Source organism: Schistocerca americana, chromosome 9, assembly GCF_021461395.2.
Source record: "Schistocerca americana isolate TAMUIC-IGC-003095 chromosome 9, iqSchAmer2.1, whole genome shotgun sequence".
NCBI lineage: Eukaryota > Metazoa > Arthropoda > Insecta > Orthoptera > Acrididae > Schistocerca > Schistocerca americana.
This window is the reverse complement of record NC_060127.1, coordinates 101,450,337-101,588,230: the sequence shown is the minus strand read 5'-3', so window position 1 is coordinate 101,588,230 and position 137,894 is coordinate 101,450,337. Positions and strand designations below refer to the sequence as shown.

At 41.9% G+C, this 137,894-nt stretch overlaps 1 protein-coding gene across 1 annotated transcript; it reads right to left on the bottom strand.

The window, feature by feature from the left end:
- Positions 1–51,273: 51,273 nt before the first annotated feature.
- On the bottom strand, positions 51,274–134,677 carry LOC124550698 (pacifastin-like protease inhibitor cvp4). The gene is made up of 5 exons (XM_047125421.1): positions 134,548–134,677; positions 129,352–129,456; positions 82,569–82,730; positions 52,595–52,767; positions 51,274–51,285 (listed from the first exon to the last, which is right to left on the bottom strand). Exons 1-5 carry the CDS (start codon positions 134,675–134,677, stop codon positions 51,274–51,276), a joined length of 582 nt encoding a protein of 193 aa, XP_046981377.1.
- Between the last annotated feature and the right edge of the window lie 3,217 nt (positions 134,678–137,894).

Below are 137,894 nucleotides of genomic sequence, written 5' to 3'. Positions count from 1 at the left end.
ACTACAAAGAACGAAACTCGTTCAGTTTGAAGGGCGAAACCAAATGGCGCTATGGTTGACCCGCCAGATGGCGCTGCCGTACGTCAAACGGATATCAACTGTGTTTTAAAATACGAACCCCCATTTTTATTACATATTCGTGTAGTACGTAAAGAAACATGAATGTTTTAGTTGGACCACTTTTTTCCCTTTGTGATAGATGGCACTGTAATAGTCACAAACGTATAAGTACATGGTACCACGTGACATTTGAGATATTCGCTATTTTTGACTTCATTAAAACAGCAAATACGAGTAGTTAATACTTTCAGCCAGAAGGCAAATACTTGTTTGTAAATAATGATTAATGTATAATGAGGCGTCGCATAGCGACGGTGGAATTTTCTAGATAATGTAATTTGTCGTCTTTGGGCGGCAATAAAAACAGAAAAATACGGATAGATATACGATCCTTCACTATTTTGTTCGCGGGAGAACAAATGAAGCCTGGAGCGCTAAGAAGACTTGTACTGTTTTTCTGAAGTAAGACGGACGCAGATTTGTGGCAGTCTGATCTAATTTTTACTAAATGTATAAAAACGTGTATGTCTGAGTTGAGTGAAGTGTAAAGAACTGTTATAACTTACCGTGACGACGCACGAGCGACTCAAAGAAGACAATGGCTATATAAAAGAGCGCTAAATGGACATGATACGGACATAAAAATCTACCGTCATTGTTGTATTAAGCTTAAGGTACGATATATGTTTTAGTTATAATAAATATTTGTTCTGGGAATACTGAATCATTTAGCAGTGCTCATTTTTATTATCTCCTCAGTATTATTTTCATTTTAATTATGCATTTTGCTAATATTACAGACACCAAGATCAGCAGTCTAATGTGCGTGTTACATTGATAAAAAGAAAACTGTTTTATCGTCTTCTTGCATCAGCTTTAATATCGAATTTCCCTTTTGTGTGATGTTACAGTTGTTTTTGCGCCCTTAAGAACTTTCTGGTCCCTTAGGAAATTGTTTTGTCATAACAATAACTTCACAACCGGGTATGATCGTATCTACGATCATGAAGTAATTAGAAAGACGATAACGCAATTTCTTAATCAATAGCACGCTAGTTGAGACTGCCTCAAGCCACGCGAAACTGCAAGTAAAAACTAATCACATCTCAATATGCAATATTTTATGACAATGGTCAATCCATGATTCTTACGCCAATTGTGATTGATAAAACAGTAAGCTAAATCTTAATTTCCAACTTTCCATTGAATAACAACATCACTTCTATTTTGTAACATCACACTTGGCGCCCGAACAGGGACTTGACCAAAAAATTAGTTCAGATTCTTGGAAAATTTTCTATGTGCTTGTGTTGATAAATGTTCTCTCGTTTCATGTACACATCATCTCTCTGTGAGAATGACAGAAAATACGCTGGTCGATAACGCAGTTTAATTATCGAGAGAAAGGAAAAGAAAAGAGACGCGAATTTGCTGAGACAACCTAGTGCAAACCAAGCCATCAAAAAGTAAGTCAGAATTTTGCATACGCAGTGTAGTGCTTCAGTAGCAACGTTGCTTTTCCAAGTCGATCCACATCCTTTCTATCTCCTTCCCGCTATAGAAAATCTGCTTTATTTTATCTTTCAAAGTAAAATTATTCGTAGTCTGATAATAGAAATTATTTCTCCCCATTGGTAGTATAGCTGTATTGCATTTTCAACATGGTGGATAGTGTGTGCAATTTGCAGTGAAGAGAATCTTCATTCATTTGTCTGAAACGTTTAGGTTCCATCTTGTCTTCTCGCCAGATAGAATTTCATTTGTTGCTCACGCGAGAGTGGTGCTCTTAGCGGACTCACCACGTCACTGACAAACGACGAAAGCCTTACGTAGCACGTGATTTACTAACGAAAATGGCAGATAGTAAACAGAGACAGGTGACAACAGGAGACGGGAGTGAAGACGTTAATAGTATTCCATACCCTTTACGATCGCGAACGGTAGGTTCCCGTGTGGAAACTGAACTAACCATGTCTGTAACAGGGGAAAGTGACCCTAAAGTCCAAATTCTTCCCGCTGCAGCTACAAATGACCTCGGTGCGTTAATGGAAATGCTGAAACAACAGTTTGACGCAGTAAATGAGACTATAAAAACACAAAATGAGACTGTTAACGCCCGATTAGATGCTGTAAGCGAATCAGTAAAAACACAAAATGAGACTATAAAAACACAAAATGAGACTGTTAACGCCCGATTAGATGCTGTAAGCGAATCATTAAAAACACAGCTAGGCACAATCAAAACAGATCTGCATAAAGAAATTACGGCTGAATTAAATACCCATTTGGGTGAGGTGCAAACTAAGATCAGTGATCAAATTCAGAAAATGCAGAAACAGGTGAAAAGTGAAATAGCTGAAGTATCTGGAACATTAAACACAAAAATTCAGGCAGCTACCAAAGAAATAAACTCAGTTAGAAATGCAGTATCTGACATTGAAGGTGTAGTGGAGGATCTGTCGAGGCAGATAGACTCAATCAATATTGAAGAACAGGTTAAGAGCACCGTGAAAGCACACCCGGAGGCATTGTCGGAACACTACGGTGAATGGATAAAGGGTAAAGATATTTTTATCGAAAAGAAGGTCAGGGAGGAGCTTAGGGAGACTGTCAAGGATGTAACTTATGAAATCTTAGCTGCTCCTGGTAAGTCTGGAGACACAGTGGTTTCTGAATTGGGACAGATTCGGAGGACACTTACACGGGATCTTCCCGAGTGGAAGCAGCAAGTAGTGGACGAAGTCAGAATGCTGAGAAACTGTGTAGAAAATCCGCACACACATACGCAAACTATAGGGAACAACTCTTTAGACGGTGACGAATGTCAGTCAACTCCTTATTGTTCACCGCCTGATTACATGCAAAACAACAGTCCTGTTGAGTCCCGAGTAGGGAAAATAAATGATCCGCCCACAATTGTGAGTTTAATGCAAGAGGAAAGTGTGATTAAGCATCGCACTTTTCCTGTTTTTCATCCGCAGAAGCGAGAAATACACCCCATCGTGTTCCTAAAGAATTTTTCCGGCATATTTCCCAGGAGCTGGACAGACAGACAGCGTATTCAGTTCGTCACTGGCTTTATTTCTGGTGATGCAGCATTATGGGGAACGGAAATGGTAGACACGTGTAGGAATTATGAAGAGTTTGAGAAAATGTTCTTGGCAAAATTTTGGAGTAATGGGGTACAGCAAAGATTAAGGAAGGAGGTGTATGGTGCGGAAATTTTCAATGAGAAGCATGGAAGTCTCCGGCGATACTTTGAGAAGTATCTAGCAAAAATTAAATTCTGGGATTCTCCGATTTCTTCCAAGGACGTAATTATGATTCTCAAAAGCAAACTCCCTGTGTCTATTAGAGAGAAATTAGTAAATGTGTCCGAAGAAGACACGGATGTATTCCTTTCTGTGCTGGATTCCTTAGATTTAATTAGCGAGGATGTGCGCTCCAAGGTTGGCAGCGGCAAATTCTTCCCTGGCAGCCAGCAGAATGCATCGCACGCGGACAACAATGCGCCCAAGGAGAGAGCGAGCTACTGCGACCGCTGTTGCCAACCTGCCAGCCGTTATGAAAACGCAAATGGCAATAACTTTAAATGGAAGCAGAAAACCAATTACAGTAATCAGCAGAGATACCACCCAATTTACAACCACCAGGAACAACATCAGTACGGAAACCCACCCTTTAATTCTGCGCCTGAGCAGTATGGAAATGCTCCACAAACGATTGGTAATTTTTCAAATGGACCAGTGTACAATCAAAGTTATAGGTCGAAAAATAGCAAGTGGCATGGGCAAGGCGGAGGCCACCCAGCACATCAGAACAACTTTTCACAGAATAGAGGACCGCGGAACAATTTTCAAACGGTACCAAATGCGAACTTTCCTTCACAAGGAAATGATTCTGCCGGCAACCAAAAGATCGGGCGACAGCAGACGTCTCAAGTATTTTATTCACAAGTGAATGCACCCAGTGGATTTTACCCCTCTACACCGGCATTTGTACCACATAACCAGCACCAATATGAAACGGAACAAACACTTAAGGCCATGAATGACAAACAGGTTAAACATCCTGCGGAAAATTAGAGGCAGCACCTTTCAGCCTCCTAGAGGTCGCTGCCGGTTCCAGTGGGGGTACTAACGAATACTCTGATTCTGAGTATGTTAACGTGATACGGTACGACCATGAGACCGACTTACGAGATGACCTTGCACCTGACCTAGAAGCTCAAGACATTAATGACATTTATGATGAACAGGTCCAGGCTTCGATTAAGATTTCTATTGCCAACATTCCTTTCACAGCCGTTGTTGATACAGGAGCAAACATCAATGTGATGTCATCATGTCTCTTCAGACAGGTGTCTTCTGTTTCAAAAGTTTTATCATTGCCGATTCAGGGCTGCTCCATATCAGGAGCGATTGGTCCATTGAAACAGAGAGATAGTTTACAGACACAGCCTCAACTGCAGATAGAATCTGTTTTGGTTTCTTACCTCTTGCGTACTGGAAATTTCCTTGTGTGAACTGTTAATGGTAAGTATTGTGTTGAACAGCGCACTGACTACATGGTAACGGCTACTACATGTAAACTTTAAGTATTAAATGCTATGTATGGAAAAATTGTTTATAGTGATGGACATTGAACTGATATTTCTTCAACAAGCTGAAGCAGGAAATTAAGGTTGCAGAAAGAATTTCAATTTAGCTTTAAGTTAGTATAAAAAAATGTGCTTGCGAGGTGATTGCCAGGATCTATATAAATATGGAAAGGTGAGAAATGGAGAAGGATGCGTAAATAAGCACTTCTCTCAAGGTACAAGAAGATAGATTTATTTTTAGTAATGTAAGTACTTGAAGTTCTGTTGTAAAAGCCCAAATTACCTGCTTAAAAAAAAAAAAAAAAAAAAGGTACATGTTCAAACACTCCAGACAGTGGACAGGAGTAGAAGAAATAGCTTAAAGTTCAGTTAAAGCGTGCTGTTGAATGGAAAAACAAGTGGTAACCCGCATGTGTTCACGCAAGGAGACAATAAGCTGTAGTAAACTAAGTTAGGTGAAATACAGTACAAATAGAGGCAAACCATGAAGCATCAATAATGTAGCGTAAGTACTCCACGAGGCCATTAATTGCTATGAAAGTAAACTATTTCCCTGTGATCTGAGCCCAATGTAAAGAGTATATGAGGAATGTTAGCTGACGAATTGATTTCAGTAGAATCAAGTTACTAAATAACCACACAGCAAGCCCCCTGTATCATAAATAAGTCCAAGTAAAGATCTTCAGAAAATTTGTAGTGTAATCTAGCGACCATTCAATACCCTAATTGAAGGCTAATCTAAAGAACAAGCAATTCAATGATATTTAAACTTAATACTGACTATAACCAGAGTAAGACGTAGAAGTAGCAAAGCATGCTGTAATGAAAGAGGTTGAAGTTTATATATGTGCCTATGTTTATTATGATAATTTTATTTACATGCAGATTTTATTGCAAAAATGTCTCCTAAGACACTCCTCTTATGAAATCCATTTTCCTTGTGCCCGTTCCTTTTGATCCTGGTTCATTAACCCAGACCAAGGGTCGACTTGTAAAAGGCACGTGTGCTTCGAAGCAAAGCAGTGCTTATGAGAAATGAGACACGTAGCGTGATGAACTTCGCTAGCTTTGGTAATGTTTGTTATGGACCGGTTGCGAAAACCCAGTGAACTGTCGGTAATTCCATTCATGCGAAAAATAGTAGACACGCGTTACCCTATTTTTTTTTTAACAGAGAACGATTGCTGAGTACATGAAGCGAAGAGGGAGAACTATTGTTATCCAGTCTGCCCTCAAATATAAAAAAAAATTTGGCAAGCACAAAGGAAAGCACAAAAAGAAAAAAAAAAGATTCAGCGTTAAATGCGTACTCGTTATGTAGTAGATATGCTGCGTGGCAGTAGAAAATGATCTTGGGTGCACTAAAGAATAAATGCAACGAGTGTTGCGAAACCTGTAGTTTTCATAATGAGGAGATGAGCCCTTAAAAGAAAGTTTGAAAGAATATTTTTAGGTTCACTAGTGAAAGTAAACCTTGAGATATAAAGAGTCCATTCATAAAGCAGTTGTTCACTGGACTTAACAAAAGGAGTGACCATTAATTGTAAATATTAGCTCGTAAGTGATCTTTTGTAAATAGTAGAATATAAGTCTTTCTGTACCAATGGAGGAAACCTGCAAAATTAATTGTTTTGTAAATGAACTCCATCGGCGAAGGAACTAAGCACGAATGCTGTGTGAAGATGCACACTAAAGTGCGACGTGCATAATAAAAGTAACTGTTCACTGTATATTAGTGGTAGTGTTGTACTGCAAGTGTAAAAAGAAGTCAAGGCTACGACAACAGGTGCAACGCAAAGTTCAGTGTTGTTCTAAGTGCAGCGACAGCTAAAACATTCGTCGTCACTTACCTGTGAGCCTCATGGGAGGCAGTTGACAGAAGTATGGAGGCAACTTCAGTGTCCGGCTCCTCCGATGGGAAACGCGCGCGAGGTGTTTGTATCGACGCACTCGTGTGATACGAAGTTCACAAAAAGAAGGAGCAATCTACGACCAGCAGCTCTGTTACAGCCTTAGCGCGAACGGATACTGAGTATTGGAGCTCACGCAACACTGTGCAGCCGCTGTGAGTGGCTGACGTGTGGGTGACGAAACAATCCAAACTTTAAACTGCTAACCGCCATGACTTCCATCGTACATGCTGGAGGAAAGACATTTGTACACTTGTGTGACTACATTTTCATACGTAAATTAAGCAATTTTCTTGAGTTGAAGTTAAGATGAGTGAGAAGTAGATTGATAGATTACTCAGGCCTTAAAGCCATTAATACCGGCACTCCTGAACACTGCTAAAATGAATTATAACCCTGTCTCTTGATGGACAAAGAAAATGAATGTGCACTATAGGAAGACCCTAAACTCCAGACCAGTCCCGATCCTTAACAAATGTATCCAATAGGTTATAAGTTATACTAATAATTTTCCACTTCTTCTGTTTCATATTGTAAATAAAAACCCGGGAAGCCGCATGAATTCCTGGCACCACAGCGGAAAGGACAGATGTACTGCATGATGAACGCCGTAGACAGCAAACACAGAAAGTGAAAGCATCACGAAGTGTAGTGCTACGTTATTAAACTGTAATTGAACCACAATGAGTCAACAGATGCTCGAACATTGTCCACTCTAGTTTAGTGAAAATAAGCACTCACTGTACTCATGTATTAGTTGTTAAGCTCAAGAGAAAGTAATTTCTGAATTCTATCCCCTGAAGAGCGAAATGAACGTTCACTTATTGTTATAAGCAAATATGGGCCAAACTTAAAAATGCACATAAATGTTAGTCTTGGTATTATGGAATGAAGTGACTGATGAACAAAGAATGAAAAACTTTATTTTGAAAAATGATAAATATCTGATATATGTTTATAAATGTGATTTCAATTTATGTACTTTGTACGCCAGTAACGTTATGTAAATGTCACACCAAAAATCACGAATATCTCATGAGGACATGAGGATCGAGGTAATCCTTCGGCATTCCCTCTCTCCTCATGGGAGGCAATGAGATATTCGCTATTTTTGACTTCATTAAAACAGCAAATACGAGTAGTTAATACTTTCAGCCAGAAGGCAAATACTTGTTTGTAAATAATGATTAATGTATAATGAGGCGTCGCATAGCGACGGTGGAATTTTCTAGATAATGTAATTTGTCGTCTTTGGGCGGCAATAAAAACAGAAAAATACGGATAGATATACGATCCTTCACTATTTTGTTCGCGGGAGAACAAATGAAGCCTGGAGCGCTAAGAAGACTTGTACTGTTTTTCTGAAGTAAGACGGACGCAGATTTGTGGCAGTCTGATCTAATTTTTACTAAATGTATAAAAACGTGTATGTCTGAGTTGAGTGAAGTGTAAAGAACTGTTATAACTTACCGTGACGACGCACGAGCGACTCAAAGAAGACAATGGCTATATAAAAGAGCGCTAAATGGACATGATATGGACATAAAAATCTACCGTCATTGTTGTATTAAGCTTAAGGTACGATATATGTTTTAGTTATAATAAATATTTGTTCTGGGAATACTGAATCATTTAGCAGTGCTCATTTTTATTATCTCCTCAGTATTATTTTCATTTTAATTATGCATTTTGCTAATATTACAGACACCAAGATCAGCAGTCTAATGTGCGTGTTACATTGATAAAAAGAAAACTGTTTTATCGTCTTCTTGCATCAGCTTTAATATCGAATTTCCCTTTTGTGTGATGTTACAGTTGTTTTTGCGCCCTTAAGAACTTTCTGGTCCCTTAGGAAATTGTTTTGTCATAACAATAACTTCACAACCGGGTATGATCGTATCTACGATCATGAAGTAATTAGAAAGACGATAACGCAATTTCTTAATCAATAGCACGCTAGTTGAGACTGCCTCAAGCCACGCGAAACTGCAAGTAAAAACTAATCACATCTCAATATGCAATATTTTATGACAATGGTCAATCCATGATTCTTACGCCAATTGTGATTGATAAAACAGTAAGCTAAATCTTAATTTCCAACTTTCCATTGAATAACAACATCACTTTTATTTTGTAACATCACACATTCCACCAGTGCGGACGGTATTTGCTTCATGATACATTACCCGTGTTAAAATGGACCGTTTACCAATTGCAGAAAAGGTCGATATCGTGTTGATGTATGACTGTTGTGATCAAAATGCCTAGTGGGCGTGTGCTACTGCTCGGTATCCCGGATGACATCATCCAAGTGTCCGGACCGTTCGCCGGATAATTACGTTATTTAAGGAAACAGGAAGTGTTCAGCAACAAATTATGATACCCAAGTAGGTGATTTAGCTGCTGTCGCGGCTAATCCGCACATCAGTAGTAGACAAATTGCACGAGAATCGAGAATCTCAGAAACGTCGGTGTTGAGAATGCTACATCAACATCAATTTGCACCCGTACCATATTTCTATGCACCAGGAATTGCATAGCGACGACTTTGAACATCGTGCACCGTTCTTCCACTGGGCACAAGAGAAATTACGGGACAATGACAGATTTTTTGCACGTGTTCTATTTAGCGATGAAGTGTCATTCACCAACAGCGGCAACATAAACCAGCATAATATGCACTATTGGGCAACGGAAAATCCACGATGGCTGCGACAAGTGGAACATCAGCGACCTTCGCGGGTTAATGTATGGTGTGGCGTTATGGGAGGAAGAATAATTGGCCCCCATTTTATCGATGGCTTTCTAAATGGTGCAATGTATGCTGATTTTCTACGAAATGTTCTATCGATGTTACTACAAGATGTTTCACTGCATGACAGAATGGCGATGTACTTCCAACATGGTGGATGTCCGGCACATAGCTCGCGTGCAGTTGAAGCCGTTTTGAATAGCGTGTTTCATGACAGGTGGATTGGTCGTCGAAACACCGTACCATGGCCCGCACGTTCACCGGATCTGGCGTCCCCGGATTTCTTTCTGTGGGGAAAGCTGAAGGTATTTGCTATCGTGATCCACCGACAACATGCGTCAGCGAATTTTCAATGCATGTACGAACATTATGGATGGCGAACTGCTCGCTGTTGAGAGGAATGTCGTTACACGTATTGCCAAATGCATTGAGGTTGATGGACATCATTTTGAGCATTTATTGCGTTAATGTGGTATTTACAGGTAATCACGCTGTAACAGCATGCGTTCTCAGAAATGATAAGTTCAAAAAGGTACATGTATCACATTGGAACAACCGAAATAAAATGTTCAAACGTATCTACACTCCTGGAAATGGAAAAAAGAACACATTGACACCGGTGTGTCAGACCCACCATACTTGCTCCGGACACTGCGAGAGGGCTGTACAAGCAATGATCACACGCACGGCACAGCGGACACACCAGGAACCGCGGTGTTGGCCGTCGAATGGCGCTAGCTGCGCAGCATTTGTGCACCGCCGCCGTCAGTGTCAGCCAGTTTGCCGTGGCATACGGAGCTCCATCGCAGTCTTTAACACTGGTAGCATGCCGCGACAGCGTGGACGTGAACCGTATGTGCAGTTGACGGACTTTGAGCGAGGGCGTATAGTGGGCATGCGGGAGGCCGGGTGGACGTACCGCCGAATTGCTCAACACGTGGGGCGTGAGGTCTCCACAGTACATCGATGTTGTCGCCAGTGGTCGGCGGAAGGTGCACGTGCCCGTCGACCTGGGACCGGACCGCAGCGACGCACGGATGCACGCCAAGACCGTAGGATCCTACGCAGTGCCGTAGGGGACCGCACCGCCACTTCCCAGCAAATTAGGGACACTGTTGCTCCTGGGGTATCGGCGAGGACCATTCGCAACCGTCTCCATGAAGCTGGGCTACAGTCCCGCACACTATTAGGCCGTCTTCCGCTCACGCCCCAACATCGTGCAGCCCGCCTCCAGTGGTGTCGCGACAGGCGTGAATGGAGGGACGAATGAAGACGTGTCGTCTTCAGCGATGAGAGTCGCTTCTGCCTTGGTGCCAATGATGGTCGTATGCGTGTTTGGCGCCGTGCAGGTGAGCGCCACAATCAGGACTGCATACGACCGAGGCACACAGGGCCAACACCCGGCATCACGGTGTGGGGAGCAATCTCCTACACTGGCCGTACACCACTGGTGATCGTCGAGGGGACACTGAATAGTGCACGGTACATCCAAACCGTCATCGAACCCATCGTTCTACCATTCCTAGACCGGCAAGGGAACTTGCTGTTCCAACAGGACAATGCACGTCCGCATGTATCCCGTGCCACCCAACGTGCTCTAGAAGGTGTAAGTCAACTACCCTGGCCAGCAAGATCTCCGGATCTGTCCTCCATTGAGCATGTTTGGGACTGGATGAAGCGTCGTCTCACGCGGTCTGCACGTCCAGCATGAACGCTGGTCCAACTGAGGCGCCAGGTGGAAATGGCATGGCAAGCCGTTCCACAGGACTACATCCAGCATCTCTACGATCATCTCCATGGGAGAATAGCAGCCTGCATTGCTGCGAAAGGTGGATATACACTGTACTAGTGCCGACATTGTGCATGCTCTGTTGCCTGTGTCTATGTGCCTGTGGTTCTGTCAGTGCGATCATGTGATGTAGCTGACCCCAGGAATGTGTCAATAAAGTTTCCCCTTCCTGGGACAATGAATTCAGGGTGTTCTTATTTCAGTTTCCAGGAGTGTACGTTCTGTATTTTAAATTAAAAAACCCACCTGTTACCAACTGTTCGCATAAACTTGTGAGCCATATGTTTGTGAGTATTACAGCTCCATCTATCACAAAGCGAAAAAAGTGGTCCAACTAAAACATTCATATTTCTGTACGTACTACACGAATATATAATAAAAAATGGGTTTTCCTATTTAAAAAAACGCAGGTGATATCTGTTTGACCTATGACAGCGCTATCTAGCGGGCCAACCATAGCGATATCTGGTTTCCCCCTTCAAGCTAGGCAAGTTTTGTTCTTTGTAGTTTTTTCGTTTGACGCTTATTTCGTGAGATATTTGGCCCGGTCACGATCAGTGGACCATCCTGTATATGTACAAACATACACACAAATAATTAATAATCCAGCTTCATTTTTTCAATGTAATCATTAAAATTTTATCACAACTCTTTGCAACTTGGGCTGGTATTGTGGATAAAGGAGACTTTTTGTGGCACACTTTCGGCAGTTCAACATCCCCCATTATCAAAGTAACCTGAGCCTTATACAGGCTGAAGGCAAACTCGCGCACTCAAACTTCACAGCACAATTCCTCACTTACTAGCAATACATAAAGGTCTTTCACATGCCTGCACACGTTTCTGACAGTAAATAGACCTTAAAGATTGGCAATCTGGCAACAGTGTAATCACATGTACGGCAACTCAGCATATAGTAGTGCTGTGCGGTTAGTACAGTGGATAGCGTTTTTGGTTAGTGTGCAGGAGGTCGAGGATTTTTGTTCAGGATCGAGGTGTGTTTGTTTCTATTTGCTAAATGTAATCTGTGTAGCACACATTATCTGGCGGCTTAATCGTCATATAATGATCATGTGGGTCGTCTTCAAAACATTGGCACTTATGTACTATGAACACAGAAGTGGAAGTACAATAGTTTTCATTGGTCTGCTTGTAAAGAAGCCTTTTGCACATTGTGGATGCAAATTTTTTCAAAGCATTGTGTCTACTGGATTCAAAACCTCTTTTCTGTGTACTCTCCCCAAATGGTCCCATCAATTAGTAACAACTAATATTCTTGCCACATTCAGATCCATTACAGTCCTTTAGGACCTTATGTCACCAGCAGAGCTAGCAATGTGCTTTGCAAATAATTTACAAAGTCTGTTATCATTTGTGTGTAATATCACCGTGGAACCAATAATTATGCCTTTCAGCACTGAGTCTGATAAGTGCATGATGTTTAGCATCTTCATGCATTATTACTATTGTTGTTGTTGTTGTTGTTGTCTTCAGTCCTGAGACTGGTTTGATGCAGCTCTCCATGTTACTCTATCCTGTGCAAGCTGCTTCATCTCCCAGTACTTACTGCAACCTACATCCTTCTGAATCTGTTTAGTGTATTCATCTCTTGGTCTCCCTCTACGATTTTTACCCTCCACGCTGCCCTCCAATGCTAAATTTGTGATCCCTTGATGCCTCAGAACATGTCCTACCAACCGGTCCCTTCTTCTTGAAAGTTGTGCCACAAACTCCTCTATCCCCAGTTCTATTCAATACCTCCTCATTAGTTATGTGATCTACCCATCTAATCTTCAGCATTCTTCTGTAGCACCACATTTCGAAAGCTTCTATTCTCTTCTTGTCTAAACTATTTATCGTCCATGTTTCACTTCCATACATGGCTACACTCCATACAAATACTTTCAGAAATGACTTCCTGACACTTAAATCTATACTCGATGTTAACAAATTTCTCTTCTTCAGAAACGCTTTCCTTGCCATTTCCAGTCTACATTTAATATCCTCTCTACATCGACCATCATCAGTTATTTTGCTCCCCAAATAGCAAAACTCCTTTACCACTTTAAGTGTCTCATTTCCTAATCTAATTCCCTCAGCATCACCCGACTTAATTCGTCTACATTCCATTATCCTCGTTTTGCTTTTACTGATGTTCAACTTATACCCTCCTTTCAAGACACTGTCCATACCGTTCAACTGCTCTTCCAAGTCCTTTGCTGTCTCTGACAGAATTACAATGTCATCGGCGAACCTTAAAGTTTTTATTTCTTCTCAATGGATTTTAATACCTACTCCGAATTTTTTTTTTTTTGTTTCCTTTACTGCTTGCTCAATATACAGATTGAATAACATCGGAGAGAGGCTACAACCCTGTCGCACTCCCTTCCCAACCACTGCTTCCCTTTCATGTCCCTCGACTCTTACAACTGCCATCTGGTTTCTGTACAAATTGTAAATAGCCTTTCACTCCCTGTATTTAACCCTGCCACCTTTAGAATTTGAAAGAGAGTATTCGAGTCAACATTGTCAAAAGCTTTCTCTAAGTCTACAAACGCTAGAAATGTAGGTTTGCCTTTCCTTAATCTATTTTCTAAGATACGTCGTAGGGTCAGTATTGCCTCACGTGTTCCAACATTTCTGCGGAATCCAAACTGATCTTCCCCAAGGTCGGCTTCTACCAGTTTTTCCATTCGTCTATAAAGAATTCGCGTTAGTATTTTGCAGCTGTGACTTATTAAACTGATAGTTCGGTAATTTTCACATCTGTCAACACCTATTTTCTTTGGGATTGGAATTATTATATTCTTCTTGAAGTCTCAGGGTATTTCACCTGTCTCATACATCTTGCTCACCAGATGGTAGAGTTTTGTCAGGACTGGCTCTCCCAAGGCCGTCAGTAGTTCCAATGGAATGTGGTCTACTCCCGGGACCTTGTTTCGACTCAGGTCTTTCAGTGCTCTGTCAAACTCTTCACGCAGTATCATATCTCCCATTTCATCTTCATCCTCTTCCTTTTTCATAATATTGTCCTCAAGTACATCGCTCTTGTATAGACCTTCTATATACTCTTTCCACCTTTCTGCTTTCCCTTCTTTGCTTAGAACTCGGTTCCCATCTGAGCTCTTGATATTCATACAAGGGGCTCTCTTTTCTCCTAAGGTCTCTTTAATTTTCCTGTAGGCAGTATCTATCTTACACTAGTGAGATAAGCCTCTACAGCTTTACATTTGTCCTCTAGCCATCCCTGCTTAGCCATTTTGCTCTTCCTGTCGATTTCATTTTTGAGACGTTTGTGTTCCCTTTTGCCTGCTGCATTTACTGCGTTTTTATATTTTCTCCTTTCATCAATTAAATTCAATATTTCTTCCGTTTCCTAAGGATTTCTACTAGCCCTCGTCTTTTTACCAACTTGATCCTCTGCTGCCTTCACTACTTCATCCCTCAGAGCTACCCATTCTTCTTCTACTATATTTCTTGCCCCCATTCCTGTCAATTGTTCCCTTATGCTCTCCCTGAAACTCTGTACAACCTCTGGTTTAGTCAGTTTATCCAGGTCCCATCTCCTTAAATTCCCTCCTTTTTGCAATTTCTTCAGTTTTAATCTACAGTCCATAACCAACAGATTGTGGTCAGAGTCCACATCTGCGCCTGGAAATGTCTTACAAACCTGGTTCCTAAATCTCTGTCTTGCTATTATATAATCTATCTGATACCTTCTAGTATCTCCAGAGTTCTTCCATGTATACAACCTTCTTTCATGATTCTTGAACCAAGTGTTAGCTATGATTAAGTTATGCTAGTCTTTGAAAAATGACGTCATAAGTTACCACGGATGATGTGTTGCACATATATATGAAGGCTGAGTACAGAGAAAACCGGTCCTAGACACATTCCAGGTATATTCATATTTCGAATGTAAAGTTACATACATCGCTGTTTCCTCAGTAGGAAGTCCTAGTATCCTGTTCTTCAGTTGATCAATATATACCTCGACTGAAGGATAGTATACTAGTGCTGTGAAGGCAAAAGAAAAAGCGGCGTACATAACACTGGCATGGAATACCTCAGTTGAAATATATATATGTTGTATCCTGTATTTCAGTTGATACTAATTGGCCTATATACGTCAACTGAAGTACAGGAATCTATATACATCAACTGAGGTATTCCATGGCTATGTTACATACGTCACTTTTTCTTTTGATTTTGCTAGCACTGCATCCTATCCTTCAATTGGGCTATATAGATCAACTGAAGAAGATGATATTTGGGCTTTCTACTTCAGAAAAAGCGATGTATGTACCATTACATTTGAAATACAGATATACATGTGTGATCTGAAGAATAAGTTTTTTTCCCATATTTCAGTTGACCTATATAGGATGCTAGTACTAGCAAAGGTGAAAAATGTGACAAACGTGAAATTTGTGTCCCATACTTTGGTTGACCTATTTAAGTGAACAGAATGATATGTCACTAGTACTAGTGAAGGCGAGAAAAGTGACAGATATACAATTTTTATCTCATACTTCAGTTGATATACTCGTATATAGGCTGCTAGTACTAGTGAAGGTGAAAAATGCTACAAACATAAAATTTGTATCCCATATTTCAGTTGACCTGCATAGATGAACTGAAGAATAGGATACTAGTACTCACGAAGGCAAGAAAAGCAACAAATGTAAAATTTGTACCCTGTACCCTACTTCAGTTGACCTACATAGGATACTAGTATTAGCGAAGGTGAAAAATGTGACAAACATAAAATTTGTGTCCTGTATTTCAGTTGACCTCCACAGGTGAAGTGAAAAATAGGAGGGCAATAGTATACTAGCGACGACGAAAAAAGCAACAAACGTAAAAGTTTTATCCTGTAGGATACTAGCGCTAGCGAAGGCGAAAAATACAACCAACATAAAATTTGTATACCGAACTTCTGTTGATCTGTATACGTCAACTGAAGAATAGGATTCAAACTTCATAGTTCATCTCAGGTACAGGATGCCAGCGTTATATATTTCACTTTTTTTGCTTTTGCTAGTACTAGTACCCTGTTCAGTTGTGCTACTTAGTGCAGGATATGAATCAACTCCAGAGGAAACAGTTAGTGGGAAAACTCCCTATCAGACAAGGGTATCAGTCAAAATGTGTACACAAATTATTTAAAATTACAAACGACAAACAGAATACAAATTCTATTAATTAATAACACAATCATTTATTTTCATTCACGATTTTAACGTTTTGATACAGAAGATAACCGATTTGTTATCTATGGCTCGAAAGTAAACAAGTAATATGAATGATTAAAATATGACGGAATTGGTCAAAGCCGATGAGTTGTATCCCATTCTTCAGTTGACACGCAAATATTTTAGCACGAAATCAGGAACTAATAAAACAAAATAATGAAACAGGGGTTTAAAACCTTACATCACTATACTGTACAAACTGAAATTCGACTTGTGATGGGAAATGATGTATCAGGCAAAAATTTCATGTTAGTAAGGGAAATTTATTCAAAATCAACATAAACTGCAATCACTGTTTTCACTAGTTACTGAGAAAACCAACGATAGAGTTTAATGTCTGCACGATTAGGAGTTTCAACACATGAAGGTAACACGACCAACTAGTCGCCCGTAGCACTTCAACGAATGACGTCATCTGCACGTCACGGCTCAAAGCTTACAGGTGGAATCGGACCCTTCGCTTGACTCGAATTAAGATCATCCTATATTAATTCGGTTCAGATGTAAACAGGTCCTGTTTTCGCCATAGAGCATTCCTTACTCATCTACTGCACGAACTGTTGTTTTAATTCTGCTTCTTGAGTCGGCATTTCTAGATGCATTACAATTCTGAGGTAATGAGCTTCAATTTTATTTGGCACTTCGTAACGCACTTTCGTACGAATGTGTTCTTTAATCACAGCCTTAAACATGTTTCCCCTTCACTACCCACGAAAGCTTTTCTTCCATTAACGAAGTGTACATTTCTTCTTCCTTTTCAGTGCACAACTTGAAAAGGTGCTTCAGCATTTTTTGTTGAGTTTTAGTTTGTGGGATTCGCATTATTGTCAGGACTGTTTAGATCACAACAGACATTAGTTTAACTAGGTGGTTTCCTATTTACATCTAGTTTGTGGGCGAGAGTACAAGCGTGTTTTGTGTATTTGGGAAGTTATTTACGTATTTAAAAACACAGCATATGTTTGTCTTAATTTTTTTGTATTGTTTCCTACTCACATTGAACTGCATCCTTCTGCAATGTTTCGTTGCTGACTACCAGTTAATTGTTTGCCGAAACCACTTGTAGTACGCAGCGAGCTGTCTGCATGTTTGTTGATGCCTTGAGAGCTCCAATGCACAACACTTCGTTTGTTAATTATTTACGCTTTTTTGTGGAAGTCGATGTCATTACCTTGTTCATAAATTTCGGTTGTTTCTTTCGAGTAAATTTTCCTCGGTGAAAGTAAAATGTAAACTAAAGATTAAACTGTAGGTACGCGCTATTAATTTCAATTAATCGATTAATCGTAATTATTCTGGTAATCGACTTTGTGTATATTCGATATTTCTTTCACCTCAATTTAATATTACATAAGTGATCATCGTTCCGAGTAATTCTTCCAAATTTTCCTTTTTTTTAAAAAAAAAAACCTGTTTAGTTTTGATTTGCTATGTATAGCTTGGTTATGGAAAGAAATCGGACTGAAGCATAGTGTAGCGAAGTCTTGAGTTATGCATCAAGTCAGAAATAAATAATGGAATGACTGCATTTGAAAATGAATGTCTCCATGATATGCTTTCACCAAAGTCTGTTACATCTGTCGTAATGTACACTACTGGCCATTAAAATTGCTACACCACGAAGATGTGCTACAGACGCGAAATTTAACCGACAGGAAGAAGATGCTGTGATATGCAAATGACTGGCTTTTCAGAGCATTCACACAAGGTTGGCGCCGGTGGCGACACATACAACGTGCTGACATGAAAAAACTTTCCAACCGATTTCTCATACACAAACAGCAGTTGATCGGCGTTGCGTGGTGAAACACTGTTGTGATGCCTCGTGTAAGGAGGAGAAATGCGTACCATCACGTCTCCGACTAAAGGTCGGATTGTAGCCTATCGCGATTGCGGTTTATCGTATAGCGACATTGCTGCTCGCGTTGGTCGAGATCAAATGACTGTTAGCAGAATATGGAATCGGTGGGTTCAGGAGGGTAATACGGAACGCCGTGCTGGAGCCAAACGACCTCGTATCACTAGCAGTCGAGATGACAGGCATCTTTTCCGCATGGCTGTAACGGATCTTGCAGTCACGTCTCGCTCCCTGAGTCAACAGATGGGGACCTTTGCAAGACAACAACGATCTGCACGAACAGTTCGATGACTTTTGCAGCAGCATGGACTATCAGCTCGGAACCATGGCTGCGATTAGCCTTGACGCTGCATCACAGACAGGAGCGCCTGCGATGTTGCGCTGAACGACGAACTTGGGTGCACGAATGGCAAAACGTCATTTTTTCGGATGAATCCAGGTTCTGTTTACAGCATCATGATGGTCGCATCCGTGTCTGGCGACATCGCGGTCAACGCACATTGGAAGCGTGTATTCGTCATCGCCATACTGGCGTATCATCTGGTGTGATGGTATGGGGTGTTATTGGTCACACGTCTCGGTCACCTCTTGTTCGCATTGACAGCACTTCGAACAGTGGACGTTACATTTCATATGTGTTACGACCCGTGGCTCTACCCTTCGTTCTGTCCCTGCTAAACCGTACATTTCAGCAGGATAATGCACGACCGCATGTTGCAGGTCCTGTACGGGCCTTTCTGGATACAGAAAATGTTGGACTGCTGCGCTGGCCACCACATTCTCCAGATCTCTCACCAACTGAAAACGTCTGGTCAATGGTGGCCGAGCAACTGGCTCGTCACAATACGCCAGTCACTAGTCTTGATGAACTGTGGTATCGTGTTGAAGCTGCATGCTCAGCTGTACCTGTACACGCCATCCAAGCTCTGTTTGACTCAATGCCCAAGCGTATCAATGCCGTTTTAAGGGCAGAGGTGGTTGTTCTGGGTACTGATTTCTCAGTATCTATGCTCCCAAATTGCGTGAAAATGTAATCACGTCAGTTCGAGTATAATATATTTGTCCAATAAATACCCTTTTATCATCTGCATTTCTTCTTGGTGTAGCAATTTTAATGGCCAGTAGCGTATAAATGAAAGTGTGTACCGTATATTACAACACTTTATATATACGTCTGTGTGTACTATTTTCTAATAGTCTCGTGATTGGCGATTGCTGAAGTGACAAATACATTATCGGAATAGAATCACTTGTATACTCTACGGATAAGTCCAGGGACAGCTAACCGAGGAATAGCCTAATCACTGGTTAACTTGGAGTGCATTTTGTACGACGACAATTTATTCCCTGATTAGTTATCCCAGAAAAGCGCTCCCGTCCAGTGAAGACACAGTCTAATAATATAATAAATACAGTTAGAACACTCTTTGGTGCGAAATTTGTTACCGTTTGACAGCCGGAGCGACCGTAGCGTTCTAAGCCGTGGTAAAGCAGTCACATCCTTCGTAAAAATGTTTGGTTTTAATTATCGCCTACTTAATTAACGGAAAAGTTGTTGTGTTTTCGTGTTTCGTGCGTTAGTAAGTTACCACGATACATGCATTATGGTGAAATACATCTAAAACCAGCAGAAATCGCTTTGATTCAGTGATGTAAGCTACAACTCATTCATAAAGAAATACATTCGAATATGCCTAAATATGCAGCTTATGCCGCTGAAAGCAAGAAAAATTAACACATTTCATCATGAGAAGCATATATTTCTTTTGTCATCTGTTTGTTATTGTCATAGGCACTTTCCTTGACACTTAATAATTTTTTATTGAGTCCAAATGATTTGCTTTTTCTGACGTTTAACTGGACTTGCTAACTGGCGAATATTTCCTTAAATGTAATTACTTCTGCTTCAAAAGCGAATGTGTTGTCGATTCTTTCAGTTTGTGGCTGATTCAGCAACAATTGTGGAATTGGTTTCCCTGCGTTGAGAAACATTTTCATTGTTTTTGACTATTTGTTATCACGTCTCTGTGGTTTTCCCTTTAGCTACAGTTTTGGGGGCTTATTTTATACGGTAAATAATGTAGATATTACATTCCATATAGGTTTCCTATATTCCAATCCAGTGATTTGGCTGAAAGTATACTGAACAGAATGCTGCTTTGTTGGATAGGTGTAAGACGTCTTTCTGTAAAAGTTCAGGTTTTCTGGTGTTAACTAACAATCTTTTTATTAGAGAAAACGACATTATTCAGTAAATGTCAGTACATTACAAGAGAATTGCAAGGAAATTGTTCTTCAGTGTCCCGTCTGGAACTTCAAGGATCCTTAGGAAACCAAATAATCATAAATGTGGTGTAATTTTTTTAGTTAAGCCTAGTTTACACGATGACATTGTGTTGCGCCACTACTTGTGTGGAATGAGTTGCACACAGGTGCTTTCATATATGACTGTAGACAGGGCGACACCAGTATACACTTCAGTTTCATCGTTTTGTGGGTCCCTGAGTCGTGTCTGAAATGAATTTTTTGGCAGCTGAACGTCACATGAGTTGTGCTGGAGTTAAAGATTGTTGTATGGAATCGCTGCATAAGAAAACAATAAGAAACGTGTTTCGATTCGTGACTGGATGAAGAAAAGACGTCAGCTCTGTTGCTCAGCATCCTTGCTGAAATAATTTATAATGGAAGATCCAAGAAGTTCTTTTAATTATTTTAGAATGTCACCAGAACTGCTCACGTTTCTTCTGAATAGAATTAATTGTGCGATAAGGAATAAAGGTACTTTAATACATGAGGCACTGTCGCCAGAATTGAAATTACATATCATATTATGTGCATTACAATCGAGAACAATCGGCATGCTATAAGATAACGGTTTTTGTTGGTGATGATGTTATTTCATTAACACCAATAATTATTAACATTAACAGTAATAATTACTAACATTAGCAACAATAATTATTCGAAGCAGGCCACATTAAGAAGAGAATGGTTTGCAAACTACTTTCTTGAAGATAGATCTGTACAGTGGCAATATTTCAAAATTCTAACATGTGAATGGGGAGCAATGCAGCGACGTTTTAAATAGATGAATACTGAATAAAGAATGCAGCTTCTTGAATTTGTGTGGCCTTCCCTCCTGTCAACAATATTCCTTAACAAAGAGTTGGCAAACTTGAACGATGGGATTTTAGTCTTGTAGACGAGAGCATTGCCACAGCTAGAATTACACTTGCTTGTATTTTTCTTAATTCAGTTGTATATGTGCTCCTTAAGTCAATAAATTTTGCCCTGCAGCTCAGATATGTTATGATCGCACATGACGGTCTCAGCGGCAGCAATATGTTGCTTATTTTTGTAATCAGCGTCACTGAAATCCCACAAACACCTTTGCAAAGCATAGATATCCTAAAAGCGAACATTATTCTCCGTTCCCCACTTCATATTTCAGTTGTCTACACTCTACGAACACACATAACCTCAAAACTCACGCAACTAGTGTCGCCAAAGTTGAAACACGCCGAAAGTGTTCAGTTTCACCAACGAGTTGCGCAAACGTGCGACGCACATATGCAGTAGCCGGTAGCGCAGTTGCCTGCAAACTAGTGTCGTCGTGTAAACTAGGCTTTAGTGTTGATTTTTATAACACTACATACACTTCTTATTGTAAAAAATCTATCTTCCAAATCAATATAAACGTTAGTATTCACACTCACCTGATATCATACTCATTAGTGATCCTTGCTGGCCACTTGGGGCGCTGCTACTGCTGAGGGTAGCAAAATGTTATGTTAGACTGTGTTTACACTGGCAACAACTAACGAGGACTTTCTTAATATCGAACAGTGTTATGATGCCAAAATCTTTACTGGAGAAAGCAACGTTTAGGCCACAGCACAGAGGCCTTCTTCTGGGTCTAGCCAAAACATTGGTTTCTCCAGTAAAGTTTTTTGCATCATGACATGGTTTGATGCTCAGAAAACTTTTGTGGCATTAAAAGGAGAACGTAATAATACCTTATCAGAATAATTTTCCAGCAGGTGGATAGTATATAATAAAATAAAGTACATATCTTCCGAAATTTAAACTGCACACATATCAGTCACCTACTGGGAACACAATCCACTCATAATACACTGTAGGGACTTTTGTTTCTGAGTAGTAAGAAAATGAAAACATAAAATACACGTAACACCAAAGTATTTGCTGAACTGATATAAGTGTAAAATTACGGCATAAACCGACAACATCAAGGTAGGAACTGCACAGACGTGCAGCTCAGTGCAGAGTGTCCACTTATGTAAACTGTCACCAGGTAGCGCTAGTGTACCAATACATCATTTAAGTTACACAAAAATCTTTTTCCTTTAACATACTCTGTGAATCCAGAGTTCACAGAAGGAATTTTGTATAACAAAGGAAAATTTTATTGGCATCACCACAAAATATTAATGACTGGAAATTCTACGTCCGCTCTAACTTACCCAAAACAATGTTATAATGAGTTACTGACAGAATAATACTTGCATTACACTTTATAAGAGGAGCGAGATAACAACCCCTCCACAGGTGTGCCCCAGGGCTCTGTCCTCTCCACTCTCCTCTCTATCTACTGTACATGGCAGATATGCCCTAACCCTCCCCCCCCCCTCCAGTACACCTCCTGCAGTATGCCAATGACATGACACCGCCTTCCTTGCCCTCGCTACTAACCTGCAATGCTCCCAACGCCTTATCCAGCATCACCTTGAGCTTTTTGCCGCATGGTGCAACCAGTGGCTCCTGAAAATCAATCCTTCCAAGACCCAGGCAATCATCATAGGTCGTCACACTCGCTCCTTCTGGCTCCTTGATTTCCCCCTTACTTTATTAACAGACCAAAAGTAGGGTAAATTCGAATGCCCATGGTGTTTGTTTCAGGGTAACATTACTAATCGTTAACGAGATATCATATTTTGAAAAGTTCCAACACACACTTGCATAATGGCTGTGGTAGCACAAGGTAAAGAACAACACAAGTGCATACACTAGTTATATAGATTCTCACCAGTAACGAGACGACTGACCATCATAGGCTGTATTCCACATGACAACCAGCTGCGGCAATACACATTTCCAGTCTGGTATGGAATGACTGCTACACATGTGTTAGCATTTCAGCAGAGATGTCTGAATAGGCTGCAGTAATATGTAATTACATATCATCAGATGTATTTGGTGTGTCCTTGTAGATAGCATCTTTCAGCATTCCCCAGAGAAGAAAGTCTACAGGCATCAAACCCAGGGAATGGGCTAGCGAAGGTACAGGTCTTCTCCATCGTATCCAACGACCTGGAAACAATTCTTGAAGACATTCTGTAGTACTTCCTTCACTACAGGCTGGATAGCCATCATGTTGGCCCACAGGTTCCTCGTATTCTGCAGAGGAATGTCTTATAGCATCTGTGGAGGATGATCTATTAGGAAGCTGCAATACTTGTGGACGTCCATTGTTCTGTCTATGAAAAATGGGCCTATGAGCAGATGATTCATTACCCCACACCACACATTTACACTACATAGATGCTGATGTTCTACCTGACGATGCCAATTGGGATTGTCATCAGACTAATAGTGCACGTTTCGATAGTGTACATGGCCATGATTGGTAAATGTGGCTTCATCACTAAAGAAGATACATAATACTGGAGTATCCTATTATAATGCCCATGTACAGAAGTTAACATGATTCTCATAATCTTTCCGTAAAGCTCTTGATGGAGCGACATGTGAGTAGAACACTCGCCTGACTCATACCACTTGCTTGTGCGACTGAGCAGGTGCTAATGTGCGGATCAGCTGCAACAGCAGCAAGAACAATAACATTCCCCTCTTCTGTCATCACTTGTTTCCTCTCATTACATTCTGTAAGTGTCACACGACCACTTTCATGTAACTGGGTGAAGAGTTTGATAAATAATTGCCGAGATGTTTGATATCCGTTTGGATATATTGCTGCATACCACCACATAATAACAAACTGTATTCTATCTACACACACCACACATCAAGTGTGTGAAAATTTTTTCTGCATTGGTAAAGCCCATCATCCACTCATGACCTATTGCTTGGACTGTCACACACCAACAGATTAGCAGGTCATAATGCTCTCATGGAACACAAAAGCACACTGTAAGCGAATGTAACAACTTCATATCTAGCAACTATGGAGGCTGAATGGCCCAAACAAGCGTCAGTGTGGAATCTTTTGAAAATACAATATTTCTCACTAACGATTCAACTAGAATCCTGTAATAATCACCACTGACACTCTAATTTACCCTCCTTTTAATTTGTTAATGCCAATAGCCATTGCATGTTTGCATAAAAAATACACTTTGTGAGTATTATTACAATATGTTTACTGGCTAATAATACGAGTCCCCGATACCAATCCATTCTGTGAAAACGCACATCAGTTACATTTTCCATGTCCGCAATATTTGTGGTGCAAGTTTTAGGTGATTCACCCTGTTTAAGCCTTTGCAGAGGCACCCCTATGGTACTAGAGTGTGTTAAAGCAATAGAAAATGGGGACATCTTAGCAAAATTCTGATGCTTTCAACCAAGGATACTGTAGGTATAAGATTTATCACAACACTACAGAGTATACACCAATAGAAAGAGAGAGAGAGAGAGAGAGACACAGAAAGAGAGAGAGGACTGAGCAGTATCTGCAACTGCAACAGCATAAATGTATTTCCAGCAGGGTAGCCAAACCCTCTAACGCTTATGTGATAAGTAGGTGTTGGACGTTACGATTTAACCACAAATCCACATCCTTTCTGGTTCTCACATATCTTTGGAGGTCTGACAGTGCCCCATCTATGACATTATCATTGATGACGAAGCACAAATCAGCTAATATCGTAGTCAAATTCAGATTCTGATGCCTCCAAGAGGAGAAGGCTGTCGACAGGATATTACTAAATCTTCTCTTTTTCTTGTTCTCTTGCAAGGCAATGATTGGGACAATTCATTTGGAAAATGCCCATAGTCCTTATTTATGGTATTTTCGTCTTATAACCGTCTGCTGGGTAATTTGTTAAGGGACCACACATTTAAGATAGGATACGTGATAGTTATATCTCACACCTATTAATCCAACTCGGTACAGGTCTCACACTGACGCGAGAATCCTGTAATATGGTTCTATATGGTTGGTGGCCATACTTCGCAGCAGTGAATCTTTTGTTGCTTATGGAAATGCTATAACACACCTCTTACTAAACAGAATAATTTTTCCAAAAACGAATATGTAATGCCGAACTTGTTACCGGCAGAATGATCAACATACTACTATTACATGAATTCAAACTGGATAATGCTCTTTTCATGAAAACGCTATTGAGAATAGACATTCACAGCCAATGTAAGACAGGAGAGATTAACACTCGTACAGACGGATTTTTTCCTCTTTCTCTAACTTTTCGTACACTGTTCTTGGTTGCTTCTTTCCGAAACTTGAATTGCTGTTTTAATTCTTCAGTTTTCTTTCTATTTCACTTAGGTTTCTTAACAACATCTTCATCATACTTCGCAAACGTTTATTAAGGAATAAAAACGTTAATTAAACATGTTTAACGTTTGTGTTAAGTATTTATGTTTATGTTCGATGTTTACATTTATGTTTAAATTTATGTTGTTATGAAATGTTGTGTTTTATTTATGAAATTGCCATAATTCGGTTTTCTAGTCATGTCTGTCATAAAGAATCCCAACACATCATTCCAACATTTACTACACATTTCTTTAAAATTGTTGTTGTTGTGATCTTCAGTCCTGAGACTGGTTTGATGCAGCTCTCATACAGTAAAGCTGCATGCCCTCGGGAAAAATTGCGGCTGTAGTTTCCCCTTGCTTTCAGCCTTCACAGTACCACAACAGCAAGGCCGTTTTGGTTAATGTTACAAGGCCAGATCAGTCAATCATCCAGACTGTTGCCCCTGCAACTACTGAAAAGGCTGCTGCCCCTCTTCAGGAACCACACGTTTGTCTGGCCTCTCAACAGATACCCCTCCGTTGTGGTTGCACCTACGGTACGGCTATCTGTATCGTTGAGGCACGCAAGCCTCCCCACAAACGGCAAGGTCCATGGTTCATGGGGGGAGGTCTTTAAAATTATCAAACATCAAATCTCCTCAAAAAAACTCATGGTAAATATGATTTAAATTTGTACCATTTTGTCTAAAGATATTTTACAAATTTAGATTGTCTCTGACTAACTGTAAGTCTGAGCTAAGCAAAAGCAATCTATTCCTTTGTACCTAACTCTAGTAAAATAATCTCTAAAGATATCTTGATTTTCGAGAATGAAGTCATCAAATACAAAAACCGAATTTTCTTTGCATTCATTTAATGGTATGATTTATTCATTAAATAAAAATAACAATTTTTTAATTAATTTTATCTGCAATGTTTTCACATCTTTTTATAAATTCTTGATATTTTGGTTGATTTAAGCTTTTAAAGTAAACATACAGATGATTAATTTTATTCCAGTTCAACCAACCAGGAGCTAGATTATAACTGTTGTTCATTAATGTAGTCTTTCCACGTCCACTCAGTCCAATTATTGCACATCAAACATAATTTGGTAAAAGCATACCATGTCTGTTTTTCAACTTCTTCTCTGGAAGTCTTATTTTTGGCTCCCAATCAGTTTTGCTCAGTTATAAAAAACTTTTTTAGTAGTAAATGAGTAGATTATTTCAACTGAGTGGTAAGCCATCTGTTCTGAAAAAACGATTGACTGTGCCAATATGAGATACTTATACTAAAGTTTCACTAGTCAGTTTTTATTCAACTTTTTTAACTCCAAATATTACATCGAAAAATAATAAACTTTACTGTGATAGAGAGACAATAGAAATTCCTGTAGATCAGTATAGTTTGAAAAATTTTTAAAAAAATTATTTATTCGACAAAGCCTAATATTCACATTAAAGCAGATGAAATTCTAAACAGAATTGTTATCAAAAGTGATGTAAAATTGTATATAGATATAGTAGATAGCATTGGAAGTTTGCTTGATTTTAGTAATCAAGTTGTTGAGTCTAAAGAAAAAACTGTATTGATCAATATAAATTTCAATCTCGCTGATGGAATGTTTGTAAAGCATACTGATCATTTTCAGAAAGAAACTGATATTATCACTTCATTCAAGCCTAATGCAGAATTTGGTGGATCAATAATTCACAAACCACATTATCCTATAAATATTCCTATTTTTGATCCTAAAACAAGACTTAGGAATAACTGTAACTGATGAAAACGATAATTTAATTGACTTTAATAGTGCTACTGTAATAGTTGAATTAGAAATGTCTTAATTAATTTTTTCCTTTATAAATCATGAATAAAACTGAGAGTTATCAATTTTGGTCCTTCCCTGTGAATGAGAAAACTAAAAATAATTTGAATGCTCCAAATAAGGATACAGAGATGGCGACGTGTGGCTTCATCTAAATCATGCATAATTGTACATGAATTTCAGTATTATTGGAACTGATGGAACAGATTATCCAACATACGATGGGAAATCAAACAAGTGGTTAATCGATAATTACGTAGCAAAACTGTTTGACTTCATAACAGTAAAAAAGGGAATAATATTTTATCTAGAATTGAACATCCTTTTATTTCCTCATCAGTTTTACTACATCTGACTTCATCTGTTACTGGCAAAATAAACTTAGAGGGACATATTCTTAACACTGGAAAAATAAAGAGTAAGAGAAATGAAGTCCTTCACCTGTTGTCAATGCTTGGTGGATTTTTTTAAGGATTACAAAATAATTATATGGGAAGGAGGTTTAACTGTAATTTTTACGTGCAGTTCGACTTCTGGAGACGCAATTCTTCGCTGGGCTGATAGAAATGATGATGGAATTGAAATAAAAGACACTCTTCCAAAAGAAGGTAAAATTGCTGTAGACTCTATGGAGATTCGTGTTCCTATTGTTAAATATGAACCAAATAACGAGCTTGAACAACGAAAAAATATTCTGAAAAATCCGAAAATTCCGATCTCTTTTTATGAACTTCAAACTGAAGAAGTTGCTGGACTGAGTAGAAAGAACAAGTTAGATATCATGAATTACTATAATACCGTGGAGATTGATATGTCATATTTCGTATTTGTTATGTTTCAGACAAATCCTAGAAATAATCAATTAGTTGACTATTCATTATTCGATCACGTTAAACTACAGCATATATATTTGAAAAACGGTAGAAACGAAATTTTCCCACAGGAGATGTGGAATATTAATCCACCAAATGATTTTCTAAAAGCATATGACGCATTTCTCGATTTTAAACGAATTACTCTATGTTGCGACTGACAATTCTCAATTTTTCACAAAATCAACTTTTATTAATGTAAGTTCAGAAGGTTGATGACTGAACATACAAATGAAAGGTAACAATAAAGAAAAAAGTCTCCTAATTGAGGCAACAAAAGTTCACTTCTAATTTTCCACAAAGGCTCATGGTAACACTCTCACACACTAGTAACAGTCCAATTCTGAGACGAAGACGCAATCTGCAATGGTCGCAGTACACGATGTCGGCATCCGGCGTGAACTGAACTTCGGGCCTGGTTGTAGCCCCTAAATACCTGTCTCCAGCCAATCAGGTTTTGGCGTAGTGATACTTCCTGCAGGCCTTGGCTCCAGTTCCCCCTGCAGGAAGTAGTGCTCGGCATGTCTGTTTCCATTATCTTGTATGTAAATAGCTGGTGTTTACCATGGTGCTTTTGGGTACACCTTGGGCATAGACAACCTCGTCCTCTATGGTGTTATATGGGTCGCCGGCCCTCAGGAGCTACCTTGTCTCCAGTATAACACTCTACTAAAATCAGATATCGATATTAGACCATTTAGTTTCATAACGAATTATCTGATTTATGTAATCAATATGACTCGTAGAAGGAATGTTGTAACTACCCAGAAAACGACTATGAAACTTTGTGCAACTTTTAACGATAAACTTCCGAATGATACACTTGCTTATGTAGTTATATATGGTAAGAAGAATCTTACATACAATGCACAACATGGAATACTTACTGAAAATTTTTAATTATGTAAATGAATAAAAAACTAGAAAAAGTTATAGAGACACTGGCGCCGTGGTTTTCGGAAAGTAAAAAGTGAAAGTGAATAATTTACCTTTGTTAACCAATTTAATTTCTTACGTTCACCTAGGGAAATGAGTCACGAAATAAAGAACTCAGAAATCGTTTGGTGAACGAAAAAATGAGGTAAATAGCTAAAATCGGTGGAGTTAAAAAATTGAGGTATTGAGCTAAAGCTCAAAATTCGGAGGGAATGATTTAAATAGACTGAATTTAAAAAATCGGTTGAGTTAATTAGAAAATGCAGTATTGAGCTAGTGAGTGAGTTAGTGAGCTGCAACCTACAAAACATATCTACTCTAATTAATATGGGTCAGAGCTTTGTCTATGATAGAGTGTAGCTTTTTAAATTCAGGGCATTTTGATATGCATTTGTGCTAAAGTTCTCGTCATTTAGAAAGGCGGCCCCATTTTCAGCCATTCTGCGTATCCCTGACCATTAACTGCTAGGAGCCAATAAGATTCTTTCTCTCACGGAGCGGCTAGCCGCGAGCTACAGAGTAGACTGCGAGAATCTTTCTCCCGCACGCTGCGCTTTTGCCGAATTTCGCGAAAATGGAGTTTGATTCACAGTGCTACTTTCTTGTAGCAGTGTAGCTGTGAACATGTATCTGTAAACGTTTTGGTGTGATTTCCAAATGAATTTGTCAGGTGATGGTAATAATCTTGAAGTTTCTCATAGGCAATGTTACTGGAGTACCGTCTTCATTGTGCGACCAGGATTCGTGATTTCCTGTCAGGAAGGTCAGAATATGTGGTAATCGATAGAAAATCATCGAGTAAAACAGAAGTGATATGTGGTGTTTGCAAGGCAGTGTTGTTGGCCTTCTGCTGTTTCTGATCTAATAAATGATTTAAGGGACAATCTGAGCAGCCCTCTTAGACTGTTTGCAGATGATGCTGTGATTAACCGTCTTATCGAGTCATAAGATGATGAAAACAAATTACAAACCGATATAGACAAGATATCTGTGTGGTGAGAAAAGTGGCAGTTGACTCTAAATAATGAAAGGTCTGAAGTCATCCACATGAATAGTAAAACAAATCTGCTAAATTTCGGTTTACAGGATAAAACACACAAATCTAAAGGTTGTAAATTCTACTAAACGCTTAGGGATTACAGTTACGAATAACTTAAATTGCAACGATCACATGGATAATGTTGTGTCAGAAGCAAACCAAAGACTGCGATTTATTGGTACAACACTTAGAAAATGCAACAGGTCTATTAAACAGACTGCTTACACCACGCTTGCACCCTCTTCTGGAGTATTGCTGTGCGTTGTCGGATCCACAGCATGTGGGATTGATCGAAGAAGTTCAAAGAAGGGCAGCTCGTTTTGTATTATTGTGAAAATAGGAGAGAGACTGCACAGATATGATACGCCAACTGGGATGACAATCATTAAAACCAAGGCTTTTTTCGTTGTTGCAGAATCTTCTCATGAAATTTCAGTCGCCAACTTTCTCCTCAGATTGTGAAAATATTTTGTTGGCGCCCACCTACATAGGGTGGAATGATCATCATAATAAAATGAGAGAAATTAGAGCTCGCAAGGGAAAAGATTAATGTGTTTGTGTTTCCCGCTTGCTGTTCGAGAGTGGAACGGTAGAGAAATAGCTTGAAAGTGGTCCGATGAACCATCTGCCAAACACCTAATTATGAATTGCAGCGTAATCATGTAGATGATTCGCAAGCAGGTCTAGGAGGTTTATGTCCGGCATTTGCAACTTTTTCAAATGTGAATCTGAAAGCGATACTCCTATTTTTGACATTCTGAAGACTGTAGAACGCACTGCAGAAGCACGTGACAGCAAGAGAATTACACAGAGAATAGTAAATAAAAGTGTCGGAGCTGTAGAAATCTCAGGAAAATTTGTTTTCGTGTCGCAAGAAACCTGTAACACAAATAGATGGTTTTGACAACGATATTTTTGAAATGCAGATAAGAGGGGAATATCTGACATCACAAAACATCGTTACAGTTATGCCTGAGCAATTTGGCATCGAAGGTAGCGCTTCGTCAATGCAAAGAATTTAGAAAGACATTGGTTTCAAATCTGTTAAGAAAAGAGTTTTTAATTGAAAGAAGTGACATAGTAGCAGCACGAACCACGTTCATTATAAAGATGCACAATACAAGAGGAGGAGGCAGTTTTTCAGTGTATTACTCCGATAAAACACGGGTGAACGAGAATCATTCCACGAATATTTGCTGGAAAATGAGTGATGGTACTGGTGGTTATAAAGTTCGCATAGGATAATGTTCCTGGGTACTTATTCTGCATGCTGGCCCTTCTTCTAACTTGATCGCTAACAGTAAACTTGTATTTAGGTGTAAGAAAAACAGTACTGTGTACCATTCGAAGATAAACGCTGTCACGTTCAAGAAGTGGTTCACTGAACAATTCTTGCCCCACCTGGCTTCGAAGTCGGTCGTCGATTACAATGACCGACTTCGAAGCAAGGTATGGCAAGAATTGTTCAGTGAGCTGTGCCACTTACCATTCAGTTGTTACAGAGAAAAGACCTAGTACAAACACTGGGAAAGGGGATCTTGTGCTCTGGTTGATAAATAAAAATATCAGTATAATCCCATAGAATTAATTTGTGCACAGGTTACAAGCTGCGTGGGGAAAGCAACAAAACATTCAAGATAACAGACACTGAAACGCTTGTGCGCGAAGCAATAGACGGCAGCCCCCTTCGGCGTGAGAACACTACATGGGGCACGCTGAAAAGTTACAGAAATAAGACTTTGACAGGTAGGTGAAGATGGATAAATACCTTGAACCTATCATCCTAAATTTACAATCAGATAGTGTGGACGTGATATTACGATGTAGACGTCTTGGTTTTAAAGACTAATGGTTTAAAATGTTTCCGTCAACGTATCAGTTGCATACATAGTAACGAGAACTTCTTAGATTTTACTGATTAGGAATGTGTAGCCTACGAAGCAGTCAGACGATAATTTCAACGTATTGCCCAAGGAGAAGTTTAGCTTTTCCCGCCCTGTTGCGTGCTCTAATTACTCGCGAGAATGCGGCCGGATAAATTTGTAAAGAACTCCAATACTTCGACAAGTAAACCTGTGTCATTTTCAATTCATGAGTTGGAAAGTGCCTTAAAATGAAAGCGAGGATTACCTGTCAAGATGTCGGTGGTAAGCCCCGCGGGATTAGTCGAGCGGTCTCAGACGCTGCAGTCATGGACTGTGCGGCTGGTCCCGGCGGAGTTTTGAGTCCTCCCTTGGGTGTGGGTGTGTCAGGGTGCGACTTGTGCTTTTACCAGTGGGGGGGGGGGGGGGGGGGGAAGCCTTAGGGGGTTAGTCGAATTATATATGTTACTAGCTCGTACCGTGGCGTTACGCATGGTTAAACAGCTATTTATAAAAAGATGTTAATGCCGAAACTCACTATTCACGCGTACGCACTACCAGAAAAGCCATCCCTTGTTATATCTTTAAAAGTACATTATAGGTAAAGCTTATTTACAAAATCATTTACATACAGGTACACGAGAGGAATTCAAAAAGTAGAGGCACACTTGCGAAAAGCTGTACTTATTCTGATGATAGAAAACTGAAACATATTAATAATATTAATAGTAAGACTTATTAAAAACTTTAGGTGTTCGGCTCCACAAATTTAAATTATATGTAAAGTTTTACTCCAGTGCGTGGGAAATAAACATCCCAGGTTGGGATGCATAAGCTAAAACCAGAGGGGGGGATGGTCATGGTCTGATGCTGAGGGGGGGGGGGTAAATCCCCCCATCCCCCCCTGCAAATCGCACACTGGGGTGTGTGTTTGTTCTTAGGATAATTTAGGTCAAGTAGTGGGTAAGCTTAGGGACTGATGACCTTAGCAGTTAAGTCCCATAAGATTTCACACACATTTGAACATCTTTTTTTTTTTTTTTTCTTTTTGTCGGTGTTATTCCACGTTATCCGTCAGCATTCCATCGAGTTATTCACAGAACATGGTTAATTATTTGCTTGTTCAGTGGATCATAAATCCGTGCTTACACTATAATGTCGATTGAATTAGCTTAAACTCATTATACCTGTTGCCACCGAAAAATACGTTAACATTCTAACAGTTTTTACGATAGTCTTTTGCACTAGTCTATGTTTATGCATATTGATTTACGTTGAAGTGTAGTGAGCCACACCCACATACGCATATTACACACATTTAAAACCATTATATGGAGTAGAAGCAGTTGTCAAAAAAATAAACGTGGTGATCAAAAAGTCAGTATAAATTTGAAAGCTGAATAAATCACGGAATAATGTAGATAGAGAGGTACAAATTGACACACATGCTTGGAGTGACATGCGGTTTTATTAGAACAAAAAAATGGTAGTGTTTATATGAGATCATGCAAGTGACATAAGAAATATTTAAAATGTAAGACGTTGGAACTAGTATTCAAGGTGTTTAGTCGAATAATACATAGACATCATGGAATCAATACTTCAGAAAAATATGCATTATATTTAGGACTAGAAATATTTCTCAAACTGGTAGCATTATTTAGTTGTATACTGGTAATAGTAGGGACTGGTAATAATTTTTTTTGTGCCAACAATTCATTGTGCTGGGATCGATGGTCAATTGCTGGGGCGTGAAAATATTTGCTTTTGACTTATTGCTGGAAATAAGGATTAATAATGTCATTCGTCATGAGTCAGCTGTAGCAATGTTATGAAACAAGTAGAGTATATGTAGTCACATTCATGAACGATACACACAACTGGGTAAAAAATGCAAGTATTAGAACAGGTTCCATAACTAAGTGCATATAGTATATTAATATCATGAAAAGCTTCTCTTGGAAAAAATATAAAGTGGATTACTGAGCTGAAAGAACAAATGTATATTATGCTGAAAAGTAGTAAACTTCGAATAAACAGGTAATGATATGTGTACTTAATATGTATGTACTCTAGCTGTCTTCCCCAAAACATTCAGTCATTATACTATGTGACATAAGACATACTGTCAAAATGACTGCAACAAATACTTAAATAACTACATGTTGTTGTTGTTGTGGTCTTCAGTCCTGAGACTGGTTTGATGCAGCTCTCCATGCTACTCTATCCTGTGCAAACTGCTTCATCTCCCCATACGTACTGCAGCCTACATCCTTCTGAATCTGTGTATTAATCTCTTGGTCTCCCTCTACGATTTTTACCCTCCACGCTGCCGTCCAATACTAAATTGGTAATCCCTCAATGCCTCAGAATGTGTCCCACCAACCGATCCCTTCTTCTAGTCAAGCTGTGCCACAAACTCCTCCCGAATCCTATTCAATACCTCCTCATTAGTTATGTGATCTACCCATCTAATCTTCAGCATTCTTCTGTAGCACCACATTTCGAAAGCTTCTATTCTCTTCTTGTCCAAACTGTTAATCGACCATGTTTCACTTCCATACATGGTTACACTCCATACAAATACTTTCAGAAACGACTTCCTGACACTTAAATTTATAATCGATGTTAACAAATTTCTCGTCTTCATAAAGGCTTTCCTTGCCATTTCTAGTCTACATTTTATATCCTCTCTACTTCGACGATCATCAGTTATTTTGCTCCCCACATAGCAAAACTCCTTTACTACTTTAAGTGTCTCATTTCCTAATCTAATTCCCTCAGCATCACCCGACTTAATTCGACTACATTCCATTATCCTCGTTTTGCTTTTGTTGATGTTCATCTTATATCCTTCCTTCAAGACACTGTCCATACCGTTCAACTGCTCTTCCAAGTCCTTTTCTGTCTCTGACAGAATTACAATGTCATCGGCGAACCTTAAAGTTATTATTTCCTCTCCATGGATTTTAGTACCTACTCCGAACTTTTCTTTTGTTTCCTTTACTGCTTGCTCAATATACAGATTGAATAACATTGGGGAGAGGCTACAACCCTGTCTCACTCCCTTCCCAACCACTGCTTCCCTTTCATGCCCCACGACTCTTATAACTGCCATCTGGTTTCTGTACAAATTGTAAATAGCCTTTCGCTCCCTGTATTTTACCCCTGCCACCCTCAGAATTTGAAAGGGAGTATTCCAGTCAACATTGTCAAAAGCTTTCTCTAAGTCTACAAATGCTAGAAATGTAGGTTTGCCTTTCCTTAATCTACCTTCTAAGATAAGTCGTAGGGTCAGTATTGCCTCACGTGTTCCCATATTTCTATGGAATCCAAACTGATCTTCCCCGAGGTCAGCTTCTATCAGTTATTCCATTCGTCTGTAAAGAATTCGCGTTAGTATTTTGCAGTCGTGACTTATTAAACTGATTGTTCGGTAATTTTCACATCTGTCAACGCCTGCTTTCTTTGCAATTGGAATTATTATATTCTTCTTGAAGTCCGAGGGTATTTCACCTGTCTCGTACATTTTGCTCACCAGATGGTAGAGTTTTGTCATGGCTGGCTCTCCCAAGGCTGTCAGTGGTTCTAATGGAATGTTGTCTACTCCCGGGTCCTTGTTTCGACTCAGGTCTTTCAGTGCCCTGTCAAACTCTTCACGCAGTATCGTATCTCCCATTACATCTTCATCTACATCCTCGTCAATTTCCATAATATTGCCCTCAAGTACCTCGCCCTTTGTATAGACTCTCTATATACTCCTTCCACCTTTCTGCTTTCCCTTCTTCGCTTAGAACTGGGTTTCCATCTGAGCTCTTGATATTCATGCAAGTGGTTCTCTTTTCTCCAAAGGTCTCTTTAATCTTCCTGTAGGCAGTATCTATCTTACCCCTAGTGAGACAAGCCTCTACATCCTTACATTTGTCCTCTAACCATCCCTGCTTAGCCATTTTGCACTTCCTGTCGATCTCATTTTTGAGACTTTTGTGTTCCCTTTTGCCTGCTTTATTTGCTGCATTTTTATATTTTCTCCTTTCATCAATTAAATTCAGTATTTCTTCTGTCACCCAAGGATTTCTACTAGCCCTCGTCTTTTTACCTACTTGATCCTCTGCTGCCTTGACTAATTCGGCCCTCAGAGGTACCCATTCTTCTTCTACTGTATTTCTTTCCCTCATTCTTGTCAATTGTTCCCTTATGCTCTCCCTGAAACTCTGTACAACCTCTGGTTTAGTCAGTTTATCGAGGTCCCATCTCCTTAAATTCCCACCTCTTTGGAGTTTCTTCAGTTTTAATTTACAGTTCATAACCAGTAGATTGTGGTCAGAGTTCACATCTGCCCCTGGAAATGTCCTACAATTTAAAACCTGGTTCCTAAATCTCTGTCTTACCATTATATAATCTATCTGAAACCTGTCAGTATCTCCAGGCTTCTTCCATGTATACAATCTTCTTTTATGATTCTTGAACCAAGTGTTAACTATGATTACGTTGTGCTCAGTGCAAAATTCTACCAGGCAGCTTCCTCTTTCATTTCTTACCCCCAATCCATATTCACCTGCTACGTTTCTTTCTCTTCCTTTACCTACTACCGAATTCCAGTCACCCATGACTATTAAATTTTCGTCTCCCTTCACTATCTGAATAATTTCTTTTATATCATCATACATTTCTTCAATTTCTTCGTCATCTGCAGAGCTAGTTGGAATATAGACTTGTACTACTGTTGTAGGCGTGGGCTTCATGTCTATCTTGTCCACAATAATGCGTTCACTATGTTGTTTGTAGTAGTTTACCCAAACTCCTATTTTTTCATTCATTATTAAACCTACTCCTGCATTTCCCCTATTTCATTTTGTATTTATAACCCTGTATTCACCCAACCAAATGTCTTGTCCCTCCTGCCACCGAACTTATCAGGAGAAAGAAATCTGGCGTTCTACGGATCGGAGTGTGGAAAGTCAGATCCCTTAAATAACTACATAGAATTTCTTAACTAATAGAAAATATATAAACTTCATCATTATCATTATCTGCAAAGAAAAACTTCATTTTTCATATTACTATAACTACATCATTATCATCATCTACAAAGAAAAACTTCATTATTCATATTACCATATTCTTCATATAACTATTCATAAACATTTATTATCATCTGCATAAAATAGATACTTCATTATTCATTATTCATATTCATATTACCATTTTCCTCATACAAATATTCATTATCATTCAAAACTTCATATATTATAGAGTTTCTTACTTCTAGCATATTTCATCACTAAAATTAACATCTGTAGTTGTGTCTGACAGCCTGCAATAATCGACTCGTATTCTGAAAGAAAAATAATTTGTCAAGACTGCTATTATACAGTGTGTATAGTATATTCTTGTTAATTCTGATCCATTTACTCTTCATGACAAAGTATTGCATCTTCTTTCTTTCTTTCTAGTGGTAAACTTTCCGTTTCATATAAAAATAATGTGGTTGTATAATTTATTTCCTTTACATGGTATTGCTTTCTGAAAATGATGAATATGGATTAATATCTTGCATTTAAATCACATACCCATTAAATGAAAACTTGTTTCTAGTGATATAACTAATCGTACAGCATAGCATGACAGAAAACTTATAAGGTCAGAAACATAGACAGTTTTCAAGTGCAAAAATGTACACACAATATCATAATGTAGTAGCAAAAAAATCTAGAATAGTCAAGATATTGAGATATCATAAGGCAAAATGTCAAAGTCAACTGGTGTTTGTTATATCTTCAAGATTTCATAGTGCATACAGACAAAAATTCTACTTTCGGTAGGAAAACAATCATATATACATAAAAATGAGAAATGTGCACTGTCTGATATATAATGACAAGAAAAGTGCCCTGCTAGCCTTACCTTGCCGGGCACTTGCCAAGAAAAAATATAATCATCATCAGTAAGTGGTCATATAAATATCTGGAAATGGCATTACATTGTGATAAATCATGAAGTATGTTCATTCAGTAAAGGGTTTAATATTGAAAAAATGGTGATTGCCCTTGGTTTTTCTGGTTCTCAGAGTTTTGACATGTACTACATTGGGGTGAGAAATGCTGCGAATTCTATATAGACCTGCGTATAGAAGCTCACATTTACTACATCTACTTTTTCCTCTGTTGGATAAATAATGTGAGCATACTAATATCTTCTGTCCAATGTGAAAGTCACGGCGTGTACAAACCTGTTTTTGCTATCTTCTCCGTCGCTCTGCGGCACGTTGGATGTTGTTGAGCGCAATGTCAATTATTTCATGGTGGCGTAGTCGATGAGATGTAGGAAAAGATACTAATTCTTTAATTTTGTTGGGTGGTTCAACGTTTTTCAGTATAACTGTCGGAGATAACATAGTAGATTCATTTGGTAGGGAGTCAATTACATCCTGGAACGAGAGTATGTGTGTGTCCCAATCAATATGTTTTTTATGGCAGTATATTCTACATACACTCCTGGAAATTGAAATAAGAACACCGTGAATTCATTGTCCCAGGAAGGGGAAACTTAATTGACACATTCCTGGGGTCAGATACGTCACATGATCACACTGACAGAACCACAGGCACATGGACACAGGCAACAGAGCATGCACAATGTCGGCACTAGTACAGTGTATATCCACCTTTCGCAGCAATGCAGGCTGCTATTCTCCCATGGAGACGAACGTAGAGATGCTGGATGTAGTCCTGTGGAACGGCTTGCCATGCCATTTCCACCTGGCGCCTCAGTTGGACCAGCGTTCGTGCTGGACGTGCAGACCGCGTGAGACGACGCTTCATCCAGTCCCAAACATGCTCAATGGGGGACAGATCCGGAGATCTTGCTGGCCAGGGTAGTTGACTTACACCTTCTAGAGCACGTTGGGTGGCACGGGATACATGCGGACGTGCATTGTCCTGTTGGAACAGCAAGTTCCCTTGCCGGTCTAGGAATGGTAGAACGATGGATTCGATGACAGTTTGGATGTACCGTGCACTATTCAGTGTCCCCTCGACGATCACCAGTGGTGTACGGCCAGTGTAGGAGATCGCTCCCCACACCATGATGCTGGGTGTTGGCCCTGTGTGCCTCGGTCGTATGCAGTCCTGATTGTGGCGCTCACCTGCACGGCGCCAAACACGCATACGACCATCATTGACACCAAGGCAGAAGCGACTCTCATCGCTGAAGACGACACGTCTCCATTCGTCCCTCCATTCACGCCTGTCGCGACACCACTGGAGGCGGGCTGCACGATGTTGGGGCGTGAGCGGAAGACGGCCTAACGGTGTGCGGGACCGTAGCCCAGCTTCATGGAGACGGTTGCGAATGGTCCTCGCCGATACCCCAGGAGCAACAGCGTCCCTAATTTGCTGGGAAGTGGCGGTGCGGTCCCCTACGGCACTGCATAGGATCCTACGGTCTTGGCGTGCATCCGTGCGTCGCTGCGGTCCGGTCCCAGGTCGACGGCCACGTGCACCTTCCGCCGACCACTGGCGACAACATCGATGTACTGTGGAGACCTAACGCCCCACGTGTTGGGCAATTCGGCGGTACGTCCACCCGGCCTCCTGCATGCCCACTATACGCCCTCGCTCAAAGTCCGTCAACTGCACACACGGTTCACGTCCACGCTGTCGCGGCATGCTACCAGTGTTAAAGACTGCGATGGAGCTCCGTATGCCACGGCAAACTGGCTGACACTGACGGCGGCGGTGCACAAATGCTGCGCAGCTAGCGCCATTCGACGGCCAACACCGCGGTTCCTGGTGTGTCCGTTGTGCCGTGCGTGTGATCATTGCTTGTACAGCCCTCTCGCAGTGTCCGGAGCAAGTATGGTGGGTCTGACACACCGGTGTCAATGTGTTCTTTTTTCCATTTCCGGGAGTGTAGTTTACCTATTTCTTGCATCAGTCGTTTAGAAGGGTTCGAAGAAGCGTGATACCTGGATATATAGATCGAAGAAATGTTTCTAGCTCGTAACATACGTGTCAATATTGCAGATCAATATTGTGGTCCATTGTCGGAAATTACTTTCAATACATGTCCTACATGAAATTAAAAATGTTTTACAAATGCATTCGAAATAGATTTAGCAGCAGCTTCGCGTAACGGAGTGAAGGTAACAAATTTCGAAGTGAGTTCAACAGCGACAAAGATGTAACAAAAACCTCTATTAGATCTGGGAATCAGACCAAAAATGTCTACAGCTGCCATATGTCCCAACTTAATGGGTACAATGGGATGCAACGGAGGAATATGTGAAGTTGTGTCTGATTTAGCTTTCTGGCAGATTTTACATGACGCTAAAACTCGTCGGATACGTTTCTCCATGTTGGCAAAATAACAGTTCTGTCTCAGTACAAGAAAACATTTTCTGGACCCATAATGTGCGTAACTTAAATGAGTATACCAAATTAATTTGTTAACAAGTTCGTGAGAAATGCATAATAACCAATTGTTTCTGTCTGGGTGAGAGTGGCGAAACAGAATGTTCTTACGACAGTATAATGGTTTCTAATGGTAACATTATTCCTATCTTGCCAAAGGTGTTTAATGTCTTTCCATACGTTGTCTTTGCTCTGCTCTTGTGCTATGTCTCGTAATGACGACGAAATGAAATTTTCAAATGGAACTTGTTGAATACACAGGGTGTTACAAAATGGTATGGTCAAACTTTCAGGAAACATTCCTCACACACAAATAAAGAAAAGATGTTATGTAGACATGTGTCCGGAAACGCTTAATTTCCATGTTAGAGCTCATTTTAGTTTCGTCAGTATGTACTGTACTTCCTCCATTCACCGCCAGTTGGCCCAATTGAAGGAAGGTAATGTTGACTTCGGTGCTTGTGTTGACATGCGACTCATTACTCTACAGTACTAGTATCAAGCACATCAGTACGTAGCATCAACAGGTTAGTGTTCATCACGAACGTGGTTTTGCAGTCAGGGCAATGTTTACAAATGCGGAGTTGGCAGATGCCCATTTGATGTATGGATTAGCACAGGGCAATAGCCGTGGCGCGGTAGTTTGTATCGAGACGGATTTCCAGAACGAAGGTGTCCCGACAGGAAGACGTTTAAAGCAATTGATCGGCGTCTTAGGGAGCGCGGAACATTTCAGCCTATGACTCGCGACTGGGGAAGACCTAGAACAACGAGGACACCTGCAACGGACAAGGCAATTCTTCGTGCAGTTTACGATAACCCTAATGTAAGCGTCAGAGAAGTTGCTGTTGAATAAGGTAACGTTGACCACGTCACTGTATGGAGAGTGCTACGGGAGAACCAGTTGTTTCCGTACCATGTACAGCGTGTGCAGGCACTATCAGTAGCTGATTGGCCTCCACAGGTACACTTCTGCGAATGGTTCATCCAACAATGTGTCAATCCTCATTTCAGTGCAAATGCTCTCTTTACGGATGAGGCTTCATTCCAAAGTGATCAAATTATAAATTTTCACAATCGACATGTGTGGGCTGACGAGAATCCACACGCAGTTGTGCAATCACGTCATCAACACAGATTTTCTGTGAACGTTTGGGCAGGCATTGTTGGTGATGTCTCCATTGGGCCCCATGTTCTTCCACCTACGCTCAATGGAGCACGTTATCATGATTTCATGCGGGATACTCTACCTGTACTGCTAGAACATGTGCCTTTACAAGTACGACACAACATGTGGTTCATGCACGATGGAGCTCCTGCACATTTCAGTCGAAGTGTTCGTACACTTCTCAACAACAGATTCGGTGACCGATGGATTGGTAGAGGCGGACCAATTCCATGGCCTCCACGCTCTCCTGACCTCAACCCTCTTGACTTTCATTTATGGGGGCATTTGAAAGCTCTTGTCTACGCAACCCCGGTACCAAATGTAGAGACTCTTCGTGCTCGTATTGTGGACGGCTGTGATACAATACGCCATTCTCCAGGGCTGCATCAGGGCACCAGGGATTCCATGCGACGGAGGGTGGATGCATGTATCCTCGCTGACGGAGGACATTTTGAATATTTCGTGTAACAAAGTGTTTGAAGTCACGCTGGTACGTTCTGTTGCTGTGTGTTTCCATTCCATAATTAATGTGATTTGAAGAGAAGTAATAAAATGAGCTCTAACATGGAAAGTAAGCGTTTCCGGACACATGTCCACATAACATATTTTCTTTCTTTGTGTGTGAGGAATGTTTCCTGAAAGTTTGACCGTACCTTTTTGTAACACCCTGTATATGACGCAAAATTTTCTTTGCAGAAGTTGGTTACGATGTCTTGCTGATTGTTGCTGAGAGAACGGAATAGTGCGTCTGCTACAACATTTTGTGTACCGGGAATGTGAACAACTGTAAAATTAAATTCCTGTAAATAAAGTTTCCATCTGCTTAATCTGTCATGTGTAAATCTATCGGAAAGTAAAAACTGAATAGCTCTATGATCTGTGTAAGCGGTAGTATGTCTTCCATAAATAAAATGCCTAAATCTGGTAAATGCCCATGCAACACATAATGTTTCAAGTTCTGTAACAGAATAATTGCGTTCAGCAGGTGACAGAATGCGACTTGCAAAGGTGATGTTTTTAATTACTGTAGTACCGTCTTCGTCAGTTTCCTGAAAAATGTGTATGCTTAAAGCGGTGTTAAAACTGTCGGTGGCAATGGAAAAATTTCTGGTAGGATCTGGGTGTGATAAAAGTGGTGCATCAACAAGGCATGTTTTAGATTAATCATTTCAGACTACTGGTTTTTCATGTAAAAGTGTGTCTCGGATGTCGTAAAAAGTAATAACATTTTCGTGAACAAGATTCTGTGTGTCAAAAGTATTGCTTACGTTGCTGGAAGATGCAACCTGTACTATATCTAGTCAAATTCTTTCTGACGTGCTGTTATTTACGGGAGGATGTTGTGGCATTTCGACTATTTGTACTGTTCTGTTATTTCTTCCTGACGTATTAGGTTCGGAATGATACCGACTGTCTGTTTCATTCATGATAATCTGTTGCTGCGGATGATTCTGCTGCTGGTAAGACCGACTGTTACGCTGAAAACTGTGCTCGTTACTTTTACGTCTGTCATAATAATCATAGCTATATGGCGCATTGCGATAGGAATTGAAATAATGTGTTTTCTGTACGTAGTGATTTCCTTGTTGCTGTGCGTTACTATTTGGTGAGGCCGATGCTATACGTGTAGGCGGCGAAACATTAAAGCTTGGTTGGTTTTGCACATTACATTATTGGTTAGGTATGCTAACCGACTGGTTTTGTTGTTGTTGTGAGAAAAACCTCTATTGTTACCAAAATGTGTTTGCGATTGCTGATAATTTTCGTCAAAATTTTGTCTCTTATCAAAATTAGGCTGGTATTTCTTATCATTTCGGGAGTGTCTAATGAAAACTGTCACTTTCGGTAAAACTTGTCGTATCAGGTTTTCTTTACTCATTCCTAATCCTAGATAGATCGATAGTTGGAGAGCTGTTTTGATAGATGTATAGGATAGTAAAAGAGAAGGCAGCAGTGCAGAAAACTAAAAAGGAAATAGCACTACTACGGCTCGGGGCCCTGTGCACGCTACGGCACATATTCATCGAAGTGTAATGAATCCTCTGAGGTCACTTACGCGCTGCAGATAAATTTTAGTTTCTGCATTACAAGCAATGCCGGTGAAAATGCAAAAGTATATCGTTGTATCCAATCCAAAGGGTGAATCTGTGTTCTGTCATTCTTAAATACCTTAAATTTTCTCACGGATAGAAATTATCGTCTCTATATGTCTGAGCAGGTTCAGGATTACATGAGAATCTGTTTGTCTGTGATTGTTCGGAATCTAAATCACGTACTCTCTGTAAATTACCTAAGTTATACTGGCTGTGTGAGTGTGACAAATGTTCGAGATGTGGCATATGCTGTGACGTGTTACAGGCTGAAACATTTTTCATTTCTGTCACTTCTTGCTGTAAAGATGACAATTTTCTACGTAATGTATTATTGGACGAACCTATCTCGCTGATTGTCTGCTGTATGTTTTGGAATTCAGGTGTTTGATTAAACGAAACTGGTGGCGTATTGTCTGATTTGGTGTCATTGTTATTTTCGATAACATCAATAAGACTGGGCAATTCATCGATTTTCTTTTCAGTCAGTGCTTTTACCTGATCGTCATTTTTAGTGTCACAAAGATTAATTTGTTTTTGGATTTTACATGTGGTTTTGTTCAATTTCTTAACGTCTGCTTTAATGGCATCAGGATCCTGTACTAATTCTAATTGTTGAAGACTGTTGGCCACTGTCTGAAAGTCTACTGTGTGTGTGTGTGTGTGTGTGTGTGTGTGTGTGTGTGTGAGTCTGTTTTTGTTTTAAGATCGGAGATTTCATCATGCAATTCGGTGTTCAACTGTTTGATAGTATTGATTTCGTCTGATACTGTAGCAATGTTGTTGTCTACGTATGTTTTTGCTTTCGTAAGCAACTTACGCTTATCTTCCTGTCTCTGTGCAGTAATTGTTTCCATGACTTGTTTCTCTACTTTGTTCTGTTCCTGTATGAATTTACCGTAACGCGTCTCACTGTTTTGTAAGTGGTGATTAAAACGTTCGTCAATTTGGCTGTTCTCTTGTTCCAATTTCTCGCGACTTTCGCACCCGGTGTGCATGAAATTTCTGCTGACATTAATTTAAACTCGTCGCGTAATTGTGTTGTGTTTTCAGAACATTGTTTAGCGACTGCAGTAATTTCATCTCTTAAGTAATTTCGTTGTGGCTGCATGTATATTACTTAATTCTTGTGCAACAGATCTAATTTCTTCACTACTGTTCCTAGCACAAGCCTTAATTTCCTGACATAATTCTTCTTTAGTGTCATGACATTGCGCGGCAATGGCTGTAATCTGTTCATTAACCTGTTTAATATCCTCATTAATGTGTTTGATCGACCTGTCGTGTTTTCCATTAGACTGTTTGAAACTTTCATTAAGTTGTTTGTTCGAGTCATTAAGGTTGTCATGTTTTTCATTCAACTGTTTGAGATTTTTATTAAGTTGTTTGTAATTGTTGTCTTGTTCATCATTCGACTGTTTCAGATTTTCATTAAGTTGTTTATTCGATTCATTAAGTTGTTCGTTAAGTTTTAGCAATAATGCCACAACTTGATCCATGCCAAAATTAGCAACTCTATTTTCCGTGCTGTGTGCTGGTGTATCTGCATGTGTCACGTTTTGTGTAACCATCTGGTCATTGTCTGACTCATGAAAAGATTTGCTAATTGGATGTGCACTGTGGCTCACTACATCAGAATCAAATAAATCTGATGTATTTTGACTTCATTGTTCATTTTCGTTAGAAACATTTATCTGTTCACTGTGTAAATTTTGCAAATCAGGTGTGTCAAACTGGGCTGCGTTCATTGAATCGGAACGTGCCGTGTCATCAATTGTTAAATTTACTATGGACATAATTGAATTTGTTTGCTCATCATTAGGATTAAAATCATTACTAGTGGTCGGTACGCACTGATTATCTGTAATTAGAGGATTATCACTATGACACTGAGTGTCGCTAGTATTATCAGTCAAATTATTCAAGTCGGCTTTTTCACTCATTGCGCATCGCGATGTACTGTTTGCAGTTTTTCGCGGCCTTTTCACAAGTCAAAGGTAAGCACAAAATCAAACAAAGACAAAGCAAAAATGGAACAAATACAATAACAACAAAGAGCAATGAATTGCCGATGATCTGTGAAAGAAAGAGTGACAAATTAGTAAATGCGTTGCGCCAGACGCAAACTACACTTATATAACTGACTACTTCTCAGAAATTCACAAAAAAATTCGATCCTGGCCAGTTGTCGACAAGTGTAACCTCCCAACAGTAAAAAATATAATTATATAATTCACATTCAGTGTAACTACCTAACAGTTTATTATTCCGTAACCTCGCAATAATAACGTGAATAACCTCCCAATAAAAAATGTGACTCACTTATAACCTTTCAATAATTAACTGACTGTGAATTTAAACTGGTAAATTTGGACGTCAGCAATGCTGAGTCATGGCCCTGAGAGATCATACTGAATAAATTGAAAATTCTTACCTCAATAAGGTTGCTGAATAACACGTATATATCTGCTCCTATAAGAAATTTTTCTGGCACAGCCCAGTGCAATGCTGGCCGATAGATTTGTCATGTATAAAAAGAAACAAGTGATTTTTCATTACAATAATCGGGATGACCATGGACTGGAGAAATTAGTAAATTCTTTAAATTGAGATGAATGATTGTCAAAAGTTAATTTTTATAAGAAAGATTATTATTAAGAGATTTTTTTTAAAAACATCTACATGGAGCTTGTTATAACAATAGTACATATGCGCGAGGCTGCTTTCACCTTATACTACATCGCTCAGGCACCGCCATCACTCCCCACGACCGACCCAGCCAACTCCATACACACGACTGCTAGCAACTACTTACTCCAACTGCTACACAGTTCGTACTGCATACAACACTGCTCTCTGGTCTGAGATTCTCTTATAGCTTACATATCGCAGGCAGCGTGTGAGCATTCCATCGAAATTACATCTGCTCGAGTGCGCTAGCAACTAATTCCTCTTACAATGTGAATGGGTAAGCGCACAAGCCGACCTCGTCTGTTGTCTGACAGAGACCACCGACAGTGTAAGAGGGTCGTAATGTGCAATAGGCAGCCATCTATCCAGACCATCACACAGGAATTCCAAACTGCATCAAGATACCCAGCAAGTACTATGACAGTTAGGTGGGATGTGACAAAACTTGGATTTCATGGCCGGCCGAAGTGGCTGTGCGGTTAAAGGCGCTGCAGTCTGGAACCACAAGACCGCTACGGTCGCAGGTTCGAATCCTGCCTCGGGCATGGATGTTTGTGATGTCCTTAGGTTAGTTAGGTTTAACTAGTTCTAAGTTCTAGGGGACTAATGACCTCAGCAATTGAGTCCCATAGTGCTCAGAGCCATTTTTTTGGATTTCATGGTCGAGCCATGCATCACGCCAGTAAATACCAAACCGCACCTCGCTTGGTGTAAGGAGCGTAAACATTGGACGACTGAGCAGTGGAAAAACGTTGTATGGAGTGACGAATCACGGTACACAATGTGGCGATCCGATGGCAGGGTGTGGGTATGGCGAATGCCCAGTGAACATCATCTGCCAGCGTGTGTAGTGCCAACAGTTAAATTCGGAGGCGGCGCTGTTATAGAGTGGTCATGTTTTTAACGGAGGGGACTTGCACCCATTGTTTTGCGTGGCACTATCACAGCACAGGCCTACATTGATGTTTTAAGCACCTTCTTGCTTTCCACTGTTGAAGAGCAATTCGTGGATGGCGATTGCATCTTTCAGCACGATCGGGCACCTGTTCATAATGCACAGCCTGTGGCGGAGTTGTTACTCGACAATAACGTCCCTGTAATGGAGTGGCCTGCACAGAGTCCTGACCTGAATCCTATAGAACACTTTTGGGATGTTTTGGATCTCCGACTTCGTGCCAGGCCTCACCGACCGACATCGATACCTCTCCCCAGTGCAGCACTCCGCGAAGAATGGGCTGCCATTCCCCAAGAAACCTTCCAGCACCTGACTGAATATATGCCTGTGAGAGTGGAAGCTGTCGTCAAGGCTAAGGGTGAGCCAACACCATACTGAATTCCAGCATTACGGATGGAGGGCGCCACGAGCTTGTAAGTCATTTGTAAGTAGCCTGTTTATGTGTTTGTATGTTGGCAGTGGTGTGTAGCGCTCTGCATTAATAACTCTGACTGCGCCGTGCGCACTCTGTATGAGACTCTGTGGCTGGTCGGACTAGCTCTTGAAGGTGAACAGCCAGCAGTGATGGAAGTTGGAAGTAAGCTGGCAGCAGTGATGGAGGTTAGAGGTCAATAATTAGCAGTTCTGGAGTTTTGCAGTATTAGCACGAGTCAAGAGTCTGAATGTGTATCCTCCATGGAGGTTTATTACTGATGATTAAATAAATTTTTGAACAGTTTGGCACATGATTAAGTTAAAATCTGCTACATACATTGTTTGCTTTGTAACAAAATCTTAATTTATTTGTGTAATCAATCTCTTATCAGTGGAACAATTCCAGACTGGCTAACATATGCTGCAGTTAAGCCTCTTTGCAAGAAGGGGATAAAGAGATCGATCAATTTCACTTTTGCCAGCTTTCTCAAAAATGTTGGGAAAGGTTGTGTTCAAGTGGCTCCTAAAGCATCTGACTGCAAATAATATATTGTCCAATTCACAGTTTGGATTTCTTAAGGGCTCTGATATAGAGAATGCTATTTACACTTACAGTGAGAAGGTACTTAATTCATTAGATAGTAAATTAAAGGCTACTGGCCTTTGACTGTGTGAACCATAACATTCACTTAAGTAAATTAGAATATTATGGTGTCACCGGAAAAGCTGCGAAATGGTTTGAGTCTTATCTATGTAACAGGAAAGAAAGGGTGTCGCTGCAAAATACCTGTGCAGTAAGAAGTCAGTCTTTATCTGACTGGGAATTAATTACATGTTGTGTTCCGCGAGGTCCCACCTTGGGTCCATTGCTTTTTCTTGTGTACATTAATGATCTCGCATCTGTTACATTGCCAGATTATAAGTTTGTTTTGTTTGCAGATGCTACAAACATTGCAATAAGTAGCAAGTCAAGTACAGATTTAGAAATAGCTGCTACTCAAATTTTCACTGACTTTAATAAGTGGTTTAAAGCAAATGCACTGTCATTAAACTTTGAGATGATCCGCTAGATGCCTTTCAGAACCTGTAGGGATTTCCTTCCAGCATGCGTATAACATATGAAGACATGCAGATCAAAGAGGATGACAGTGTTAGACTCGATAATAAATTCAGTTGGGAAGGGCATACCACAGAACTGCTTAAGCATCTAAACAAGTCTGTATTTGCAGTGAGAATGATGTCACATGTAGGAGATATAAATACAAAAAAACTTGCATACTTCGCTTACTTTCATTCTATTATGTCATATGGGATTATTTTCTGTGGCAACTCATCAAACTGAGCAAAAGTTTTTAGGGTGCAAAAGTCTGTGATAAGAATCATTTCAGGTTTAAATTAAATAATATTTATGTAGAAACCTGTTCAAGGAACTTTGTATTCTAACCACAGCTTCTTAGTATATTTATTCCATAATGAAATTTGTTGTAAGTAATACATCTCTATTTCCACCCAATAGCTCAATTAATAGTATCAATACTAGGAATAAGAACAATCTACAAAAAGACCTAAAATCACTTACCTTGGTCCAAAAAGAGGTCCAATATTCAGGAATACACATTTTAAATAATATGCCAGCAACCAATAAAAACTTGGTTTCAAATAGAGCACAGTTTCAGCAGAGCTACACTTTTTGATAGACAACGCCTTCTACTCCATAGATGAATATCTTAACAGAGACTGTTAAGCCAGCTTAAGTAAAATATCTGTTAGATTTCAGTTTTGGCTGCACTTGGTCACAACAGTTAAGATTAGGTATTTAGTGAATGATAAATTTATTAATAGTGCATAACAGTGTTTCATTCTGATAGTGTATTAATTGTGTAAATATTAGCTGTTCCAGTTTAGCTCATTGTATTCACTTATTTCGATAATCTCCTTACAAATTATCAGGGTAGTACGTATTATATTGAAATTTTTATGTTTTTATGTTATACTCTCTGACATGTTCCACATCCATGAGAAGCATCACATGGGTCTATGGAACGAAAACTGAATCTAATCTAATCTAAAAGGATGCAGATCGAATATTACTTAATTATTGGATAGATATACAATATTTGTTAGACATTTATTCCCAGAATATCGCATTCTGTGTCTAGTAAAGGCTGTAATTTCATTTCATATGAAGCTTACATTACATTGCATAGAAACAAATTAGTTTTAACTTTCATAAAGAAATGCAAACGTAACACATTAATAAATCTGAGCTGTTCCTTAATCAATAATAAAGTGGTTTAAAATTAAAAGCGTTTTGTTTATAAACATCATATCAAGGTAAGATAAAGTGTTAAATTTTAGTCCATGTGTTTACCAAACATCTTGCAGCATTTTCTGGAATTTATTACCAATTTCTAATTGCAAACTCCTAAAAGCTTTGCCAGAACATATTATTTGTAAACTATCAGTAACAGCAGAGTTAATTTTGATGTCACATAAACACTGAATCATTATTAAGATCTAACAGCTACTTTTTTCTGTTATACCATCAATTACTGGTTGACTAGCACATTAGGTGACCTTCCTGTCACCTAGATAAGTTTGATATAATCATGCAGTTAAGAAATGAGAATATCCTCTCACCAGCTAAAGATTGATACCTTGCTTAGGAAGTAGATACTCTTGTCGTTTGGGAGCAATGGAAACCAAAACTTTATTTGTGTGCTCCAAGTCTGACTTTCATAGGGAGGTAAGCACTCCTTCTGTTCAGGGATAACAAAAATTGTAAACTGGTTACCATGCTGTGGCAAGATTATAACAGGGACTTTCTGTCATAGAACTTATATTTTCAGCAGGAATACATCACTGATGTCACATTATTTTTAGAACAGTAGCTTTTATTTTTGACACTACTGCTGGACATTGGGCTCAAACTGATTCATTCTGTGGTGGTACAAAATAGTCCAGATATTGGTGAAAACATCTCATAGTTGGATATACCTCGTAGATTATATAATTGTCTGTCTTCCAGCACCTGATTGAACGCATGCCTGCGAGAGTGGAAGCTGTCATCAAGGCTATGGATGAGCCAACACCATATTGAATTCCAGCATTACCGATGGAGGGCGCCACGAACTTGTAAGTCATTTTCAGCCAGGTGTCCAGATACGTCTGATCACATAGTGTATGTGTATTGGGGTACAGTAATCCAAATTTAAACAGAGAAGTCATCTCCCACAGTGTGTATTGTACAATATCACTAACATGACACCTGTAACATGTAATTTGAGGGCGGTACTCGTGAATTTATTTTCTTGTAGCGTCATCAGTGTGATTTTGCATTTAAAATTTGACTCACCTTTGGCTTTAACTGTGTGTTCTATTACAAGGTACAAGTCAAAGTTACCATCTCCTCAGCAGTAGCAGACGAACCATTCTCCATAGAACATCTCCACTCGCAAGCAAGTGGAGTCAGCTGCCAGTAAGAATCCATAATTTCTAGAAACAAGTAGGCCTCCAGCATCAGATCAAAGACCTTGTACAGTGCACAAAATCAGGTATCTTTATTGCTTCAGAATATCCGAGGACTAAGGGGTAAGCTTAAGGAGTTGCTTATTTGTGTTGAAGAATTAGAGTTGAGCATACCAGTTGATATGATCTGCCTCTCTGAACATCATGTGATGACTAGTGTAGATACATTAAATGTTACAGAACTGAAGTTAGCTTCTTACTTCTGTAGTGAAAATATGGAGAAAGGAGGGGTTGCCACAATTGTCAGAAACTGTTTTGATTTCAAGAATATTGATATTAATAAATTTTACTCAGAGCAGCACTTACAAGCTTGTGCAACAGAACTAGTATCTCATAACAAGTCCTTTATAATAGCAGGTGTATACAGATCGCCTACAGGAAATTTTAACCTCTTCATAAAAAATCTGGAAGCTCTGCAGTAGCACAGTCACTCAATTTAGTTCCTAATGGAACCTAACTCATAGGAAGATGTGTCATTAATAGATTCAAAGTTTGTGTTTAAGTTTGCCACCCACATGGCCACTGAGCAGCTTTTCAGTTTGCCTAGTGTTTGTAGTAGACCTCTTGTGGAATTGTCAGGCCTTGCTCCAGATACATGAGGGCCACTTACTCCATGCCCCACCTCCACTACAGTTTCCCCCTGCACCTCCCTAACTATACCCACCTACCCACCCACCTCCCCACCCACCTCCCCCTCCAGTCACACCTTCTCCTACACCTATACCAACACTGCCATTTAGAGTTATCCCTCCAAATCCACCTCCACCTTCACCTACAGCCCCACCTCCACCTACAAATCCCCCTCCAACTCCACCTCCAACTCCACCTCCACCTCCACCTCCACCTCCACCTCCACCTACACCTCCACCTCCACCTACACCTCCACCTCCACCTACCAAACTATGATGACCACCTCCCCACCCACCTCCCCACCCACCTCCCCACCCACCTCCCCATCCACCTCCACCTCCAGCCACACCTTCTCCTACACCTATACTGACACTTCCATTTACAGTTACGTCTCCAAATCCACCTCCACCTCCACCTACAAATCCACCTCCAAATCCACCTCCAACTCCACCTCCAACTCCACCTCCAGCTCCACCTGCAGCTCCACCACCATTTCCAGCTGCATTTAAACTTATATCTCCATCTCCACACCGACCTCCTCCCCCGCAGTCACCTTCAGTCCAGTAGCTCTCGTTCAGCTGAACTACCACACCTGCAAAAATATGCAAATTATTGCTCAGGCGAAAGGAAGAGAAGAAGAGCTACATTTCTACTCATTAGCTGAGATTCTTCATAATATTTTCAAGCATTGTTTCAACAAGCATTAAACTACTAAAATGATTAAATGTTTCATCAATTTTTGAAACGATATTTATAAACTGAAGTGATGTAATCAATAATTGTATTCATCTACAACATAAGAACTCATAGTATAGTTAACAGCAAAAATGAAAAAATGAACCACTAGTTTTCACTGCACTAAGCTGAACACAGCAAGCAAAAGATGATAAGACTATTTTGGGGGAATATGCTACAAAAGGATGTGAAATGGACAATAAGAGGCAATGGTTTTATAGGAAAGGAGAAAAGTTGGGAAAAGGTAAGCTTTGCCATTGAGTGGGAAAGCAGTAGTCTGTTCTTTCCTGAAGGAAGGATGGAGCTCTGACAGGATTTTGTGGTAAGGTAGGGCTAAAGTTTCGTTGGGATTGGATATCGAGTGTAGAAAAGTGTAACAGTAGAAGCACAGATTCAAAAATCGTTCAAATGGCTCTGAGCACTATGGGACTTAACATCTATGGTCATCAGTCACCTAGAACTTAGAACTACTTAAACCTAACTAACCTAAGGACATCACACAACACCCAGTCATCACGAGGCAGAGAAAATCCCTGACCCCGCCGGGAATCGAACCCGGGCGCGAGAAGCGAGAACGCTACCGCACGACCAAGACCAGCGGACACAAGCACAGAGTAAGTGCGCTAATGATAAGGGATAATTGTTGTTGACATTTAGTTGGCGGTAAATGTTGGAAATGCAATGAAGTTTAGTATTGGAGAGCAGAGTGTGAAAGTTAACATATTCTTGTGAAGGAAGATTGAGCTTAATGTCCCATCAGCATCGAGATCTACATCTACATAGATACTTCGCAAGTCATTGTAAGGTACCCTTTACCACTACCTGTCATTTCCCCTCCTGATCCACTCGCAAAAAGAGCGAGGGAAAAACGATTGTCTGCACGCCTCCATATGAGCCCTGATTTCTCATACGTTATCTTCATATTCCTTACCTGAGATGTATGTTGGTGAGAGCAGAATCATTCAGCAGTCAGCTTCAAATGCAGGTTCGCTAAATTTTCTCATTAGTGTTTCATGAAAACAACACTACATTCTCTCCAGGGATTCCCATTTGAATTCCTGAAGCATCTCTGTAACACTTTTGTTCGGACCTAGCAGCGCTCCTCTGAATTGCTTTGATGTCTTCCTTCAACCTGACCTGGTGCAGATCCCACACACTAGAGCAGTGCTCAAGAATAGGTCGCAGCAGCAGCGCTCCTCTGAATTAATTCGATGTCTTCCTTAAATCTGACCTGGTGCAGATACCACACACTCGAGCAGTGCTCAAGAATAGGTCTCAGCAGCAGCGCTCCTCTGATTTGCTTTGATGTCTTCCTTTAATCTGACCTGGTGCAGATCCCACACACTCGAGCAGTGCTCATAAATAGTTCGCAGTGGCAGTGCTCCTCTGAATTGCTTTGATGTCTTCTTTTAATCTGACCTGGTGCAGATCCCACACACTCGAGCAGTGCTCAAGAGTAGGTCGCAGCATCAGCACTCCTCTGAATTGCTCTGATGTCTTCCTTTAATCTGACTTGGTGCAAATTCCACACACTCGAGCAGTGCTCATGAATAGGTCGCAGGAGTAGCGCTCCTCTGAATTGCTTTGATGTCTTCCTTTAATCTGACCTGGTGCAGATCCCACACACTCGAGCAGTGCTCAAAAATAGGTCGCAGTAGCAGTGCTCCTCTGAATTGCTTTGATGTCTTCCATTAATCTGACCTGGTGCAGATCCCACACACTCGAGCAGTGCTCAAGAATAGGTCGCAGTAGCAGCGCTCCTCTGAATTGCTTTGATGTCTTCCTTTAATCTGACCTGGTGCAAATCCCACACACTCCAGCAGTGCTCAAGAATAGTTCGCAGCAGCAGTGCTCCTCTGAATTGCTTTGATGTCTTCCTTTAATCTGACCTGGTGCAGATCCCACACACTCGAGCAGTGCTCAAGAATAGGTGCAGCAGCAGCACACCTACGAATTGATTTGATGTCTTCCTTTAATTAGTGCAGATCCCACACACTCGAGCAGTACTCAAGGGTAGGTCGCAGGGGCACCACTCCTCCGAATTGCTTTCATGTCTTCCTTTAATCTGACCTATTGCAGATCCCACACACTCGAGCAGTGCTCAAAAATAGGTCGCAGTAGCAGTGCTCCTCTGAATTGCTTTGATGTCTTCCATTACTCTGACCTGGTGCAGATCCCACACACTCGAGCAGTGCTCAAGAATAGGTCGCAGCAGCAGCGCTCCTCTGAATTGCTTTGATGTCTTCCATTAATCTGACCTGGGGCCGATCCCACACACTCGAGCAGTACTCAAGAGTATTTCGCAGCAGCAGCGCTCCTCTGAATTGCTTTGATGTATTCCTTTAATCTGACTTGGTGCAGATCACACACACTCGAGCAGTACTCTAGAGTAGGTAGCAGGGGTAGCGCTCCTCTGAATTGCTTTGATGTCTTCTTTTAATCTGACCTGGTGCAGATCCCACACACTTGAGCAGTGCTCAAGAATAGGTCGCAGTAGCAGTGCTCCTCTGAATTGCTTTGATGTCTTCCTTTAATCTGACCTGGTGCAGATCACACACACTCGAGCAGTACTCAAGAGTAGGTCGCAGCAGCAGCACACCTCCGAATTGCTTTGATGTCTTCCTTTAATTGGTGCAGATCCCACACACTCGAGCAGTGCTCAAGAATAGGTGCAGCAGCAGCACACCTACGAATTGATTTGATGTCTTCCTTTAATTAGTGCAGATCCCACACACTCGAGCAGTACTCAAGGGTAGGTCGCAGGGGCACCACTCCTCCGAATTGCTTTCATGTCTTCCTTTAATCTGACCTATTGCAGATCCCACACACTCGAGCAGTGCTCAAAAATAGGTCGCAGTAGCAGTGCTCCTCTGAATTGCTTTGATGTCTTCCATTACTCTGACCTGGTGCAGATCCCACACACTCGAGCAGTACTCAAGAGTAGGTCGCAGTAGCAGCGCTCCTCTGAATTGCTTTGATGTCTTCCTTTAATCTGACCTGGTGCAAATCCCACACACTCCAGCAGTGCTCAAGAATAGTTCGCAGCAGCAGTGCTCCTCTGAATTGCTTTGATGTCTTCCTTTAATCTGACCTGGTGCAGATCCCACACACTCGAGCAGTGCTCAAGAATAGGTGCAGCAGCAGCACACCTCCGAATTGCTTTGATGTCTTCCTTTAATTGGTGCAGATCCCACACACTCGAGCAGTACTCAAGGGTAGGTCGCAGGGGCACCACTCCTCCGAATTGCTTTGATGTCTTCCCTTAATCTGACCTATTGCAGATCCCACACACTCGAGCAGTGCTCAAAAATAGGTCGCAGTAGCAGTGCTCCTCTGAATTGCTTTGATGTCTTCCATTAATCTGACCTGGTGCAGATCCCACACACTCGAGCAGTGCTCAAGAATAGGTCGCAGCAGCAGCGCTCCTCTGAATTGCTTTGATGTCTTCCTTTAATCTGACCTGGGGCCGATCCCACACACTCGAGCAGTACTCAAGAGTATTTCGCAGCAGCAGCGCTCCTCTGAATTGCTTTGATGTATTCCTTTAATCTGACTTGGTGCAGATCACACACACTCGAGCAGTACTCTAGAGTAGGTAGCAGGGGCAGCGCTCCTCTGAATTGCTTTGATGTCTTCCTTTAATCTGACTTGGTGCAGATCCCACACACTCGAGCAGTGCTCAAGAATAGGTCGCAGCAGTAGCGCTCCTCTGAATTGCTTTGATGTATTCCATTAATCTGACCTGGTGCAGATCACACACACTCGAGCAGTACTCAAGAATAGGTAGCAGGGGCAGCGCTCCTCTGAGTTGCTTTGATGTCTTCCTTTAATCTGACCTAGGGCAGATCCCACACACTCGAGCAGTACTCAAGAGTATTTCGCAGCAGCAGCGCTCCTCTGAATTGCTTTGATGTATTCCTTTAATCTGACTTGGTGCAGATCACACACACTCGAGCAGTACTCTAGAGTAGGTAGCAGGGGTAGCGCTCCTCTGAATTGCTTTGATGTCTTCTTTTAATCTGACCTGGTGCAGATCCCACACACTTGAGCAGTGCTCAAGAATAGGTCGCAGTAGCAGTGCTCCTCTGAATTGCTTTGATGTCTTCCTTTAATCTGACCTGGTGCAGATCACACACACTCGAGCAGTACTCAAGAGTAGGTCGCAGCAGCAGCGCTCCTCTGAATTGCTTTGGTGTCTTCCTTTAATCTGACCTGGTGCAAATCCCACACACTCCAGCAGTGCTCAAGAATAGTTCGCAGCAGCAGTGCTCCTCTGAATTGCTTTGATGTCTTCCTTTAATCTGACCTGGTGCAGATCCCACACACTCGAGCAGTGCTCAAGAATAGGTGCAGCAGCAGCACACCTCCGAATTGCTTTGATGTCTTCCTTTAATTGGTGCAGATCCCACACACTCGAGCAGTACTCAAGGGTAGGTCGCAGGGGCACCACTCCTCCGAATTGCTTTGATGTCTTCCCTTAATCTGACCTATTGCAGATCCCACACACTCGAGCAGTGCTCAAAAATAGGTCGCAGTAGCAGTGCTCCTCTGAATTGCTTTGATGTCTTCCATTAATCTGACCTGGTGCAGATCCCACACACTCGAGCAGTGCTCAAGAATAGGTCGCAGCAGCAGCGCTCCTCTGAATTGCTTTGATGTCTTCCTTTAATCTGACCTGGGGCCGATCCCACACACTCGAGCAGTACTCAAGAGTATTTCGCAGCAGCAGCGCTCCTCTGAATTGCTTTGATGTATTCCTTTAATCTGACTTGGTGCAGATCACACACACTCGAGCAGTACTCTAGAGTAGGTAGCAGGGGCAGCGCTCCTCTGAATTGCTTTGATGTCTTCCTTTAATCTGACTTGGTGCAGATCCCACACACTCGAGCAGTGCTCAAGAATAGGTCGCAGCAGTAGCGCTCCTCTGAATTGCTTTGATGTATTCCTTTAATCTGACCTGGTGCAGATCACACACACTCGAGCAGTACTCAAGAATAGGTAGCAGGGGCAGCGCTCCTCTGAGTTGCTTTGATGTCTTCCTTTAATCTGACCTAGGGCAGATCCCACACACTCGAGCAGTGCTCAAGAATAGGTCGCAGCAGTAGCGCTCCTCTGAATTGCTTTGATGTATTCCTTTAATCTGACTTGGTGCAGATCACACACACTCGAGCAGTACTCAAGAATAGGTAGCAGGGGCAGCGCTCCTCTGAGTTGCTTTGATGTCTTCCTTTAATCTGACCTGGTGCAGATCCCACACACTTGAGCAGTGCTCAAGAATAGGTCGCAGCAGCAGCGCTCCTCTGAATTGCTTTGATGTATTCCTTTAATCTGACTTGGTGCAGATCACACACACTCGAGCAGTACTCTAGAGTAGGTAGCAGGGGCAGCGCTCCTCTGAATTGCTTTGATGTCTTCTTTTAATCTGACCTGGTGCAGATCCCACACACTTGAGCAGTGCTCAAGAATAGTTCGCAGCAGCAGCGCTCCTCTGAATTGCTTTGATGTCATCCTTTAATCTGACTTGGTGCAGATCCCACACACTCGAGCAGTGCTCAAGAATAGGTCGCAGCAGTAGCGCTCCTCTGAATTGCTTTGATGTATTCCTTTAATCTGACCTGGTGCAGATCACACACACTCGAGCAGTACTCAAGAATAGGTAGCAGGGGCAGCGCTCCTCTGAGTTGCTTTGATGTCTTCCTTTAATCTGACCTAGGGCAGATCCCACACACTCGAGCAGTGCTCAAGAATAGGTCGCAGCAGTAGCGCTCCTCTGAATTGCTTTGATGTATTCCTTTAATCTGACCTGGTGCAGATCACACACACTCGAGCAGTACTCAAGAATAGGTAGCAGGGGCAGTGCTCCTCTGAGTTGCTTTGATGTCTTCCTTTAATCTGACCTAGGGCAGATCCCACACACTCGAGCAGTGCTCAAGAATAGGTCGCAGCAGTAGCGCTCCTCTGAATTGCTTTGATGTATTCCTTTAATCTGACTTGGTGCAGATCACACACACTCGAGCAGTACTCAAGAATAGGTAGCAGGGGCAGCGCTCCTCTGAGTTGCTTTGATGTCTTCCTTTAATCTGACCTGGTGCAGATCCCACACACTCGAGCAGTGCTCAAGAATAGGTCGCAGCAGTAGCGCTCCTCTGAGTTGCTTTGTTGTCTTCCTTTAATCTGACCTGGTGCAGATCCCAAACACCCGAGCAGTACTCAAGAATAGGTCGCACCAGCGTCCTATATGCCGTCTCCTTTACAGGTGAACCTCTCTTTCCTAAAATTCTACCAATAAGCCGTAGTCGGCCATTTGCATTTCCTATCACAGTTTCCAAATGCTTGTTCCACCTCATACCACTTTGCAATGTTATGCCCAGATATTTAACGCCTTGACTGTGTCAAGCTGGTCCCTAGTAATACTAGTAGTGGAAGAAGGTTCTTGTCACCCCACTCTTCATTGTTGGAAGATGTATCCAAGATAGCGGCGATGACGTAACCCTAGATGTTGATCTGTAGTCTTTGCAACAGTGCATGACATCATCGAAGATAGCAGCCATGACGTCATTCAAGATGGAGGACTTTGGCAGGAAGGTAGGTCAGTTGGGCTACCTCCACTAACATAACCCATCCTCCCTTCCCCTCCCCCCAGAAAATGGTGGGAAGTTCAAATTCCATCAGGACAATGCAACTCACATTGAGTAACCTAAGAAAATGGTGGAAAGATAGGTCACTTGGGCTACTCCCACTAACCTAAGTCATCCGACCGCCAGCTCGTCCTCGGAAATGGTGGGAAGAGGACTCGACCTGTACTGGACATAAGTCTTTATTTTATATGCACTATTTATTTAAACAATTAGAGGCTGCTCGACCATCAAGTGTAGCTGCCATGAGGTCTGGAGTCCAACTGAGCTAGTGCACAGTATTGCCACCAGAGGGCACTGTCATCAATTCCGTGATGTAATCCAAGATGGCGGTGTGGGGTGGGGGGAAATGGCAGGAAACAGTGTGGCCACCATGGGTTCCAGAGTCCGACTGACCTAGTACATAGTACTACCACTAGTGGGCACTGTCATCCGTTCCGTGACATAATCCAGCAGTGTGGTCGCCATGGGGCCTGGAGACCAACTGACCTACTACACAATACTGCCACCAGCGGAGCTGTCATCCATTCCATGACGTAATCCAAGATGGCGGGGAAATTGTGGGAAACAGTGTGGTCGCCATGGGCTCCGAGTCCAACTGACCCAGTACACAGTATCGCCACCAGAGGGTGCTGTCATCCATTCTGTGACGTAACCCAAGATAGTGTCTGGAGGGGAAAATGACTCAGCCTGCACTGGGCTGCTGGAGAGAAGAAGTGTACTTTATTTATTTTGGATCAATTTATTTAGGGACAGATTTTAGATAGTATGTTTATCACATTGATATAAAACACAACCTCTGACATGCGTGGGGTCACGCCACACATCCTACAGACCTGTAAACTACTCGTAAATTACTGAAATAACGCTCTGCAGACACGCAAACAACTCCTAAATTACCGAAATAATTTCAGTACATAGCACACAGACATGCAAACTCCTAAATAATGTAGTACACTGATGTGCAGACACGAAATCCGCTCGTAAACTGTCCAAATAACGCCTAGCACAGCCTACAGACCTGCTCGAAAAATAATGCAACAGGCACGCAAACAGCGTGTGCAGACACCGCCCGCCGCCCCCTGCCCCCAGCACTGCACACGAGGCTACCGCACACACTCCCAGAAGTCGGGATGCACTGGCAGCCCCCACGAAGTGGTGCGGCCGTCAGCTGCCGAGCCACGGACAGGTGCCCGTTGGGGTCTCTCAAGCATGAGGCGGTGGCACCCCTTTCACACTTGACATCTGAGAAATTCCTCTCGAAATACGTTATCACCTGGTACCGTCGGTGACCCGACAGGACGGGAGCGAAGACCTATTTGCAGAGCACAGACGCTCCGACGGCGAGCGTGCTTTGACGCCGCCACAAGCCACTGTCGGACGCGTGAGCCATCGCTCTCACGCCGCTGCTGCCTACAGCGGGCAGGTGAAAGTTGGGTCTATTTTTGGGTATGCAGTAAGAGTTCTTCAAGTGTTATACTGACTTCACAGAACTCCAAGGCACGCTCACACCGGTCCCATACACGAGATGCCTCAGAGCAGCATGTGTGTTTACCATTTCTGACGCGATGACTGTGGATACTGATGTCACAGAATAGCACAGGATGCGTTTTGTTCCTAGTGATACTAACGGGACATGTGAGCTGTGTCTAGCCGTGCACACATACCGAGCACGGCTGATGCATCACGCGAAATGTTCGTCCTGCCATCAATACACGTCTCAGGAATGTTACACGTTCTCACCGCTAAAAGCCAGTACACACTCGCTAAAACACAGTTAATCATAAAAGCATTTTTGTTGTTTGGAAAGAGAGCACTCCCTAAGCACACACAGGGGGAAATCAGAACAGTTACGCAATGTAACACCTACAACGCCTCTCGGTGTTAATAAACCAAAATAGCTCCTAAATTAGCTCCCATGCCCTCGAAATACAAATTCAGAAAAAGTCCCAAGCCCCTCCACAAGTAGTAATTTATGAAATAGAAATAAGAGACAAATAGAGGGAAATCTGTAGTAGAAAAATAATAGAAAAAGAAAAGAATTTTAATCATAAATTTTGGAAGAATGAGAGGGGGGGAAAACGATAGAAATGGTTAAATTATTAGTTATTCTTATATATGAGAAAATCAATATTATAGTCACAGAATGTAGGTCTTGAACACTAGAGATAGCGTTACCTAAAGTATAAATAGACATACAACGCAATTATGATACTCCAGTCTCTATCCTCTAGTCCAGGCTGTTACAACCGAGCTCCATGGAGCCGGAGCGCTCCGGAGCGCTCACTGCGGCAGCTCGGAGCCGGCGTGGAGGGGGAAAGCGTACTCACTGCCCCCTGGCCGCATGCAGCCGCAACTGACGCAATAATTCGTGTTCAATGACAGCTATGACTAACCGCGGGAGCCCTGTACCTCTATTGGAGCATACCTTTCTATTCACTGTGAGGGATGGTCGTCCGCAGTGTCTTGTATGTCAAAGTATTTAATTCTGCGAAGAGGTACAGTATACAACGACATTATACACGTCTTCACGCAGCGCACTACGATCAGTTAGAAGGCGTTGCACGCAGAGAACTGGTAGCCAGGCTTAAGAACGGCATACCAGGAGACATAAGTTTAAAAACGGTTTCGTAATACGGAGGGTATCGAAACAAGCAACATAATTCGTGTTCTGTAATGCGTTTATAATTTTCAGGAGAACGAGAGCGGAGAAAACACTACTGAATCTGCAATTCAAGCAAGCTACAGGGTCGCTCACATCATTGCGACAAGTGGCAAGCCGTTTTCGGTGGGACCACTCGTAAAATCGTCAATGGTAGCAGTTGTAGAATGTTTGTTTCCAAGGGAGGTGCAGGCAATTGAAGGGGTTTGCTTGTCAAAGCAAACAATGTCTCGTCGAATCCTGGACATGACAGTGGATTTAGAGACACAGCTCACGAAAAAGGCGCAGAGCCTTGTTGCATTTTCGCTAGCGCTTGACGAAAGCACCGCACATGCTGGGCTTGCAGTCTTTATTTATTTCCTGAACATCGTATTTCCTGGTGTAGCATGTCACCACGTCTTAGCAGCTAAGAGTATGAGGTTGTCGATCTTGTAAGACGCAGCTGGCACTTCAAAACGCTTGCCTTTCCGCCTGCCTCGGCCAGCCACGCCACGTGCCGGCCCACTTGACTGGTCACAGCGAGCGGCACGGCTCCCTGGAGCAGGGAGCGCTTCGCGGCTCACAACGGAGCCCACGAGCTGGAACAGCCTGCTCTAGTCTGTTCGAAGTCAATTAGGATGTACAGCTTCAGGAAGCAACAATAGGAGCTTTATTAAACCAGGGCGCAAGAATAAATCGCGACGAGATTGTTTTTTGGGAAGCATTCATTTCAGATCAGAATTAGAACTTTTGTCATATTGGACGAACGGGGAGGTGATCAATAATCTCTCTGACTTTAACATCACTTCGTGTGAAGATTTAAATATTTTACGGAATTAACGATCTTCGGACAGATTCGGACTTTGTATTGTGATAGCGGAAAAGCTTTACTTCACGCGACTAGTAATCATAGTTCGTGTCAGTTTATGGATATTAAACGGGAACAATCTTTTTATCGAAAATGACGGAACATTGTTTAGTATCTCTGATATTGACGGGATTCCAGATTAGATACTTATTCAAAGAACCCCTTTGAATGCGATCGTGTGAATGAACTGATTTATTAATAATTATCGTTAAATAAAATAACGTCTTAATTTGAAACTGACTATTCGTCTTGAAGTTTACTTCGATTTAGGTTCATAAATAATTAGGTTACGTGATTTTCACCAAGAATAAACTGCAGACTAGTAACTGAAACAAGTGAACGAGAATCTATTGAAAACATTATTATTAATTTACTTATGGTTTTTTCCGTCAGAACTGGGAAGACAATACGTGTAGTGACTCACTGGAGTTAATGTAAGAACTAGCCGGGATAAAACAAAACCCCTCAATACCAGTCAATGTATAGATAAATTGACATTCCTACTTTCATGCAAGATACAGAAGTCGGGATAGAAAAAAGGGTCACTACAGCAAACAGAATTCGAAGCACTGTCTTACAGAAGAGAAAAGAAGGCCGGAATTTTCGGTATCCTACAGTTACAGCTCTGGAGATGTCCTGATGCCACAGTGGTGGATGAGGGACGGCATCCTCGCCAGAGTTGGATGGTCTACTTCAACTTGTCTTTGAACATACGCTTTCTCAGAAATTTCCATACATACCTTGCCTCCATCTCCTTCGAATCAGTTTGTAGACGCTCCTACGTTCCGGCACAAAGGATGTCTTGTGAATGAATAGAGCATTATGATTGCATTTTGTACAGCTCACCATATTGCACAGACAATTAAACCCTGCAAAGTGGCCTACAGAACGTCAAATAGACAAAGAATCTTACTCAATTACATTGCTCTCTCACTGAGGTCAGGAGCTTGAATATTATAGCACAAAACATATCTCCAACCTAGCAATATATCACCGAGTACCGTGTCGATGCAGTAAACATACAATTCGTATCCTGCGCCGTACAAAACCAGCCCTTTTACATCATTCATACACATGCCGCGAAGACAGACCGCACCGTATACACTCATCGCAACACCAGATATTTCCCTGCGATGTCGATGGTCATCCACACCAGAGTTCTGTCAGCGGACCGAACTGTTCTACAAATTCGGGCTCCTTCCCCCTCGGCACAAACGCGTTATTGTTTCAGGTCTGGATCTGCTTCCTCGCTTGCTTTTTCTAAACCCATCTCCAGACACATGCATTTTCGCTTGATTTGCCATAATATTATACCATTTTCGCGGTACCTCTCGATATCGAGCACACAGCAGTATCATACCGGTCGTTCGGGCAACATAATTCCGAAGATATAGACTGGAAATTATTTCTCTACAAACCCGAAACTTTATCTAGGTGGGGCGTGCTGTAAACTACTGACTAACTAGAAACGTCTGCGAAGACATTTACGCGGAACCCGAAAAAAATAGAGAAAACTGATATTTCCACTCGCAAATATCGATGTTGGTGATGTAGCAGATTCCAAATCATCCCAATAATTTACAAGCTCCACTAAGGTGTTTCTCATGTCTAGGGAACCAACAAAGGTATCTTCCACATCTTAGATGCACACACCACAACCGATCTTCTCTCAACCCATCGTTGATTTTCGGTCAGTATTATTTTGTATCGCCAGCGAGCAGGTATTGACGAAGTATTATACTTAGTAGTAGAGTATGCGTGATAAATTCGCCTTGAGCATCAGGCTTACAAAATATGTGTTTGTGTTCCGACATGTGCAAAGGAAATGAGTATGTCTATACATAAGGAAGGTATGGATCTGACAAAACTCTACCATCTGGTGAGCAAGATGTATGAGACAGGCGAAATACCCTCAGACTTCAAGAACAATATAATAATTCCAATTCCAAACAAAGCAGGTGTTGACAGATGTGGAAATTACCGAACTATCAGTTTAATAAGTCACAGCTGCAAAATACTAACGCGAATTCTTTACAGACGAATGGAAAAACTGGTAGAAGCCAACCTCGGGGAAGATCAGTTTGGATTCCGCAGAAATGTTGTAACATGTGAGGCAATACTGACCCTACGACTTATCTTAGAAGAAAGATTAAGGAAAGGCAAACATACGTTTCTAGCATTTGTAGACTTAGAGAAAGCTTTTGACAATGTTGACTGGAATACTCTCTTTCAAATTCTGAAGGTGGCAGGGGTGAAATACAATGAGCGAAAGGCTATTTACAATTTGTACAGAAACCAGATGGCAGTTATAAGAGTCGAGGGACATGAAAGGGAAGCAGTGGTTGGGAAGGGAGTGAGACAGGGGTGTAGCCTCTCCCTGATGCTATTCAATCTGTATATTGAGCAAGCAGTAAAGGTAACAAAAGAAAAGTTCGGAGTAGGTATTAAAATGCATTGAGAAGAAATAAAAACTTTGAGGTTCGCCGATGACGTTGTAACTCTGTCAAAGACAGCGAAGGATTTGGAAGAGCAGTTGAACGGAATGGACAGTGTCTTGAAAGGAGGATATAAGATGAACATCAACAAAAGCAAAACGAGGATAATGGAATGTAGTCGAATTAAGTCGGGTGATGCTGAGGGAATTAGATTAGGAAATGAGACAAAGTAGTAAAGGAGTTTTGCTATTTGGGGAGCAAAATAACTGACGATGGTCGAAGCAGAGAGGATATAAAATGTAGACTGGCAATGGCAAGGAAAGCGATTCTGAAGAAGAGAAATGTGTTAACATCGAGTGTAGCCATGTATGGAAGTGAAACATGGACGATAAATAGTTTAGACAAGAAGAGAATCGAAGCTTTCGAAATGTTGTGCTACAGAAGAATTTTGAAGATTAGATGGGTAGATCACATAACTAATGAGGAGGTATTGAATAGAATTGGGGAGAAGAGGAGTTTGTGGCACAACTTGACTAAAAGAAGGGATCGGTTGATAGGACCTGTTCTGAGGCATCAAGGGATCACCAATTTAGTATTGGAGGGCAGAGTGGAGGGTAAAAATCGTAGAGGGAGACCAAGAGATGAATACACTAAGCAGATTCAGAAGGATGCAGCTGTAGCAGGTACTGGGAGATGAAGAGGCTTGCACAGGATGAAGTAGCATGGAGAATTGCATCAAACCAGTCTCAGGACTGAAGACCACAACAACAACAACATGGATCTGGGAAAGGAAATGTATGTCAAGTTATGAGAATGGTACTGATATTTCTATTTGCAGAGCCGCATCCATAAACAGGGTGTATGTCCGATACTTCACTCAGTGTTCAACCGAGATATTTAGTTGTTAAGTACAGGGATAAAATATATATGTGACCGATTTCTTAGGATGATGATGCTACTCGTGTGTGCTTGGCGTGCAGAGCCAGTGACCCGTGCAGGGATGCGAAATGTGCAGAAGCAGTCAACCGAACAATTTACATGGGAGAGAATAACACTCCAGTGAAAATACACCCCCATATTCAATCTTCTCAAATTTACACTCGATCACGAAAGCTGGCCAACACATACTAACAAGGGAACCTCCCTATCGCACCCCCCTCAGATTTAGTTATAAGTTAGCACAGTGGATAGGTTTTGAAACACTGAACATAGATCAATCGAGAAAACAGGAAGAAGTTGTGTGGAACTATGAAAAAAATAAGCAAAATATACAAACTGAGTAATCCATGTGTACAATATGCAACATCAATGATAACGTGGGTTGAGGAGCGCAGCGGTCATGTGGTTAGCGTGAGCGGCTGCGGAAGGGGAGGTCCTTGGTTCAAGTCTTCCCTCAAGCGAAAATTTTAATTTTTTATTTTCGGACAATTATGAAAGTTCAGGTACTTACACATAATCAACTTCGCTCTCCGAAATTCCAGGACATGTTCAGATTTGGACATATACAGGATTTGACGGTCTACACACGGAAAAATTTGAAAACGTTAAAAACATATGTTTTGACAGAGCACAGGGAAAACTGTGCGACTGTGAAACTGTTGCATTCATTTGTTGCAGTTTATGCGGCAAACTCTTATGTTTTCATCACTTTTTTGGGAGTGATTATCACATCCACAAGAAAACCTAAATCGGGCAAGGTAGAAGAATCTTTTTACCCATTCGCCACGTGTACAAGTTAGGCGGGTCGACCACATATTCGCGTCATGTGACGCACATGCCGTCACCAGTGTCTTATAGAATAAATCAGACGTGTTTTCCTGTGGAGGAATCGTGAGACCTTGCGATTAAATGTTTTCGGTTCCCATTGGAGAGGCACATACTTTCGTCTACTAATCGCACGGTTTTGCGGTGCGGTCGCAAAACACAGACACTAAACTTATTTCAGTGAACAGAGACGTCAATGAACGAACGGACAGATCATAACTTTGCGAAAATAAAAAATTAAACTTTTCACCTGAGAGATTGAACCAAGGACCTCTGGTTCCGCAGGTGCTCACGCTAACCAACGGACCACGGCGCTTGTGCCAGCGTCTTCTCCATGATAATACGTATGTTCCGCTTGGACTACCCAGTTTGTATATTTTGCTTATTTTTTTCTTAGTTCCACACAACTTCTTCCTGTTTTCTCGATTGATCTGTGTTCAGTGTTTCAAGGCCTATCCACTGTGCCAACTTAAAACTAAGTCTGAGGGGGGTGCGATGGGCAGGTTTCCTTGTAAGTATTGGTTCGCTATTCGGTCGTCCAGAGGACAACACGGTTAAGTCATCTACATTCCTACACTCCAACAGGCCTCTCCATTCGGACAGCTCCTACCGTTAACGGGAAATGTGAATCATCCCTGGACAGGCCACTGGCGCTGCACGCCAAGCACGCACAAGTAGAATCGTCATCCGAAGAAATCGATCACATATATATTTTACCCCTGAGTGAAGCATCGGACATACACCCTGTTGATAGCTGCGGCTCTGGAAACAGAAATATCAGTACCATTCGTATAACTTGACGTACACTTCCCTTTGCTATCACAGTACTCGACGTCAGATCCATACCTTCCTTATGTATGGACATACTCATTTCCTTTGCACATGTCGGAACACAAACACATATTTTATAAGCCTGATGCTCAAGGCGAATCTATCACGCGTCCCCTACAACTAAGTACAGGGCTATTACAAATGATTGAAGCGATTTCATAAATTCACTGTAGCTCCATTCATTGACATATCGTCACGACACACTACAGATACGTAGAAAAACTCATAAAGTTTTGTTCGGCTGAAGCCGCACTTAAGGTTTCTGCCGCCAGAGCGGAGCGCAGTGAGACAAAACGGCGACAGGAGCCGAGAAAGCGTATGTCGTGCTTGAAATGCACTCACATCAGTCAGTCATAACAGTGCACCGACACTTCAGGACGAAGTTCAAGAAAGATCCACCAACTGCTAACTCCATTCGGCGATGGTACGCGCAGTTTAAAGCTTCTGGATGCCTCTGTAAGGGGAAATCAACGGGTCGGCCTGCAGTGAGCGAAGAAACGGTTGAACGCGTGCGGGCAAGTTTCACGCGTAGCCCGCGGAAGTCGACGAATACAGCAAGCAGGGAGCTAAACGTACCACAGCCGACGGTTTGGAAAATCTTACGGAAAAGGCTAGCCCTGACACCCATGATAAAGTCAAACGCTTTGAATTTTCGGCGCGGTTGCAACAGCTCATGGAAGAGGATGCGTTCAGTGCGAAACTTGTTTTCAGTGATGAAGCAACATTATTTCTTAATGGTGAAGTGAACAGACACAATGTGCGAATCTGGGCGGTAGAGAATCCTCACGCTTTCGTGCAGCAAATTCGCAATTCACCAAAAGTTAACGTGTTTTGAGCAATCTCACGGTTTAAAGTTTACGGCATCTTTTTCTTCTGTGAAAAAAACGTTACAGGACACGTGTATCTGGACATGCTGGAAAATTGGCTCATGCCACAACTGGAGACCGACAGCGCCGACTTCATCTTTCAACAGGATGGTGCTCCACCGCACTTCCATCATGATGTTCGGCATTTCTTAAACAGGAGATTGGAAAACCGATGGATCGGTCGTGGTGGAGATCATGATCAGCAATTCATGTCATGGCCTCCACGCTTTCCCGACTTAACCCCATGCTTTTTCCTTCTGGGGGGTTACGTGAAAGATTCAGTGTATAAACCTCCTCTACCAAGAAACGTGCCAGAACTGCGAGCTCGCATCAACGGTGCTTTCGAACTCATTGATGGGGACATGCTGCGCCGAGTGTGGGAGGAACTTGATTATCGGCTTGATGCCTGCCGAATCACTAAAGGGGCACATATCGAACGTTTGTGAATGCCTAAAAAAACTTTTTGAGTTTTTGTATGTGTGTGCAAAGCATTGTGAAAATATCTCAAATAATAAAGTTATTGTAGAGCTGTGAAATCGCTTCAATCATTTGTAGTAACCCTGTATAATACTTCGTCAATAACTGATCGCTGGCGATACAAAATAATACTGACCGAAAATCAACTATGGGTGGACATGTCTCATAAGTTTTTCTTGCGAGTGCTACCAGTGTGTCTTAGAAAGAGATGTTTAATCCTCTTACAAACCGCCAGATGTTTCAAAAGCCTGATCCCAACAATTACTTATGTTACTGTCACAAGTACTCTTGGTTCTACACGTGCACACAAGTATCCATGTTTTCGGCTTTATAAATCCACGTATGGAATTACCTGCGAATCATGTAGTTTTTCCAGACAAATACCGAGACGGTGATCGCTGGAGTGTATATTATCAGACCAGCAGTCCGGCTAAATGTAGCCCACGATGCAATCTCGTCATAAATTCACTGAATATTGAAAGTGATTCGGCTAAGGAACGTGGTATGAAATCGGTATTTGCAACCCCCTCACGCCGCCGCCACCAGATATTTCTCCAGTATTTGTAACGTATTCTGCCTGTATACCATGTCAGAGGTTCTGCAATATATTCACTGAGTTACAGGTGATGACTGATTGAGAAGGATCACAGAGAGTGGTAGATGGTGTGCTGATTGAGGTCATAAGAAATGTAGACTAGCTTATCAGATCACTAGTGTTATGCTATCCGCTACAAATCATGTCTCTGATTTGGAATCAAGTCTTTCCATTCAGCCACATACATGTGCTGGATCCTATGGAGAAGTCTTTTGATGATCACACCACAAGTGAATCATATTTCTGGCACTCTCATATCCCAAATTAAGTCACCTTTCTCGAACCTATCCGCTACAGTAAAATTCCCGCCTCGTTTTAGGTAGCCCCTGCGTTACCATCCTTGCAGCTTTGCGCACGTGATCGTTCCAATGTAAGTCGGAAGTGAGTAGGGGTCAGAGGAAAACTATATCTACCACATTCTCCAACCCGTGTAGAAACAGGCGGAGCTGAGTTACTGCGACAGATCTGTGTTTTGACCATTCAACGGAAACGAAGCCTGCTCCTGCAACACAAGGTAGTATAAAAGACAGTACGGGAAGGGGGGGAAGGACGTGGATTTTGCTACTGCACTGTGGTGCTTCTACAAACTACAAACAGGTACTATAGATCTATGTCCTTCAGGACCCACTCACGTCTATCACCTCAACATTCTATCATCGTTATTCTAATCCATCCACCAGAGAAAAATTACGAACTATAAAAGCTCCACTAACTTCATCCAATGGAAAACTCGGTAAGATTTTTACCGCATCCCTCTCCTACCATATATCGAAAACAAGTACCACATGTGTGCCGGCATCGCGAACATGTAGCGATCCTATCAAATATAAAGGTATTGATCCACTGCACAGACCAGTTTAAAGTTTCATCATCTGTACTGTAGGAGGATGACCGTATCCTGCACACCACACTGTAAGTCGCAAGAGACATCCATCATCAAAGTACACTACTAGCCATTAAAATTGCTACACCACGAAGACGACGTGCTACAGACGCGAAATTTAACCGACAGGAAGAAGACGCGGTGATATGCAAATGATTAGCTTTTCAGAGCATTCACACAGGGTTGGCGCCGGTGGCGACATCTACAACGTACTGACATGAGGAAAGTTTCCAACCGATTTCTCATACACAAACAGCAGCTGACCGGCGTTGCCTGGTGAAACGTTGTTGTGATGCCTCGTGTAAGGAGGAGAAATGCGTACCATCACGTTTCCGACTTTGATAAACGTCGGATTGTAGCTTGTCGCGATTGCGGTTTATCGTATCGCGACATTGTTGCTCGCGTCGATCGAGATCCAATGACTGTTAACAGAATATGGAATCGGTGGGTTCAGGAGGGTAATACGGAACGCTGTGCTGGATCCCAACGGCCTCGTATCACTAGCAGTCGAGATGACAGACATCTTATCCACATGGCTGTAACGGATCGTGCAGCCACGTCTCGATCCCTGAGTCAACAGATGGGGACCTTTGCAAGACAACAACCATCTGCACAAACAGTTCGACGACGTTTGCAGCAGCATGGACTATCAGCTCAAAGACCGTGGCTGCGGTTACCCTTGACGCTGCATCACAGACAGGATCGCCTGCGATGCTGTACTCATCGACGAACCTTGGTGCACGAATGGCAAAACGTCATTTTTTCGGATGAATCTAGGTTCTGTTTACAGCATCATGATGGTCGCATCCGTGTTTGGCGACATCGCGGTGAATGCACATTGAAGCGCGTATTCGTCATCGCCATACTGGCGTATCACCCGGTGTGATGGTATGGGGTGCCATTGGTTACACGTCTCAGTCACCTCTTGTTCGCACTGACGGCACTTTGAACAGTGGACGTTACATTTCAGATGTGTTACGACCCGTGGCTCTACCCTTCATTCGATCCCTGCGAAACCCTAAATTTCAGCAGGATAATGCACGACCGTATGTTGCATGTCCTGTACGGGCCTTTCTGGATACAGCAAATGTCCGACTGCTGCCCTGGACAGCACTTTCGCCAGATCTCTCACCAATTGAAAACGTCTGGTCAATGGTGGCCGAGCAACTTGCTCGTCACAATACGCCAGTCACTACTTTTGATGAACTGTGGTATCGTGTTGAACCTGCATGGGCAGCTGTACCTGTACACGCCATCCAAGTTCTGTTTGACTCAATGCCCAGGCTTATGAAGACCGTTGTTACGGCCAGAGGTGGTTGTTCTGTGTACTGATTTCTCAGGATCTATGCACCCAAATTGCGTGAAAATGTAATCACATGTCAGTTCTAGTATAATATATTTGTCCAATGAATACCCGATTATCATCTGTATTTCCTCTTGGTGTAGCAATTTTAATGGCCAGTAGTGTATATCAGACAGCGCACTACATATTTCTATCACTTCGAGCATAGTGCTTAATTTACGATCTATCTCTATGCTGATGGGTGTCACAGAGCATTCTCGCAGACTTTGGGTAAAATTAGAGACTCAAAGACACCCCTCACACTGTCATTGACCAACCCTCCCTGCAGCACTGTTACCGATTTAATCTGCAGTCGACCAGAAGTAGACCGCTACATTCCATATCTCGTGAACGAATAGAGTTTACCGAGTTATCCCATCCAAGTGCACATGATTTCTCGAGATGCGCCCATGTCGAAGTATAGTAACAGATTTGAAAATGTGGTGATGTAGTAGCAGACAGTGAAGAAGAACAAGAAGCGGGTGATTTTTATGTGTGATGGAGCTGCAGACGGAGAGTCTAGGATCCGTACCTGGAAGGTATTGGTAAGAGAGAACATAAACACACGCACTCCTAAAGCTACAACGTTCTGCACTTAAAACAGGCTATACTGTTAGATTGCAGTAGCATGAATTTCGGAAAAACAAGTCAACTGGCCACACGATAAACAAAGTCCTTTGCATAGTGGAAAACATAGATCGGAAATACGCTGATCAGCCAAAACATTTTGACCACTGCCGATCGCAACATTGGATACCACCTGGTGGCGTTTTGGGCACGTGAAGAGGTAAAAAAAGTATGTAAGTGGAGCACACATGGATGGGGGCGTCAAATTCACCTGATGTAAACCTTATGGAACACATCAGTGTTGCTATCAGGCACCATCACCGCCTACGCTAATCAGCAATTTGTTATTAAAGCGAATTACATGACCTTCCGTAGACATCTAATGGCTCATACCTCCACAAACCTACCAACAAACTGTTGGATCACTGATACGCAGAATCAGTGATGTATTCGTTCCAAGGACGGACAAACAAACTATTAAGTAAGTGAAACTTTCTGGCAGATTAAAACTGTGTGCCGAAGCGAGACTCGAACTCGATACCTTTGCCTTTCGCGGGCAAGTGCTCTACCAACTGAGCTACCCAAGCACGACTCACGCCCCGTCCTCACAGCTTTACTTCTGCCAGTACCTCGTCTCCTACCTTCCAAAGCTCTCCTGCGGTCCTTGCAGAACTAGCACTCCTCAAAGAAAGGATATTGCAGAGACATGGCTTAGCCACAGCCTGGGGGATGTTTCCAGAATGATATTTTCACTCTGCAGCGGAGTGAGCGCTGATATGAAACTTCCTGGCACATTAAAACTGTGTGCCGGACCTTTGCCTTTCGCGGGCAAGTGCTCTACCAACTGGTTAAGTAAGTGGTTATAATGTTTTGGCTCATTGGTGTATGTAATAGTCTTAATGATAGAGGCAACCTCTTGTAATGCCATTTCCTCGGACGAGAAACGAAAATGAAAAATTAGCTCCAAAATTCCCGAAGATTTCCCCAAAACAAGTTCCAAATTCCATGAAAAATGAACAAGCAAACAAATTTCCAGTTAACACTATTATTTGGATATTAACCAGTAATTGAATCAGGAATCGAATACTTAGTGATTTATTAACAATCGAAAGAAAGATAGGATTCCAGTAAAATCAAACTCAAAATTCAAAATCATAGTAAATCGCAAAATCATTATAAGTAAAATTCGCAAAGTAGAACCAACGTTCCCAAAGAATACTCCGTGTGAGTACTCTTTGAGATTCGTGGGTAATGGCTAAGGATAATTCAATCCACTATCACTACGTTACGAGAGTTAGTCGAAGCAGGTCAAACTTTTGAATGCTCGTATATGTAGGCGCAATTTGATTGTTTTTTCAGAATTGATTATTGCGATCTACTATGACGCAGTGAAACGATACTTTGACTTCATTACGTTATTAAGAATTCAGATAGAGGACTTGCATATATTAGAAAGAAGTGACTTTTAATTAGATAACCTGAAGTTAATACAATTTAGGAAGTGAACACAGATAGACAATTTCATTCGTAATAACTAATGGACTATGGAACTTGGCGATGGTTACGAAGCATATAATTTATAATTCCCCCCAACACCTGGGAAAGCTTCTTCCTCACGGCTCTGTTAGGAAGTGACTAATATTGTGTAATAAACCAGCATATCGTGTCAATTCACGCATTTATCATTCAAGTTTTACAACATTATTTATAGAGATAACGTGCTGCGATATTATTTGACTGAAGTGCTCAGCGATTATATAGAAACTCCTTGACGTTAGGAATTAATAACACTGCTACGACTGATTATAGATTTGAGATTACAACCAGTCTATAGGGAATATGGTGTCGCTGGAACTAATTTGAACTTATCATTAATATTTAAATAGCAACTCATAGCCGGCCGCGGTGGCCGAGCGGTTCTAGGCGCTTCAGTCCTGGACCGCGCGACTGCTACGGTCGCAGGTTCGAATCCTGCCTCGGGCATGGATGTGTGTGATTTCCTTAGGTTAGTTAGGTTTAAGTAGTTCTAAGTTCTAGGGGACTGATGACCTCAGATGTTAAGTCCCATAGTGCTCAGATCCATGTGCACCATTTTGAGCAACTGATAAACCATCGATTATAAACGTTTTAATTACTTTGGTGAAGTAAATATCTCGCCAAGCCGCGAGTTCAGTTCATCAATGTTCTGTTTGTAACGTCGATACCGATACATAAGAAGAACAATCTCATTGCTCTACCGCTGAGTGTTAGCCAAGGCCGAAGATCCGAAGGACGTTACACTCTGTCGGCCTGCAATGTTCACAACTGTGCCTTATGCATCATCCTCACTGTTGACACCTCCCCGATGGCTGCTGGCACATCACATCTCGCTGCTAGCTGGTAGTGTTATTGCATTTATGCTGCAGCCTCGTTACTCTCTGTCTGCCAGGAGTAATCACCTTGCAGCTGATCATACAGGGTATTCAAAAAGTCCGCAGTGCCGTGTGATTGTTCGCCTGCCTGGGTTACTCGCATCACAGTCTAACGTAACAGTCGCGACACTTCGCCTCTATTTTGTTGCCCACCGCGCCAGCAGCGCCCCAAGCGGTCAGTAAGTTAAACTGTGAGTTCGGCGCGATCATGAAAGCGAATAGTGGTTGTTTGTTTTGTTTTCTACAATGGCTTTTACAAGCGGGAGAGTTTGTAGCGCAATAAATTGCAGCAACAACAGGAAGAAGACACCACAGCTGTCTTTTTTTAGGTTTCATAAGGATCCTGAGAGGTATATACCGGTTCCAACATGTTACTAAACTGTATCGTCAGGATTCACTTGCAAACTACATGTGTATTAATGATTAATCTTTCGTTTTAGGAGCAGAAAATGGCTAGTTAATAGCAGACGAGTAGAGCTTATGAAAAAAGACCCAGTTTACCTGTATAATAATATTAGGTTTTGTTCGCTACATTTCGAACATAACCAGTCCATGAATGCAACAATAATAAACTCGTGTCGAATGCAGTACTCACACTGTTTGACATCCCAAATAAGCCACCTAAACTGACGATGAAGAAGAAACGGCCACAAAGATTCGACAATCCATCTAAAGCTCTGAAACAGTCGTATGACACAGAAGCAGCCAGTTCAACTCTTCATGTATCAGTGCCAGATTCGTGTGAATCGTCAACACAGACCTGCTTTGACGATGAAGTGGTTAGATTAAGTGCAGTTATTCGTGTCTTACAAAAACATGTGAAGTGTCAGAAATTGCAGATGGCTAGACTTCGAGGAAAACTATTACAGGAAAAGGAAAGTGCCTACAGACAGCGACAGAAATTGTATCAGAAGGATGAAGTGAACAAGGACAAACGAATGTTGAAGTCTGTAGGTATGTGTTTCATTCACTTTTGTTGTTAGTCACTTAATTTCTCTTGCTCCCTTCGTATGATATATTTTTAGCGCCTTGTTCACTGACAGATTGTTTGAAAATTATTCAAATATTTGGTTCTGCGTGAAATGTAACGTAATCAGCACATTATAAAGTTTTCAACATATTTCCCCACTATTTGACAGTGGCTTGTCCCACTTACAAGGGAACCTCCCCATCGCACCCCCCTCAGATTTAGTTATAAGTTGGCTCAGTGGATAGGCTTGAAAAACTGAACACAGATCAATCGAGAAAACAGGAAGAAGTTGTGTGGAACTATGAAAAAATAAGCAAAATATACAAACTGAGTAGTCCATGCAAGAGATATGTAACATCAAGGACAGTGTGAGCTCAGGGGCGCAGTGGTCCTGTGGTTAGCGTGAGCAGCTGCGGAGTGAGAAGTACTTGGTTCAAGTCTTCCATCGAGTGAAAAGTTTAATTTTTTATTTTCAGTTTATGTGACAAACTCTTACGTTTTCATCACTTTTTTGGGAGTGATTATCATATCCACAAGAAAACCTAAATCGGGAAAGGTAGAAGAATCTTTTTACCCATCCGCCAAGTGCATAAGTTAGGTGGGTCGACAACATATTCCTGTCATGTGACGCACATGCCGTCACCAGTGTCGTATAGAATATATCAGACGTGTTTTCCTGTGGAGGAATCGGTTGACCTATGACCTTGCGATCAAGTGTTTTCGGTTCCCATTGGAGAGGCACGTCCTTTCGTCTATTAATCGCACGGTTTTGCTGTGCGGTCGCAAAACACAGACACTAAACTTATTACAGTGAACAGTAAACTAATTACAATGAACAGAGACGTCAATGAACGAACGGACAGATCATAACTATGCGAAAATAAAAAAAGTAAAAGTTTCACTTGAGGAAGGATTTGAACCAAGGACCTCCCCATCCGCAGCTACTGACGCTAACCACGAGACCACGACGCTCCCGCATTAACATTATCCTTGATATTGGATATCTTGAGCATGGACTACTTAGTTTGTATATTTTGCTTATTTTTTTCATAGTTTCACACAACTTCTTCCTGTTTTCGCGATTGATATGTGTTCAGTTTTTCAAGGCCTATCCACTGTGCCAACTTATAACTAAATCTGAGAGGGGTGCGATGGGGAGGTTCCCTTGTTAGAAAAATATAAAGATGAAGGTCGTGCTTGTCGCAACAGGCGACAATGACAAACACAGTACGCCTACAGAACGATGAATGAACTGACGATCGCTTTAGCGTGCAGAGGTACATGTCTGTGCTTCTTACTCGTGAATCTGTGCGTTTATAGTCTTTAGATATCAACGTGGTGAGTTGCAATTCTATCCAACGTCACAAGTATTTCTTCACGAATGTGTTGTAGCTTCCCACTCGATTCATGGTTTTTGTCAATACTTGCGCTTATTTTAGAATCATTTTTAGAAACATATATGCCTTGTGATGCTACACAAACCCATGGAGGCAAGAAAATAACTCAAATATTTCGTAAATTACGTAGCAAAAGGATACAAAACAAACATGCTTACGACGCGTCTGACGTTCACCTTACCCGCCGCTTGGAGCGTTAGTGTTGCTCCACCTGTCAAACGGTAACAACTTTTACATCAGTGAGTGTCGCGACTGTTATGTTAGACTGTGCTCCCATTCAAGTGGACTCTCCCAGCATTCCACTGTTTCGTTTCTCTCAGCCAGCGTCAGTAGTATCGTTGGTGTGTATCGTTACGTGTTGACGCGAACATTTAAGCTTAGTTCTTTTGTTCGTTTGTTTGGTTTTTGTCAGTGTTAAAATGCTAACCGTTGAAGAACGTGTGTTTTTAGTCGAACAAGTGTTCAAAGCGGGCGGTAAATACACAGTTTCAGTTCGTCAAACATTTAATTCAGTTTTCCCAGAGACAACACTCCCACATCGCGATACTGTGCGAGATTTGAATAACAGATTTCGAAGTACGGGTTCAGTTGAAGATGCAGCGAGAAGTGGTCGCCCTAGCGTTTCGTCTGAGGAAAAACTACTCGATATTTCCGATAAAATGTCCATGAGTCCGAACAAGTCAGTAAGAAAATTCACCCGGAAAATCGATGTTAATGTCGGAATGGCCCACACGGCTGTAATGAAAAAATTAGAACTTTTCCCATACAAAGTGACAATCGTGCAAGAACTGAAAAATACTGATCATGGCAAGAGACTGCATTATTGTCAATGGTTCAAAAATTTCGTTCAACAAAACGGAAGGGATATTCTTAATAAAACGTTTTTCACTGATGAGGCGTGGTTTCTATTACCTGGGTACATGAACTCGCAAAATTCTCGTATGTGGAGTACTGCAAATCCGTTGTGTATTCATGAGGAACCAGGAGTTTGAATTGCAATTTCTAGACGTCGGATTGTGGGTCCCATATTTTTCAACGAAACAATAAACGCACACCAATACTGCAGTGAGTTTCATTTCGGTATATTCACTGCGGCATGCAGCACGCGTGGCTAACAATCATACGGCACTGCGGAGAGACATTTTGAACACCCCGTACATCGAGCAGAATGCTAGCAGTGTCAAACGCGGCACTTCTGGAGTGACCCTGAACCACCCAGTCACAGCTCAAGTTTCAGGATGTACAGAGATAGTTACCGCAGGAAACACGAGCCAGGTCGATATCATCGCCTCATATATATATATATATATATATATATATATATATATATATATATATATATATATATATATAATAAAAAACAAATACTAAAAAAAAAAGGTTGCATAGCGCGGGATTCGATCCGGCGACCTTCGGATTACGAACCCGAGCGCTTACCGCTGCGCCACGACGCTGTAGAAAATTATTAATCGTCAAGAGTATTTCACCGCAACGGTTTCTTTTAACTGTCGATTTTCTCGACAACGGCTGAGAAGTGCATCTTGGTGCTTTGCCACATTACACCTCTGGCCATGAGCTTTTATTATGCGCAGTATGAATCGAATCTGAATTTTACAATTGGCGGCCTCCCCTTGTAAGTCGAAAAATTGCAACAAAAACTGACAGGTGTAAACACTACAGATTATACTTGCACTAACACAAATGAAAACATGCGAGGCCATTATACGCATTGCGGCAAGCACATGGGCACGTAACTTAGCCTGGCGACAAACGTAATTGCTGTGAGGCGCAGGCAGAGGGGTGTGCTCCTACAGTTACCACGCGCCTTTAGAATTACATCTCTGGAAGCCCTTTGTGCAGGCTTGGGCATTTTGCGAGTTATATATCCATTAGATACCATGCTGCTACATACTAGAAAATGGGATTCACTTCCAAGATCAGAACGATCATTGGAGAAGACCTCACCAGTGAACACCATCTTACAATGATACAGTTCCTAATGCTCTCTCCAGTCATATTAATGTGACCACATGTCAAAAGCCTTAATAATCTTTTGCAGTGCAGACTGCTTACAAGGGGTGCTGAAAGAGAGCCAAAGAGGTTCTGGGGGGGGGGGGGGGGTACCAGTACCGTAAACAGGTGCGCTGAGTCTTATGGCTGAGGTTCCATCGTGTGTACAGTGCAACTGAAGTGATCCCATAGATTCCCTGAAAATTTGGTGGCCAGTGGAGTACAGTGATCTCATGCTGGTGCTCTTCAAACCAAGCAGGTACTCTGCGAGCTCTGTGACACGTTGAACTGTCCTGCTGGTAGATGCTGCTGTGCTGAGGATAAATGAACTGCGTGTAAGGGTGAACATGGTCACCAGAGATAGATGCATACTTCTGTTGATCCGTTGTGACTTCCAGAATCACGAGATCACCCACGGAATCCAACGAAAGCATTCCCCAGACCATGATGCTCCCTATTCTGGCCTGGACTCTTAGATGATTGTTGCAGGGTGTTGCATTCAGACGTTTCACTTTGTGCCTTCCAACGGCCATCTGTTTGATGGAGCATAAACCGTGATTTACTCATAAGGGTCACTTGCCACCACACAATAGGCACGGAATTGGCGAGCAAATTCCGGCCTTCATGGCTGATGAACAGCAGTCACCATCAGAACATGAACCAGGCGCCAGTTGCGCAGACCCATACACAGTCATGTTCACTGAACAGTCATTGAGGAGACACTTCTATTGTAGCTCCTTGGTTCGTCTGGGTGGTCAGTTTCTAACAGTTTTACGTCTATTCGCCCGTACAGACCCCTACAATCATTCACTGCTGTCATCTGTGGCCCATGGTGCACCACTGTTTCCTCAGCGCCAGTTTTGGATAGAGCCATTCTGCCATGCCACTTACACTTAACCATGGCACATGGCGGCACGCGAGTAGCTTACAAACTTAGTCGCTTAAGAAACGTTTCCACTCTCGGTCCAAAAGCCAAAGATCATGCTGTTTTGGACCTCAGATAAATCGCTCCGTTTCCACATTATGGTAATGGCTGCACTGTTTTCCTTGTCCCCCAGCACGCGTTATATACCCTCCACTGTTAGTGCTGCCACCTGTCGTATGTGAATGGTTACTGCATGTTGTGTCGAACATAGGCAGTGGTCACATGAACGTATCTGGACTGTGTAAGACATGTATCATGTGGAACACATATCAGAGGAAGACCCACCTTAGCAAAGAATGTGCATGTGGGTAATTGGCTGCCTTGAACTTGTAATACTAAACTGCATCTCACACACACAGGCCAGACAACAACAAAAAATGCCACACATCAACACATACAACTCCATTAGGAATGCACACTATGGGTAGACCTAGGCAGAACGGCAGACGCTATTTCAAGAACGTTACAAGAAGAATGTGCCAAGATACAGGCCGTACAGAGACACAGCCAGACTAATCATAACCATGACACTAAATGACAGCCGGCCGGAGTGGCCGAGCGGTTCTAGGCGCTACAGCCTGAAACCGCGCGACCGCTGCGGTCGCAGGTTCGAATCCTGCCTCGGGCATGGATGTGTGTGATGTCCTTAGGTTAGTTAGGTTTAAGTAGTTCTAAGTTCTAGGGGACTTATGACCTCAGCAGTTAAGTCCCACAGTGCTCAGAGCCATTTGCACCATTTTGAACTAAATGACAGCAGGACTGATAGAGAAAATTAAACATCATATAGAGATACAGACACAGAAGATGAAGCAGTCACAACTGAAGTCTAGGTCACACATAAAAAAATGTAGCTACAAAACTAGATAAAGAAGCAAAATATTATTACAGATAGAAATACATGCAGAGATGGCTACAAAGAAACTTGTGAATAAAGAAAATTCTGCGCAGAAATATATAACTCAATGTTCTCACTCCAAGATATACCTTCCTGACAAGTCCCATGAAGAATTGATGGTAATAGCTACTGTAATAATTATCTTCACAATGTATTTGATAACAATCTGTAAACAGAATTACTGTTTCCTTATGGCCACTTTAAAATCGTAAATAAGTAATTAATTTAGAAAACTCACCTTAATGCGCAGTTCAATTACTTAAACAACTTTTAATATTAAATCAGAAGACAAGAACGTGATGCAGTTTCGGAGCTTTCCCTTCTGAGCATTGATGGTAGTGTGCAATCACCTTATCTATCCTTTCTTATATTTCTGTTGTTTCCCTCTAAATTACTAACACTTTTATTTTTTACCCTGGCTTATCTATAACTAATTTAATTTTCTTTACAACATATTAACTATGACTTTGACACTTAATTGGTGAAAACACTATGTGCTCTTGTATTGTTTTTCTTCTTTAATTAACAATGTAATTGTAGAAAAACAAGAATAGTGTCAAAATTCTGAAAACTGGCTAGTTTGTCGTAGCAAACGATCCACTATAGAACCAAGGTGTGAGTAACTCTGTAATGTTAATAAATAAATAAATAGAAGCATGAAAAGATTTTATGATATGTGTGAATCACCAGTTCTGATACCTGGAAGAGATACATGGATTTTTAATGCGAAATCTATTGAATAACTGATGGTTGTTCTGTCAAGAATGGAGTTGTTACTTGGAGGGACACTGGAGCACATAAAAATATACCAGGGACCAGGCTGGTACGGAAAACATGATTATGGCTATAAACAAAACTCTGTGTATATGCGCAGGAAACCAGCCACGTCCATTTATAAAAGATAAATTTAGACTGATCTCTGCTGGATTCTGAAGAGATTGGAGAGGACAGAGACGGTGAATTAAGGGAAGCTGAGTGAATGACATCAGAAAGTGCCACATTGATGCAAAATAGAATGCTGTAAATCAGTGAGAAGTTTCACTATGGTACTGGCTGCCAAATGGCTGAAGATGTTGATGATGGAGATGGTGCACCGTCTCCACAGTATACTGCTACAAAAGTCTGCTCTGGCAGACAGAGACTCACCTTTGATGCCGTTGCAGGGTGGGCGGCTGCACACAGCTGATACTCCATCCTGTGAGCAGTAGCACCGCTCACATCGGATCCTGAATGAGGTGCCTGGAATACACTTCTGATGCGGCTTTTCAACCTGGCCCGCCCGCATTATTCCGGTTGCGCAGTCCTCATCTAGCGAGACACACCAGAAAAAAAGGAATAACTACATACAGTCCTTGATGGTAGTACTGAAATATGTCTCTGCAACTACAAGAAATTGCGTATTTTTGTCGATAAGCGTGTTTCGTTTTACTGAAGTCAAATATGAACTGTTTGTAATGAAAGTTATTTAGAATTTGGCTAGCTTTATAGATCGAAAAATACGCTCTAATACAAAAAAAAGACGTACCATCAAGAAATTATAGAAATGGGATGGAAATCGGTAGATGTACATGTACACTACTGGCCATTAAAATTGCTACACCAAGAAGAAATGCAGATGATAAACGGGTATTCATTGGACAAATATATTACACTAGAATTGACATGTGACTACATTTTCACGCAATTTGGGTGCATAGATCCTGAGAAATCAGTACACAGAACAACCACCTCCGGCCGTAATAACAGCCTTGGTACGCCTGGGCATTGAGTCAAACAGAGCTTGGATGCCGTGTACAGGTACAGCTGCCCATGCAGCTTCAACACGATACCACAGTTCATCGACAGTAGTGACTGGCGTATTGTGAAGAGCCAGTTGCTCGGCCACCATTGACCAGACGATTTCAGTTGGTGCGAGATCTGGAGAATGTGCTGTCCAGGGCAGCAGTCGAACATTTTCTGTATCCAGAAAGGCCCGTACAGCACCTGCAACATGCGGTCGTGCATTATCCTGCTGAAACATAGGGTTTCGCGGGGATCGAATGAAGGGTAGAGCTACGGGTCGTAACACATCTGAAATGTAACGTCTACTGTTCTAAGTGCCGTCAATGCGAACTAGAGGTGACCGAGACGTGTAACCAATGGCACCCCACACCATCACGCCGGGTGATACGCCAGTATGGCGATGACGAATACACGCTTCCAATGTGCGCTCACCGCGATGTCGCCAAACACGGATGCGACCATCATGATGCTGTAAACACAACCTGGATTCATTCGTGCACCCAGGTTCGTTGTTGAGTACACCATCGCAGGCGCTCCTTTCTGTGATGCGGCGTCAATGGTAACCGCAGCCACGCTCTTCGAGCTTATAGTCCATGCTGCTGCAAACGTCGTCGAACTGTTCGTGCAGATGGTTGTTGTCTTGCAAACGTCCGCATCTGTTCACTCAGGGATCGAGACGTGGCTGCACGATCCGTTACAGCCATGCGGATAAGATGCCTGTCATCTCGACTGCTAGTGGTACGAGGCCGTTGGGATCCAGCACGGCGTTCCGTATTACCCTCCTGAACCCACCGATTCCATATTCTGCTAACAGTCATTGGATCTCGACCAACGCGAGCAGCAATGTCGCGATACGATAAACCGCAATCGCGATAGGCTACAATCCGACCTTTATCAAAGTCGGAAACGTGATGGTTCACATTTCTCCTCCTTACACGAGGCATCACAACAACGTTTCACCAGGCAACGCCGGTCAACTGCTGTGTATGAGAAATCGGTTGGAAACTTTCCTTATGTCAGCACGTTGTAGGTGTCGCCACCGGCGCCATCCTTGTGTGAATGCTCTGAAAAGCTAATCATTTGCATATCACAGCACCTTTTTTCTGTCGGTTAAATTTCGCGACTGTAACACGTCATCTTCGTGGTGTAGCAATTTTAATGGTCAGTAGTGTTACAAACAAATGATAATTTCAGAAAAGACTGGGTGATTTATTTAATAGAAAGAACTTCACAAGTTGAGCAAGTCAATAACGCATTGGTCCACTTCTCGCCCTTATGCAAGCAGTTGTTCGGCTTGGCATTGATTAACAGAGATGTTGGATGTCCTCATGAGGGATGTTGTGTCAAATACTGTCCAATTAGCGCGTTAGTTCGTCAAAACCTCGATCTGGTTGGAGGACCCTGCACTTACTGTTCCAAGCGTTAATACGAGAGAGATCCAGCGACCTTGCTGGTCAAGGTAGGATTTGGTAAGCAGGAAGACGAGCAGTAGAAACTATCGCCGTCTGTGGGCGGGCATTATCTTGCTGAAATGTAAGCCCAGGATGAGTTTCGATGAAGGGCAACCAAACAGGGCACAGAATATCGTCGACGTATTGCTGTACTGTAAAGACGCCGCGGATGACAACCAAACAATTCCTGCTATGGAATGAAATGACACCCCATACCAGCACTCATGATTGTCAAGCCGTATCGTAGGCGACCCTAAGGCAGGTGTCGCAACGCTGTCTGGGGCGCCTCCAGTCACGTCTTCGCTGGTTAGCGGAGCTCATTTCAAAGCGGGACTCACCACTGAAGACAATTCTGCTCACTCAATGGGATTCCAGGCCGACCCGAACACAGCTCTGGGTCACCAACATCACTGACACCAGCCCCATGACCCGACAACCGTGAGTGATGGTCTAGGGTGCAACTTCATCTCATAGCAGGACCGCTTTGATTGTCATCCGTGTCACCCTTACAGCAAAGCAGTTCATCGACGATATTTCACGCCCTGTTTTGTTACCCCTCGCGGGAAGCCACCATGTGCTTACATTTCAGCAAGATAACGGTCGTCCGCCAACGGCGAGACTTTCTACTGCTTGACTTCTTTATTGATTGGAGACTCCATGGAGTGCTACGTGCACAACGACCATATACGTGAAATTAGAAAGAAGGTCTGCGTTGGCCGTAATACTGATGGTTTACTGATAGCAAAATCCAGTTTCAATCACATAGTGATCATCTTCAGTGCTGGAAGTTAAAAAAATTTCACATAGCGATCAGTGAATAAAAGACAAAAGACCACAAATACACCTGAGTAGAAACCAACCGCTGCAAAGAACATACCTGTGGTGTAGGCACTGGTATCAAGTTATCAGCAAACAAAGCTAAGAAGCGATCACAATAACTGAAGCCGCTGTTTACATTCACCTATACTGCAGACCTCGGTGTGACAGGGTCTTGGGATGCCCTCTATGTGGCGTGTGTCACGTGAAGATTTAACAGTACATTATTTGGCAAGAGATTACCACAAAATACCAAAGTGCATTTGAAAATCATTTATTGAATATGTAAAATTTAAAGTTGTACATTAAAAAACGTATAGCAAAAAAGAAAGGGGGAAATGCACATCTTGCCAACATACGCTGATGTGTTATTTTCAAACAACTTAAAAACATGTAAGAATAAAAATGAACAGGCAAAATTATATGGTGTCAGATTACAGGACTAGTAAAGAAGAAAAATATACAAATAACATGACATTAAATATAACAGAATTTGTTATAGCACAGTAACCGCCATATGGCGTAGGAAGTCAGAGATACAAAGTTCTTAATTTATATAAAATATCACAGTGAAACGAAGAAGTCAAATACATAAATAGTGGTAATTATAGAATAAATGTCACGATGTAACAGGTCAAAATGACATGAAACACATTACGTGTTATAAAATTTTTTTAGGGTGCAGACTAACAATTTTTTATCGTATTTAACGACGTGTTGATACACACATCTCATTCGTCCCGTTGGGACATGTGAACACTTTATAAATATTTCTGAGGCTTAATTACAAAAATCATCGTAATTATGAAAGCAGAATGTTTTAAAAGCACATTGTGGATGCAGAGATCGTTTAGCGCACGACAATTTACTGTCCGCGGCGCCCACAGCACAGAAACCTCTTCACGAGCTCTCAACGGCCGAGTAAGCGAACCGCGCAACAGTGGTTTTCACTCACAACTACTGTTATAAATTGCAAAGAATTAATTATATGTTGGCTAGAGAAGTGTACGAAATACGCTAGCTTAGTAGATACCTCCACTATCACACCTATTATTTATAGAAAATTTTTTCGTATGATACAAACAGAAGTTGGGTATAAGGAAACAGTCTTCTCTTTAAAGTATAAAAAAAAAGTCTAAAGCCTTCTTGCTTGCCAAATCCTACCTTGGCCAGCTAGGTTGCCGGATCTCTCTACAGTTTGAAGCTTAATGGACATGGCCCACCAACCACCTCGTGATTTGTTCATCTAACGGGCCAGTTGCGCGGCAGAGCGCATCGCTGCCGCTGCGCGCTTCGCTTACTCGGCAGTTGAGAGCTCGTGAAGAGGTTTCTGTGCTGTAGGCGCCGCGGACAGTAAATTGTCGTGCGTTGTTTTCACAACGCGTGCAAATTGTCGTGTTCCGCGCCTCGCAGCATGGGAAAGAAGGGTGCGCAGAGGAAACCTGCCGCTACGAAGGGTCCTTCGCCGGCCGAAGTGGCCGTGCGGTTAAAGGCGCTGCAGTCTGGAACAGCAAGACCGCTACGGTCGCAGGTTCGAATCCTGCCTCGGGCATGGATGTTTGTGATGTCCTTAGGTTAGTTAGGTTTAACTAGTTCTAAGTTCTAGGGGACTAATGACCTCAGCAGTTGAGTCCCATAGTGCTCAGAGCCATTTGAACCATTTGAAGGGTCCTTCGGTTGTGCAACTTTACACCAAACATTTAGCTTTTCATTAGCATTAATCTTCCTCCTGTTCTTGGTATATAATAAAAATGGCTTGTCCGTTGTGACAACTGCAGTACCATAATTCTTGTTTGGTATAACACCAATTGAAAAAGTTCGAAAAGCTATAATATCTCTCTCATTACAGGGTTATTACAAATGATTGAAGCGATTTCACAGCTCTACAATAACTGTATTATTTGAGATATTTTCACAATGCTTTGCACACACATACAAAAACTCAAAAAGTTTTTTTAGGCATTCACAAATGTTCGATATGTGCCCCTTTAGTGATTCGGCAGACATCAAGCCGATAATCAAGTTCCTCCCACACCCGGCGCAGCATGTCCCCATCAATGAGTTCGAAAGCACCGTTGATGCGAGCTCGCAGTTCTGGCACGTTTCTTGGTAGAGGAGGTTTAAACACTGAATCTTTCACATAACCCCACAGAAAGAAATCGCATGGGGTTAAGTCGGGAGAGCTTGCAGGCCATGACATGAATTGCTGATCATGATCTCCACCACGACCGATCCATCGGTTTTCCAATCTCCTGTTTAAGAAGTGCGGTGGAGCACCATCGAGGTTGAAAGATGAAGTCGGCGCTGTCGGTCTCCAGTTGTGGCATGAGCCAATTTTCCAGCATGTCCAGATACACGTGTCCTGTAACGTTTTTTTCGCAGATGAAAAAGGGACCGTAAACTTTAAACCGTGAGATTGCACACAACACGTTAACTTTTGGTGAATTGCGAATTAGCTGCACGAATGCGTGAGGATTCTCTACCGCCCAGATTCGCACATTGTGTCTGTTCACTTCACCATTAAGAAAAAATGTTGCTTCATCACTGAAAACAAGTTTCGCACTGAACGCATCCTCTTCCATGAGCTGTTGGAACCGCGCCGAAAATTCAAAGCGTTTGACTTTGTCATCGGGTGTCAGGGCTTGTAGCAATTGTAAACGGTAAGGCTTCTGCTTTAGCCTTTTCCGTAAGATTTTCCAAACCGTCGGCTGTGGTACGTTTAGCTCCCCGCTTGCTTTATTCGTCGACTTCCGCGGGCTACGCGTGAAACTTGCCCGCACGCGTTCAACCGTTTCTTCGCTCACTGCAGGTCGACCCGTTCATTTCCCCTTACAGAGGCATCCAGAAGCTTTAAACTGCGCATACCATCGCCGAACGGAGTTAGCAGTTGGTGGATCTTTGTTGAACTTCGTCCTGAAGTGTCGTTGCACTGTTATGACTGACTGATGTGAGTGCATTTCAAGCACGACATACGCTTTCTCGGCTCCTGTCGCCATTTTGTCTCACTGCGCTCTCGAGCGTTCTGGCGGCAGAAACCTGAAGTGCGGCTTCAGCCGAACAAAACTTTATGAGTTTTTCTACGTATCTGTAGTGTGTCGTGACCATATGTCAATGAATGGAGCTACAGTGAATTTATGAAATCGCTTCAATCATTTGTAATAGCCCTGTATAACTCTCCAGTCCTCCAAGCGCAGAATCACCTCCTCTAATTATTGCTACAGTAAACCATGAGTTACCAGCAACTACTTCTGTAGTAGTACAAGAAAAATTGATCTTGCACCCTACAAAAACAACAGGCCCTTCCAATAGTTGCTGTTGTGCTGTATTCTTTGGTGTAAGATTAAATGTATCCACACTCCTGTAAACTGGAAGTCTGGATCTTCTTGTATATCTTCTCCTGCGGTACGGCATGGCTGTCTGTACTGTGCGGCTGCCTCGAGTCGAATGGCGTGCAGCTGCCTCATATGCAGTGACGTAGATACTGATAAGATGGGCGCGGCAGGAACTCACCGCGTTGATAACTGCAATGGCGGCGCCGGAAGTAAGCTTTCTCAGCGGATCGCGCTCTGTTAGAACTAGGGCGCGATCCTCCGCTGCTGCCTCCCAGCGACTAAGTCCGTTTCAAGGTCACGCGCCTTACACAGCGACCGTGCGAGGAACTCCCGAGAAGACGAGTCGCGGCCTGTTCCCTCTTTGTACGTCAAGTGCAAAGGCGGGTGGACAGCGCTCTTCGACACCATCACGAATTGCGCTCGGAACGAGGTCGTCTACGAGTCTGTCGATACAGACTCGCTGATCTGCGTTCGAGCTGCAAACATGGCCGACCACCGCGTGTGAAGGCACCTTCGGTAGGAAGGATGAAGACGACCGAGGCACTCCTCAGGGGGTTACCTCGGTGCTGTGACGAGGCAGCGGTCTGGGAAGGGCTGCTGCATGCCGGGTTTGGTAATGCAACCGCAAGGTTGCACAACCGGACCAACAGGAAGAGGGCGCCGCTCTATGCCGTGTGACCGTCCGAACGGTCGACGGCGGGAGCGATATCTTCGACTTGTGGAAGCCGCTGGGCTTCCCGGTTACGACAGAGGCTCTCCCGACCAGCCACGGACCGTCAGCCCCAGTGCTTCAGGTTCCAGGGCGAGGGCCACATTGCGAAGTATTGCCGCAACGCGGTGCGGTGCGTCAAGTGCTCAGGCGAGCACGACAGCCGCGCCTGCGACCGCGGCAGCAACGTTCTGCCGACTTGTGTCCAGTGTGGCGGCCCGCACGTCGCCAGCTGGCGCGGTTGTGCGGCTTTCTCGAGCAGCTCCACCTGCCAGGGGCAGGGACGACCGCTCGGAAACGGGCAGCCAGGACGCAGCTGGCTCTCCCGTGAAGAAATGTGACCTCGAACTCGGCACCGCCGTGAGGGAGGCCACTGCAGCCCTCAAAGCCGTCGTGGCGGCAGAGAGGGCTGCCTTCGCAGTCGCCGTGGCTGCAGAGAAGGAAGAGGCCTCGAGCCAACTGCGAACAGTCTTCGCCCGAGGCCTCAGCGCAGTCGTACCTGCGAACACTCCTGCGACCTCGCAGAAGGACGTTCGCGCGCCTATCCCAGCGGCTGCCGCAGCAGCACAGCAGGTGAAAGGTGCAAAGAAGAAAACTGCCGCCCCAGCGGAACCGGTGGCGACGCCGACCGCTGCGGGAGCGGCCCTTCTAAGGGACCGAGAAGACAGAAAGGCAGCCCTCATCGCGCAAGCGCGAGCGAACGCCGTGCACTTCTCCGACGCTCAAGCGGCGCTGCTCTCTGAACAAGCGGAGCTGCTCTCTGAACAAGCGGCTCTGCTCTCTGAACAAGCGGAGCTCCTCTCTGAACAAGCGGAGCTGCTCTCTGAACAAGCGGATCTGCTCTCTGAACAAGCGGAGCTGCTCTCTGAACAAGCAGAGCTGCTCTCTGAACAAGCGGAGCTGCTCTCTGAACAAGCGGCGCTGCTCTCTGAACAAGTGGAGCTGCTCTCTGAACAAGCGGAGCTGCTCGAAGCTACACTGCAGAAGGGCTGCGCCGTGCAGTAGAGGAGGACGCTGAACGGTGCTCGATCGCCACCGTTCTGCACCAGCCTGATGAAGCTGCACCAAGTCACCGACGACAAGGCGCAGCAGAGGGCCTAACAGTAACGCACGCGTTGCCGCGCCGAACTCTTTATGTTACAGGGAGGAAGCCACTGCGGCCGGCCCCGGAGACTACAAGCGAGCCCAGCCGCAGCACCCGGACTGACCCAGCTAACGAACATGCAGCACATAGGTAACAACGCACGATACCTCACACTAACCTTACCTCACCTTGCATGCTCTGTCGCAGCTAGCAAGCCGCTACTGCCCTTACTACCCGTCCTACTGTCGCAGAGGTTTTTTTCCCTTGGCGCTGGCCTTGGCACTTTTTTTCCTCTGCCGTTACAACCGCTACCCTTCAATCGCTTTTGTCCACTTCTATCTCCTGATGGACCATGTTAATGAGTAATCTTACCCAGATGCATGGATAACATCACAGCCCGCATCCTGTGACGCCTGATTCAAAAACTAACATGTTTACGGAGGTGACAGTAGAACTTTTGGTTTGGTCACCACGTTGGTGTGGGCGATGAGGGGCCCCATCCTTTGTTAAAAAAAAAAAAGGGCCAGTTGCACAGAATTTGGCACGACATCCCTCTTGGGGACATCCAACAAATCTGTGAATCAACGCTAAGTCGAATAACTGTTTGCATAAGGGCCGGACGTTGATTAACGCGTTACTGACTTGTTCAGTTCGTAAAGACCTTTTTAATTACGGCATTTTATGTAAAATTTCCTCACAGATCAGCTTATGCCGTCTGCTTGCAAGAATTCCTTCCTTTCGCACTGTTGTTTTCTGTCTGATCCGACATTTCTTTCCAAAACTATCCACATCTTGAAGTATTATTTTATTTATCATGTCAAAAGTACAGAAATATCAATATGTATACAGGATGGTCCATTGATAGTGACCGGGCCAAATATCTCACGAAAAAAAAACATCAAACGAAAAAACTACAAGGAACGAAACTAGGCCTTAAGAAAGAGGGCGTATACAAAATCCCGTGGGGCTGTGGCAAATCTTACATCGGCTAAACAGTTCGCACGGTCGAGGACCGATGCAAGGAACACGAACGTCACAGCCGCTTACGCCAAACCAGCCATTCGGCCCTAGCAGAAAACTGCATTGAAACCGGACACACAGCGAAATTCGAAGAGACAAAAATCCTGACGGCCACAAGTGCCTACTGGGACAGTATCTACAAGGAGGCCATAGAAATTCGCGTAACAGATAACCTCATCAACAGGAACACCAGGTTTCAACTTAGCAAGGCCTGAAAACCATTATTAAACACCATCAAAGAGCAACGGCGCGGGTGGACGCGAGATCCTTCGGCCACGGCGGACGGAGATGGACTGCGCCTACCACCGAGCGTGGCTGCAGCTACCGCCCCCCCCCCCCCCCGCCCTCCCACCATGCACCATGCGGCGCTTCGCCAGCCGTCCGCGCCGGGGTGCGACTCGGGACCCCGCGGACACAGCGCAGACGGATCATTCCATCAGCACCACCTGATGATGGCGGAACGGTTATTCGCCGAAATATCGTGAAACTTCGACGATCGGATCCGGCTGGACACCCGAGAACCTTGGATACAGGTGTGAGATTGTTCACGTGACCACTGATACCAGCACCGTTGCACAACTGACGCAGCACGTCCAACTTGTGTGGCGGTTCTCCCAAAGGACAATCTTGCCACTCGGAAAGCCACATTTTGACCGCTTTCAAACTTGCTCTTCGCTGTAGGAAGCAGATGTGCGTCTCCATAGTATGGTCGCCTGCTCCCTTCAAACGATGGTACACACTGAAACTTCTGACTTATCCTTTAAAGGGTAGACACGTTTGCACAACACTTCTGGCTGTGACACAGATGGCGCTCTGGTGCCTGTGACATTACGCTTACGACGCTGAAACCATTATCAGTACATCTACCATTCCCCAGGTGGGATCAAAATAGACGTCTTTCCAGGTGTAATAATTTTTTGCAGCAGTGTATATTAGCTAGCAGTGACACAACATGCGAAAGTTACTTTCACCGCTACGTTTAGCAGACCAGAGTACACAGGATAATAATTGAACTATATATCACACATAATCACGATGCATTGCAGAGGAGGAGAACATTTTTACATCAAAGGAAAAATTAGCAGTCCAGTTGGTAACACTATTAACCAAAATACGAGGGGCGTTTGAAAAGTCAGTGCAAAGTCCGAGAGATGGCACCACCGGCGCGTATCGAGGTCACGTTTACTTACAAGGGAACCTCCCCATCGCACCCCCCTCAGATTTAGTTATAAGTTGGCACAGTGGATAGGCCTTGAAAAACTGAACACAGATCAATCGAGAAAACAGGAAGAAGTTGTGTGGAACTTTGAAAAAATAAGCAAAATATACAAACTGAGTAGTCCACATGCTACATATCCAACATTAAGGTATATATGAGATCACGAGCGCCGTGGTCCCGTGGTTAGCGTGAGGAGCTCCGAATAGAGAGGTTCCCGGTTCAAACCTACCGTCGAGTAAAAATTTTAGTTTCTTTATTTCCGCAAAGTTATGACCTGTCCGTCCGTTCATTGACGTCTCTGTTCACGGGAAACCGTGCGATTAGTCGACGAAAGGACGTGCCTCTCCAATGGGAACATAAAACATTTGATCGCAAGGTCATAGGTCAACCCATTCCTCCACAGGAAAACACGTCTAATATATTCTATACGACACTGGTGACGACATGTGCGTCACATGACAGGAATATGTTGTCGACTCACCTAACTTGTACACTTGGCGAATGGGTAAAAAGATTCTTCTACCTTGTCCGATTTAGGTTTTCTTGTGGATGTGATAATCACTCCCAAAAAAGTGATGAAAACATAAGGGTTTGCCACATAAACTGCAACAAATGAATGCAACAGTTTCATAGTCACACGGTTTTCCCTGTACTCTGTCAAAACATATGTTTTTAACGTTTTCATACAACGTCCCCATACTACGGTGCAGTTACCTCGCATCGGACGGACGGACGGACGGACAGATAAAAATTGTCTGAAAATAAAAAATTAAACTTTTCAGTCGAGGGAAGACTTGAACCAAGGACCTCTGATTCCGCAGCTCCTCACGCTAACCACGGGACCACGGCGATCCTGACCGTATGCCATCCTTATTGTTGTCTATGTTGCGCATGGACTACTCGGTTTGTATATTTTGCTTATTTTTTTCATAGTTCCACACAACTTCTTCCTGTTTTCTCAATTGATCTGTGTTCAGTTTTTCAAGGCCTATCCACTGTGCCAACTTATAACTAAATCTGAGGGGGGTGCGATGGGGAGGTTCCCTTGTAAGTAGCATCTTTGGAAAGAACGCACACCAAGTTTCAGCCATATTGGTCTATTTCATTGTGTTTGGCACTGATGTGAATCAAGGAAGACGAGTGATTGTCAAAAAAAGGACGAGAGAGAATTTAGTGTGGTGATTAAACATTACTTTATGAAAAGCAAAACGCCTCAGGAGATTAAAGAAAAGCTTGATAAACATTACAGTGACTCTGCACCTTCGATTAGAGCAATTTACAAGTGGTTTCAAAATTTTCGGAGTGGCCATATGGGTACAAGTGATGCTGAACGTTCTGGACGCCATGTGGAGGTTACGACTCCAGAAAGCATTCATAAAATCCATGATATGGTGATGGCTGACAGAAGAGTTAAGGTGCATGAGATTGCTAATGCTGTGGGCATATCAAATGAACGGGTACATAATATTTTGCATAAACATTTAGACATGAGAAAGCTATCCGCAAGATGGGTTCCGCGATTGCTCACGCTTGACCACAAACGGAATCGTGTGAGGTGTTGCAAGGATTGTTTGCAGCTGTTCAGGAAGAAACCGCAGGACTTCAAGCGTTGTTTCGTCAGTGTGGATGAAACACGGATACATTACTATACTCCAGAGACCAAACAACAATCTAAACACTGGGCTACCAAGGGAGAATCTGCACCAAAAAAAGGCGAAGACCATTCCTTCGGCCAGAAACGTTATGGCGACTGTCGTTTGGAATTCGCAAGGGATAGTCCTCATCGACTATTTGGAAAAGGGTAAAACTATTACAGGTGCATAATATTCATCGTTATTGGACCGTCTGAAAACCGAGCTGCAAGAGAAACGCCGGCGATTGGACCCCAAAAAAGTTCTTTTCCACCACGACAATGCACCAGCACACACCTCAGCCGTTGTGGTATCAAAATTATTGGAAATAGCATTAGAACCGTTCACATCCCCCCTATCCTCCAAAATTGGCTCACTCAGACGACTATTTGTTCCCCAATTTGAAGAAATAGCTGGTGGGACAAAGATTGTATTCAAACGAGGAGGTGATTGCAGCAACTAATAGATATTTTGCAGACTTGGACAATTCCTATTGTTCTGAAGGGATCAACAAATTAGAACAGCGTTGGACGAAGTATATAGGGTGAGTCACCTAACATTACCGCTGGATATATTTCGTAAACCACATCAAGTACTGACGAATCGCTTCCACAGACCGAACGTGAGGTGAGGGGCTAGTGTAACTGGTTAAAACAAACCATAAAAAAATGCACGGTGTAAGAGGTCCATGATTAAAGAATTTGTTGCTAGCGCAGTCGAGCAGATGTAATTTCGATGGACTGCTCACGCGCTACCTGCGATATGTAAGGTATAAGAGAATCTCAGACCAGAGAGCAGTGTTGTATGCAGTAGGAGTAAGTTGTTGCTAGCGATCAGTCTGGTGTATCGTGTTAGCTGGGCCGGTCGTGGTGGAGCGATGGCGGAGCCTGAGCGTTATAGTATAAGGTAAATGCAGCCTCGCGCATATGTAGTATTGTTATGTCAAGCCCGATGTAACTGTTTTTTAAAAACATCTCTTAATAATAATCTTTCTCATAAAAAATTAACTTTTGATAATCATTCACCTCAATTTAAAGCACTTACTAATTTCTCCAATCCATGATCATCCCGATTATTGTAAAGAAAAATCTGTTGTTTCTTTTTATACATGACAAGTCTATCGCCCAGCATTGCACAGTGCTGTGCCAGAAAAAATTCTTATAGTAGCAGATATATACGCGTTATCCGGCGACCTTATTGAGGTAAGAATTTTCTGTTTATTCAGAATGATCTTTCAGGGCCATGACGCAGCAATGCTGACGTCCAAAATTTACCAGTTTAAATTCACAGTCAATTATTGAAAGGTTATAAGTGAGTCGCAATTTAATTGAGAGGTTAGTCACATTTTATTGTTGGTAGTTATGGAATTTACTTATTGGGAGGTCACACTAAATGTCAATGTTATAATTATATTTTTTACCGTTGGGAGGTTTCGGAACTTTTCTGTTGGGAGGTTACACTAAATGTGAATACTATTCATATTATTTTATTTTGTGGGGAGGTTACACTTGGCGACAATAACCGGCCAGGATCGTATTTTCTTTGTGAATTTCTGAGAAGTAGTCAGTTATATATCTGCTCTTATTTACACTATTGTTAAAGGTAATTTGCATCTGGCGCAACGCATTTACTAACTTGTCACTCTTTGTTTCACAGATCATCGGCAATTTATTGCTCTTTGTTGTAATTGTATTTGTTCCATTTTTGCTTTGTCTTTGTTTGATTTTGTGCTTAACTTTGATTTGTGAAAGTGCCGCGAAAAACTGCTAACAGTACATCGCGATGTGTAATGAGTGAAAAAGCCGACTCGAATAATTTGACCGACAATACTAGCGACACTCAGGGTAATAGTGATAATCCTCTAATTACAGATAAAAAGTGCGTGCCGATCACCAGTAATGATTTTATTCCAAATGATGAACTAACAAATTCAGTTATGTCCACATTTAATTTAACGACAATTGATGACGCGGCACTTTCCGTTACAATGAACGCTGCCCAGTTTAACACACCTGATTTGCAAAATTTACACAGTGAACAGATAAATGATTCTAACGAAGGTGAACAATATACACAAAACACGTCAAGTTTATTTGATTCCGATGTAGTGACCAACAGTGCACATCCGATTGGCAAACCTTTTTGTGAATCAGACAATGACCAAATGGTTACCGGTACACAAAACGTGACACATTCAGATACACCATCACACTGCACAGAGAATACGGCAGCTCATTTTGGCGTGGATCGAGTTATGGCATTATTGCTACAACTTAATGAAAATATCAAACAACAAATTAATGAAAATCTCAAACAACAACTCAATGAATCGAACAAACAACTTAATGAAAATCTCAAACAGTCGAATGAAAAACAAGACATCAATTACAAACAACTTAATGAAAATCTCAAACAGGTTAATGAAAAACTTGACACCTCTACTGAACAGCTTACTGAACAGATTACAGCCGTTGCCGAGCAATGTAACGAAACTAAAAAACAGTTACGTGAGGAAATTAAGGCTAGTGCTAGGAATAGTAGTGAAGAAATTAGATCCGTTGGACAAGAAATATGTAATACATATGCAGCCACAACAAAATTACTTAGAGATGAAATTAGTGCAGTTGCTAAACAATGTTCAGAAAACGCAACACAGTTGCGCGACGTGTTTAAATTAATGTCAGCAAAACTTTCACGCACACTGGATGCGAAAGTAGACAAGAAATTCGAACAACAAAACAGCCAAATTGACGAACGTTTTAATCACCACCTACAAAACAGTGAATCGCGTTACCGTAAATTCATACAGGAACAGAACAAAGTAAAGAAACAAGTCATGGAAACAATTACGGCACAGAGACAGGAAGATAAGCGTAAATTGTTTACGAAAGCAAAAATATACGTAGACAACAACATTGCTGCAGTATCAGACGAAATCAATACTATCAAACAGTTGAACACCGAAATGCATGATGAAATCTCTGATCTTAAAACAAAAACAGACACTCACACACACACACACACACACACACACACACACACACACACAGTAGACTTTCAGACAGTGGCCAACAGACTTGAACAATTGGAATTAATACAGGATCCCGATGCCATTAAAGCAGACGTTAAGAAATTGAACAAAACCACCCGTAAAAACCAAAAACAAATTAATGTTTATGACACTAAAAATGACGTTCAGGTAAAAGCACTGACTGAAAAATTTGATGAATTGGCCAGACGTATTGACGTTATCGAAAATAACAATGATACCAAATCAGACGATACGTCACCAATTTCTTTCAGTCAAACACCCGAATTCCAAAATTTACAGCAGACAATCAGTGAGATAAGTTCGTCCAATAATACATTGCGTAGAAAAGTGTCGTCTTTACAGCAAGAAGTGACAGAGATGAGAAATGTCTGAACCTGTAACACGACACAGCATACGCCACTCTCCGAACATTTCACACACTCACACAGCCAGTATAATTTAGGTAATTTACAGAGAGTACGTGACTTAGATTCCGAACAGTCACAGACAAACAGATTATCATACAATCCTGAACCTGTTCAGAGATTCAGAGACGAAAATTTTGATTACAAGCACTTTCTATCCGTTAGGAAATTTAAGGTATTTAAAAATGACAGAACACAGATTCACCCTTTGGATTGGATACAACAATTTAGCTTTGCTTTTCCATCAACTTGGTCCGTAACACACAAACTTGAATTTATTTGCAGTTTTTTGGAAGGCGAACAGGCAACTCGTATGAGACCGATCGCGAGACAATGTTATTCGGTAGAAGAATTTCAGAATGCTTTTCCGTCAGCGTATTGGTCAAAGACGACACAGCGCGGAATCAAGGATCAATTAATTAGCTTACCGAATTATGAGAACTCAAATTTTCCCACTGTCACGCAATTTTTTGAACACATAGTCCAACAAAACCAATACTTAAGTGAGCCATACAGTGACTCAGCACTTATCCAGTTATGTGTTTCTAAATTACCACTATCGTTAAGAGTATCACTTTTAACAGGTCAGCAGAAAGAAAATACTTCGGCATTCAGAGATCTGTTACAGCTTTTGAAGTTCAGTAATCAGACTATTCTTTCATAAACAAAAATTTTTCACATCATAACCAAGGCCGACAAGCATACGGCAATTACGATCAGCCACGCTATTTTAATAGCAAAGGTGATAGACGCCCCAGGAATGACAACCATCAAAACTTTAATAAGAGACAAAATTTTAATTATCAGTATCCTCATAGTTATCAGCAACAGCAAAGACAGTTTGGCAACAATAGAGGCTTTTCCACACAACATCAACAAAACCAGTCGGTTAGCATACCTAACCAACAATGTAGTCTGCAAGGTCAACCAAGTCTTAATGTTTCGCCGCCTACACATATAGCGTCGGCTCCGCCAAATAGTAACGCACAGCAACAAGGAAATCAGTACGTACAGAAAACACATCATTTCAATTCCTATCGCAACGCGCCGTATAGCAATGATTATCATGACAGACGTAAAAGTAATGAGCACAGTTTTCAGCGCAACAGTTGGTCTTACCAGCAACAGAATCATCCGCAACAACAGATTATCATGAATGAACCAAACAGTAGATATCATCCCGAACCTAACACGTCAGGAAGAAATAACAGAACAGTACAAATAGTCGAAATGCCACAGCATCCTCCCGCAACTAACAGCACGTCAGATAGAATTTGACTAGATACAGTACAGATTGAACCTTCCTGCAACGTAAGCAATACTTTTGACACACAGAATCTTGTTCACGAAAATGTTATTACTTTTGACGACATCCGAGACACACTTTTGCATGAAAAACCGGTTATTCAAAAAACCATTTCCCACCCTGTCATTAAAGTAAAGATTGGATAATACACATTTTCAGCAGTAATCGATTCTGGATCACCTATGTCAGTTATAAATGAGGAAACTTTCAACGAATGTAACAAAGAGAATACCTATCCTACGTTACCATTAGGCAAAACTAAAGTAAAAGGAGCAGTATCTGGTAAAAGAGTAGATGTAAAATTACAGACACACTTATAATTTTGTATTGCAAGTCATACGCTCCACTCAAATTTTTGGATTGTTCCCTTACTGACAACAGACATTATTTTAGGTACGAGTTTTTTGGTAGAACACGACGCAGTTATTGACTTTCAAAATTCCTATTTAATGTTAAAGGATGAAAATGTACAACTGGCATTAGAATTTCAGCACGCTTTATCTGCGGACGAACAGGCAATCGAACAGAGGTCATTTCTACATCGCGCAACATAGACTGTCATTCGACATTGTTCACCGATACGTACGTACACAATTATAATACACCAGACGAAGCTGACTATGACGTTATGCGGATGATTTTTGATAAAGTAAAACAAAGCAATGCAGATACAGACGTCGAACGTACTCAACTACGCAATATTCTTTTACAGCAAGCTGCAGTTTTTGACAACATCCCTGGTACTATGTCCGGTTTCATGTATGAATTTCAAGTTAAACAGCACGACACATTTAAAGCCAAACATTATCCCATTCCATATATTCACAGAGATCAAGTTAAGAAAGAATTACAAGCTATGCTAGACCAAGGAATTATTGAACCGGCAGTTAGTCCGTACATAAACCCGCTCCATATTGTTAAGAAAAAGGATGGATCACTTCGCCTCGTACTTGATTCGCGTCATGTCAACGACATTATTATTATTGAAACAGATCGCCCACAGACACTAGAAGAACTTTTACAGAAATTTCATGGTACTGCTATTTATTCCACATTAGATTTGAAATCGGGGTTTTGGCAAATTCAGCTCCATCCGAACTGCAGAAAGTACACAGCATTTCTCTGTTTTGGTGAGTGTTATCAATTTTGCAAATTACCGTTCGGTTTAACAATTTCTTCAGCAGCATTTATTCGCGGTATGAATACTATACTTCCGACAGAACTTAAAGACCGAATCACAACATATGTAGACGACATCCTTATTGCAGAAGCTAACTGGTCTGAACACAATTTGATTCTGGAACAACTGTTGCAAACTTTTCGTGCACAAGGACTGACAGTTAATCTTAGCAAATCATACTTTGGCAAAACTTCAATAAAATTTCTTGGACATGTAATTTCACCAGAAGGCATTGCGCCTGATCCGGAAAAACTTCAAGCTTTACGTGACATTACTGTTCCAACGACAAAGAAACAATTACGCAGCTTTCTGGGATTTATTAACTTTTTCCGTAAATTTATTCATTACTCTGCTTTAGACACCCCTAGATTATGCACATCGACGGGTAAAAACGCTATTTGGTCCTGGGATAGCCAAGCACAGTCTGAATCTGTCAATCTGAAACAAGCTTTGTTGAACGCACCACTTTCATCACATGCAGATCCTACCAGAAATTTTTCCATTGCTACCGACAGTTCTAACACCGCTTTAGGTGTACACATTTTTCAGGAAATTGAAGAAGACGGTACTACAGTAATTAAAAACATCGCCTTTGCAAGTCGCATTCTGTCACCTGCTGAACGCAATTATTCTGTTACAGAACTGGAAACATTATGTGCTGTATGGGCATTTACCAGATTTAGGCATTTTCTTTTTGGAAGACACACTACCGTTTACACAGATCATAGAGCTATACAGTTTTTAGTTTCCGCTAAATTTACACATAACAGATTAAGCAGATGGAAACTTTATTTATAGGAATTTAATTTTACAATTATTCACATTCCCGGTACACAAAATATTGTAGCAGACGCACTATCCCGCTCTCTCAGCAAAAATCAGCAAGACATCGCAACCAACTTCTGCCAAGCAAATTCTAGAGTCATGTATATTCAACAAGTTGCATTTGAAAATTTCATTTCGGCGTCATTACGAGACATAGCACGAGAGCTGAGCAGAAAGAAATTAAACACCTTTGGCAAGATAGGAATAATGTTACCATTAGAAACCATTATACTGTACGCAATAATATTCTGTTTCGCCGCTCTCACCCTGACAGCAACAACTGGTTATTATGTTATTCCGGACGAACTTGTTAACAAATTAATTTGATATACTCATTTAAGTTACGCACATTATGGAGCCAGAAAATGTTTTCTTATACTGAGACAGAACTGTTATTTTGCGAACATGGAGAAACGTGTTCGACGAGTTTTAGCGTCATGTAAAATCTGCCAGAAAGCTAAATCAGACACGACTTCACATATTCCTCCATTACATCCAATTGTACCCGTTAAATTGAGACACATGGCCGCTGTAGACATTTTTGGTCCGATTACCAGATCTAGTAGAGGTTTTTGTTACATCTTTGTCGCTGTTGAACTCACTTCGAAATTTGTTACCTTCACTCCGTTACGCGAAGCTACTGCTAAATCTGTTTCGAATGCATTTGTAAAACATTTTCTATTTCATGTAGGGCATGTACTGAAAGTAATTTCCGACAATGGAGCACAGTTTCAATCTGCGATATGGATCCGTATGTTACGAGCTAGAAACATTTCTCCAATCTATATATCCAAGTATCACGCTTCTTCGAACCCTTGTGAACGACTGATGAAAGAAATTGGTAAACTATGTAGAATATACTGCCATAAAAAACATATTGATTGGGACACACACATACTCTCATTCCAGGATGTAATTAACTCCATACCAAATGAATCTACTATGCTATCTCCGACTGTTATATTGAAAAATGTTGAACCACCCAACAAAATTAAAGAACTAGCATCTTTTCCTACATCTCGTCGACTACGCCACCATGAAATAATTGGCATTGCGCTCAACAACATCAAACGTGCCGCAGAGCGCCGGAGAAGACAGCAAAAACAGGTTTGTACACGCCGTGACTTTCACATAGGACAGAAGATATTAGTACGCACACACTATTTATCCAACAGAGGAAAGAGTAGATGCAGTAAATTTGAGCTTCTATACGCAGGTCCATGTAGAATTCGCAGCATTCCTCACCCCAATGTAATACATGTCGAAACTTTGAGAACCAGAAAAAGCAAAGGCAATCACCATGTCTCCAATATTAAACCCTTTATTGAATGAACATACTTTATGATTTATCACACTGTAATGCCATTTCCTGATATTTATATGACCACTTATGCAATTATATCTGTGTGACTACTTACTGATGATCACATTTTTTCTTGGCTAGTGTCCGGCAAGGTAAGGTTAGCAGGTCGCTTTTCTTGTCGTTACACATCAGACCGTGCACATTTTTCATTTTTTCGTGTATGTATGATTGTTTTCCTATCGAAAGTAGAGTTTTTGTCTGTATGCACTACGAAATCGTTAAGATGTAACAAACACCAGTTGACTTTGACATTTTTCCTTATGATATCTCAATATCTTGACCATTCTACATTTTTTGCTACTACATTATGATACTGTGTGTACATTTTTTTCACTTGAAAACTGTCTACGTTTTTGACATAATACGTTGTGTCATGCTATGCTGTATGCTTAGTTATATCACTAGAAACAAGTTTTTATTTAATGGGTATATGAATTAAATGCATGATATTAATCCATATTCATCATTTTCGGGAAGCAATAACGTGTAAAAGAAATAAATTAAACAAGCCACAGTGGTTTACTATGAAATGGAAATTTTACAATTGGAATGAACGAAAGAAAATGCAGTACCTTGTCATGAAGAGTAAATGGATCAGAATTAACAAGCATTAACAAGAATATACTATACACACTGTATGATAGCAGTCTTCACTAACTATTTTTCTTTCAGAACACGAGGCAATTATTGCAGGCTGTCAGAAAGAACTACACATGTTAATTTTAGTGATGAAATATGCTAGAAATAAGAAACTATGAATGATAATGAATAGTTGTATGAAGTAAATGGTAATATGAATATGAATAATGAAGTGTCTGTTTTTTGCAGATGATGATAAATGATGATGAACAGCTATATGAAGAATATGGTAATATGAATAATGAAGTTTTTCTTTGCAGATGATAATAATGATGAAGTTATGGTAATATGAATAATGAAGTTTTTCTTTGCAGATGATGATAATGATGGAGTTTATATATTTTCTGTTAGTTAAGATATGATATGTAGTTATTTAAGTATGTGTTGCAGTTCCTTTTGACAGTACGTTTTATGTTGCATTGTATAATGAGTGAATGTTTTGGGAAAGACAGCTAGAGTACATACATATTGAGTACACGTTTCATTACCTGTTAATTTCAAGTTCACTACTTTTCAGCATAATATACATTTTTTTCTTTCAGCTCAGTAACCCATTAGTAATTTTTCCAGGAGAAGCTCTTCATGATATTAATATGCTATAAGCAGTTAGTTATTAAACCTGTTCTAGTACTTGCATTTTTTTTTACCCATTTGTGTCTATCATTTATGAATGTGATCACATATACTGTACTTGTTTCATAACCTTGCTACAGCCGACTCATGACGAATGACGTTATTAATCCTTATTTCCAGCAATAAGTCAAAAGCAAATATTTTCATGCCCCAGCAATTAATTATCGATCCCAACGCAATGCATTGCTAGCAAAAAAAATAATAATAATAATTACCAGTCCCAACTATTACCGGTATACAACTAAATAATGCTACCAGTTTAAGATATATTTCTAGTCCTAAATATAATGCAAATTTCTCTGATGTATTGAATCCATTATATCTATGTATTATTGGACTACAGACGTTGAGTAATAGTTACAGTGTGTTCCATTTTAAATATGTCCTATGTCACTTGAATGTTGAGTTCTGAGTAATACTGAATGATGTTTTGTAATAATGCATAAATGCTATGCCAATGATTACTGTAATGAGATGGCGTGATGCAAATAATTACTGTAACGAGATGACTTATGATGACAATAATTACTGTAATGACATGACTTATTCATAAATGCTATGCTAATAATTACTGCAATGATATGACTTCTTAATAATATTTTGTTATACTCCAGAAATGAATGCCAATAATTACTGCAATGAGATGAGTTATGAATAGTGTTTACTAATACTCAATACTTACTACATGTTTAGTAACTAGCCAATGAATGCCACTGATTACTGTAATGAGATGTCTTATGATGCCAGTAATTACTGTAATGAGATGAGTTATTAATGATGTTTTGTAACACTGCATAAATGAATGCCAATAATTACTGTAATGAGATGACTTATGATGCCAATGATTACTGAAATTAGATGACTTATGCATAAATACTATGCCAATAATTAACTCATTTTGAATGATGACTTCTGAATAATGCATAAAAATGCTTTGTAACTGGTCAATGAGTGCCAATAATTACTGTAATGAGATGATTTATGATGCCAATGATTACTGTAAGAAGATGACTTCTACATAAATGCCATGCCCATAATTACTGTATTGAGATGACTTATGAATAATGTTCTGTAATAGTCCATACATAGTATATAAATGTTTAGTAACTAGCCAATGAGTGCCAATAATTACTCAGATCGGTTGATACACTAGTGTAATTCTGAATTATGACTAGCATAACACTTAATGTCCTTCACCTTCTGACCTAATTACCAGCAATTACTGCAATATCCGTTTGTCCTGTCCATCCTCACGATCATGGAGCACTAAATTTGGTTTTTGCACTAATTCTACGTTGCTGTAAGAGTATGGATTTTACAAGAATGTGGTGTTGACATATCAAGCTGTCCACCACCTTGAACAATGGAGATGTTATTATGATCCTACTGTTTGGTCTACCTAATGTACTACCAAAATGATAACACTGAATATTAATACAACATTTCAGTGTCTTGGCTACACTGATAAATACTTCAGGGAAGAGAACTTCAGAGTGTTTCACTTGGTGTTGTGCTTCTGTAGAAAGATATGGACTTTCAGTGAAGCTACGTGCAACCTACTGTGCTACAGCCATGATGAAATCCTTCCCATTCCTTTCCTAGTTCTTATAAAATGGTAAAGACTTATACAGTGCATTTAAATTCTTGCAAAATGGTAAAGACATATACAGTGCCTGTGCACTTCATTTCATTTGTTAATATGATCAGTTGTCCTAAATATGCTAAAGACTTTTACAGTGCGTGTGCACTTTATTTCATTTGTTAATGTATTCAGTTCTTGTAAAAAATGCTAAAGACTTATACAGTACGTGTGCACTTCATTTCATTTGTTAATATGATCAGTTGTCCCAAATATGCTAAGACTTTTACAGTGCGTATGTACTTTATTTCTTTTCATAATGTATCCAGTTCTTGTAAAATGCTAAAGACTTTTACAGTGCGTGTGCACACTATTTCATTTGTTAAGGTATTCAGTTCTTGTAAAAAATGCTAAAGACTTATACAGTGGGTGTGCACTTAATTTCATTTGTTAATAAGATCAGTTGTCCTAAATATGCTAAAGACTTCTACAGTGCGTGTGCACTTTATTTCACTCCTTGATATGTTTAATTGTAAAATGCTAAAGACTTTTACAGTGCGTGTGCACTTTATTTCATTTGTTAATGTATTCAGTTCTTGTAAAAAATGCTAAAGACTTTTACAGTGCGTGTGCACTTTATTTATTTTCATAATGTATCCAGTTCTTGTAAAATGCTAAAGACTTTTACAGTGCATGTGCACTCTATTTCATTTGTTAAGGTATTCAGTTCTTGTAAAAAATGCTAAAGACTTCAGTGCGTGTGCACTTAATTTCATTTGTTAATAAGATCAGTTGTCCTAAATATGCTAAAGACTTCTACAGTGCGTGTGCACTTTATTTCACTCCTTGATATGTTTAATTGTAAAATGCTAAAGACTTTTACAGTGCGTGTGCACTTTATTTCATTTGTTAATGTATTCAGTTCTTGTAAAAAATGCTAAAGACTTTTACAGTGCGTGTGCACTTCATTTCATTTGTTAATATGATCAGTTGTCCTAAATATGCTAAAGACTTTTACAGTGCTTGCGCGCTTTATTTCTTTTCTTAATGTATCCAGTTCTTGTAAAATGCTAAAAACTTTTACAGTGTGTGTGCACTTTATTTCATTTGTTAATGTTTTCAGTTCTTGTAAAAAATGCTAAAGAGTTATACAGTGCGTGTGCACTTTGTCATTTGTTAATATCTTTTGTACTCATTGCGTATACACTTTGTCACTTCTGAATATGTTCTGTGCTCAGTGTGTGTGCACTCTATTTCATTTCTTAATATATTCTGCACTTATCAGTAATGTATATACTCTGTGACTGTAGACTTAGTAACTAAATAGATTATAGAAAAATTTGTTGCTCATGGGAGGTCCAATTGACTCACCATCGCTGCCAAATTTTTGCCACCCCAGTGGAGGGTTATGTAAGGGTCCATGATTAAAGAATTTGTTGCTAGCGCAGTCGAGCAGATGTAATTTCGATGGACTGCTCACACGCTGCCTGCGATATGTACGGTATAAGAGAATCTCAGACCAGAGAGTAGTGTTGTATGCAGTAGGAGTAAGTTGTTGCTAGCGATCAGTCTGGTGTATCGTGTTAGCTGGGCCGGTCGTGGTGGAGTGATGGCGGAGCCTGAGCGTTATAGTATAAGGCAAATGCAGCCTCGCGCATATGTAGTATTGTTATGTCAAGCCCGATGTAACTGTTTTTTTAAAAAATCTCTTAATAATAATCTTTCTTATAAAAAATTAACTTTTGATAATCATTCATTTCAATATAAAGATCTTACTAATTTCTCCAATCCATGATCATCCTGATTATTGTAAAGAAAAATCTGTTGTTTCTTTTTATACATGACAAATCTATCGGCCAACATTGCACAGTGCTGTGCCAGAAAAATTTCTTATAGTAGCAGATATATACGCGTTATCCGGCGACCTTATTGAGGTAAGAATTTTCTGTTCATTCAGGATGATCTTTCAGGGCCATGACGCAGCCCTGCTGACGTCCAAAATTTACCAGTTTAAATTCACAATCAATTATTGAAAGGTTATAAGTGAGTCGCAATTTAATTGAGAGGTTAGTCACATTTTATTATTGGTAGTTTATGGAATTTACTTATTGGGAGGTTACGCTAAATGTCAATGTTATAATTATATTTTTTACTGTTGGGAGGTTTCGGAACTTTTCTGTTGGGAGGTTACACTAAATGTGAATACTATTCATATTATTTTATTTTGTGGGGAGGTTACAACGGAAGTATGTTTTTTTAACACAAACCTACGTTTTTTTAAATGGAACCCCGTTAGTTTTGTTAGCACATCTGAACATATAACCAAATACGTAAACAGTGCCGTTTGTTGCATTGTAATATGTTAATTACATCCGGAGATATTGTAACCTAAAGTTGACGCTTGAGTACCACTCCTCCGCTGTTCGATCGTGTGTATCGGAGAGCACCGAATTACGTAGGCATCCAAAGGGAACGGTGATGGACCTTAGGTACAGAAGAGACTGGAACAGCACATTACGTCCACATGCTAACACCTTTTTATTGGTCTTTTTCACTGACGCACATGTACATTACCATGAGGGGTGAGGTACACGTACATATGTGGTTTCCGTTTTCAATTACGGAGTGGAATAGAGTGTGTCCCGACATGTCAGACCAATAGATGTTCAATGTGGTGGCCATCATTTGCTGCACACAATTGCAATCTCTGGCGTAATGAATGTCGTACACGCCGCAGTACATCTGGTGTAATGTCGCCGCAGGCTGCCACAATACGTTGTTTCATATCCTCTGGGGTTGTAGGCACATCACGGTACACATTCTCCTTTAACGTACCCCACAGAAAGAAGTCCAGAGGTGTAAGATCAGGAGAACGGGCTGGCCAATTTATGCGTCCTCCACGTCCTATGAAACGCCCGTCGAACATCCTGTCAAGGGTCAGCCTAGTGTTAATTGCGGAATGTGCAGGTGCACCATCATGCTGATACCACATACGTCGACGCGTTTCCAGTGGGACATTTTCGAGCAACGTTGGCAGATCATTCTGTAGAAACGCGATGTATGCTGCAGCTGTTTGGACCCCTGCAATGAAGTGAGGAGCAATGAGGTGGTCGCCAATCATTCCGCACCATACATTTACAGTCCACGGTCGCTGTCGCTCTACCTGTCTGAGCCAGCGAGGATTGTCCACGGACCAGTAATGCATGTTCCGTAGATTCACTGGTCCGTGGTTTGTGAACCCCGCTTCATCAGTAAACAGGTAGAACTGCAACGCATTCTCTGTTAATGCCCATTGACAGTCGATGATTAAAGTCATCACCATACAATTGCTGATGTAGCGACACATGAAAGGGTGAAAGCGGTGACGATGCAGTATGCGCATGACACTACTTTGACTCAGTCCACCGGCTCTCGCAATGTCCCGTGTACTCGTGTGGGTTCATGGCAACAGCAGCTAACACACCAACTGCACCCGCTTCTCCTGTGACGGGCCTGTTACGGACCAGTTTGCGTGCTACGACCATACGTGATGCATACAGTTGGCGGTAGATGTTTTGCAATGTGCGGCACGTTGGATGCTCTCTGTCCGGGTACCGTTCTGCATACACCCTGAAGGCTTCAGCTGCATTTCGTCGACACTCGCCATAGATGAGTATCATCTCCGCCTTTTCAGAGTTTGAATACACCATGGTCACAGTTCCTACAACACTACACTATCACAGACGTCTGGTAACACGGTGTACTACAGTTGGTCTGCGTGCGGAGACGAATGCAGAATAACAATAGCAGCAAGCGCTACATGCGGACACTGCGACAGCTAGACCAAACCACAACAGTACACTACAGCCACACTCGTAAACACGGTCGTCATCGTAAACATGTCCCTGCAGATGCTGCTCGCCGACCGTGGCCCGTGTTTGTTACAACACGCAACTGAACGTCGGAGGTTTCAAGCGTCAACTTTAGGTTACAAATGGCTCTGAGCACTATGGGACTTAACATCTGAGATCATCAGTCCCCTAGAACTTAGAACTACTTAAACCTAACTAACCTAAGGACATCACACACATCCATGCCCGAGGCAGGATTCGAACCTGCGACCGTAGCGGTCGCGCGGTTCCAGACTGGAGCACCTAGAACCGCTCGGCCACACTGGCCGGCTTCAGGTTACAATATCTCCGGATGTAATTAACATTTTACAATGCAACAAACGGCACTGATTACGTATTTGTTTATATGTTCAGATGTGCTAACAAAACTATCGTGGTTCCATTTAAAATAACGCAGGTTTGTGTTAAAAAACATATTTCCGTGCATTTTTGTATGGTTTGTATTAAACAATTACACTAGCCCCTCTCCTCACGTTCGGTCTGTGGAATCGGTTTGTCAGTATTTGATGTCGTTTACGAAATATATCCAGCGGTAACGTTAGGTGACTCACCCTGTATAAGTCTAAAAGGAGACTATGTCGAAAAATTAAAAAGGTTTAGCCCAAACACGTAAGTAGTTTTTATTTTTGCACGGACTTTTCAAACGCCCCTCGTAAGTAGACACGTTTGGCCAGAAAGATTCAAACAAACAGTCTTGATATTGGCCGCGCGGGATTAGCCGAGCGGTCTGGGGCGCTGCAGTCATGGACTGTGCGGCTGGTCCCGGCGGAGGTTCGAGTCCTCCCTCGGGCATGGGTGTGTGTGTTTGTCCTTAGGATAATGTAGGTTAAGTAGTGTGTAAGCTTAGGGACTGATGACCTTAGCAGTTAAGTCCCATAAGATTTCACACACATTTGAACATTTTTTTTAGTGTTATACTGAACTGTGTAGTGTTTCATATCGAGGCATGTATAGGTCAGCAAAATACTCGGAATGAAGCAGAAAAACGCAGTGCCAAACGAAGTACTCACCCATAAAAGAGCGAGTGGACGGCGTTTCCTGTTGTCGGACATAAAATACAGTAAATAAAATCAACATATTTTGCAACGAACTGTTTTTCGATTAAAAAAAAAGCAAGCCAAATCGTAGACATCTTAGATTACAGACCACTGACGATGTTTAATGTCAATAAAACGAAACGTGTTTGGTGGGATAAGTACGCAATTTGTTGTAGTCGCAAAGACGGATTTAAGAATCATTAAACAATTACAAGCAAATACGGACAATATGGCCACAAAATGAATAGTTTTATTACAATATTAATGGAGAATATGTATGTGTTCTTGTCATGCCGCTATTCTGCAATTAGGCAACATTATGGCATGGAGAGCTAGAGAACTATTACTAATTTGACACATCAATATACGCTGAGGTGACAAAAATCATGTCACACCTCCAAACACCGGGATGCGCCTACTTTTGCACGGTGTAGTGCAGCACTTCAACGTGTGGTTGGGAGTCTTACGCAGAAATATCGAGCCATGCTACTCTATAGCCGCCCATAACTGCGGAAATGCGCTCGAATTATCCAGAATGTTCTTCAATTGTGACTCTCTGACATGGTGCAGTGTCATCCATAATTATTCTATCGCTGTTTGGGAACATGAAGTCCACAAATAGCTGCAAATGATGTCCAAGTAGCCAAACATAACCATTTCCACTCAATGATCGGTTCATTTGGACCATATGATGCAGTACATTCCACCCGAATACAGCCCACACCATTATGGAGCCGCCACCAGCTTGCCCAGTGCCTTCGTGACAGCTTGGGTCCATGGCCTCGTGGAGTCTACGCCATAGACGAACCCCACCATCATCTCTTACCAACTGAAATCGGAACTCATCTGACCAAACGTCTAGGATCCAACCAATATGTCCACGAGCCCAGGACAGACGCTGCAAGCGATGTCACGCTGCTATTATCCGTTCGTCATAATAATAAACCTGATGTAAACAAACAAAACGAGATGATTGGTCAGAAGCTGTAGCACACGTACACTGGTGGTGTTACGCCCTTGGAAGTATGTCCTAATTACGTAATAGATATCTTAGTACAAAGTTACGTTAAATGAAACTTTAAGATATGTGGTGTGCATACTGTAAGACCTTCAGTGCACACACCATCAGATTATATGACTTGTCGCTCTAACGAAGTAGGCGAGTGTCAGCAATATGTCTCGTGGTCTTATCGTGGCGTGTTTATCCTCTGCCATTAGGTCAGATGATAGAAATGCCACTTGCATGCTTAGAGTAGCAGATTGACGGCGACCAACTTTAAACAGAATTTTATTAATTTTCGCACACATTTATTAAAATAATAACAAGCATAAAATTACTTAACTTGGTTCTGGATGCTATTTACAATTGACAGTCTGAAGTTCCTTTGGTATTGGTACGTAAATCTTAGTCTCACATATATCTCTGATACTTGACAATGTGTCTATACATTTATATTCATGGCTATGTACAGGAATATGGTAATCTTATTAGGCGCAGACTGAAACTTGACTATAGATGGTACAGACAAATGCAGACTGGTGCAGAAAAATACAGACTGACTAATCGGAGGTCTGTACACTCGTTATAATACCTCACGCGTTCATGTATCACTGCGCAAGTGATACATTAGCAGCAATCTCATTGGCTGCATTACATATTAATACGCGGATCGGTGGAAGCAGAATTTGGTCCGTCTCTATGGCAGCGCCATCTCGTAGAGCGGAGACGGACGAGCACTGCGCCTGCACTGTTGTGCTTAGCGGGGCGCACTCTAGTGGGAAAGTTGTGTATGCGCTGAATACGCGGAACTATGTACACAAACCGAGCGAGGTGGCGCAGTGGTTAGCACACTGGACTCGCATTCGGGAGGACGACGGTTCAATCCCGTCTCTGGCCATCCTGATTTAGGTTTTCCGTGATTTCCCTAAATCGCTTCAGGCAAATGCCGGGATGGTTCCTTTGAAAGGGCACGGCCAATTTCCTTCCCCATCCTTCCCTCACCTGAGCTTGCGCTCCGTCTCTAATGACCTTGTTGTCGACGGGACGTTAAACACTAATTTCCTCCTCCTCCTCCTTATGTACACAACATGATATTCAAATGTATTAACAGCCATCAACGTTTTTCTTAATTACACTTGAGCTACGTAGTTTTTATTCAAAATTCATGTACAGTCACAGCTTCTGCAGCATTGCGCTCTGATTGTCGCACTGTTAATGATTAGTATGCAAATGGCTGAGGCTGCAGGCTGCTTTCTGTTCCGTAAGGAAACACGCGCGTGCAACACGGTTAAAAAGTGCCGAGAAATAGGCTCGTCTTAATGTTTATCGCAAATTTACGGAGATAATCGGCTTTGAAGTTTTCCCAGAGTTGTATATAATGCAATCAGCGAAAAACTGACACTGAACGTGTAGCGCAGTTGGTAGAGCAATGGAAGGTGAACCTAATGTCGTTATTCGTGCGTTGGTTTAAATCTCCCCAATATCATTTTTTTCTCGTTGAATGTGAAATACCTTCATCTCGTAATTATAAAACTCATCATAATTTCTTATCAATAATGCACGTCTTCTTGTTTCTAATTACATATTGGACGCGAAATTCCTGTTTCCATTTCAAATACAAATTCTTAATTATTGACGTTTTATTAAAGACTGCTCATAAAATTGTTTAAATTAAGAAAACATAACAATTTAATTTTTAAGGCAAAAATGAAAAACCATATCCTCTCTATTTGGACTATATCCATCGTTTTATACCACAGAGGTAGACCAAGTATGGTAGAAACATGAAAAACAATCATTTTCTCAGCATCGGGCACATCTTACAATTTTTACGTTTGCTACTGTACCATTACAATATGAACCCAATAGAACTGATCTGGAGCCAAACTGCGGGAGTTCACCCGAAAAGTAACAGGACTGTTAAACTGCCAGACATAGTGGAACTAATGCACGCAGCTTTTCCACATGTCACTGCCGAACGGTGGCGGGATATAGAACGGCTCATCATAAAAGGAGAGAGAAAATGCTGCGGCTGGTTGGCGTCGTAGATTCTGTATTGATAGCCTGTTATTAACGTAGCAGGTGACACTTCCAAAACTGAAACGTATTTCTCGGAGCCAGATAATGAAGGAGCTAAGAGATTACCAGACGACTGACTGTCCCTAATACCTTTAGTGTCTTCAATATTTAACTACACGGTGAAATCTTCACTACTCTCTTACGTTACACACAGCTTATGCAGAAAAATTACCCTTTGGTTAAGTCAGGAATTTTCATCATTCTTGTTTTTAATTACAATAATACGTTAGCTAGAAACGATAACGTGTAGCGGTTTTCGTCTAGTCGTCTAAGGAGCGTATTGTGGGAGATTTGCAGTGTATTATTTCATTCTGCTTAAAAATTAAATGTCATTCGAAGCTGTATTGCCCCTCTGCTCGTCTCTCTTTACGTGGGAACTGCAGCTGGCCACGTCACTGCAGGCTAGCTGTACCAGCTGACCGGCCAGTGCTGTCCAAGTTAAATGCACCGGTAAAGCTGTTGTCTCTTATTATCGCTAATTCGATGTGCGCGTAACGCACAGCACAAAACGTACCCTTATTATGGTAATTGACAGTATTCGAGACAGCTTGTCTGCAGTCCCACGTGAAACGGAAATCCAATGTGGTTGCAGTAAACGCGGAAGAATACATCGTGCAATGTTTATTCCTATGATGAACAGATTATAGAAAAGGCACTCGTATCGGTCGTCTGCTGCCACAGCCCACTAACGTCCAACATCGCCGCACTGCGCTAAAGGAAACGTTCTTCATTCGTCCCGCATTGATTTCTGCGGTTATTTACGTCAGTGTTGCTTGTCTGTAAGCACTGACAACTTAGCAAATGCCGCAGCTCTCGGTCGTTAAATCGACGCCGTCGGTCACTGTGTTGTCCGTGATGAAAGATAATGCCTCAAATCTGGTATTCCCGCTACACTCTTGACAATGTGAGTTTCGAGATACTGAATTCCCTAACGATATTCAAAATGGAATGTCCCTCATGTCTAGATCCAACTATCACTCCGCGTTCAAAGTCTGTTAAACCCGCTCCATCACACTCCTGGCCTTGTGAGATGGGGCATTATCTTGTTGAAAAATTCCGTTGCCATCGCGAAACATGGTCGTCTTGAAGGGGTGTACGTGGTCTGCAACGAGTATAGTACATTCCTTGGCCGTTATGGTGCCCCGCACGAGCTTCACCGAACCCACGGATGTCCACATGAAGGTTTCCCAAAGCATAACGGAGGCGCTGTCAGCTTGTCTCATTCCTGCAATACAGGTGCGAGGAGCTGCTCCCCTGGAAAACGACGGTTTCGCGCTGTCCCATCTGCATGATGAAGAAGATATCGGAATTCATCAGATCACGCAATGCGCTGCCACTGCGCCATCGTCCAGTGCCAATGGTCAACTGTTTAGTTCAGTCGCTGTTCAGTTACATCTACACCTACGCGATTACTCTGTTATTCACAATAAAGTGCCTGGCAGAGGGTTCAATGAACCACCGTCAAGCTGTCTCTCTACAGTTCCACTCTCGAAAGGCGCGCGGGAAAAACGAGCACGTAAATTTTTCTGGCGAGCCCTGAATTCTCTTATTGTATCTTGATGACCATTTCTCCCTATGTAGATGGGTGCCAACAGAATGTTTCCGCAATCGGAGGAGAAAACTGGTGATTGAAATTTCATGAGAAGATTCCGTCGCAACGAAACACGCCTTTGTTTTAATGACTGCCACTCCAATTGACGTATCATATCTGTGGCACTATCTCCGCTATATCGCGATGGTACGATCTTGTGGTGTAAACATCGGCAGATGCAAGGGCCTTCGGCTGTGGAGGTTGCGGGCTTTCCAGTAACTACGCACCCTCCGACTCAGAGTTGCAATATTTAAAGTTTTGGCTGGTTTCGTTGTCTAGGGGCTGGGATACGTAGTTGCCGCATTACAGGCCAAATACTGCTGAGTCTACAGTGTACAGTGTGAATACACACATGAATCGAATGGTCGAAGGTTTCTATCACTCGGCAATTGCGAATTATGATAGTAGCATATACATTTATAAATGAAAGATTGCAATTAAATAAAATCTGCAGGTACTATCTTAACGACTTTAAATGATGAGTACTATAGTGGAAGTACTTTTGAGAATGTGGTATACTTCTGCAAAACACTTATTAGTGGTGGTGGTGGTTAGTGTTTAACGTCCCGTCGACAATGAGGTCATTAGAGACGGAGCGCAAGCTCGGGTTAGGGAAGGATTGGGAAGGAAATCGGCCGTGCCCTCTCAAAGGAACCATCCCGGCACTTGCCTGAAACGATTTAGGGAAATCACGGAAAACCTAAATCAGAATGGCCGGAGACGGGATTGAACCGTCGTCCTCCCGAATGCGAGTCCAGTTTGCTAACCACTGCGCCACCTCGCTCGGTAAACACTTATTAGTGTCGATGGTCCAGCAGTTAAGTGAAATATAAGTTGAATAACAGGGAAACAATAGATTCCTACAGCACGTAATTAGTTATGAACAACAACATAGCTCGCGAGACATTCACTTCTAAACGCACACTATGTCTTCACTGCAGAAGCCACGGTAATCACACAAGAGCACAAGTCGGCACTCCGAAGTATTTCTGTCTCTCGCGATCACGTGCAAACTGCTTCACTCCAAGTCTTTCCCGCGACTATCTCCGTCGCGCCGACGAGTCCAGCACTTCCGTGTCGTGTCCAGTACTCTCCAGAGCTATCCTTGTATCCCCTCCGGAAACTCGCTTCCATCCAATCTCCCCACTCACGAGTGCTGTGATTGGCTAGAGCTCTGGCGCCATGTCTTCATGCCAACGCACAGTCACACAAACATAATGAAACATGAAACTACCTGGAAGATTAAAACTGTGTGCCGGACCGAGACTGGAACTCCCCTGCGCAGGAGAGCTTCTGTAAAGTTTGGAAGGTAGGAGACGAGATACTGGCAGAAGTAAAGCTGTGAGGAGAGGGCGTCAGTCGTGCTTGGGTAGCTCATGTGGTAGAGCACTTGCCCGCGAAAGGCAAAGATCCGGAGTTCGAGTCTCGGACCGGCACACAGTTTTAATCTGCCTGGAAGTTTCATATCAGCGCACACTCCGCTGCAGAGTGAAAATCTCATTCTGGAAACATCCCCCAGGCTGTGGCTAAGCCATGTCTCCGTAATATCCTTCCTTTCAGGAGTGCTAGTTCTGCAAGTTTCGCAGGAGAGCTTCTGTAAAGTTTGGAAGGTAGGAGATGAGGTAGTGGCAGAAGTAAAGCTGTGAGGACGGGGCGTGAGTCGTGCTTGGGTAGCTCAGTCGGTAGAGCACTTGCCCGCGAAAGGCACAGGTCCCGAGTTCGAGTCTCGGTCCGGCACACAGTTATAATCTGCCAGGAAGTTTCATATCAGCGCACACTCCGCTGCAGAGTGAAAATCTCATTCTTAAAACCGCCTTTGTTTGAGTGGCCGCCACCCCAACTCGCGTATCATATCAGTGATACTCTCACCCCTATTGCGCAATAACAGGAAACGGGCTGCCCTTCTTTGCATTTTTCGATGTCCTCCGTCAATCCTAACTGGTAAGGATCCCACACCGCGCAACAATATTCCAGCAGAGGACGGACAAGTGTAATGCAGGCAGTCTCTTTAGTGGGTTTGTCACATCTTCCAATCTGCCAACGAAGCGCGGTCTTTGTTTGGCCTTCCCCACAATATTATCTATGTGGTCTTTCCAATTCAAGTTATTCGTAATTTAATTCCTAGGTATTTAGTCGAATTGACAGCCCTTAGATTTGTGCGATTTGTCGTATATCCAAAATTTATCGGATTTCTTTTAGTACCCATGTGGATGACCTCGCGCTTTTCTTTGTTTAGTGCCAATTCCACTTTTCGCACCATACAGAAATTCTCTCTAGATTATTTTGTAATTGGAATTAATCGTCTGATGATTCCACGAGAAGGTAAATTACAGCGTCATCTGCAAACAATCTAAAGGGGCTGCTCAGATTATCACCTAGATCATTTTTATAAATCAGGAACAGCAGAGAGGGCCTGTGACACTACCTTGCGGAACGCCAGATACCACTTCTGCTCTACTCGATGATTTACCGTCTGTCACTACGAACTGTGACGTCTCTGAGAGGAAATCACGAATCCAGTCACACAACTGAGACGATACTCCATATGCACGCAATTTGAATAATAGCCTTGATTTTAAGAACAGAGATTACTGGCTATTAATTATGATATGTTGGAGGTTCAATTCCCTTTACATTTATTACTAGAAAGAATCGATTTGCTAAATGCCTGCCATATGTGGGAAGGAAAGTAGCGCCGGTGCAGCACGGAGTGAACAAGGGTGGCTAACGTTATTTATGCGTCACACTATCATGACTATACTGTACCTATCATGAAATCATTTTTTAACGTTAGTTGGACTTGAAAGATAGTTTTCCTTATAATTGCTGTAACACTTTCTAAGCAGCTTCATTCGCTCTGTTTGAGAAATAATGTGCCGAAGAGAAACATGTGATCAAGAGTTTCCTTTGGTAGTTTTGGATGCATTTGTGTGTTGCCTGGTTTTCAATTTGATCTTTTAGACTGAAGCTGCACTTGCCAACTTGTCTTCACTAAAGCATACTTGCCTCAAGGACATCGTGGATTATATGGAACAGCTAGATATTACTAGTCAGTTTACTAAGAAGTAAAGCATTGATTCTTTCTTCAGATATGAAATTTTATAATTCCTGTTTTACGTGCCAGTCTTCATTTGCTTAATACTGTTTTTCCTGAATTCACTGTTACTGTGAAAGCTGACATTTTGACGAAAGCTATCTTGATGGCAGTTTGTATGCTGGAGTGTTTTCTTACGTGATTCGTACAAGTGAAGCGTTAAATCCTTTTAAGTAATTTTGGATTGCTCTTAAACTAAAATTTGTTTGAGCTGTGAGACCATGTAAGTAGGGTCAGGCATGTTGAAGTGAGTTAACGTTAAATTTAATAAAATTTTTAATGAATGTTTTATGTAAAATTTGTGACCCCAGTTCAATCAGTCACTCCACGCTTTTAGTACCGGTGGCCCAGTACTTTGTGATAATCTTTATTATTGAGAGTTGTCGTTTGTACTCAGGTGATTCATGTGAAAGGGTTTCCGACTCGATTATGGCCGCAAGACGCGAATTTTGACAGACCTTGAACGCGAAATTGTAGTTGCAGCGAGACGTGCCTTTGGTAACAGCACTACATTGCCTGCAGCGCCTCTCGTGGGCTCGCGACCATATCGGTTGGACCCTAGACAACTGGAAAACCGTGGTGTGGGGCGGCGGGTGGAAAATTTACTGTTGTATAAATGTTTGAATTTTGAAACACTTCACGGACGATTAACCATATGTGGGGCGGCGGGTGGAATTAATTGTTATATAAGTGTTCCTATTATTTATGCTGTTGTTTTGCCGTTCTCAACACTGGCTCTCTAACTACAATATTGGCAACCAGAAAGTGATTAGCAAAACGTGAAGCCTGTAATTAGAATTCCTAGTGCCCACTTCATCTGAGAAATACACTTATAGCTACAGCTTATAGCTCTGAGAAATTAGGAGATTTTCTGGGATTCATAATCAAAAACGATTTTCTAAAAATAGATCAGTATATTCTGAAAGTCACAAATAAAAGAAAAGAATCCACACAATCTAACTAACAGAGCAGTTCAGAGTCTAATGCGCTGATGCAACTATAACTGTCCAAATTAAATGTTTAAGTGAATGCTCGCCATAATTTGATGATAATGTTCATCAAACGCCACGCTAAATAATGGTAGAATGTCTGTCCCGCGACGGCACGTGAAAATACGACATACACAGACTGAAGATAGATAATTAAAGTCAACCCAAAATTAACACTTCACTCGAAAATGATTTCATGGTTACGCGAATCCCGAGTAACTTAATACGGCATCCGAAGCTGTTTATAGCAATGATACCGACGCGGCGCGACTCCCGGCACAGGTGGTGTGCTATTCAGCGTCTGGAGAGGACTGGGGCCTTGCTTCCTCGCGCAGCGTTCTTACAGGGTGTTTCAAAAATGACCGGTATATTTGAAACGGCAATAAAAACTAAACGAGCAGCGATAGAAATACACCGTTTGTTGCAATATGCTTAGGACAACAGTACATTTTCAGGCAGACAAACTTTCGAAATTACAGTAGTTACAATTTTCAACAACAGATGGCGCTGCAAGTGATGTGAAAGATATAGAAGACAACGCAGTCTGTGGGTGCGCCATTCTGTACATCGTCTTTCTGCTGTAAGCGTGTGCTGTTCACAACGTGCAAGTGTACTGTAGACAACATGGTTTATTCCTTAGAACAGAGGATTTTTCTGGTGTTGGAATTCCACCGCCTAGAACACAGTGTTGTTGCAACAAGACGAAGTTTTCAACGGAGGTTTAATGTAACCAAAGGACCGAAAAGCGATACAATAAAGGATCTGTTTGAAAAATTTCAACGGACTGGGAACGTGACGGATGAACGTGCTGGAAAGGTAGGGCGACCGTGTACGGCAACCACAGAGGGCAACGTGTAGCTAGTGCAGCAGGTGATCCAACAGCGGCCTCGGGTTTCCGTTTGCCATGTTGCAGCTGCGGTCCAAATGACGCCAACGTCCACGTATCGTCTCATGTGCCAGAGTTTACACCTCTATCCATACAAAATTCAAACGCGGCGACCCCTCAGCGCCGCTACCATTGCTGCACGAGAGACATTCGCTAACGATATAGTGCACAGGATTGATGACGGCGATATGCATGTGGGCAGCATTTGGTTTACTGATGAAGCTTATTTTTACCTGGACGGCTTCGTCAGTAAACAGAACTGGCGCATATGGGGAACCGAAAAGCCCCATGTTGCAGTCCCATCGTCCCTGCATCCTCAAACAGTACTGGTCTGGGCCGCCATTTCTTCCAAAGGAATCATTGGCCCATTTTTCAGATCCGAAACGATTACTGCATCACGCTATCTGGACATTCTTCGTGAATTTGTGGCGGTACAAACTGCCTTAGACCACACTGCGAATACCTCGTGGTTTATGCAAGATGGTGCCCAGCCACATCGCACAGCCAACGTCTTTAATTTCCTGAATGAATATTTCGATGATTGTGTGATTGCTTTGGGCTATCCGAAACATACAAGAGGCGGCGTGGATTGGCCTCCCTATTCGCCAGACATGAACCCCTGTGACTTCTCTCTGTGTGGACACTTGAAAGACCAGGTGTACCGCCAGAATCCAGAAACAATTGAACAGCTGAAGCAGTACATCTCATCTGCATGTGAAGCCATTCCGCCAGACACGTTGTCAAGGTTTCGGGTAATTTCATTCAGAGACTACGCCATATTATTGCTACGCATGGTGGATATGTGGAAAATATCGTACTATAGAGTTTCCCAGACGGATAAGGGAACGCCTGATCAAATCTGCTCTACCGACTAGCCGCTGGGCTAGTAATGCACCACATTAAGTTAATGAATAAATCATAGCTTCTTTTGCTGATGGCCGATGAAGCTCTCAATTGAAATGTGCATTCAACACACAGGTAAGTAATCATAATAAAAGTTTGACGTGGCTAAGTAAATTATTTTGGGCGAGAGAATTAATTTAATTACACTACACGCAGTAGGCGAGCTCTGAACTTGCCCTTTGGAGATACGCTATCGCTATAGTTATATAGTTATTCAATTGAAACTTCTCACATCTTTATGATTATAGCGGATCTCCATTCTACTTAAATATAAACATCCTAGCCTTATTTATTAGCCTACTTAATCTATCTTGCTTCCTTAATTTTAAAGACAAAAACCTGAAAATCATGAATTTCCACTAAAATCTTAATTTGTGAGATCCAGAAGACTGTTTCTATTAAATAATTATGAAAAAGGAATCTAAATATAAATTTTTAAGTCTCTAGCTCTTTTCTGTTGCGCCAATGATTTTTACAGAAAAACGTCCAAATTTCGAAAATGGTTAAAGTTATCGAACTGATATTCAACACATATTAATTTAGTATTACTCCTGACATGTTAGAATCATTTTAGGTTATTTACTTGATTTTTAAAGTATTGCGCAACATTTATGACGTCAGAGCTAGTTACAGCGGACTAGGCTGGCACACAATGGAACGACTGATGAGAATTTTATAAAGCGTGAGTAGGCTGCTTCCCTACAGTGGCCTGGTCAGATGATTCCGGAATTTAGTTGGTAAGAGCTGATGGGAGGGTCGGCGGGTGACACAGACCCTACGAAGCCACAGACCTAAGTTAACAAGGCACGTGCAAGCTGATGGTGCCTCCATGATCGTGTGGGATGTGTTTACATGGAACGGTGGAACGGACTGGATCCTCTGGTCCAACTGAACCGACCGTTGACTGGCAATGGTTACGTTCAGCTACTCGGAGACCATGGACTTCATGTTCCAAAACAACGATGTAATTTTTATTGATGACAATGTTCCAGGTCACTGGGCCACAACTGTTTGCGACTGGTTTGAATAACATTCTGGACAATTCGAGTGAATGATTTGGCCACGTAGATCGCCCGACATGAATCCCATCAAACATTTGTGGGACATCATCGACAAATGTACAAAATTCTGCACTGCCAACAATTTTGCCATTACGGACATCTATAGAGCCAACATGGCTCAGTATTTCTGCAGGGAACTTGCAAAGACTTCCTGAGGCCATGCCACGTCAAGCTGATGCTCAACGCTGGTCAAAACGACCTCCGACACGATATTAGGAGGTACACCACGACTTTTATCACGTCAGTGTCAATTTGAGATATGCAAATGATTAGCTTTTCAGAGCATTCACACGAGGTTGGCGCCGGTGGCGACACCTACAACGTACGGACATGAGGAAAGTGGCCAACCCATTTCTCATACACAAACAGCAGTTGACCGGCGTTGCCTGGTGAAGCGTTGTTGCGATGCCTCGTGTAAGGAGGAGAAATGCGTACCATCACGTTTCCGACTTTGATAAAGGTCGGATTGTAGCCTATCGCGACTGCGGTTTATCGTATCGGGACATTGCTGCTCGCGTTGGTCGAGATCCAATGACTGTTAGCAGGGTTCAGGAGGGTAATACGGAACGCCGTGCTCGGTCCCAACGGCCTCGTCTCACTAGCAGTCGAGATGACAGCCATCTTATCCGCATGGCTGTAACGGATCGTGCAGCCACGTCTCGATCCCTGAGTCAACAGATGGGGACGTTTGCAAGACAACAACCATCTGCACGAACAGTTCGACGACGTTTGCAGCAGCATGGACTATCAGCTCGGAGACCGTAGCTGCGGTTACCCTTGACGCTGCATCACAGACAGTGGCACCTGCGCGTCAGATCTAATATAATATATTTGTCCAATGAATACCTGTTTATCATCTGCATATTTTCTTGGTGTAGCAATTTTAATGGCCAGAAGTGTATAAAAAATTACAAAAATCAGATTGTCGTGTGGTCGCCTTGTAAGCCAGCCGCTGCGTGGAAGCTACGCTAGGATATACGGCTTGTGCATCGCTCGATCTGCGGAAAAATGCTGTTCTTTTTTTTCTAAACGCTCTGCCATCTGATGCTCTTCTGTCATGTTTATTTCCGGCCAAGCCCTGCATACAGCATAAATTTCGATGAAATCCGAGATGGCGAGTAGGTGCAGTCCCCTTGTGAGTGTGATTAACAGCAAAATTCCACGTGCCGTTCCTCAGGAGATCGAATTGCGATACAATATAAATCGGTCATTATAGAAACAGCATAACTCTATAATTGCATATTTTTCAGGAAGCATAAAAAACTATTTTTTAAATACAGTTGCTTCATCCTTCTCAAAAGTATAGTTTGGTGAGTACATCTACATTTACCTCTACATGCATATACTCTGTGAGGCGTGGCACCTTATATCGCTCGTGTCTAGAGCCTGTATATCGGGAGAATGACTCGTGTGTGCTCAGTGACAGATGGTCTGAAGCGGGTTCAGTCGAGTGCGTAGTTCTAATTTTCATCCACCAGAGTAAAGTAGCGCACAGAGACATTCAAGAAACAGGTCAAGAGAATGTTTTTGTGAATTGTTCTGTTTATTTCTGGAAGTAGTTTTTTCTTTATTTACGTTTGTACAGCTTTGTATATGCTTTTACTAGTGTGAGTCATGCGTGAATGTGGTCTAAAGCAAATATGTAGAACATTGTTCTTCTAATGAACTCTGTAGTGTAAGAAAGTTTTAAGACAGTGTGAATGCAGACGACGGTGAATTTTGTACCATAATATGTTAAGTAAGTTATTTTAAAAGGGAAGCTAATTCGAGTGCAAATAGTTAATAGCGTAAAGTATAAACAAAATATCAGAATGTTAAATATTTATTCCGGGAAAAAGTACAGTTCGAAAGTGTGTTATTTGTTGCTTGGTTAGTCATGTAATGCGCGGACTAACGCGGGAGAATAATGTTTTTCTATCGGCCTTAAAGAAAACTGACCGATCAAAACGGAGTATTCTTCGGGCGTCTTTACTCTTGGAGATAGAGAGTCCTTACAGTCGTCTTAAGGGGTCGGAGCCCAGCCTTTCAATGGTACGGTCGTGTGTAGTATGAGCCCCGAAGGAAGTTACAATTTGCCGGTTTTAGTTGTGCTACCTGTTTCAAAAGTGTTTTAAACTGAAGGAATATTTATTCCTGTGTATTTTTTAGAAAGTACATATTTTTTAAGTAATTTTGTGTATGAGAAAAGACAGTAAATCCGCGTGGCATATTGAGCAGATCGGTGACAAACTACTTGAGTGCTTTAGACACCGATAAACTTAATACCATGGGGAGCATTTTCATTTAAGAACAATCAGTGCTTAGTAGCTGTTCAGATTTCGGGTAACACATAACCATAAACTTGCTAACGTGAATGAAAGGGTTTGTGCATGACTGTGTTAAAATTAGCACTGGCTTAGCAGTTGAGCCGTGGTGAAAATTACTGTTTTGAAGAGCGCGCCGCAGCGCGTAGTGTGAAGCAGTCGCCCTCCGTTTCTGGCGGTGGCGCCGCGCTGTGGTAGTCGATAGTCGCGGCTTTGGTGTCTCCCTCTGGTGGGAAAGGGGAAAGGTTGCCTGTTCACGTGCATTTAAGGGGCGCTATGAGCTCGCCAGTCGGTCAGTCTGGGTCAGTCACTCGTCTGCATTTGTAAGGCAGTTTGTCTGTCATCCGGAATGCTAGTATGTCTTTCTTTCGGATCAATCTTCAAGTCCAGATAAATGAGAGTCTTTCCAGCCCGCCAGTAAGAGAACTCAGCGAGTGGTCGCCCGGTCGGGGCTTAGTTCCTGCATCGGAGTCTGCACGTTAGGCCGCCAGTCTGCTCGAGTTCGCTCAGGCAATGGTCAAGGCGGTTGGATCGATCGGTCGGTCGGTCGCGCACTGAGACACAACATGACTTGTCCGTCTTGAGCGTCGGCGCATGTGAGGTCGCCACGTGAGTCCAGTGAGCCGCGGCGTACAGCGAGGGGTGGTGACTTCGCGGTCGACGCGAGAGCAACAGGAGTCAACCCGCGACATCAGCTGCGACGCCGTGGTGTAACTGGTTCTCCGAGCGCATCTGGGCCCCTTCAATTACCATCTTGTGGAGCTTGACTCGGTCCTTTCCCGGTGCAGGGATGTCGTTTCTCCAGTGGGCGTGTTTCCTCTGCATGGTTGGGTCCGAGCCAGTATTTCCGCCGTCGCGTGTCTGGAAGTGAGTGGGAGACGCACAAGCAGTGCAGTCGCGACGGAGCAGCAGGCAGTCGGTCGGTTGGTGCAGACCAGGAAAGACGGGAGATGGGCGCGCCTTCCTGCGTCCGTTGAAGCGGCTGGCAGCGGACTGTTCGGGAGAGCGTTTTGGGGGTCCTGCGCTAGGTCTTCTCGAGAAATCGCAGTTTATCAGAAGTTAAGTGATTGGTGATATGTTCTGTGACTTACTCTTGTTAATTCTACTTGTTTGTTGGTCAGTCTCTCGTCCCCAGCTTGCTCGACTGTCCGTCGTCCGCATTTCTTGGGCAGTTAGTGTCTGTCTGTCGTTCGGAGCTGCCTCTGTCATGTTTGTCGGATTTGCTGTGCTAACTAATTTATTGCTTGGAGTGTAACGGCCCAATACCTGAAATATGTTTTGATGTTGCCCTATGATCTTGAGAGGCGGTATCTGTGTACTGTAGAGCATGTTAACTTGTTTGGCCAACCTTGTATAATTTTATATAAGATTGCATTTGATGGGCTTTTATTTAAATGGTCCTTTTAGTATATAAAGTTGCCACCCTTCCACTGTAAACCTTTTCTTAGAAGTTAAAATCAAGTTGCACCTTCGGTGGCAAAGTTAATTTTTTAATTTTAGTGTTTTGTACCATTTCCATCCCTCCTACGGGGGCTTAGTTTGTGTGCTTGTGTGAATTGTTAAAACTTTTAGTTTAAAGTAATCTGGTGTGTTGCAGATTTGCACCAGTGTAGTCTTTCAGAGGTTGTTGTGAGCGGTCGTAACTACGGCCGAGTCAAAAGGGGGTGGCAAGGTTCTCAGCCCGAAAGCTCATACAGTCAAAAATTTGTCTCTTTCTGTCTCTGAATAAATTTTAACTTGATATCTAGAGGGTGCTTTCTGATTATAATTTTAAATCTGTTTCTTTTTTAAAAAAGCATAAGGCACCATTAAAGTGAATAAATTACCATTTTTTAAAAAGGAATTTGATTATGATTTCATCAGATACTCCCTGGCAACTACTTCCACGCTCACATAGTGTGATTAAATGTGTTAATGTTCTTGAGGAATCGCTAGTAAATAAAATAAATTCTTAGCAATGTTCTTTGAAGATAAGTCACGGTTCAGCAGTGAAAGTGCATATTATAAAGGTTCAGAATATACCGAGGTTTTGCTAGCATTTCCACCTCTCATTCAAAATTAAAACCATTTCACGATTTTTAGAGCAGTAACGTTGCGTGCAGCCTGGTGCGAGTCGCAGTGCGGTAGGTACTGCTCGGCTTTCCTACGGGCAATCTGTTGCGACGAGTTCACAGGTAGGTGGCGGTAAAAAGGACGAAACGAAACCTCGCCGCCGCACTCTGCAGATCATTCTTAAGTGCCTGGCAGAGGGTTAATCGAACCACCTTCACTGTAATTCTCTATTATTCCACTTTACAACAGCCCGCGGAAAAAACGAACACCTATGTCTTTCCGTGCGAGCTCTGATTTCCCTTATTTTATTTTGATGGTCGTTTCTCCCTATGTAGGTCGGCATGAATAAAATATTTTCGCATTTGGAGGAGAAACTTGGTGATTGAAGTTCAGTGAGAAGGTTCCGCCGCAACGGAGAAAAGCCTTTGTTGTGATGTACATTCCAAATCCCGTATCATGTCCGTGACACTCTCTCCCCTGTTTCTCGATAACAAAAAAACCCGCTGCCCTTCTTTTAACTTTCTCGATGTACTCTGTTAATACTGCATGGTAAGGATCCCAGACCGCGCAGCAGTGTTCCAAAAGAGGACGAACAAGCGTAGTGTAGGCAGTCTCTTTAATAGATCTGTTGCTTCCCTAAGTGTTTTGCCAATAAAATACGCCCGTTGGTTTGCCTTCCCCACAACATTTTATACGTGTTCTTTCCAATTTAAGTTATTTGCAATTTTAATGCCTAGATATTTAGTTGAATTCACTGCCTTTGGATTAGACTGATTTATCGTCTAACCAAAGTTTAACTGATTGCTTCTAGCACTCACGTGGATGACCTAACACTTTTCATTATTTAGCCGGCCTTGGTGCCCGAGCGGTTCTAGGCGCTCAGTCCGGAGCCGCGCGACTGCTACGGTCGCAGGTTCGAATCCTGCCTCAGGCATGGATGTGTGTGATGTCCTTAGGTTAGTTAGGTTTAAGTAGGTCTAAGTTCTAGGGGATTGATGACCACAGATGTTAAGTCCCATAGTACTCAGAGCCATTTGAACCATTTTTTTCGTTATTTAGGGTCAACTGCCAATTTTCACACCATTCAGATATCTTTTCTAAATCTTTTTCAATGTGTCTTGCTCTTCTGATGGCTTCACTAGACGATATTCGACAGCACAAATAGCAACCAACCTAAGACGGCTCCTTAGATTGTCTCCTAAATCTTTTATATACGGGGTTATTACAAATGATTGAAGCGATTTCACAGCCCTACAATAACTTTATTATTTGAGATATTTTCACAATGCTTTGCACACACATACAAAAACTCAAAAAGTTTTTTTTAGGCATTCACAAATGTTCGATATGTGCCCCTTTAGTGATTCGGCAGACATCAAGCCGTTAATCAAGTTCCTCCCACACTCGGCGCAGCATGTCCCCATCAATGAGTTGGAAAGCATCGTTGATGCGAGCTCGCAGTTCTGGCACATTTCTTGGTAGAGGAGGTTTAAACACTGAATCTTTCACATAACCCCACAGAAAGAAATCGCATGGGGTTAAGTCGGGAGAGTGTGGAGGCCATGACATGAATTGCTGATCATGATCTCCCCCACGACCGATCCAACGGTTTTCCAATCTCCTGTTTATGAAATGCCGAACATCATGATCGAAGTGCGGTGGAGCACCATCCTGTTGAAAGATGAAGTCGGCGCTGTCGGTCTCCAGTTGTGGCATGAGCCAATTTCCGCGGGCTACGCGTGAAACTTGCCCGCACGCGTTCAACCGTTTCTTCCCTCACTGCAGGCCGACCCGTTCATTTCCCCTTACAGAGGCATCCAGAAGCTTTAAACTGCGCATACCATCGCCGAATGGAGTTAGCAGTTGGTGGATCTCTGTTGAACTTCGTCCTGAAGTGTCGTTCCACTGTTATGACTGACTGATGTGAGTGCATTTCAAGCACGACATACGCTTTCTCGGCTCCTGTCGCCATTTTGTCTCACTGCGCTCTCGAGCGCTCTGGCGGCAGAAACCTGAAGTGCGGCTTCAGCCGAACAAAACTTTATGAGTTTTTCTACGTATCTGTAGTGTGTCGTGACCATATGTCAATGAATGGAGCTACAGTGAATTTATGAAATCGCTTCAATCATTTGTAATAGCCCTGTAGATAAGGAACAGCAGAGGGCCTATAACACTACCTTGGTGAACGCCAGAAACCACTTCAGTTTTACTCCATGACTTTCCGTCAATTGCTATGAACTGTTGCCTCTATGACAGGAAATCACGAATCCAGTCGCATTACTGAGACAATATTCCATAAGCATGCAATTTCATTAGCCGCTTGTGTGGTACAGTGTCAAAAGCCTTCTGGAAATCTAGAAATACGGAATCAATTTCTTATCAACAGCACTGAACACTTAGTGTGAGTAAAGAGCTAGTTATGTGTACGTCGTTTCTAATCCAAACACAAAAAAAAAAAAAAAAAAAACACAAACTGGCAAATATGGAAATTACGTAGTTTCCCTACAGAACGCTGCGTCTACCCTTTAAGACGACCTGGACATAACTCATTTTGTATAAAACTGGAGTTGTTTCTAAAATGACCGATTCGTATGAAGATTTTCTTCGTGTCACATGAAATGTACGATGGGCATTCTTAGTCTTGTCTGGACCAACCATTATATAAACAAAAGCAAAACCATATTACGTTCAGAAACGTGTTAAGAAAGGCACATGAAGATTCTTAGAAACGAAACCAAGCATGTTGCTAGTCAAGTCTACAGTCAAATATTCGTACAAAACCTATATGAGAATTAGACATGCAGAGAGCTATATGCATAAAGAGAGATAAACAGATAGAGAAAATTAGACCAACTACAACTTTAGGCCGCCTATTAATAATAGTTTCTGTTACCACATGCCATAAAAACTGACTGAAGTGAAACTGTCTACAGTTTGCAGAAATAAAAGTTTAGGGCTCAACGAAGAGGATTGGTTTAAAGGCTAGTTTAAGAAAAGGCGGCAGCGCAGCGATACGCACATTTGACACCCCTGTAGCATTCCTTGTCAGTACACGCCCACCTCCCTGCAGTGGTGCAGATGCATCTGTTGCACTCCATTGTTGTCACTCTTCCAGGTACACACACTGTAAAAGAAAAACGCCATAAGAATAGTTTGATATGTATTCAAAACAACTGGCTTCAGCTGTGCTTGTGATGCAAAACTGAGATTTAGTCCACATGTGGCAAATTTCACCTGCTGTTAGACATTCATACGAACAAAAAATGTGGACAAGAGGTCCTTTGGTTTCCTTTCAGTCTCTATACTCCAGCCCTTGCTTTCGACCGCTACGGTCGCAGGTTCGACTCCTGCCTCAGGCATGGATGTGTGTGATCTCCTTAGGTTAGTTAGGTTTAAATGGTTCTAAGTTCTAGCGGACCGATGACCTCAGAAGTTAAGTCCCATAGTGCTCAGAGCCATTTGAACCTTGGTTTCGGTTGAAATACAGAATTGCAAAATTATTCAATCAGATTAATAATAAGATAATTTCAAGAGAAAAACTCTTTTTTTGGACTTACATCGCAATATTTTATTTTGAATTGGAGGTCCTATGTTTCTGGTTGTTGTTTCAAAGATATTGGTCACGTCTTTTGGAGAAGAGGAGATGGTGGATAGCTTTTACAATATTTTTTCAATAATTTTAAAGCAATTTTCATATGAAATGAAATACCTTATAACGAAGCATCATTATAGTAGCTTCACTGCATACTTTTCTCTTGTGCTCAGCTGTCAGGAATATCACTGACTTGACAGACTACTGGTAATCTGACATTACTTTTTTCGCTACTTCACTATATTTTTCTTTTGAAGTTGTGTGTCTGTTTGTCATCTTTTTCTTATTTCTCACGTCGCCTTCAAATGGAATATAAGTCATAAGCAACTGCACATGACACTGGACAGTTTGCTACACCATAACAATTACTCCCAATGAAAGTGTAACTAGTTGGCCTGTACATCGCCATTTCATAAAAGGTTCGAAGTTAATTCACTGCCATTGAACTTTGAATAGATCCGCTATATGCAGAGCGTCTAAGAGATTTCCTTCCATTATGTGTATAACATATGACTTCATGCAGATAGAAAAGGTTGACAGTGCTGTATTTCTGGGATTGCAACTTGATAAAAAATTCAGTTGTAAATGACATATCACAGAATTACTGAAGCACCTAAACACTTCTGTTAGATATGGGAGATATAAATATAAAAAACTTTCATACTACGCCTATTTTCATTCTATTATGTCATATGGGATCATATTTTGGGGTAACTTGTCAAATAAAGCTTAAGCGTGTAATAAGACTATTAGAGTTGTAAATTCAACAACATCATTTAGAAACCTGTTCAAGGAACTGGGTATTCTAACCACTGCTTCTCAGTATATTTACTGCTTAATGAAATTAGTTGCAAATGATATGTCTATTTACAACCAATACATCAATACATAGTATCAATACTAAGAATAAGAACACTCTACATAAAGACCTATAATCACTTACCTTGATCCAAAAAGAGGTCCAATATTTCAGGAAAACACATATTCAATAAATTGCCAGCAACCGTTAAAAACTTGGTTTCAAATAAAGCACAGTTTAAACAGAGTTTGGAAGGCTTTTTAGTAGGCAATTCCTTCTAATCTATAGATGAATATCTTAATAGGGACTGTTACACCAGCTTAAGTACAAATTTGATTATTACTCTGCAGCGGAGTGTGTTCTGATATGCAACTTCCTGGCAGATTACAACCGTGTGCCGGACCGAGACTCGAACTCGGGACCTTCGCCTTTCACGGGCAAGTGCTCTACCAATTAAGCTACCCAAGCATGACTCACGACCTGTCCTCAAAGCTTTGGAAGGTAGGAGACGAGGTACTGGCAAAATTGAAGCTGTGAGGATGGGCCATAAATCGTGCTTGGGGAGCTCAGCTGGTGGAGCGCTTGTGCCTGAAAGGCAAAGGTCTCGAGTTTGAATCTCGGTCCGACATACAGTTTTAATCTGCCAGGAACTTAAGTAAAAATGTCTGCTACATTTCAGTTTTGACAGCACTTTGTCACGACAGTCAAGATTAGGTATTTTGTGTATGATAGATTTATGAAAAGTGCATAACGATGTTTCATTCTAACAATGTATTAATTCTATAAATATTGACAGTTCCAGTTTAGTGTAATGTATTCACACATTTTGACAGTTTATTCACATATTTTGAGAATCTCCTGACAAATGATCAGGGAGGTAAGTATTATATTCAAATGTTCTAGGGTTTTGTGTTCTACTTTCTGAAGTGTCCCACACACACGAGAATCATCTCATATTTGGGTCTATAGAACAAAAACTGAAATTAATCTAAAACTGATCTAATCCTGTAGAGTACTTGGCCACGAAAGGCAATGATCCTGAGATCCAGTCTCTGTTTGGTAAACAGTTGTAATCTTCTTGGAAGCTTCATATTAGCACAGACTCCGTGGTAGAGTGACAAATTCATTCTGGAAGTCGCGAATTGTCTGATTCCTTGCTGACTTGGCGTACTTGTAAATCTTAGCACAGCACCCCTGATGTCAGTTGATTGTGGTGAGGAGGTTGGTGGAGGGTGGAGGAGGGAGCCGCATGCCTGTGATGGCAGGGAGAGTGCGCTACGATGTGTAATATGTGTGTTTCGTCAACAAGGTCCCAGAAAAGTCGAGATTAGTTGACGTGTTCGCACTTACACTCGTCATATTTCTCAGAGGTAGGCCAGGCATGTACTCGGTTGCGCCAGATGTGAGTGTATGTGTGTACCAGAGGACTGCCAAGAAGTATCGGAAAGGAACTGCATATAACATCAAATAATGTGTGGTGCATTTAAAAATTATCTACACGGTATATTCTCCAAGTTTGTATTTGCATGACATGGTATCAAGGTGAAAACACCATTTTTCCTACAGGGGAACGACAATGTGATAGCAAGATGTATACCGGAAAAAGTCAGCAAGGAAGCACTGTAGACCATTCCAAAGAAACAGGTGCAGTAGTGGATGACCTGCCTGGGATATAGCAGCAACTCCGTTTAAATGACCGTTACGTAATGGACTTAGATATAACACAAGCTTTTATTGCTATTTTTAACAAAGCAGATGTGTCATAAAATAACATCAGACCTCGGCTTCTTGTTAAGGAAACAGGAATGTGACTGTGAACAATGATAACTTAAGGTGGATGAGCCCAGCTGTTGGATAAAGACACTGTCGGGCAACAGCAAAGGTAAAAACATTCCTCTTTAAAAGACTCTGACGTAAGAGAAGGGAAACTGCCGTGTCAACCCTACTTCCACCTTCCTTACCATAAATTTTGGTGTGCAAACATATTAGAGGGCTTTTTATCTCACAACATTCTAAATCCTTTAACTCACAATGTTCTAAATCCTTTTACCCCGTCTCTCTTTGTGGTTAAGTCTTCACACTCAACATCTCTCTCTCTCACTGCCACTTTCTATATTTTTTCTCTCCCATTGCCTCTTTTTCCTCTCATTGATTTACAATATATTCCACTGGCAGTGTCTCCTCTATCACAGTGTCTTCTTTTGCCTTTGTTTTCCACTACCACTGTCTCCACCATACCCTGGCAGCTAAAATGTTTTCCCCTGTATCCACATGTTTGAAATTTCGGTCCAAACACTGCCCTCCCCTATACCTACATGTTAAAGTTCACTGGTTTGGGAGAGTCCAGATCACCCAAGCCTATGTATGGACTTCATTCACCTCTCTCTTCCATTTACAATGCCTCCTCTGTCTTTTGCTTCCATTGCTTCTATCTCCATCCATCTCTCTTTCTCTTTTACTGTCACTGTCTGTCACTGAACATTAATACCGCCTGTCTGTTTGGCTCCCACTGCTATTGTCTTCGTCCATGTCTCTTTCACTTTTACTGCCACTTCCTCTCTCCTATCATCACTTTCTCCTCGCTCTTTCTCTCTTGCACCGTCACTGTCTCTCTGCAACTCCCTTCGACCGCAAAAAAGCGCGAATACGATCACATACCAAAATGACTCTTCTCTCGTTTGCTCCCACTGCTTCTATCTCAATTCATTTCTCTTTCCCTTTTACTGTCGCTGTCTCTCACTGACCATCAATATCTCCTCTGTGGCTCCTACTGCTGTTGTCTTCACCCATCTCCCTTTCTCTTTCACTGCCACTTCCCCTCCCACTGTCGCTATCTCCTATCTCTTTCTCTCTCATTGACTCTGTCTCATCTCTCTTCCACTGTCACTCTCTCTCTCTCTGCTACTCTCTCTCATCAGGAAAAAGCACGAATATATCCAGGTATCAATAATTTTAGTTCCTGTCAGTCTTTTAAGAAGGAACATATTCGTTTTTTCCGTGCTCTGACAAATTTTTTCCGCTAGTTCCAGTTTTAATCCCTGGTATTCGAGACTGTTTTGTGTTCTCACCTTGTGTTTTCTTTCTAGGAGCAGGCATTCTCTGCTTTTTGTGTTACGTTTGTGTACAGAGCTATTTTGGCATACTGATGTATATTTTAAATGATATACACTAATGTTTGGAAAACATATTCGCAGGGGACGATTAAGATCCCTAGCTCTTTGAATAATTCCAGGTAGTGAGTCCATTTCTTCCGTGTCATTATTATTTGAGGAGCCATCTTTTTTAATTTGAATTATTTTCTAGCTTTTGTCCCTCTGTACCCCAGAAAATTATACCATATCTACTGACTGTGTGAACATATGCATAATAAATTGCTTCAAGGCTGGTACGCTTAATGCATACATTGCAGCTGAAATTCGTTTTGCTACTCTTGTAGTATGTTTTCTCCATTTCAGCTGTTCATCTATATCCATCCTTAATAATTTATTACACAGCTTACTGAGTCACCATTTAAATTTAATTTAACATTGTTATCGTTTTTGTTTTGTATAAAAATTTGTGTTCTTTATGCTACATGTTACTTTACTCGTATCTGGCCATTTTTGTATTAGAATGTCATCGGCTGTGCACAGCAGTAGCTCTAGTATTTAATCTGTAAGTGAATAGGATAGAAATACGCTGATAATGGTATTGATAACCCTAAGCGAAGTGCAAATTTATGGGCTGCGGAGTATACACATGTAGACTGGTTAATGTTACGTGTGGGTTTTGCAGGAAATCATCGCTTCGCTAGCCCGCTGTAGCAGGTGCTTGGCTAGACTTACCATCACTTAGTTGTTTGCGGCAGTCCTTTTTGGTGCAAAACGCACCCCTGCCGCTCTGCCTACACAAACATTTGTTACACCCCAGCATGAACGTCGTTCCAGGCACACAACGGGCCGCAATTCCACTCATAGATCCACCTACAAAAGAAAATGGGTATTAAATCCGCAGAAGGCAAGGTGCTTTACGTAGGTTAAATGGAGTGTGAAATCCTTTCCGGACACTTTGTGGCGCCACGTGCGCGTTATGTTGCCGGTGTGCCACGACTTTTCCTGTCGTGTGTGGCACGATACAAAGGCAAGTTTGTCACACAGCACGTCTACGAAGAAATCCGAACAGTGACTCTATTGGGATAACTACGGAAATTTAAAGGTTTCCATTACTGTGTGCTTAAACTGGAAATTAACGAATGAATTGCACAACATATAGTTAGAATAACAGCTCGAGTCCACACGAGGTCATTCTGCAGGAATTTATTTAGGGAACTAGGGATATTCAAAGTACCTTAACAATACATATAGCCGTTTATGAAATTTTTTATTAATAGCCGATCCCAATTAGAAAACAATAGCAAACTGCATAGTTACAACACTAGAAGAAAAGATGACCTTCAGTATTCGTTTTCACTTTTAACTTCCGAAGCATGAACTGAGCATCATCCTGAATCAATTGGCAATTGGCAATTGAATCTCAGTGTAAACAAGTGCAATATGCTGCGAATACATAGCAAGAAAGATCCTTTATCATTTAGCAACAATATAGCAGGTCAGCAACTGGAAGCAGTTAATTCCATAAATTATCTGAGAGTAGGCATTAGGGGTGATTTAAAATGGAATTACCATATAAAATTAATCGTCGGTAAAGCAGATGCCAGTCTGAGATTCACTGGAAGAATCCTAAGGAAATGCAGGCCGAAAACAAAGGAAGTAGCTTACAGTACACTTGCTCGCCCACTGCTTGAATACTGCTGAGCAGTGTGGGATCTGTACCAGATAGGGTTGATAGAAGAGAGAGAGAAGATCCAACGGAGGGCAGCGCGCTTCGTTACTGGATCATTTAGTAATCCAGTGGAAGACTCTGCAAGAGAGTCGCTCAGTACTCGGTACGGGCTTTTGTTAAAGTTTCGAGAACATACCTTCAGCGAGCACTCAAACAGTATATTGCTCCCCCTCTACGTAAGCAGGGGGACTAAGTATGTGCCAGCCCACGCTGCATTGTTGCCAAATTTATTCAAGATGGCGGCATGTAGACTTGCCAACATCGCATGACGTCATCCAAGATGGCGGATTTTGGCGCGAGAAAAGTTTAATTGTGCTACATCCACTAACCTAACCTCAAGAAAAAATGGTGGCAATTTTGAATTTTAGCGCGAAAATAGCCCAAATGTGCTATGTCCACTAACCTAAGCCTCTAGAAGAAAAAATGGCGGCAAGTTTGAATTCCAACAGGATAATGCATGAGAAAACCGTACTTTTCTTTATTATTATTATTATTTATTAACATTCGCTATCATTTATTATTATTTATTACAATTTATTATTATTTGTTATCATTTATTATTATTTATTATTATTGACCTGCCTCCACTAGAAAATTCCCTCCAAAATCAAATTCCAACACGATAACGACTGCAAAACCTTACTTTTGTTTATTATTATTCATTATTATTTATTTAACATTCATAATCATTCATTGTCATTTATTATCATTCATTATCATTTATTATCATTCATTATCATTTATTATTATTATTTATTATTATAGGCCTACATCTACTAGAAAATTGCGCCAAATTCAAATTCCAACATGATAATGTCTCGAAAACTGTACTTCTATGCATATTATCATTTATTCAATGAGTCCGATTTCCTCGGTAAGAAAGCCATTTTCCTTACATCCATAACAAAAATCTATCACAAGTTCAAATCCCAACACCATAATTGATCACACGTACTAACTTTCTCCCTCCCTTATCTTTTTTCACTGGTAGCTTATCATAGTCGCGCCAAATAATGCACTGCTCGTATAGTAACGTAAGTCACGTCCTTTGTTTTTGCAGGGAGGAAGGGACTGAAGACTTTATTTCAGGCAGTATGGTCATCACTTGTTCTCCAACACAGTCAGCACACACATCTTTGATATCGCAGTGCAGTCACCACGACGTCCGCACTCCAACTCAATTAGTTCAAATCCTTGTCACCCCCTGGCCAGCGTGCGGAGACACTGTCTACGCCTGTCACGTGAGGCGGCCGGACACTAGAGTGGGGGACGAGCCCAGCGATCGCTCGCACGTCGTAAACATGTTTTCGCTGGACATGCTGGAACTTGTCGAGTTTGACGTCACAGCGGTCCCTTGTCTGCACACCACGTGTATTCGTCGCCTCCGCTCGTTGCCCGCCAAAATTGTCTGCCTCAGAGCTGAATCACACAACGGACGACCGTTCGCTGCCACTCTTTTGGCGCCACATTCAAAACTGTCGATGCCGACCGCTCACCATCCACCACGTGTCCCTGTGCGAGCGACAACGCAGTGCTACACTTTTGGCGACAAAGTTTGCTCAATAGTGGAATCCGCCATGACTATATAACAGCATGCTTGGACCGCCCTAGAACACCCGCTAATTGACTCACCCTTGAGCGCGCGTAATAACTGTACAATCGCTGCGCCGCCGTCCCGCTTACGTAACACATCCTTCACACATGTGACAGTTGTACCCTTCTGTAAATACCTGGAAAATGACTCTTTATTTCAGACATTACGGTCATGCAGGTGTGTCCCAACTGACTTCTCCATGCTCAGGCAGCTAACCTCCAGAGCGCAGATGATGTAAGCGCGGCCGGCTGAGCCCACTCCATCGGCAGCTCCGTGGCCGGCTGACGTCAAGTGACCAGCGGTGCCCCCACACCCCCATGGACAGCGCGGCAGGTAGGTGGCGAGCGGCACATCAGGGTCCCGCCACAAACGGTCAGCCGCGATTGCCTCAGAGTCCGACTATGTAAACATATTTGTTCGTCCACGAGCACTTAACACTGGACAGGATGGAACCTGTCGACCGCGTGCCGGACAAAGGATAAGTTTGGCGCCAGAGTTTGACCGATAGTGGAATCTACCATGACCATATAACAGCGCGTTTGCTCATCGCAAGAACGCTTGCTAATTCAGTCTCACCATGCCCGCTATATTAATAATTGAATTTACAATTTCATATACATATGCAAACGTGTTCAACTCCCTAATTTCAACTACTTTTCGAGGACCAAACCGCCACCTCCTCCTACTAGGAACCAGCGCCAGTAAACAAAGCTCACTTGCGCTTCCGCCACCGACCTAAGAAAACTGTTTCAAACT

Coding starts and splice junctions, on each gene's coding strand:
- LOC124550698 (XM_047125421.1), bottom strand. CDS start 134,677: ATGAGTGGAATTGCGGCCCGTTGTGTGCCTGGAACGACGTTCATGCTG. Junction 129,457..134,547: donor CCGCAAACAACTAAGTGATG/GTAAGTCTAGCC, acceptor TTTCTTTTACAG/TGTGTGTACCTGGAAGAGTG. Junction 52,768..82,568: donor ACCCTGCAACGGCATCAAAG/GTGAGTCTCTGT, acceptor ATATTTTTGCAG/GTGTGGTAGTTCAGCTGAAC.